The following is a 144,179-nucleotide window of genomic DNA, read 5'->3' as shown; positions in this document are numbered from 1 at the left end:
CAACCCCTACTATATTTAAGAGAGTCACAATTGAAATATCTTTCGATTATTTACCTCAAAACGACTTCTCTATCCCGTTTTTATTAACTAACGATATCAATACTCGTCCTATATTAAGTTTGGATTGAGTTTCATGATACAGTGGAGTAAAGTCTTAATTACTCGCTTTTTGCATAAACTATAAAATGTATGCAATCTTCGTTACTCGTCCTATATAAACTTTGACTAGAGAGGTTTCGGTTGAGAGAGGTTTTTCTCAAAAATTTGAATAAATAATTATGTTAATCGGGAGTTACTTTTCACACTTCTTGTTGTATCGTTTAAAGAGACTTTTTCTTATTATAATTTGAACCTAGCTATTATTGACGTTTGACGCCTAGAGTATGTCTCTTTCGCGAGTGACTGAAAGACCTTAAGATGGTGTAGTTAGGCAGATTGGTGACGACAGATATTATACTAGTGGCCAGCGTTTACTTGTGTCATTACGGTTTTCAAGATTTCCGTAAACTGTGAATATTGTCCGGAAATGGAGAACACTTACGTTCAGATTAGGAAACTGCGAATGTGGTCCCTTGGGAGTAACAACAGACCAACAGATAGACAGACAGACATACACACTGACAGATGAAGACGTCAAGAACTGGACCTCTCCATAGCACTGGCACTCGGTGAAGTAAATAATCAAGCCTGTATATAGGCTTCACATGAGTCCAATATTGTTCGACAATTATCCAATGTCGCTTAGATATTAGGCAGAGATCGGTTAAATATTACATCAATATGGGCTCGATATTAGTCCAATATCGATTAGAAATTTATTCAATGTGGTTATCATTGCAGTTCAAAATCTCTTAGATATTAGTCAAATATGCGCTTGATATTGGAATTTTACGAGTACATTTCCCCAACTTGCGTAAAATATGGATAATATGCTGACCATTTCTGCGTCATAATAGATCCCTAACGATGCTGGATCCAATTTTGGATGAGACTCCAAATCAGGCTTATCATTTAATCGTCCCTTTTTGGACACAATTTACGTTCTCCAAAAATAGACGAAAAACTGAGCTGTCTCAGAGTCAGCCGTTTGGAAACTTTTACTTCCAAATTGGGACAACATTTTTTAACAGTGTTCGATGAGATAAACATGTTGGGGAACTACTGGGGCCGCAGAATGAGAAAACATGACTACGCAATTAAACGAACCTTTTATCGTCCTCAAAACTTCACCAAAATAGCCTACATTTCAACCCTTATTATCCACTTATCGGATTGCTTGAAGCCAGACACGTTTCTTCTTCTTAATATTTTTCCTTCATGAATGTATCACGGAGCCATAAATGGAAAAAGATGGAAGGAACTTTCCACCCATACGTCAAGTTTGGCACGTCTATTAAACCACCGGTTGATAATAACTGCGTAAGCATAACGAGAGTAGACTATGGGTAGCTCTGAGTAAGAGAATTTATTCCTTCCTTCTAGTTTGAAGTATGGCTCCCGAAATCATGTACAACTTAACCGATAAATCTTACTCTCTATGCAAAGTGGAACGTTTCAAAATGAAAACAAAATTGTTATATTCTCAAATCAGACGCACGATTAATAATTTAGCACTTGGCATAATCAAAGAATACTTACTGACTGTGAATAGCCGGGGTTTTCAGGGAAATGTAGAGAAAAATGTATTTCTAGTTCAAATCGTAAATTGAGCAAAGCAGACTAACTTACTATCTGTAAGAGAAAGAAATTAAAGAGAAACGTGATATTAAAGATGAGATAATTATTAAACTAAACAAATAGTAAACTTACTATCTATACCAGGAGCAGATGACAAAGGAGTCTCGGACGCTAGCTTCCATAATGTAGAGGGCAATGGGATCCGCGAACGTCACGGTTATTAACCAAAATCATTACGCCAGTGCCCCCTCTCGTAGGAAATTTGAGCTTTATTTTCCAACCAATAGCGTGGCTGCAAAGTCTCGAAAGGAGATCTGGGAAATCGCGTCTGGAGCCTCTCTTTAAAAATACGTATCGTCTGCTTATAATTAGCCTAGGCTTAACGAGTATTAGAGTTAAAAATGGATTTCAACGGCTTTTTAATCTTTTTTTAGACTAAAATTGATAATGAAAAGCCCAGCGAGTAACGTATGTACACTTAAAAAACTAAAATGTGTTTCAGTGCCAATTTTTTCTTAATTTCGTCTTGAATTAAATGATAGCTACAAGAGGTTGGGAAAAGAAATCACTCACGATCTTTTAAAACCCAAAAAGTAAGAGACAGTGATTTCGTTTCCAACCTCTTGTAGCAGTCAATTAATTCAAAAACATACGGAATATTTTGGCCCTAAAACACATATATAAGATTGTGTTTCGGCATCTTTTAAAACCTTGCTTTATAATTTGAAAACCCGAGCCCAATCATTCCAGTGGGCACAAATTGTTAATTAAGCCTTGGCTTACCTGGGTTTCTCTGCTAGTTTGGACTTAATTTACTATTTAGTAGGTTTAAAGTCACAAAATGTAGGCCTAGTCTTATCTTTTATCTTAATACCAACGGTTACAGCTGTTTGAATAAAGTATAATTATATTGTGTATATTTATGTCGCGATCGGATAAGACGAACTTCAGTAGCCACCATTAGTCCGTTATTACAAAACAAATTCCCAGCAGACTTTGGTGCCAGATATAATCCACCAAAAGCATCGTCTGCTATAATGTCTGATAGCGCGTCTATGGCAAACGATACCGCTACAGCTGTGACGTACGCGGGTGCCATTGCCCTCTATATTGTGGAAGCTAGCGTCCGAGACTCCTTTGTCATCTGCTCCTGTCTATACGTAAAGATTATCAGTGAAATAAACAGAAATTGTTTTATGGAATTATAACATTTATGTCATATAAACCATAGAACTTATTTTCAAGCATGAATTACTAAAATAAGAACTATTCACAACGCAAGTAAGTGAAACGATTTAATCGTTCTTAAACCTTATATTGTAAATTTATTGCAATAAGGAGAGACACGGCCTTTAATACGGTGTTTAAAAGAAATAAACGAAATACGTGTTATTAAAGCTCAGTAACTCGAATAAAAAGCGGAACTTGGCTTCTATTCATGGCGCAATGTTTTTGATAAAATAAATAAAATTTATTATGATTAAATCTAAGCGGTTTTCTACGAAGGAATATTTGGATTAAGACGAATAATCTAACATCTAACCATAGCGGAAGGATTTAAGTCGAAAAAGCACCAAACATATTGTATTATCTGAATTCACTCGCAATGAAAATAGCAAGCTTACCCTCTGTTACAAACGAAATGTTTTATTAGAAAATAAAGAGAAAAACGTGTATATAAGTTAAACTAATAAATAATCGAAAATAATCGGAGACAAACTTACTGGCTTTTTCATGTCGTGATTCTATTTAGAGAAATAAAAATATATCATGTTCTGATGAATTAATTCTTAGAAATCGATCTGCTTCTATCTATTCACGCTACAACTACCCCCTGAAGCTTAATTATAACACTCAGAATGAGGCTGTAGAAGTTGTAGAACACAAAAGTCTATGGTAGCCAATCTCAGATCAAAACATGTATCTTAAAGCATATTTTATTTCTATACAGGGTGGTAACCTTGGTCGGAGACAAGTCTCGTAATTTCTCCTAATAAGCGAGATAGTAATTACCTTGAAATTCGATATTCTCCACCAGACTAAAAATGGACAACATCAGGATAAAAAGAATCAAAGATGAGCGAACGAGAGTCTGAAGGAATGACATCTTTGTATAACTGTAAACAAGGTGGCTCCGGCCAGCTTACACTTTTTACCGCCCTCTAGTGACTAGAATTAGTATTACTATATTCATAATAAAATGACCCCGGCTAATTAACTATATTGAAAAATTGGGGGGTTTTCATAACTATTTTGGAAAATGGGGAAAAATATCACTATTGGTAAATTTCCTAGAGATGGAAGAAATGTTTGTTTAGATAAAATATTTTTCATTAAAATTGTGGGACATCGCATTTCAGACTTAAAGTTCAGATCATAAAGTACGTCTATATCACTTAAAAAGACTAGGTATTTTTGGCGCGTTTCAGATTTAAAGTTCACATAAAAGAACCTCTATATCACTTAACAAGACTAGGTATTTTCAAAAAAAGGCTAAAAGTAAACCTCTCTAATCACCTGCCCAAAAAATGGTAGAAAATCAAATTTTAAAAATCGTGTAAAAATAGCAGGAAATTCAAATTTGACATGTTTACCAAGTGATCTAACCTAACCCAACCTAACCTAGGGAATTTTGAAGAATACATGTGTTTGACGCCTTATTCATTCTCCTTGCCAGGACCCTCCATAATATATATAGCAGTGCCATATGTATAATACTAATTAATACTAATTACAACCCTTAATTATCTTTTGCGCTTATTATGATGATATGCAATTTCGTATATATTTTATTATATTTCGGGTTGCAGGTACTATTCTTCAAAATAGCCTCAATTTCATCTTCAGAGTAGCAAGGAAGAATTTTGGAGCACACTCGTTTCGGTGTTGTTGAAGATGTGGTAGATGGCAACTCTGAATGCTGACGTTTTACTGGTGAAGCACAAACAGGACTTTGATTGCTTGGCTGGCGCCACAGTGAATTATTTGGAGATCTTGTTGGCGACAAATATATTGGTCTAGGCGCAGGTCCATACCCTTTACGACTAAAAATTATCATATAAAATAAACTGTTCTGCCGTTTAATATGTCAGATTGTTGACTTACTCTTCTAAGTTTAAATTAAGGTAACAGCCCCTTTTGATATTGTAAGCAGTATAAATTCGTCTGAGGTCCTTGCTCATTTTCCAAGAAAAAATATGTAGCGTGAATGGCAGACTTGTAATCAGCATATGCTGTGTTACCTCCAGTAGCGGCAATTACTCTCTCCAATACATATGGGCTCAACGAATTAATATACGCGAAAGCGCATGTTTTCAAAATTTGCTCAGGAGACTGAATGTTTTAACATAATCCATCTCCTTATGTCTCCTGGCCACTAACTCTTTTTCCCTATAACAGCCTCCATTTCTAATAGTGGGTTTTTAAATATTTTTGGGCTAGTTGAAGTTGAGTCAGATGACGCCATTGATACCAATAACTGACATAAAACCAAATATAATTCTCACGTTAACTATAATCATTCATTTGAAGTTGCATTTAACGTACCTTTTGGAAGACCAAGAATCAAACAATATGACTATCTGAGGTTAAATGACATCAAATTTAATCGGTCTAGCAGTTCAAAGCCAACCGTCATTGTGTCTTTACCAGATAACGAAACAAGGACCAGTATTTTAATTTCTTTTGAATCTTCATAAACACTCTTGGTAACAGAAATTTTTCCATACGGTAGTGGATATCACAGTGTATTTAATTTGAGGGTTAATTAACACCGCACACTTTGTGTGATTGATGTAAAATTCAGCATTTAGGTAACTTAAAAGGCTGATAACTGATAATTACGTGGCGCAATTACGAAGTTCGACTAAGGTTCAACAACGTGACCAACCAACAGCCGTTAAAACAATGAACCGACCCCGTCCGTCCGAACGATTGGACCGACGCCTAGATAACCGAGGCTTAGGTACACTAAATTTTAGGTAAACAGTACACTGACTGACTGCTATTGCAGATCATTCGTAACTGATAATTACGTGGCGCAATTAAACTATGCTAACTTCCTCAATCGGGTAACTGATGATTACGTGTCGCGATTAAACTATACTAACTTCCTCAATCCGGTAACTGATAATGACGTGTCGCAATTGAGCTATACTAACTTCCTTAATCGGTTAATTTTAATTTTAAACTTAGACTATATCATATATTTATTTTAATCTTAATTAAATTACAGAATAATATATATTGTAACTTCCTCAATCGGTTAATTTTAAACTTAATTAAACTACATCATTATTTATAAAGATATCATTAATCTCAATGTGAACGTGGACTGCTCGCTTAAGCAGACGAGTTTTCAAGAGACGATATCATTGGTTAACTCATGGTGAACTTTGCCTGCTAATTCGTTTCTCTCTACATTCAAGACTGATAAGGTTTTAGGAAAAGAACTCTAAGCTTCAGACGTGACTTTGAGGCCGACTTAACGTCATATTAACGTGGTAGTGGGCGATTATTTAATTTCTCTCTCTTAGCGCGAAACGCTATGCCAGCTTTTATCTTATGTGCTATATAAGTATTCGGTGGCGCAATCCTAGCGTGCCGGGTTTCCGAACCGTAACGTTGGTACGTTCGAGTCCACTCGGGGATTTGGAAATTTTCGAAATAAAATAATATAAAGTTTAGCTACCCTGTTCGCGTTTTAGAGCATTATATGAATAAATTTAAACAAATCAACGCGAAAATTGTTAAGGCTATAATGGGCAAAAAAGGGGGTAATATAGGAGGGAAAGGCACTAAAAAAGGGGTAAAAATGGGGTAAAAGTGGGGGGTAGTAAATCTTCGGTATAAATGCATTACGTTTTAACGCCATCTATGGCGGTAAAAAGTAAAAATCATGTTTATGGAAAGTTAATTGCGATTTGCAAAAATCTAAACGTCCTGCCTTGGATATTTTGTTGGAAAGGCGCTAAACATCAATAAATTACATGACTAAGAAGTATTACAGGTAGGGACTGAAATGTGCTAAAAGGTTCATATAAAAATTCAAAAACTTACATAGCAATGAAGTTTAGTGTTCTTTTGAACTCAGTGTTGTTTGTGAGCTAGGATTTCAATGACTAAATCTACCACCTCGATTTTTCCGCCAATACCTTTACTTTATGGCAGATGTTAAATTTCCATAAAACTCTGGAACTAGAGAGTATAGACGCGGTGTACTGGCGTCAGTTGTTTGTGGGATTTGAATAACTTCCCCCTTTTTTATTATTCTCTCAATGTTGGTGTGATCAGGGATAGATGTAATTTTAGAAGCAGGAAAAGGCAAGGCCCGACTTTTCGGTATTCAATTTGGAATCGATTCTGTATTTGATAAGGAATTTTTTATTTTGGTATTCCGTAACTAGTTCGATACCCAAAAAGTGGTATTCGCACACCCCTAATTTTTACCTCTCCGAGTGACGTATGTCAAGGAGAGGTTCTAATTTCGACGTGTCAGTCTGTGTGTGTTATGAGTCTTTTCTTTATGCTCTTTAAGATTTCATGGGGGTAAAGTGGGGTGTTTCATTCTTATTAGAGGGGTTAAAGTATAAGACAAACACCTACCTCTTTTTTTCACTAATGATTCATCCTCGTAAACGCTAGACTAGATGTTAGAATGCAGTCAGTTGTGGGGAGCCTTTTTAGCGGAAACGAGGGGCTTATAAAATTTCTGAATCAAAAGTGACCGCGTTCGATGGTATGTGTCAAGTGAGAGTCAAAATAAATTCTAATCCAAATTTTAATAATCAACATAATAATCAATCTTATTCATAAATTTTCACAAACTTTTATAGGGGTAAAAAATAAGAAATTGAACAAGACAATTAAACTTACATCTAAGGGAGGTTTGCAATTTATAACCTCTTTGAAATGGCTCCTCAATAGGATTACCTCCTACAGGCTTTAAGATTTTAAAAATTAAATTTAGGGGTTTGTTAGGTTAAAAGCGTGCAATTATGCACTAAAAGAATAATGTTCAAAATAGAAAGTGAAGATTTTTTTTTAAATGAATCAATCCGTCAACCATAATCCAAGTTCTTTAACCATAGTTTCAAGCCAGTTAATCAATAGTTTCAAGGTTTTTATTTTCTTACGCCAAGTACCTCCTCTTCCATATTCTTCTTAGGGGTTCAGGATCTTTTTTTTCTTCTATCACGATTTAAGGGTTGTAATTCAGGATATTTTTACCTCTCCGAGTGACGTATGTCACGGAGAGGTTCTGTAACGATCGTGTGTGTCTGTTGTTACACCCACGTGACCGCGTTCGCAGTTTCCAAATCGGAGCAAACGTGTTCGCCATTTCCGAACTGCATTCACAGTCACGGATATGACTCCTCTACTTGAGTTCTCACACCACCATCTTCTGGTCTTTGTCCATACCACACGGACACCAGTCTGTACTTACTGGCTTCTAATCACCACCATCATTTGGTCTTCGTCCATCCCACATGGACACCAGTCTGTACATACTGACTTCTAATCACCACCATCTTCTGGTCTTCGTCCATTCCACTTGGACACCAGTCTGTACATAGTGGCTTCTAATCACCACCATCTTCTGCTCTTCGTCCATTCCACTTGGACACCAGTCTGTACATAGTGGCTTCTAATCACCACCAAGTTCTGGTCTTTGTCCATCCCACTTGGACACCAGTCTGTACATACTGGCTTCTAATCACCACCATCTTCTGGTCTATGTCCATCCCACTTGGACGCCAGTCTGTACATACTGGCTTCTAAACACCACCATCTTCTGGTCTTTGTCCATCACACTTGGACATCAGTCTGTACATACTGGCTTCTAAACACCACCATCTACTGGTCTTCCGTCTATTCCACATAGACACCAATCTGTCTCATTGGCTTCTAACTCCATCGTCATCGTTTGGTTTAACACATTCGCGGCGATCAGCTAGGGTTACGAGAAACGTCTAGCCTCCCTAGGGTGGGTTGTCCACCAAAGGTTTTCGCAATTGCGGTTGTTATTGCTTTTAACTGTAGTTCGACACCTTTATATACTACCTATTTGAGTAAGGCGAAGCAACCGGCGTATGCTTCATTTCAAACGCCAATATTAGTCTAGTCTCTCTAGAATGATTAATTGTTCTTTATCAAAACGATGTAACGCTCAATTAGGCGAACAACTAACGAAGAAAATATTTAATATTAATTATATTTATTTTAAAAGTTAAGATAATGTTGTTTCTTAATTCAAAGTTAATACGGAAAGAGTTAAAAAGTAGTCTATTTTTTTGTCTGTGTGTGTCCGTCCGTTGTTACTCTAGTGGGCTGCGTTAGCAGTTCGCTTTGGTTTGATGTGTAAAGTAATCCTGCAGAACCTTAATATTCTCTTTTTCCATAAAATAAAGTGAATGTGTTAAAATATTTTTCGTAATTACGATGCTTTTAAAACTTTTGCAGCTTTAAAGCTCTGTTTCATTTTGATATTCCAAGGACACTTTTTAATATTGTTATTTGAAATGGCTGTTTATATATTGCTTAATCTGTATATAGAATAATCCTTGCTTTAATCATTTCGTGAAGAAAGCTAAGGCCTGGGCTCTGGCGGGTAAATCAATTATTTTCCGCAATAGGCTTAGTGAATCATAAAGTAAATAATAGAGACTTGAGGTGAAGTAAACTTTGGGTTTTAATTTTCGTGTCTGTAATATAGGGACATTAACGGTTCAGAGTGAGCCGAAAGTTAATTACACGTTTAAATAATCAGGTTTAGATTTTATAAGAGAAGAAAGCATCATGGTAGGAATTAGATCAGTGAAAGGGGTAATCGTTATCGGGTATAGCTTAGAAGTTTTCATTCTTATTATGGTGCGCATTGACTTTCAGTGCGTCTAACCACAAGTCAGCTTTGGTGATATGTAACGTTAACACTCATGTTGGCAAACTAAGAATATCGTTGAGGTGAAACGAGACAATGGTGTTTTCACTGCTAACCAGTTGTGTGTGTAGCTGTAAGAATATACGGTTAACAATTGAGGCGTAGACAATTGAGCCTTTTCAAACACATAAAGATTATATCCCTCCAAAATTTATACCCTTCATTTCCTGTTTTTTCCCCATTTACTGATTTAAATGTGTCCAAGACATATCTTTATTGGATGTAAATGTCGTCTGCTTTACTGTATATTCGCTATGCTTGGAGTACTGCTTTAATAATTCGTAAATTTTTACTTCAGAAAAGAGAAATAATTCTATATCGACTGAGGGTGGGACAGGAGGGACTTCGTATTTATAACTTCTAGGTTTTTCGAGGATCTCTGGGACAATGACGTTTGTTGATTGACTTCGGTTTGGCGAATAGTGGACCATATTTATGACGTAGCCGGGCGGATTCATGTTATCAACGAATAGGCAAAACTTTTGTTTTGGGACCAAATACGGATTGGTCATTTAAGGGTTAAGGAAAAATGTTTTAGAAGTTTCTCGGGCCAGGTACCAGGATAGTGACTCAAGGTCTTGTTGCTTAGTGGTCTAAATAAGCGTAGTATTTCTCTGGTTTCTTGGAAAAAGTTTTCGTTGCTAGGTATTTCATTTTGCACTGTGGATACTGTGGTATAGGATCGTTCTAGAAAGTTCGATGCCAAATTTGATGGGCTATTTCCTCTTTCATTGTAGTTATTTCTGGAAACCGTGAATCTCATTTCAGTTTGTTTTAAAGGGATAGGTTTAAGTTTAAAGGGCTAGTATTATCTTTATTGTGTTAATTAAAGGTATTTCGTTGTTAATTTAAAGATTTAATCGGAAATTTAATTTGATTTTCGAGTTAAGATGGTTATAATACTGGCTTCTAAACAACACCATCATCTGGCATTTTGTCCATACCCACATTAACACTAGTCTGTACATATTGGCTTCTAAACAACACCATCACCTGATCTTTTGTCCATCCCACATTTACACTAGTCTGTACGCACTGGCTTCTAAACACCACCATCTTCTGGTCTTTTGTCCATCCCATATTTACACTAGTCTGTACGCACTGGCTTCTAAACACCACCATCTTCTGGTCTTTTGTCCATCCCACATGAACACCAGTCTGTACATACTGGTTTTTAAACAACACCACCATCATCATCTGGCCCTTGTGGATCCCACATGAACACCAGTCTGTACATACTGGCTTTTAAACAACACCACCGTCATCATCTGGCCTTTTGTCCATCCCACAAGAACACAAGTTGGTACATACTGGCTTTTAAACAACAACACCATCATCATCTGGCCTTTTTTCCATCCCACATGAACACCAGTTGGTACATACTGACTTCTAAACAACACCATCATCTGGAATTTGGTCCATCCCACATGAACACCAGTCTGTACATACTGGCTTCTAAATAACACCATCTTCTGGTCTTTGGTTCATCCCACATGAGTACCAGTCTGTACATACTGGCTTCTAAACACCACCATCATCTGGCATTTTGTCCATCCCACATGAAGCCAGTCTGTACATACTGGCTTTTAAACAACACCACCGTCATCATCTGGCCTTTTGTCCATCCCACAAGAAAACAAGTTGGTACATACTGGCTTTTAAACAACAACACCATCATCATCTGGCCTTTTGTCCATCCCACATGAACACCAGTTGGTACATACTGACTTCTAAACAACACCATCATCTGGAATTTGGTCCATCCCACATGAACACCAGTCTGTACATACTGGCTTCTAAATAACACCATCTTCTGGTCTTTGGTTCATCCCACATGAGTACCAGTCTGTACATACTGGCTTCTAAACACCACCATCATCTGGCATTTTGTCCATCCCACATTAACACCGGTCTGTACGCACTGACTTCTAAACAACACCATCATCTGGAATTTGGTCCATCCCACATGAACACCAGTCTGTACATACTGGCTTCTAAATAACACCATCTTCTGGTCTTTGGTTCATCCCACATGAACACCAGTCTGTACATACTGGCTTCTAAACAACACCATCATCTGGCATTTTGTCCATCCCACATGAACACCAGTCTGTACATACTGGCTTCTAAACAATAGTTTTCATACTATTCTGCATTTTCGCCGAATTAATATAACTCATTTCGAGACGGACGGTTTGAAAGTTATAAAGGAAGGTAAATAGTTTCACTGTAAGTTTGGTGTTCAAAGTAATAGTTTTACTAAGTTTAATTACAATTAAAAATATGTTAAAGCTTAGATTAGGGCCATTAGGCTAAAATAAAGCCATACCATTATTATACATGGAAGCTAAGCCTTTGTCAAAATAGCGCAAAAATCTGGTGTTTTGGACATTACCTGTAACAATTTTGACTAGGCGAAACTGGTGGTGCGTGCTGTTAAACGTGTGTAAATTTTAATATAACATTTCAATTGCTTTATTTAACGTGACGTTTAGTTTTTAATCTGTATGAACAATGTTTGTAAATTAAATTTTACAAATTAACATGTAAGAAAATTTGTAATTTTTCAAACTCGGCTTCCTCAAAAATGTTCAGTTGAATTCAAGGTGACCAGTGAAACAGGAAATATCTCAAAAATTAATTTCACCAATTAAGAAAAAGTTTGACTAAAGACAAAATTATCCATTGTAAAATTAATGTTTGAATAAGACGGGAAAGAACGGTCTGAAATAGACAAGTCTGGGGATTTGCTTTTCATCTATAACACTTGCGTCTACCAAGGTCTCAGTACAGGATTATAGTTTCTCTACACGAAGTAGCTGTTATTCGAAGAGTAGAAAGCATAAATAATTGCTTCGAAAACGGAGAATGTTAAAAAATTATTATTAAAGTTTTTTTAATTAATTTTGGTGTATTATCCACATTTGTCACGTTCTTAGTGCCCTGATGGTCTAACCTAGATTTTCGACGTGGACCCTTTGGAGTTCAAAGGTTCATACTGGTTAGAAATAAGTACCCTTGCTAAAAGTCTTAACCCTCCTCGGTTGATTATCTTCCCGTCAAGAAGGGTTAAAAAAAACCCGTGTTGTATTAAAAAAAAAAAACCCAACCCGCCTGGTTTTATTTCGTTATTCTGGTTTTTTTTAGGTTTTTGCGTTTTTATCTTTAGCAGTTGCGTGCATGGTAGAAAATGTCATTCAAAAGTAACAGCTTAATAAAAAAGTCTTAAATGTTTCATAAAAAATAATACATATTATTAAATAACACTTTTGAAATTAAAACAATAAATGTCTTAAACTATCTTTAAAAAGCAATTATTCTGGCATTCAAATTAATCAAAATTGACGGTCTCAGTTATGAGTTTTATTAAGTGGCTTTATTAGTGGGTTTTTCTTTATTGGGTAAAAGTACCGTAAAACCCAATAAAATCCGTGGAGTTTTTCTGGGCTTTTTTTAATTCGAACCCTGCTTTGAAGATAGGTTTTATATCGGTTTTAGCAGGAGTCCATAACCCCCCCCCCCTCAGTGTAATGGACTCCTGGTTTTTGTAGTATTCTGTACAGCCTTGACGTGGTTTTATTTGTTCGGTCGGTTTTATATAAAGATTCTTATTCCTTTCTGATTAGGCTGTAGAAGGATAAATTGTTAAATAAACTTTTCTCTTTTCGAACGAGATATATCGTTTGCTATCAGACGATTATAACATAAATTTCGCTTAAAATATTAAGGACAAAATGTACAGGTCAAAAAAGCATGCGAAGGATTTTATCGCCTGAATTCTGGAATTTTTTACGCGGCTCTAATGTACTCGAATGTTTTTCTGAAAAACAGTTGTGCTTTACGAACGAACCTCGATCCAGGTCTAAATTTAGAGTTACGGCTTATTGGAAAACGTTGGAAGGATCACAGCGACTAGTCTGTTAAGCCAATTCCTCAGATTTATTAGTTTTATGAAAGTTTTAGTGTTATTCATATTCAAATGAGTTCATTACTTTTGGATGACTTTTGTGAGTCTACATTTTGGGTATGTTACGTGTTTTATTACTTAGCAGGGCTCTGATTATAACATTTTATGAAATTGAGTTTTAAGGGACATGCGGTTTCCATTGAACGTTTTGTAGAAATTGAAAACCAAATCTTTTCCTAAAAGTATTTAACGTGATGGAAGCCGACTTTGCACATCGGATCGAAAATTTACATTTAATGTAAAAGATAGGGCCGATTCGGATCAAGGTTTAGTGGTGCTCTTCAAGGCTTACCCCATACAAATTTGTAAAAATCACTCCGCAAAGATTTCTTGACACATGCTTATAATTTCCCGAGTGTTTGACTATGCAGGAACAAATAGTACAAAGGTATGTTACGTGCCTTGGAAATATTAGACTAAATGAAGGTAAAACGCCTGGTTAGGTGTTCCACTAAAAATATGTACAGAGCCTGGAAATCGCTATAAGAGGGATTATGAAATTTCAATGGAAACCGTATCTCCCTCTTTCATGCTTGCGATTAATGATGGCATGTGTAATTATTTGTGAAAGAACACAAATTTGACATGGCACACGGATGATCCGGACTTCACGCCATGTTTTCAAAAGACCATCTTGGTCTGGGTGCCTTGCGCCATACTATGGTTGTTTCTTCCTTTGGAAGTAGCGCTCATCGCTAAGGCGCCACGACGAAGCTTTCGTTGTTCTCATCTTTCCATTACAAAAAGTGTAAGTCCTTTAATACTTCACGATCAAAAAACATCAATGTACAGAACAAAATGCACTGTTTTTGGTTCTTCCTATTGGTCCCGTTAGAAAAAAGTCTAATAAGTAGGTTTTACTATTGCCATTTGTTTCAGCTCTTGGTTTTGCTACTCGCCGCAATTAGCGCCTTAAAATTTGGAAAACAAATTTACGACGGGGACTTTCTAGTCGTTGACAATTTGGAAGTCGTCCTTCAATTCGGAACTTATGTAAACAGTTTTTTAAATTCTACATGTATATCTTTTAAATTCTACATGTAAATCTTTTAAATTCTACGTGTAAATCTTTTAAATTCTACGTGTAAATCTTTCAAATTCTACACGTAAATCTTTTAAATTCTACACGTAAATATTTTAAATTCTACACGTAAATATTTTAAATTCTATGCGTAAATCATTTAAGTTCTACACGTAAATCTTTTAAATTCTACACTTAGATCTTTTAAATTCTACACTTAGATCTTTTAAATTCTACACTTAGATCTTTTAAATTCTACACTTAGATCTTTTAAATTCTACATGTATATTTTTAAAATTCTTCATGACATTTCTTGACACATTTAATTCAATAATTTTCAATTTATGTGTTCAGACCCTGGCGTTATTTCTCATTATTTACGCTAGAGGGGGTGGCCCAGTGTTGTCAGGAATCCTGACACTGTTTTGGTTTCTCGTTACTCTAACGGAAACGATTAAACTTAGATCCGCCATCATAAAATACTATTTACAAGTTAGTAAAGATTCTAAATTCATATTCTATGCCTGGTGTTTTTAAAGTATGAGAAATTTTTCAGGACGACAAAAATGATGAATTTGGATTGGTAATTGAGTCTGTTATTTATCCTTTGGTAGTCGTTACCCTCGTCTTACACACCCTAACTGACAGCGCTCTACTTCACGGAAAACATACTTACGAAATCGAAGTCAAAATGGTAATATATTGCAATCAATTATTCATATTGGTTTTCACTTCTCAAAAATATGAGTGTCAAAATTACTACACATAAAACTTCGCTGCAATTAAAAATATTATTTTAAAACTTACAGGAATCAAGAGAAGATGATGCATCGTTTTGTTCACGCGTACTTCATTCATGGCTAACAAGGTTTGTTTATTATTATGGCAAAGGCGCATAGATAACCAGAAAGTGAAGAACTAGAGGCCTAACCCGCAACGTGAAAAATGAGTTCCTCCATAGTCTATTCAAGATTTCCGTCCCACTTACAGAGCGACGGGAAGAGTTTGTCTTATGCCGCGGCGGAGAGTTACTTTCGCGTAGTTTTACACAAGGCACATGCGTAAGTTGGCTCGAAAATATAGTTCACTTACTTCTTTATTTTCATGTCGTCTGCTATAGTTTAATACCAATGCCTAATGTAATCTAGTCATTTAGGTAGTCGGGATTCGGGACAGTCTTGTCAGAATGTCAGGTTTGAATTTAGCAAACCATTTAGAAAAAGACGACTTTTTCGTAATTGATAAAGACAGAAAACGTAAAGGTGCAACACATGTTTTTCTGTTTGAGTTTCAACACTATTTACATCAGAACCGAGTGATTCAGTTTTAATTCTGATATCGTTATACGGTCACTTTTCAGTTCCCACGCTAATATCAATTTCTTTACTAAAGAGTCAAACTGGACTGACATCATAAGAATTTGGTTTAGCTATGGATAATTCCAAATCCATTGAGTTTGTAAACCAACATTGTGGCCACCTTTAGCGTAGAAATTATATTGGGTAGTTTGGCTTTTGCCTTCTGCTGTTTTTTTTGCGAGGTATTTCAATAAAAACAATAACAAAGTCTTGGATACAATATAAAAATTCAACTTAAAGAAACTGGAAAATTCCACGTAGATTTTAAGGAAAGAACGCTAAAGAAAAACAACCGTTAAGCCTAGTTGTGGGAGCCAATTTTTCCATAGTATTCCCCACTATCCCCAGGAGCAGCTACCATCGCAAACTACTTGCGTCACGTGACATTAGCGATGAGCAAATCTATCTCTGATTCGATTGGTAGTTGAAAACGAGGCTCACCAACCCCCCCCCCCTTGTGCCCCTCTTGCCTCTAATTTTACACGAACACCGTTGCAAAAGGCAGGAAAGGGTTAATGTTCTTCACTTTCTGGTTATCTATGCACCTTTGTTATGGGAAGCCCTCATATGAGCGGTTTCCGTATGAGCGGATTTCATAATAGCTGTCCTCATAATAGTAGTTCCCTAAATAGTGGTTTCCCGAAATAGCTGTTTACCTGTTATAGCAATTACTGATACAGTGGTTCTCTTAAACGCATCATAAAGTGTAGAAAACAGACATGCAAAAAACGATAGTTGTTTACTACACTGTTATTGGAAAAGGTTCAGATGGGGTTCGGTTTTTAACCATGGAGGGTTCAATCGACACAAATGGTGCTATAAAAAACCTAAAATGGTAAAATCTAAAACAATGGTTCACTGGTGTACCTTAAAGGGTTCATCCGCATGAAAGGCTCCTATATAAACCTTTTAAGGTTCAAATTATCACGATGCAAGGTTCAAAGATAAACCTTACGAAGTTCATTTGAATAAAAGGTTCAATTCTAAATCTTGAAAGGTTGAATGACAAACCTCACATGGGTCATATGAAAAAAGATTCAATGCTAAACCATGGAAGGTTCAAGTATAAACCATGGAAGGTTCAGGTATAAACCTTGCATGGTTCATTTAAATATAAGGTTCAATTCTAAACCATCGAAGGTGTAGTAAGAAACCATACAAAGTTAATCTAAATAAAAGGTTCAATGCTAAACCATGGATGGTTCAATGCTAAACCATGGAAGGTTTAGGTATAAACCTAGCAAGGTTCATTTAAATATAAGGTTCAAATCTAAACCATCGAAGGTGGAGTAAGAAACCATGCAAACTTATAAATAAAAGGTTCAATGCTAAATCAGGGAAGGTTCAGTGAGAAACCTCACAAGGTTCAATGCCAAAACACTAAATGTTAATTTTTAATAAGGTTCAAATTAAAAAAAATTGAAGGTGCTTTATCACAATTTTAAACGTTTAATGATAAACCATTACGGGCGCCTCAGGTTGCGGCTCGTAATATTTTTGTGACGGAGATTTTTATACTCCTTTTAGCACGTTTGAAGGGGAATAATAATACATATCACAAATTTAACGTAACGAGTTTTGAATTTGAGGGGCTTACAAATTTGAAATATATTTTTAAAATGTATGCTCTTATAACCACTAAATAATGTGTACATTTGAGGTCGCATTATGTCTCCGTTTTTAAGTGCATATAGCGGTGTTTTTTAATAGTAAGTAAATGTACGATACTACTGTTCTTTAAATTTTACTAAGCGGTATATTTAGCGCTGTCAAGCTGTTAGTAGCCTGTTTCTAAGTATTTTGTTTCAGAACCTTTTAGCTCAAAATGCACAAGAAATTCAATGGACGAAACCATTTTGGGTTGAAAAGGTAGGTTTTTGGTTTTGAGGAGTCGGAAACTTGCTTGTTTATAAGATTTTGCAACATTATTAGCACGAATCATTTTCTCTAGAGTATTTCGGCTCACTGCCTTTATTAGAGCTTGTGGGAAGTTAACATGGAGTAATACTACTCTATTGACAGTTTTGGTTTTCTAGTTTGGTCACAAGACTACAGTTTTTGATGCATTTCCATTCTCTCGGTTTATTCTCTCTTGCACCCTGCTACTTTGATTGAAAGGCGTGATAAGAATGTCGCTCGCGAAACTAGCATTTGCAGAAAGGATGGTACAGTCGACGCAATTAAAAACTTTCTCTCCCGCGGCGTCTTGTTTTAACAATAAGCCGCAAATTATTGATCTGATACAATTGATAAAAAACCCATCTTATATTATTGTTTGAATATATTTTTTACAAAGTGTTTTTTTTAAAGTCGCCACTTCCCATTTCCAAATGCTAAATAAGGGGTTTTGAATCATTAGGGATGATTTTAAAGAGAAAGTGAACAGTTGAACATAGCTCGTCCAAATAACCGAATGACATTCCAGTAAAGGGGCAGTGATGTTAACTGTAATGTTCTGAATACACGTCCACCACGGAATCAATGCATTGAGCCATATTCATATACCCTTTAATATTACACAAATGTATAAGTCAACAATTGTAGAATGATACTTCAAATCTGCCTTTGGTGAAGATGTGGCCACCGGTGCGACATTCTGTTCCACTATGGTTCGCAAAGGCCAGAGGGTGGAAAGAGATTTCCATCTAGATTAGTAGCGATTCTTCAATTCTTGATGTCAGTTTCAACATAAGTCTGCATGAACGTTTGGTTGAAAACCGCGCATTTCGGAGAGAACCATCTAGAAATTCAATGCCCGAGCAATTCCCTCAATATGTCGCCCATTGAAAACCGCTTGTCGGAAATAAATGTTTACACATTCAAAGCAGAAAGGGTCACAAAATTTCCTACATTTGAGAAAGTGGTTGTGTTCATTGTATTCAACTAATTGGGGTTCGCAATAAACAAGATGACGAACCTTTCAACACTCTAAGAAATGAAAGTGTTAAAAACGTGTTAAAACGGTGTAAACACCGTAAAAACACCCGAAAGAGAGTTTTATTACCTTGATTTTTTAGGGGCCAATTAAAAGTGTAAATTCGGTGTAAAATAACACTATTAAAACACCGTTCGAAATTAAACATGAAAAATTATAATACTGCGGGTTTCTTAAATAAGGCCTTTCATTTTCATTAATGTTTTAATATTAAAGTCAATACAAACAGTAAAAAAAATTATTGAGAAACGTAATTGTTAAACCTTTTTTTAAAGATGATATTCATGAAAGAAAACAGTTTTATCCTTTAAATAAAACTAACAAAGAAATTGGTAATCTGGCGGTGTTGTACCTTCATAAAACTATGCTCTTACAGGTGTTAAGCGACACTCTTAATAGTGTTAGGCGATATTCTTAAATCCTATGAAAAACATTAACACGTACAAAAATGGGCCAAGCCTCGCTTCGTGCCCTCTCCGCCGCAAAACGTTCTGAGATCCCATGTAGAGCCAAGTCTGCCTTTTGTTCTCATTCAATCGCCAATTGAACAATTATGTTATAAATTAAGTCCTTTTCCTAATTAATAACCAATATTCTTTGACTCTATCATTGTTATACATCTTTGTTCGTATCAAAAATATCGTGACTTGGCAATCGCGAGGGGATATTCACTAAATCGTTGCCGATTTTAAAATAATCGAAGGGATATACACTAAATCGTTTATGGTCGAGGGGATATGTACAAGTTTATAAGATGAGTCATGCACAACCCTATGTACAAATTATATAGTGAGTTATGCATAACTCTATTTACAAGTTTATAAGGCGAGTTATGCATAACCTTATGTACACCTGCGCTTGCCAAGTCACGATATTTTTGATACGAACAAAGATGTATAACAATGATAGAGTCAAAGAATATTGGTTATTAATTAGGAAAAGGACTTAATTTATAACATAATTGTTCAATTGGCGATTGAATGAGAACAAACGGCAGACTTGGCTCTACATGGGATCTCAGAACGTTTTGCGGCGGAGAGGGCACGAAGCGAGGCTTGGCCCATTTTTGTACGTGTTAATTTTTTTCATAGGATCTCACTTCTTTTTGTAGACACTCTCGTTATACTTCGGTAGTTATATTAAAACAAGACCCTCTCGTTATACTTCGGTAGTTATATTAAAACAAGACCCTCTCGTGGTACTTCGTTTGCCAATATAATCGCTAACGTTTGTCCATATTTACGTTGAATTACCCCTTTCGACCCGCAGAGAATATGCAATAAAGATAGTACGCGATATCCTAATAAAAGAATGTAGCATCAGTTAAGACACATTTCTTTTAAACTACTACTCCTATTAGCTTTAATATATATTTAACTTTCGGTTAACTTTGGACCATTACGTCCTTTCATCAAGAACACACACTATTTCTGTTGAAAAGACGGCAGCGCCATCTAGTTTTAAAATAAAGAACTAAAGAACAATTTTATAAAAATTTCGGGATGTTTTAATTTTTCTGTGCTTTATAAAATAAATGAAAACTAAATCTTGAATTTTAAGTTTCTATCTCCTCTAGAAGTACCTTAGAATTTTGATGATCGGTGAGTGAGTGAGTGAGTGACAAAATAAGGTAAATTTCACCTGCGATATTTCGAAAAGTATATAGGGTAGGAACTTGAAATTTGGAAACTATAGCTACGATTGACAGTCCTCACGGCAAGCAAAATTTCAGGCTTTTACCTGTACCCATCACGAAGTTACAGTGGGCTTAAAAGTGCCACGAGTTGCTTCGAGAAAAGGATGTCAGTGCTCGACTTGGCTGGGAGCACTGCCGTGCTCCCAGAAAACGAGACTAGGTTAGGTATTGGCCTCACAGTAGGGCCAGCTATTGAATCCAAAGTGGGGCACTTGCTTTTGTGACATGTTTTATCATTATTTTGAGAAAAATTAGAGTACTAAATGGATTTTTTTTGTAAAATATGTAGTGCAAATTAGATTAAACGCGTTTCTGGTGCTCGAAAAACTCTTAGTGAAAAGAGATTATTAAATTTAACAAGAACGTCTATATCTACTGCTTGAATATTATAGCCTCCAAAACTAATTTAATACCCTATGCATTTGTACAAATCAAAAACTTTCTGCCTTTTTCAGTAGTTTATAAACCCGTTAAAATGACTTTATATGGAACAACCCTCGCTTAAAGAGGTATAGTTCTGCATGTGAGAACTTTCCTCCCTATAGGGGATGAAGTTCTCTTAAGATGGAACCCTGCTATGAATATAGCACCAATTGCTAATAATACTGCGGATAATCAAAATTTTATCAAACAGTAAAACCACACTCGATATTTGAGTTATGCCTCATGAAAAGTCTAGGAAAAATACTAAAATTTCTACTACTATCCCACCAAAAAATCTCCCATTCTTAAAGGTGTTACGCGACACTCTTAAAGGTGTTACGTGACACTCTTAAAGGTACTCGTTCGAACCTTGCAAAGGTACTCGTTCGAACCTTGCAAAGGTACTCGTTCGAACCTTACAAAGGTACTCGTTCGAACCTTACAAAGGTAGTCGTTCGAACCTTACAAAGGTAGTCGTTCGAACCTTACAAAGGTAGTCGTTCGAACCTTACAAAGGTAGTCGTTCGAACCTTACAAAGGTAGTCGTTCGAACCTTACAAAGGTAGTCGTTCGAACCTTACAAAGGTAGTCGTTCGAACCTTACAAAGGTACTCGTTCGAACCTTACAAAGGTACTCGTTCGAACCTTACAAAGGTACTCGTTCGAACCTTTCAAAAGTACTCGTTCGAACCTTTCAAAAGTACTCGTTTGAACCTTTCAATGGTATTAATATGAACCATTTTTAAAAGTTCAATATTGAACCATTTTTAGAGGTTCAATATTGAACCATTTTAAAGGTTCAATATTGAACCATTTTTAAAGGTTCAACATTGAACCATTTTTAGAGGTTCAATATTGAACCATTTTTAGAGGTTCAATATTGAACCATTTTTAAAGATTCAATATTGAACCATTTTAAAGGGTTCGTATTCAAACCATAAATGGTTGGCCCTGGGTTGCATGACTTTGAACCTCAAATGGTTCAATCATGTCCCTTTTTTATTAACAGTGTATGGTCAGAAGTCCATTAAATTAGCCTAGGAAGTAACCTAAAGCGGGGTTTGGGACTCCCCTCTCTTGTGTAGCATTACTGAAGAAGGGCGACACATTCCCCACCTCGAGATAGTTTTTCTCAGATCTCCAGTTTAGGTGCGACTCTAACGCCAAAATCTTCCCTATTGGGAGAAAACAGCTATTGGCTGAAAGTGAACGCTGGATCTTTAAAGGGACCGGAAAACATACCTGTCCACCATCGCTTGGACTCAGCTCAGCTCACGTTACTTTATAGAAATTAATAACGAGCTCACCTCAAGCTCGAAATTAAAACCATATTTCCTTAGAGCTCAATGTGAGCTCAAGCTCAGTTAGTTTTAATAAATCAGCTTAAATCGGGCTCGGGTTTATTCACATAATTTTTATGGGCTAAGCTCGAGCTCAAGCTCTCTCTCTCTCTAATATCTTTCGCGGGCTCACCTTGGGCTCAAAATCGATAGATTTTAAGACTCACCTCGAGCTCGGGCTCATTCAGTTTTGTAAGCTAAAGCTCGAGCTTAGTCTCGTATTTCCGGAGAATATTTCTTCCAAGCAGTGTAGATGTTGAAATAAATAATTTTTGCAGCTATTTTTACACGATAACTCACTACGTAAAAAGAGTGTTTAGCCATAGCCGACTTGTAGTTAAAAACAAGATGACCCAGTCATATTACACTTTTTACCGCCCTCTAGTGACAAGAATTAGTATTACTATGATCATTATAAGATGACCCCTGCTAATCCACCTTATTCCCTATCGCCGGAAGTTAGAGTTAACAAAGGGATTTAATTTAAGAGGACATTCCAGCTCTGTTATCGGGCGTCTCTCCAGGCAAACGGTTTTTACTATTGTCATCTCTAGCGGACAAAGCACGTCATTTCGTTAACAAGTCGAGTGAGGATGGAAAACAGTATTTTTGAAAAACGCATCCATTTTTAAATATTCCGTAGCTTGGGAAAGGCGGATTATCTGGTGCGTGCTGGTGTGGTGTTACAGAGGGTTAGTTTACTTTCTAAATGCAATAGTTTATAATTGTGATTTATATATGTACAACTTTTAATTATAAATTAAATTAAAACCTTAAACCTAACAGTAGTTAACTGTTGTGTAAAAATGTAAACATCTTCGCACGCCAACCCTCGCTATAAACAGTAGCAGAAAACAGAGTCAAAGTGCGAGGATAAATCCATTTCAGGGTAGATGGCGCTGCGGTACGTGTTACAAGTTCCTATTCAATCCGCTTTTCCCCTCCTCACTCACATAGGAGCCCTTTTCTTTGAAGAGGCGAGCGGATTGTGTGCGCAAAGCTAGCGGTGAAATGTCCTCTTAGTTTAGTGGCCCGTGTATTTACTAACCAAACCAAAGAGTTACACTGTTTTCTCTTGGCACTGAATGCGGCGCTAAACCAAGCTGAGCGCAGTCTCGAAACAGTGAGCGCCCTTTCAAAATGAGCGGTTTCATAGTTTTGAATTGGCCTCGCTCGAGCTCAATCTCTCGTTAATTTTACAGTTAAACCAGGGCTCAGCTCAAGGCTCACTTTATTTGTGACGCATTACGAGCCCGGGCTCAGGCTCAGAAATCTTTTACATAAACTTTCAGGTTCGGCTCGAGCTGGTGATTTTATCAATGATTTTAATTAGCCTCGCACAATTCGCGCTCGGGCTCACTGAAATGAGGTGAGCGGGGACAGCTAGGCCGGAAAACGCTCCCTTCCACTGTAAAACCGAGCCTTCTTTAGCATAGAATCAGGAGAAGCGAACCTATTGAAAAAAAAAAAAACTATTTAACGACCGTGGCCGTTCCTTTTTTATTTATTTTATAAAGCAAACGATCTACCCTTTAGAGATCTAGCGTTCATGGGCTGAAGAAGTCACGCCCCGCTCACGTCAAGAAAAACTTCCTAGATTTTAACAGTGTTAGTAGACCAAGAGCCAGTGGCCTGGATCTTACCTCATGAAGTACAAAAGGTCTGACCATTGGAATGAGTTCAGTTTTGATGCTCATTAATAGATTTGGCCGTCTTACGCGTCACAGCTGGGGCATTTGAGGGGGGGCGGGGTCATGTTTGACCCTAATGAGGTATGATTTCTTATCTCATGAGGTACATGAATAAAAAAGGTGGCAAATGATAGAACTGGAAATGGCGATTCCAAATATATGAAATCTGACGTCATCAAAGCGGGCCATCAATAAATCAGACGGGGGTTAAAATGGTCGAATGAGGTATGATTTCTTACCTCATGAGGTACATGTATGAATCCGGTGTTGTTTGATATATCTGGTCGTGCTAAATAACAGAATATAAAATCTGACTGGAAAATACGTGGCTTAGGTTTAATCTGACGGCCTGATTCTTGCGTCAGACTATGACAACTTCGTGCCTCATAAAGCTAGATTCCCACTCGACCGAAAAAAACCGGCGCAAATCACGCAGCATACGGTAGAAATTTTATCTCATGCCGTCGTCCGGCTGTAGACTGTTCATACTACGACTGAATTTTGAGTTTGGCGGTAGATATTTTTGGGTCACGTGACAGATTAGAGTGGTTTCCATAACATTTATTACGTACTCTGAATTGAAATCTCTGTCCCATTGTCGCTTAGATCGTACAAGAAAGTATATTTTGTAACCTCCTCAAAAAAGACTTCCTCATTAACATCTTACCTCTATATACTTCCATTAGATATATTTTTCTTTCTTCGTGGCATGATTCCGACCAAAAAAATACATGGCGACTATCAATCTATCTAGCGTATGCGTGCACTCTTGAAATTTATGACGTAGTCAGCGGGATAATTTCATTGTCTGAGACACCGGCGTAACGCCGAACACGACCGAAAAATAGAACACAACTTGCGCCCTGTCGAGCGGAAATTCCGTCGGGCTCGGCGTAAAGATTTTTCGGTCGAACCCCTTTCTGCCGGGTCTCCGTCGTGATTTCCGTCGAGTGCGAGTCCAGCTTAAATTTGGCAGGTGATATTGTAAAACCAGCTATTGGAATTATTTCTAATACTTAGGTAATTCCTATGCTAGAAAGCAAAAATACTGGCACAACATGTTAGTGTACAAAAAAGACAAAGAATAAGTTTATTTCCGAAGGTTACAACATGTACTGAAATAGCAAGAGTAAAAAATCATTAACAATTATGGGATAAACTGGCGCCATCTATAACGGCTTGTTTGGGCGCGAACTTTAACTTTTTTCTACACCCTCTCTCAAAGTTATAGAATATTAGTCTCCCTTTACTCAGTTAGTCCAAGCGACGTTGACAGGTCTTTCGTTTTCATTCGCTCTAATGGTTTAGTAAGTAAATCTGCGAGCATTAATTCTGTTGGGCAATACTCAAAACTAAATACAGATTTCAAATCCTTAACAAAATGGTGCCTTGTGTCAATGTGTTTGGTCCGTTGAGTGACACTTTCATTTTCAACCATTTTCAAACAATTGTCCTCAAATATTTTGGTTTTGCCGCATTCTTGCTTCAGGTCTTTTAGTACCTTTTCCAACCAGAGTGCTTCTCGACAGGTTTCAGCTAAAGCTACATACTCAGCTTCGTTAGAAGAGAGTGCTACGTTTGTTTGTTTTCTACAAATCCAGCTTATAGTACCACCGAGCCCATTTTCTATCAACGCTGTTTCCAGCCCAGTCGGCGTCCGCGTATCCCGTTAGATTTTTGGATTTAGCGTTCTTTGATCCAAGCATCAGTTTAAAACCTTGGGTTCCTTTTAAATAACGCATCACGCGCTTGACAGCGGTCCAATCTGTTGAACTTGGATTGGTGATTTTTCGGCTTAGAATCGAAATGCTTGCCGCGATATCTGGGCGCGTGCACGTGGCTACGTACAACAAACTACCGATCGCTTGCCGATATATTTCTTTATTTGGCATTTCTTGTTCTTCTAGACGCGCTTCTGCATCCTTTAAATAGCCCGTGTCTATTGGTGTTTTGCATTTTCCATACCGAATATCTCTAGAATGCGAGAAATATAGCCCGATTGGTGGATTTTAAAAATCCCGCACGCATCGCGTTCGATTTCAACGCCGAGGTATAGTTTCAATTCTCCTAGGTCTTTAATGGCGAATTCTTTCTTTAAATATTCGTAGACTTTATCCACGATGCCATCATTTGGTGCAATTGCAATTATGTCATCGACGTAGACAAAAACATACATGTACGTGTTTCCTACTTTCTTAGTGTATTGACACTTGTCAGACAACCCTCTCTGAAAACCATCCTCCTCGAGCACCGCATTTATCCGTTCATTCCAAATGCGTGCTGACTGTTTCAAGCCATAAAGACTTCGTTGAAGTCTGCATACTTTTTCCGGTGAATCTTTATCAACAAATCCAGGAGGTTGCTTCATGTAGATTTCTTCATCTAATGTTCCATTGAGGAAAGCCGTCTTTATTTCAAAATGACGTACAGTCATCTTTTGGTGTCCCGCTAGAACTAACAAAGTCCGTAACGTTGAGTGTTTTCCTACGGGAGCAAAAACTTCGTCATAATCGGTTCCGAATTTTTGCGTAAAGCCTTGAGCAACAAGGCGTCCCTTGTGTTGACTGACGTTTCCCTTGGAATCTGTTTTGGTTTTATAAACCCATTTGCAGCCTACGGCTTTCTTACCAGGTGGTAAATCTACCAAGCTCCAGGTTCCCATTTCGTTTAAAGACGTGATCTCTTCATTCATGGCTTCCATCCATTCATTTTTATGAGGACTCGAGAGTGCTTCATCTAATGAACGAGGATCTCCGTTTTGTTTTTCTTGTTTCGTCATCATAGTGGTAATTAACCTCTCTGGTGGCTGGCCTTTGTTGTCTCGTACCGATCTTCGAACCTGTCTTTGATCGTCGTCAAGTATTTCTTGATCAACTTGCCTTTGATCGTCAACTACTTCTTGTTCAACTTCACCTCCATCGCTTCCGTCTTCACTGCCGTTTACCTCGTTTTCGTCATCATTACTAGACGTTTCTACGATAGGTGGATTTTCTACAGATGCTAGTTGAAGTTCCACTTCAATGGTAATTATAAAAAACCGTCTTGGTTTGGACCAAGGCCGAAAAAACAAACGATATGTTTGAGGTTTATCAATTGACTGAAGTTCCAGATATTGAAATTTTTTTCTAGTTATTTTTATCCACTCAATCCTTAATCAATATTTAATTCAATCAACTGATTTTACTGTTAATGGATCTAGTCCCTCTAAATTAATTGAAAAAATTACATATCTACGCTTTTTCAAGAACAATTACATTTTCCGAAAACATTTTATCATGAAATTAATTATTTTGAAGGGAGTACGTGTTGAGGGATCAGTATTGAATATTTGAAATGTTCTACTGGATGTCTAAAAAGAGCAAGCGAACTTTGGCATAACTCGAATGGAAAATGTGAATATTTAATTGATGCCAAACCAGGGTGTTGCGCGAATTTATACATTAAATTTCGTATATCGAAATGCTACATTTCTATTTTCGCCTCTATGAAGGTAAAGTTGCACTGGAACTTCCATTTCCATACTTTAGAATTTCTTGGTCATAACTCAGTCTTCATTTGAAACGTCACCCCCTACTTTACACCGGTTACGTATTACGCGTAATCATTTTAGCAAGCGTAAAGATCATTTCGGAAAACACAGGGGCGAGGCCACCATTGGGGTGTATTCTCCCTCGCACCAAGGGTCATCGCCAGACGGTGCCAAAGTTCACTACGAGCAGGAGGCTAGTTAACTAGCACTGCCTATAGCGGTGCTTCTAAGCGAGCGAGAAAATGAAAGAGAGAAAACACCCCAATGGCGGGATCACACCTGTGTTTTAGTTTCTCTGTATGTAATTTCCAAACTCACTTACAAATGTACTGTACACCGATTACACTGAGTGATCGGTCGTTCGGGCGCTAGCGAGTGTCAAGCCATAACCATAACCATTCATGTACACGAATGTTTTATAGTGTTAGGTTAATAATGTTGGCGAGCAAGTCCGGAGTGTCATGTACCGTTTACTAATGTGAAAAGGTATCGATCTATATGGTAATATAATATAGTGTGTTGCGACGGCTCAGATGACCCATACACTGGAACCACTGGTGATTATAAAATGCAATATATTGGGAAAATAGAGGAAGGGAGGGGGTGTCGGAGTTAAATGTGACCTTCTTGGCATAACTAGTAATGAATGATGTGTTTAACCATATTATCTCCGCGGGAAATGAATATAACAAGTCATTGGTACTGAGAAGTATTTCTGTTTATGTGATCTTTACCCTTAACCACGCAGGATAAACTTTGTTGCTTTGTCTTAAGTAGACGACATTCACTGTAAACGACAGTCTTATCAACAACTTAAAACAGATTTAAACTTCTTTTGGTGCAAACTTGAAAATTTGTCAAGCCAGCAACAATTAAAACTATTTTGGTCAAGGTGCTTACAAGTTAGTGAGCATTGACACGAAATCCCTTCAAAATAATTAATTTCATGATAAAATGTTTTCGGAAAATGTAATTGTTCTTGAAAAAGCGTAGATATGTAATTTTTTCAATTAATTTAGAGGGACTAGATCCATTAACAGTAAAATCAGTTGATTGAATTAAATATTGATTAAGGATTGAGTGGATAAAAATAACTAGAAAAAAATTTCAATATCTGGAACTTCAGTCAATTGATAAACCTCAAACATATCGTTTGTTTTTTCGGCCTTGGTCCAAACCAAGACGGTTTTTTATAATATCTGTCACTTCAGTCTTAATGTAATTAAATTTTGAATAATCATGTTTGCTTCACCGTCATACATTTGCACTCTAAAATATAACGGTGCATTCAAACACCATATATGCTGTTTTCCGGTGCCAAAAAGACATCATTTAGGGTGTACTTTAACCCCATTTTTATGATCAATTCACGCCATTTGCTAATATTATTTGCAAGTATTAAGGAAATATTAGGCATTTATGCACCATTTACAGTGGTTTTTAACATCTTTGTTAGGCAATCTGTTGAACTTCTAATATTACTTAGTTTAATGGTGTTAAAAGTATGGAAAAAGTACGCTACCTCTGTCACATTATTAAACCAAGTGAAGTGAAATAGTTGTTAAATATTTATTTTTTCCATATTTAGCACCACGTTTATGGTGTAAAACAAACCGGTCAATACACCATTTCAAGTCCCTGTTTACCCATTTAAAGACCTGTTTACCCATTAAAGACCCTATTTCCCCCGTTTAAAGGCCCTATTGACCCATTTCAAGTTAATTGTACTATGGTAATTAACCGTTTGCCTGCCTTACGACCGAATTCCAATTCGGCTGAAAACTACTGCAATTTGGCGGTTTTGGATTTGGTCTAATGGGACAAACATCTTGGCTTAAATTAAAATTCAATCTACGCCCGTTAACATCTCATTAACTTGAGTGGTTATGTAAAATGAGCAATAATCCCATCTATTTTGTAAAACATTAAGCAAAATTTATAGTTTAGAAGAATGAAATATTTTTAAATCTCAGAAATGCACCGTTATAAAGCGATTCGCTTATTTTAATTTTTAAGTCAAATTACGTAACACTGTAACGAACTTAAACGAAGTTTGAACATAGAATGAGTTCCCAAAAATAATTTTCTAACGTAATATAGTGCCTATGAAAAACCACATATTATTAAAAGCAAATATTTTTATTTTTAAAAGCTGTCAACGATAAAACGTTTGTTATTATTGAACTTTTTTTTATTAAATTTATAACATTTATAGGATAAATACGTCTACTATTAGGAGGTACAATGCTTGAAATTTGTGTTTCAATGACACGTAACCTAATTAACATATGCCTTACCTAACCCGACCTATAAAATAAGCAATATTTTCAACGTTTTTTGTTGAGAGACCTTGAAAAATAAACGATTTTTTGGAAAAGGGCCGAGTTGATTAGTAATGACCTAATATTAATCTCGGTTTGTAAAATAAAAAATAAAATTCTTATGCCATGAAATATTTTCCAATAAGCATGTATTTTTAAAAAATTGTGCATACAGACCTCAGAAAGGTTTTTAAGTGATATGTTTTAAAAAGTAAAACATGCTCATTATTAAAACCAATCTGACTCCATTACATTAGTTGTTGCCCAAAAGAGTTCATTTGGATAATTTTAACGGCATTAACTTTTTTACTTAAAATCGTGTTCAGTCAGGATTGATATAATAAGAGAGCCTTCAACGTGTACAACACAATAGGAAAGGTAGTGAAGTCCCACTGAACAAGACTATAAATATTCCTGTAAATCAGGTGCATGGTCCTGAAATGGGGTGAACAGGAGTTTGATATGAGATTAATAGGGGTTTTAAATTGGGGCATGAAATGGGGGTAAATTGGGACATGAAATGGGACATGAAATGGGGGCAAATTGGGACATGAAATGGAGGCAAATTGGGACATGAAATGGGTGTAAATTGGGACATGAAATGGGGGTAAATTGGGACATGAAATGGGGGTAAATTGGGACAAGAAATGGGTGTAAATTGGGACATGAAATGGGGGTAATTACGGACATGAAATGGGGGTAAATATGGACTTGAAATGGGGTAAATATGGACGTGAAATGGGGGTAAATTTGGACTTGAAATGGGGGTAAATATGGACTTGAAATGGGGGTAAATATCGACTTGAAATGGGTCTAAATATCGACTTGAAATCGGTCTAAATATGGACTTGAAATGGTTCTAAATATCGGCTTGAAATGGGTCTAAATATCGACTTGAAATGGGTCTAAATATCGACTTGAAATGGGTCTAAATATCGACTTGAAATGGGTCTAAATATGGACTTGAAATGGGGGTAAATATGGACTTAAAATCGGTCTAAATATGGACTTGAAATGGTTCTAAATATCGACTTGAAATGGGTCCAAATATCGGCTTGAAATGGGTCTAAATATCGACTTGAAATGGGTCTAAATATGGACTTGAAATGGGGGTAAATATGGACTTAAAATGGGTCTAAATATCGACTTGAAATAGGGTAAATATGGACTTGAAATGGGTCTAAATATGGACTTGAAATGGGTCTAAATATCGACTTGAAATCGGTCTAAATATGGACTTGAAATGGTTCTAAATATCGACTTGAAATGGGTCCAAATATCGGCTTGAAATGGGTCTAAATATCGACTTGAAATGGGTCTAAATATCGACTTGAAATGGGTCTAAATATGGACTTGAAATGGGTCTAAATATGGACTTGAAATGGGGGTAAATATGGACTTAAAATGGGTCTAAATATCGACTTGAAATGGGGGTAAATATGGACTTAAAATGGGTCTAAATATCGACTTGAAATAGGGTAAATATGGACTTGAAATGGGTCTAAATATGGACTTGAAATGGGTCTAAATATCGACTTGAAATGGGTCTAAATATCGACTTGAAATGGGTCTAAATATCGACTTGAAATGGGTCTAAATATCGACTTGAAATGGGTCTAAATATGGACTTGAAATGGGGGTAAATATGGACTTAAAATGGGTCTAAATATCGACTTGAAATAGGGTAAATATGGACTTGAAATGGGTCTAAATATGGACTTGAAATGGGTCTAAATATCGACTTGAAATGGGTCTAAATATCGACTTGAAATGGGTCTAAATATCGACTTGAAATATGTCTAAATATCGACTTGAAATATGTCTAAATATCGACTTGAAATGGGTCCAAATATCGACTTGAAATGGGTCTAAATATGGACTTGAAATTGCGGGTAAATATGGACTTGAATTGCGGGTAAATATGGACTTGAAATGCGGGTAAATATGGACTTGAAATGCGGGTAAATATGGACTTGAATTGCGGGTAAATATGGACTTGAAATGCGGGTAAATATGGACTTGAAATGCGGGTAAATATGGACTTGAAATGCGGGTAAATATGGACTTGAATTGCGGGTAAATATGGACTTGAAATGCGGGTAAATATGGACTTGAAATGCGGGTAAATATGGACTTGAAATGCGGGTAAATATGGACTTGAATTGCGGGTAAATATGGACTTGAAATGCGGGTAAATATGGACTTTAGTGCTCCTTTAATTGTAAAGATTAAATAGGAAAATTGAGACTGGGTGAAAGATAAGTGTAGTTTTAATTTTAATTAAATAAGGTATCCATGAATTTAACCAAAAAAATCGTGTTTTGGGTTAAATTCACCTTAATTTTACTTACGTTTAAAGGTTTATCTCGATTAAGTTTGGTGTAAAGGCTTATCTCGATTAAGTTTAGTTTAAAGGTTTATATCTATTAAGTTTAACTTAAAGGTTTATCTCGATTAAGTTTAGTTTAAAGGCTTATCTCGATTAAGTTTGGTTTAAAGGCTTATCTCGATTAAGTTTAATTTAAAGGTTTATCTCGATTAAGTTTGGTTTAAAGGTTTATATCGATTAAGTTTAATTTAAAGGTTTACCTCGTTTAAGTTTAGTTTAAAGGTTTATATCGATTAAGTTTAGTTTAAAGGTTTATATCGATTAAGTTTAATTTAAAGGTTTATCTCGATTAAGTTTAATTAAAGGTTTATACTAATTAAGTTTAATTTAAAGGTTTATCTTGATTAAGTGAGAAATAGAAATACGAGGCTTTATCAACAGCTATACAGTTTAAATATTAATCAAGTAGTCCATTTAAAATTTATTCGAGTTTTTATCCAAAATATGTATATTTTATGTTTAAATTCACCCTAATTATACTTAATTATGTTGAAATTAATGAAGGATTGTGGTTTGGCAGTATTGATTTAGCTTATAAATTGAGCTTCAAAAAATTATTAACCTTAATTTTAATGTTTAGATGAGTTTTTGATTAGTTCCAACACATTGGGTTCAATTTTAATCATGCCCCGTGCTAAATTTGCGGTAACGTGAAGATTAACAATTAAATATGTTGTACCGGGGAGCCCGTTACAACGGATCGCTACAAAGGTTACAATGTTAATGAATGATGTGATTCCATAGTTTCGCTTAAATACCAGTAATTAAATCAAATACCTAAACAATTCATAGCAATTCTGACATATAAACAAACGGCAATAAGGACTGTGGAAATAGCGAACGCAACCCTCTGTTTACGTTGAAAAAATCTGCACATGGAATTTATTTGACTAAACTTAAAGACAATGTTCTCCTGGATTAACCAGCACCACTGTTACTTATATTTCTAAATTAAACAATCCACTCTTGGTAACAAATAATTTATAAAACGTAATATCATATACGGACTGTTTCTCCAGGAAAAAACTGTTTTAACCCTCCGTTTCCAACGTGGTTACGTTGAGAGAATCTGTGCTGATGTAAACATGGAAATTCCTCTACATTGGTTCAGTTTAAGGAAATATATTACACACCTTCACAATTAGTACCATTTTAGTGAGATTAACAAATAATGAAACCCTGTATACCTCCTATATTTGTTGGTAGCAGAAAACGAAGCAGACTGCGTATTTTTGAAATACAGAGCTGGAAATTAGCTTTTTTCATCTTTAAAGGGGAAAGACCAGGGTGAGAAATAAGGAAAATTTTTAAACTGGTCATTTGACCAGTAGAGCCCAAGGGTTTTAATTAAAAAACTGGTGAATGACCACTTAATATTTCTATATACTGTCAGAGCTGCACTGAAATGGCTCTAGGGATGGTTTTATTATACTGTTTATTTGTTTTATAAGCATTAATTTCTATAACCCACTTCTGGGAATTATTTTTTACTAAAGAAGGGGAATTTAAAAAGTGGTCACGGTGACCACTGGACCCCCAGGCATTTAATAAATAAACTGGTCAAAGCAATTTTTAAACTGGTCATTTGCCCAGTGCCACCGCCTTATTTCTCACCCTGGGAAAGACACTATAAAGACTATATTACATAGACAAACTAAAATACAACTTAAGCCTTGGCCGTAAAGAACGTTCCAAAAACTTACTTTAAATGATATAAAAACCTCTGTTAACTGCAATTATTTACCTGAATTACTTTTCTAGACGAAAATTCGACCTGATAACGACGTATTTCTTATTAAGGGTGCTACAGTTAATTAGAAAATATATATAAAGGTGCTCAAGCTCGGATGAAATACCAAAGTAATTTGTCAGCGTCTACTGCTAGATAGTCTGACCCAAAAGTAATTTTTGACGTACTTTCAGAATTAACTAAAACTAACATACTTAGAGATAATTGATTTAAATTAAACTAGCCGATAGCACACCTTGAATACTTAATTGTTAATTCAAGAGTATTCCGAAAAGTAACTTCGCTGTAGTTTTTCTGTTCGCGATGGGGGTAAATCACGAAAAACGCCATGTTAATCTCCATAGGAAATTTAGTAAAAGCATGTGAATTTTGCTTTAACGTTACAAAAGGGTGTCAAGTCATATCTACAAGGGCCTACCGGCCCTGTAGAATACTTTCATTTTCAGGGTGCAGTGTTCCTGCTGTGCGTATACCTTGACAGTGTTCTTCCATAAACCGGACGTCTCTGCTGACAGTGACTTTGTCCGTTGCAATATCGACAAGCCTGTAGGCTTTTGATCCATCTTCATATCCCAGAAAAATTAACTTAGTGGCTTTACCATCCAGCTTCCTACGTTTTTCATCCGGAACATGAACAAAAGCAGTACTTCCAAATGTTCGGATATGACGCAAATCGGGTGTGTTTCCAAACCATAGTTGAAAAGGGGTTTTTGTTTGCGTGTTCTTAAACAACTACACAAGGTTAATTACTATTAAAAGATGATTTATTTATTTATTTAAGTGGGTTACATGAGTCGAGGTCGTCACTAGAACTGCCTAGTATTGATAAGGGCTGAACTATTTATACAATCTAGAAGCTACGTCATAGAGACAGATACAATAGATAAGGAAATAGACATAAACGTCTACAGTCAATATTACAAGATAACTAATATCATGAGTAGATATTACACATCCCCTTTTTCTCTTAAGTTATACAATTTCTATATCAATATTTGATCGAATCTAACAACAGGTCTTGAGGTTCTTCCGCTTCGAGTGATCGTCCCAAAGTCTCTTATTTCGAGTCTTGGCTGTCGTCGGTTAACACCGGAACTGGACTGGGACGTGGTCTGTTCGTTGATTTCAGGATTGTTGACTTGTTATTGGAGGGGATCAACGGCTTGGATTTCATTGCGTGGTTGGCTCGAACTTTGAGTTCGCGGTTCTTCGTTTATGATGTCCTCTGGACCAATGTTAGATGCTGCCAAATCCTGTCTGGATAGTTGCTTCTTGCTTTCTGGAAAGGATACAAGATGGAAACGATTTCGTCGGAGATTCCCTTTGGAGGTTCCGATGACGTAAGATCTGGGCTGGTCTGCTTTTCTAAGGACTACTCCTTCTCTCCTCATATCCACTATTCATACTCTTTTCCCCGGTTGTAGTTCAGGTAATTCCTTTACTCCGTGATGGCGATCGTAAGTGCGCTTTTGTTCTTGCTTCAAGGATAGGTCTCTCTCGTATGATCGCTGCTGGCGGAATAGACGGAAGTAGTGAGGTAGACGGAGTCGGAAGCGTTGTTCTTAAACGTCGGCCCATCAACATTTGAGCGGGACTGAAGCCATTTCTCGTTGGTGTTGTTCTGTATGCGAAAAGTCCTTCTGATACATCTTTCGACTTCTTTAGAAGGGACTTCACAATCTTCACAGCTGACTCGGCTAGCCCGTTGCTCTGCGGGTATCTTGGGCTACTTGTGATTGATGTGAAACCAGACTTCTTCGCGTATTCTTGAAATTCGACAGTTCGGGTTGCTGATAGATTGCTGCCGTTGTCGCTGCGAATGATCTCTGGGATGCCGTGTCTTGGGAAAATTTCTTTCGTGATATTAATTACCGTCTTCGTGGTTTGATCTTTCATTTGGGCAACTTCGATATAATTCGAATAACCGTCGATTATGACCAAGTAGTACTTTCCCGAATGATGAAACATGTCCATAGCAATGATCTGCCATGGACGGTCTGGCAGACTTGATGACATTAATGGTTCGTGCCGGTTGATGGATTCTTTGAGACAAGTCTCACAGCTTTTGATCTTATCTTCAATCTTGCGGGCTATCCTTGGCCACCAAACAGACTGCTTTGCTCTTTCACGGCATTTGGCTATTCCCATATGTCCGTCATGGATTCGCTTCACCATTTCTTCACGCATAGCTGCTGGAATGATCAATCTGCTTCCTTTCATGAGCAAACCGTCCTGAATCGTGATTTCATTCCGGAAGGAGAAATAATCCCTGATATTGTCCGGAACTCGCTTCTTGTCTGGCCATTGGTGATCAAGATATCTCCGCAAAGTCTGACAGGACTCGTCTTCATTTTGTGCCCGAAGAATTTCTGCTAGCTTTACCTCCGTGATTGGAAGGTTGCTCATTACCAATTGTATGTGAGCGGAAATCTCTTCTTGAAGTTCATTTTCGTCTATCTCGTTCAATGGCGCTCTTGAGAGTGTGTCCGCTGGGATTAAGGATTTTCCTGGCGTGTGGATGACTTTGTAGGAATACCGCATCATTCGTAGGCGTAATCTCTGGAGTCTCGGCGACAGATCGTCTAGTTGTTTTGTCTGTAATATGGCTAACAGCGGCTGATGATCAGTCTCCAACGTGAAAGTTATACCAGTGATAAAATCTTCGAAACGTTTACACGCCCAGGTTAGCGCGTAAGCTTCTTTTTCGATTTGCGCGTATCTCATTTCAGTTGGTGATAAGGTCTTCGACGCAAAGGCAATGACTTTCTGAGTTCCATCTGGTAATTCTTGTCGCAATAGCGCTCCAATTCCGTAGCTTGATGCGTTAGCAGACACTGTTGTCGGTCTCTTGGGGTCGTAGATACCCAGAACTGGTTTGTTGGTTAACGTAGTTTTGATGAACTCAAACGCTTTTTCTTGGCTAGGTCCCCAGACCCACGCGTTCTTCGTGCTTAAGAGGCTGTTAAGCGGTTGTAGTTTCTCGGCCATTCGTGGAACGAACTTTCCCAGGTAGTTAATCATCCCAAGTAGACGTCGTAGTTCTGAAACATCCTTTGGCGGTTTCATCTCCGTGATTGCTCGAACTTTGTCCTCATCCGGTCTAATACCCGTATCTTCTATAATATGGCCTAGGAATTTTATACTGCCTACTCCAAATTGGCACTTCCTTTTGTTGAGTGTAATTCCGTTTTTGGCAAGTCTTTCAAGTACGGTCTTTAGATGTTTGTCATGCTCCGCGACGTCTTTTCCCCAGACTAGAATGTCGTCCTGGTGGCATACGGTGTTGGTGATTCCTTCGATGTACGATGCCATTTGGCTTTGATAATGTTCGGAAGCTGAAGTTAGTCCAAATGGGAGGCAGTTGCAACAGTATCGTCCAAATGGAGTTATGAAGGTAGTTAGGGGTATTGATTCCGGGTGTAAGGGTTACCTGCCAATACTCCGAATTGCAGTCGAGTTTGGAGAAGACTTTCGCTCCGGCTAGACGTCCCAACGTGTGATCAACCGCGGGTATCTGGTATAGCTCCCTCTGGATGTGCTTGTTGAGTCTTGTGAAATCAACACAAATCCGAAGTTCTCCGGTATCCTTCTTTACTACCACCATAGGAGCGCACCATTCCGTGGCATCTTCGATTTTTCTAATGACTCCAAGTGTGACCATGCGCTTCAATTCGTCTTCAACTTGGGATAGCAATGGAATGGCAACTCGTCTTGGAGTGGCAACAGCATACGGCATTGCTCCTCGTTTCAGTTTGATCTTGTGTTGACGTTTGACTCTACCAAGTCCGGTGAATAGTTTGGGATATTCTTGCATTGGTCGCAGGCTTGATAACTCTGTCAAACGTACTTCATTGATCCGTTGTATCTGTCGAAGACTTTCGCTTGCTTTCAGGCTTAGTAGAGGTACTTGTAATCCTTCTATTACGTAGACTTTGTCGTGGATAGTAACGCCCTTGCTTGATAATTTGGCAGCTATTACTCCTTTACAGTCTAACGCTTTCTTGCCCGGTCCAAATAGTCTTCGATCAGGTTTGGTTAGCGGCAAGTCTTGGAAAGCAGTGGCATACAAAGTTTTCGGTATAGCACACACGTCGGCCCCGGTGTCTATTTTGAAGAGAACTGGTCGGCCATTAATTTCAATTTGTACCATCATCGCCTTTCGTGTGTGTGGTTAGTGACTTCGCCCAGGAAAATGACCGCTTGAACGTCATCCACTTCGCCTTGGATAGATGACGTCGTGATTTCTCTGTTGAAACGTGCCGCCTGTCCTAGGCATACTCGTTCATAGTGGCCTATTCGTTTGCATTTGCGACACTGTGCTTTCTGAGCTGGACAGCTTCCCCGGTTATGATTTTCCTGAGCTCCACATTTCTTACACGGAATTTTAGTCTGATTTGGCGGTCTAGAGCGGCTTGTCTCGCTGGGTGGCGGTCTACTCCTGCCTGGACGAAACTTGCTGCGCGAGCAAAGTTTGTCTACGTTTGTAGAACTTCCATTGTTCTGACTTCCGTTATGTAGTACATTTTGTTGTCTACGGATCTCTTCAGCTTGACGGACAGTCGATATGGCCTTTTCTAACCTCAGGGTGCCATCTAGCTGCATCCTTTCAGATAGCGCTTTGTCTCGTACTCCGACGACGATTCTATCCCGTAGCAACTCGTCCTGTAGTACCCCATAGTTGCACTTTTCGATCTGGGCACGGCACGCTGTGATGAACTCTTCAACTTGTTCTCCTTCTTTCTGGATTCTAGTGTTGAAAGTAGCTCGTTCGTAGATGATATTCTTACGTATATAAACAACTACACAAGGTTAATTACTATTAAAAGATGATTTATTTACAAGTGGGTTACATGAGTCGAGGTCGTCACTAGAACTGCCTAGTATTGAAAGGGCTGAACTATTTATACAATCTAGAAGCTACGTCATAGAGAGAGATACAATAGATAAGGAAATAGACATAAGCGTCTACAGTCAATATTACAAGATAACTAATATCATGAGTAGATATTACACAGTTTTATCCAAAACTCTACTTGGTAGTCGGTTTTGCAGGTAGCAGGCGTTCATTGCGGCCTCTCCCCAAAACCGATTGTGTAGTTTAGCGTCCATTAGCATACAGCGTGCCATTTCCGTTAAGGATCGGTTCTTCCTTTCTGCTATGCCATTTTGCTGTGGTGTGTATGGTGCAGTTAGATTCCTTCTTCCTTTAGGAACTCCGTAATCTCTTAATTCACGTACTCTCCACCTCTGTCCGATCGGAAACATTTCGGCTTTCTTTGGTATTTCGTTTCACATAGCTTAACGAAATTTCTTATCTGTTCAGCGACTTCGTTTTTGTTTTTCAACAGCTTAACTGTCGTGTACCGACTGTAATCGTCGATAAGCGTGAGGACATATTTTCTTCCTCCTGGCGTCACCGTCTGCATAGGCCCACAGAGATCGGTATGAATTAGATCCAACATTTTGCTTGATCTAATTTCTGAAGTAGGAAATGGTAAACGTGCCATTTTTCCCTTCACACAGGTCTCACAAACCGTCTCTTTGCAGTTGCAGTTTGACATCTTGATTCCTGTTCCTAACTCTTTATTGACTAGCGTCTGAAGAGCTTTTGGGTCTCTGTGTCCTAATCTACGGTGCCAGACGTGAATACAGTCTTTCGCTACTCCATGGTTCGCCAACATAGCCGTTTCTGGTTGATCTAGTTGATATAGATCTCCAATGCAATTCGCAATTGCTGAAATCTGGTTATTCTCAGAAATCGTGCAACGTGTGCTTTCAAAATTCACACGTAAGCCATTCTCGGTCAGTTTTCGAACTGATATTAGACTTCCATTGAGATGAGGTACATACAAGACATCTGTAACTTTTATCTCAATGCTCTGGTTGTTCATTTTACGGCACTGTAAAATACCAAAACCCTTTCCGGCTACTTCTAACGTTGAATCATCAGCCGTGTAAACTACGTCTTTAAAGGTTTCGTCCAGATGGGTGAAAAATCTTCTATCATTCGTCATATGGCATGTGGCCCCTGAATCTATGTACCAACCGTTTCTTGAGGGTTTCTTTGTGATTTTAAAAATAGCATAACTATTTTTGGATGGATCCTGTGTGGCTAAGCTCGCGTGTTCTCTCGTGTTTCTTTGATTTTCATTCACGCGTCTTGCTTTATACAGTGTGCAATCCCGTTGGAAGTGGTTTGCCTTCCCGCACTCATAACAACCCGTTTTTCTTCTCGGCTGAGAGCCTTTAGCTCCACCGCCTTTTTTCTTGCCCGAACCAGCGTAAGCTTGTAGCGCTGTTTGCCGTTCGCCATTATGAGTCTGCTTCTCCATAGAGCTTTCCCGTCTTTTAAATTCTTCAATCAATTTCCCTTTGACTAGCTCTAACGTTAGATCGCTTGCTGGCCTGGTCTCTAATGCCATCACTAGCGTGTCGTAGCTTTCAGGTAAGCTACACAGCAGGAATGCCATCACTAGCTTTTCTTGGATGTTTTGTCCTAATCCCCTTAATCTGTCTACGAGATCCAGTAGAGCATCAATATGTGCCTCCGAATTTCCAGATTCGCTAAGCTGACTTCTACGAAGCCTCTTTAATAGAAATACCTTGGATGATAAGGTACTTTTCTGGTTGTAGTCCTTTAGAGCTGTCCAAACGGTTTTTGCTGTCGTTTTGTTTCGGATATGCTGCAGTTGATTGTCTTCGACCAGTAAACTAATTGATCCTCTCTCCTTTCCATCTGCCTTTGTCCAAGCATCCGTAACGGGCTCCGGTGCTGCGTCAGATACGACATGCCATAACACGTCTTTAATAAGGCACATTTCCATTTTTACCTCTCCGAGTGACGTATGTCACGGAGAGGTTCTGTAACGATCGTGTGTGTCTGTTCTTACACCCACGTGACCGCGTTCGCAGTTTACAAATCGCAGCAAAGGTGTTCGCCATTTCCGAACTGCTTTCACAGTCACGGAAATGGCTCCTCGAGTTCTCACACCACCATCTTCTGGTCTTTGTCCATCCCACATGGACACCAGTCTGTACATACTTGCTTCTAATCACGACCATCTTCGGGTCTTCGTCCATTCCACTTGGATACCAGTCTGTACATACTGGCTTCTAATCACCACCATCTACTGGTCTTCATCCATCCCACTTGGACACCAGTCTGTACATACTGGCTTCTAATCACCACCATCTACTGGTCTTCCGTCTATTCCACATAGACACCAATCTGTCTCATTGGCTTCTAACTCCATCGTCATCGTTGGGTTTAAGACAATCGTGGCGATCAGCTACGGCTACGAGAAACGTCTAGCCTCCCTAAGGTGGGTGTTCCACCAAAGGTTTTCGCAATTGCGGTTGTTCTTGTTTTTAGCTGTTGCTCGACACCCTTATATACTACCTATTTGAGTAAGGCGAAGCAACCGGCGTATGCTTCATTTCAAACGCCAATATTAGTCAAGTCTCTCAAGAATGTTTATTTGTTCTTTATCAAAACGATGTAACGCTCAATAAGGCGAACAACTAACGAAGAAAATTTTTAATATTAATTATATTTATTTTAATATTTAAGATAATCTTGTTTCTCAACTCAAAATTAATACGGAAAGAGTTAAAAAGCAGTTTATGTTTTTGTCTGTGTGTGTCCGTCCATTGTTACACAAGTGCGTCGCGTTAGCCGTTAGCATTGTGTTGATGTGTTATGAAATCATACAGAACCTTAATATTTCCTTTTTCCATAATATAAAGTGAATATGTGGAAGTATTTTTCGTAATTGCGATTCCTTTAGTAGATTTGTAGCTTGAAAGCTCTGTTTCATTTTGATTTTCCAAGGACATTTTTTAATTTTATTATTTGAAATGGCTATTTATATATTACTTAAGCTATAATACATCTGTATATAGAACAATCCTTACTTTAGTTATATCAAGAAGAACGCTAAGGCTTACACTCTGTTGGTTAATTCAAGTTTTATCCGTAATAGGCCTAGTAAACTAAAGAGTAAATAATTGAGGCCCAAGGTGTAGTAAACTATGGGTGTTGATTTTCGGGTCTGTATTGAAGAGACATTAACGGTTCAGAGTGAGCCGAAAGTTAATTACACGTTTAAATAATCAGGTGTAGTAATTATAATAGAAGAAAAGATCATGGTGGCAATTAGACCTGTGAAAGGGGTGTTAGCTACGGAGTTTTCGTTCTTTTTATGGTGCGCAAGACTTTCAGTGCGTCTAGCCACAAATCATCTTTGGTGTTATTTAACCTTAACACGCATGTTGGCAAACTAAGAACATTGTTGAGGTGAGACAAGACGATAGTGTTTACACTGCAAACCAGTTGTGAATGTAGCTATGAGTATATCGGGTAAACAGCTGAAGCGTAGACAATTGGGCCTTTACAAACACATAAAGGTTATATCTCTCCAAAATTTATACACTTCATTTCCTGTTCTTTTCCCCATTGACTGATTTCCATTTGTCCAAGATTTATCATATTTGATGTAAAATGTCGTCTGCTTTACTGAATATTCGCAATGCTTGGAATACTGCTTCAATAATTCGTAAATTTTTACTTCAAAAAAGAGAAATAATGCCATATCTAGGTAAATAAGTTTGTAGTAGTAGACCTCTTGACTCGGAGAGGTAATATTTTGGTTTTACCAACTTGTAAATTTCCACGTCTTATAATTGTTATTATTCAGTTTTGCGAACTGAACCTTCATTATCTCCGACGCCATTCTTTGTTCTTACTAACGACCCCGCCCTATTATACTGGGAACAGCTAACCTGATAATCCTTTGTTACTTAGTTTCTGTTTAATTCGTTCAGTACCTTTTACTTTCTTCCGCGTACGAGGCCCATAACCTATTGGAATTATTTCTAATACTTAGGTAATTCCTATGCTAGAAAACAAAAATACTGGCACAACATGTTAGTGTACAAAAAAGACAAAGAATAAGTTTATTTCCGAAGGTTACAACATGTACTGAAATAGCAAGAGTAAAAAATCAATAACAAATATGGGATAAACTGGCGCCATCTATAACGGCTTGTTTGGGCGCGAACTTTAACTTTGTTTCTACACCAGCCCCATTGATGTCAAGTACATTAAACTTAACTTGTTTGAGCGAGTTGCCGCCTCTGTTTCTATCAAGGTAATGTGGTGAAATATTTTTGTCTGCGATAAATGAGATGAACTTAAATTGGCATCATTTAATAATAGAGCTATTTCAATTCGGGGAAAGGAGAGTTTTTGAGGCGGGGTTTCGTCAGTCCCCGCCCAGGTGCCTTATTGTGCGCGAAATTTAGCAAAGAGTTTTACAGTGGCACGGAGGGAGGGAGGGTGACTATGACGATGAAACCGTATATATTGATTATAAGACTGATTCGGATGATGAACCAGATGACGTTTAAAATGTAACATTTTTGTATCTTTATTTTCATTAAATAATAATTTAACGTTAGAAGGTTTCATTGAATGAGTTTGAAATAAAATGTGCCTGCATAGAGCTATATCAGTTGAAGGGAGAAACGTCACAGTTGGGCCTGCCAATAAACGGAGTCGGTTTTCACCCTCCCTCCGTGCGGGCGACTGTAGAACTCTAAGCCAAATTTCGCGCACAATAAGGCACCTAGGTGGGGACTGGCGAAACCCCGCCTCAAAAACTCTCCTTACCCCCGAATTGAAAAAGCTCTATTATTAAATGATGCCAATTTAAGTTCATCTCATTTATCACAGTCAAAAATATTTCACCACATTACCTCGATAGAAACAGAGGCGGCAACTCGCTCAAACAAGTTAAGTTTAATGTACTTGACATCAGTGGGGCTGGTTTTACAATATCACCTGCTACATTTAAGATAGACTCGCACTCGACGGAAATCACGACGGAGACCCGGCAGAAAGGAGTTCGACCGAAAAATCTTTAGGCCGAGCCCGATGGAATTTCCGCTCGGCCGGGCGCAAGTTGTGTTCTGTTTTTCGGTCGTGTTCGGCGTTACGCCGGTGTCTCAGACAATGAAATTATCCCGCTGACTACGTCATACATTTCCAGAGTGCACGCATACGCTAGATAGATTGATTCGCCATGTATTTTTTTTTTTGGTCGGAATCATGCCACGAAGAAAGAAAAATGTATCTAATGGAAGTATATAGAGGTAAGATGTTAATAAGGAAGTCTTTTTTGGAGGTTACAAAATATACTTTCTTGTACGATCTAAGCGGCAATGGGAAACCACTCTAATCTGTCACGTGACCCAAAAATATTTACCGCCAAACTCAAAATTCAGTCGTAGTGTTAACAGTCTACAGCCGGACGACGGCATAAGGTAAAATTTCTACCGTATGCTGCGTGATTTGCGCCGGTTTTTTTCGGTAGAGTGGGAATCTAGCTTTATGAGGCACGAAGTTGTCATAGTCTGACGCAAGAATCAGATGAAAGTTTCTCCTCATGCTCTCTCAACACAGAAAACTCTAGATTAATCCTTAAAAATGTCTAGAATTGTTTTTGTAAATTAAAGGCTCTCTTAGACTGTTATTTATAGTTAAAATGTTTCTTATTTGTTTTGGTGCAACAAATACATGGGAAAACTTAATGTAGAGAGTTTATTTAACTATAAGCACTTAAAACGTGCTGTAAACATTCACACTTTCGGCCTAAAAGGTCAGGGAAAATCTGAGAAAAAGGTCAGGGAAAACCTGAAAAAGTCAGGGAATTTGGTTCAGAAAATTCCGTGGCAACCCTGAAGGAGCTACCATTACGTAGGGCCTAAATTCATGCACCTAGATTAAAGTTTACGCAGATGTGATAAGTGATAATACGATAATAGGATATAGTTAAAACAATACCCGAGTCAAAATGTTCAATAATTTGTTGAGAAGTCCTATTTATTTCGATACCTCGCATACCAGCTGTAGCCCAATAAGTAGTGGTAGCTACCGCCCTCTTACCGCTAAATTGATAAATTTACTAATGGCGCGAAATTTGAGTCTTTTTTGGGTCAATGATGTATTTTAAAGTTAATATTATCCGAACGTAGATTCCTTACACCACTTTTACATTTTATTTTATAGTAAAATAGCTTAAAAAGGATTCTAATTAACCTTGAAACATTTTACTTGGTTTTTTCCAACTCTATTTATAAAATCGAATTCCGAATCGAAACCGCAGATATTAATATCAATTTTCTAGCGAAAAACGTGATCTATCTAACGATTAAAGGTTTGTTATCGTGAGATTATTGTAACTCTTGCTAAAGCTTATTCCCCGATGGTATTGTATTAAGCAACACCTAAAATTGGCATCAACTTAAGTTGATTAGTCCGAGTTGGTGTGTATATAGGTTCGTATCTTTCATCCACGAATTCCTACAATATTTGAACCTTTTTTATCGTAATTCTCGATATTCAATCTACAAATAGAGCCCTTTTAAAAGGAATTTAAGCCGCCCAAAAATTAGCTGCAAAATTTTAAAGAAAAAATAGAATCGTTCACATTTACCAGTACCAACCCTAGTTTAATAAATATTATTCTGTAATTTAATTAAGATAAAGTTCTGTAGGTTAAGTTTAAAATGAACCTAACGAGTAAGTTACTGTAGTTTATTACTAGATTTATTTTATTCATAATAGGAATGCTATTTTATAAACAATAAAAAAACCCGAAATTCTAAATTAGCTGGGGTCATCTTATAATGAATATAGTAATACTAATTCTTGTCACTAGACGTCGCACAAAGAGTATATGGCCGGAGCCATCTTGTTTGAGTCGACGATTTAAAATGTTTTATAAATCAGTCATTAAAATTTGGATAAAAGATATTATTAAGAAAAAAACCTTTGGTTTATTATTTAAGTGTGTGAGAACTGTTTTAAAAGTTGTGATTGAATTAGTTTGGTATGACTTCGAACTGCTATATATTAGAGTGGGATATAGACCGAGTGGGGAAATGTAAAGTCCCGCCCATTGACATGCGCGGTAACCACTGGATGTTTTACTTCCAACAGCAACACGTTGATGGCAAAAAAATCTACTCTTTGGCGCGAAATTTAAAATGCTTAGTTATAGATCCTTCGTGTTGCTAAAGATAATGTTAGTTCAAATCTCAATGAAAAGGTGAATATTTGTGTTATTTTGTATATATTTCGTACCATGTACACATTATTTATTACTAAACAAGAAAGGATTTACATTTATTATTATTAATCCTGACCAGGGATAGATAGACTTTTTTAAGACGGAATGGGTAACAGGGTTATTCGGGTGCGCGTCCTAGTCCACGACCCCCTTACCCGTGACGGAGGGGTATGAAAGAAGAGGCGGGTCTTATTTTTGTTATGGCGTTGTATGTATATCCGGGTCAAATAAACGTCGTCTGCCCCTTCGTCTGCCAAGTTGGAATGGGCTGGGTAATTTTTGAAATAACATTGTTTAAAAATGGAAGTTACACAAGACATAGGGCTTGCAACTGAAAAAAAAAACGGGAAAGACCCAAAAAATTAAAAGTGAGTTAGAATTGAGTAAAAGTCTTCATAGATATTACAGCACGAACAGGTTTTAACCAAACACTAAGCTCACAAAACTCCTGACCATTCACTAAGCCTTGGTTAACTTCATCAAATTCGTTTACAAAATCATGAGGATAGTAGAAATGATTGGCTTAAGAAAGAATTAGCGAACACTTTTCACCTTTACAGATGTACTCCAAATCCAAAACACCGGCACCAAATTCACTAACTACCTTCTTAATTGCTATTAAAAGCAATTCCCGAATAATTACCGGACCCTCGCATTTAGACGGCTCCATTTTGAACCCCTGTGAAGACGCTTATCTGTACAACCATAGCCCACTCGATCCGCGCTCTATAGCTATAGCGCGAGCAGCTTGCGTCGTGATGCGCGTGATCGAGTGGGCTATGGTACAACGCAAGAGGGGTCGTAGTCATGGCGACAGAGGTAAACAGGAATTACGTATTTTTGGCCCTCCCCGTCAGCAACGTCACCAATACGTAGTTTTTGTGAACCAATAAGATAATTTAATTTTTTGGTTACGTGTTGAAGGAAGGGACTACATACTCGTCTATGAGTCGGACTAAAGTAAAGGCCAAACATTGTTTATTCCGTCTTAAAAAAAGTCTATCTATCCCTGTCCGGACGTTATGAAAAATGGTTTAAATTATTGGTAGACCGAGCGATGATGCCTTGATTGGAAAATACCTGCACTTGCGTCTTTGAAAGTTCATGTCTTTTTTCAATGAAAGATTAACAGTTTCCTAATAGCTATTTTGTTTGAAGGATCATTTTTCTGTGAATTTTTGCAGTTAATTCCAGGATGAGGAGAGTACTCTTTGTAAAGAGCGGCTCTTGGAGTCAATTTAGCTCCCAAAAATGTAAATAATCACGATAATGAAACAGACTGAATGTATGTTAAACTTGTTTTGTTATTTGCATTAATTTCGCCCAAGCAAAGTAAGTTTAACACACATTCATTCTATTTAATAATTGCAAATATTTATGTTTTTGGCCAATTCAATTAACTTCAAGCGCACTAAGCAGAAACATAAATAAAGGGGAGCGTAAGCATAATTAAGGGACCTAATATTGCTAGTTAGTTACTAATGCTTTCTGGTACCTGTTAATCAGTTATCACCAATGAGATTAATTTATCACTGAAAACATCAAATTTGCATACTAAAATTATTTGGCTTTTCTTTATCCCCTGGCTTTGAGTAATAAAATATTTGAAATAACTCTGAGGATTATCTAGAATAATTTCTACTGATATTTCAAATTCAGAAGAATCAGAGTCATCGTTTTCAGTATTTCAGATGAATGGCTTGGACTTATGTTACTGGTTTTCGGTTTTCGTTGTCGCAGTCTAACTGAGACAAAGTTTCTGCCTGCAAGCATAGCCCACTCGGTCCGCGTTCATGGACGCAAGCTGCTCGCGTTATATAGCTTGCGTCGTGGAGCGCGTGATCGAGAGGGCTAAGCTGCCAGTCGTTCGTACGTGTGACATCTCCCGAGTACCGACTCCCTAAACTCCTACTGAACTCCTAGACCAAGGCCTAGCCGCCGTGGTCGGTCTCTATTCTAAAAATATTTCTCTGGACTCTCTCTAGTCTCAACCTAGGAGTGTATACAAAAATGCACAACTGGACTCGAAATCTATGTTAAAATTAAAATAATTGACCAGGGCACGTCGTCTGCTAAACTACGGAATTGGACAATTAAATTATTTGAGTTAATGTCTGGACTCAGGTAGGCAGAGCGGACAACGTTATTGTCTCAACAAAAACTACGCTCTATTAGCGGTAAAACAGCGTAAGTCCAATATTACTTTTCTCTATGATTTTAGCCAGGAACAAACCACGTAAGTACAACAGGATAATTGATCGTAAGTTTAAGTATGTACTTAAAAGTACAACAAAGTAATACTTAATATAAATTGTTTTCAATAAAACTTCAGAAGACACCAAAAAAGTTTTAGACTTTTCATTTAAAACCATTTTCAGACCTATCGAACATGTAGCCTTTAAAAATTGGTCGAGAAAGTTTCTTTGTCACAGCAAACATTTCCCATATTATTCCTAAGGGCAACTTTACATTTTTTTAGCAAAAATCTGTGATTAATTTTATGGAAATGAAATCCACCCTTTGCAACTTTATTTTCTATAAGAAAAACTATTCCAAGGATCGCTTTGAAATTTTAACCACATATTAAGGGCCCAGATTTTATTTCAGTGGATTTTTTTTCAAAACAGTAACCATAAAAGGAAAAACGTTACATGCAAACAAAAATCCACCATTATACATTAAAGGCAGTATGAAGTCTTATCTAAGTGAGCTATCGCTCTCTCAGAATTAGGTCAGGTTGGGTTGGGTTTTTTAGGTTTGGTTTCGTTTGGTTAGACTTAGGTCAGTAATATATTGGAAATAGTGTAACAATGTTACGCCTTTTCCAAAATATTGTTGTTTATCTTCATTGACTTCCCAAATAATAATATGCCTTTTCCAAACAAATTACTGTTTATAATTATCCACTTCCGAAATAAAATAAGCTTTCTCGAATTATTTTTCTATCCTGGTATGAGAATTGTAAACTGATACAGCCTGAAGAATAGTACAATATTTAAGTGTACTTAAAAAAGTTCTAAAACACGATAGGTTAGTAGGTCACATTACTGATTAAATTATGACAGAAAAAGGTAGATTTTGAAAACAACGAATATAACTGTATTGTTAAGAAAAACAAACACTGCCATTTCCCGAAATAGCAGCCACTATCTCTAAAAGAACAGCTTTGAACAACGTCGCTGTTTTTTGGAATCGCGGTTGCTATTTCAAGAACTGCTCTACCGGGAATTGATCATACGAGGTACCCCCATTATTATTTTATACTGACCGTAAATGGCGAATGATAAGCATGATGATTGTACAGTACTCAACGCTTATATTTAAAATAATAATTTTTCTTATTCTATTTTTAATCGAATTGTAGTGTTCTGTGGAAAGGTTGGAAGAAAAACCTGGGGCCATCCGACCTTTACGACTTGAATGAGTCGGAGCAAGCGCTGACTGTCTCACACCTTTTCGAAAAACATTGGAAACCCCAAACTAAGGCCAAAAGTGAGGGCGATGAAATGGAAATGAAAGTTTTTTCGGAAAAAAGAAACGGAACAAGAAATAAAAGAATAACCATCGCTTGGCCTTTGTTGAGAACAATTGGGCCGTGCTTGATCGCTGGTGGGGTCTCCCAAGTTCTGTCGGACGTAGTGTCTTTCATCCCTCCCCTCTTGATAGGGTAAATACTTGTACTTTTCAGCTAGTCTTTATAAATAACTTCCCATGAGTTAAATTCTGGTCGACAATTTGTAGTCACTTTGGAATTCATATAAGAAAGATTTACATTTTTCTCTCTGAAATGGGTCCCATACTTTTATTGTTGGTACTTGCTTGTGTTCTCAATCTGAAACTTGGATAAATGGAGGAACACCTCTGGATACATATTCATTTTTCATTTGCTTTGAATGATTAAACCTACCATTCAGTGCTTTTACATGCTGTTGGCAATGAAGTTAGAGATCGGTCTCGGAAGGAAATTTCGCGAAGCCCTCGCATTAGCGGATTCCATTTAGCGATCCGCATTACAGTGGTTCCCTAAATTGCGGTTTCCCGAAAACGAGGTTTACCCGTTACGGCAGTTCCCTTTACAGCGGTTCTCGTCAATGCGGTGCACCGTTACAGAAGCTCTTTAAAGAGCAGTACAACCGGGATGTGAAAAACAATAGTCGTTTATGATTGTGTAGGTTTGGTTACTTGAACATTAATAGCAATAGTTCAGGTATGGCTAATCAAGTCACGTTAAATTTTTTTTCTGTATCTTAATAGTATTAGGTTTGGTTCAGTTTGGTTATTTCAACCCCAGGAGTATTAGGTCAGTTTAGATTTGGTCATTTGAATCCCAATAGTATTTGGTCAGATTTGCTTTGATTATTTGAACCTCAATATTATTATTATATGTTGGATTTTTTATTTGAATTTCAATAGTATTAGGATGGGATAGGTTTGTTTATTTGATCCTCAATAGTATTAGGAAAGGTATGATTATTTGAACCTCAATAGTTTAAGGATAGGTTAGGTTTATTATTTCAACGCTAATAGTGTTAGGTGAGGTTTGCTTTATTTATTTGAACCTCAGTAGTATAAGAATAGAATAGGATTGATTATTTGAACCACAATTAGCTCAGGTAATGGTAGGTTAGGTTTCCTTTTGTAATTTGAACCTAATTGCAAGGTACACCCGAATTTTCGTTTGTCCCTGATGCGAAAACTATGTCTAAACCTTTTACTCGCTTTTGCCTTTACAGTTTCATCATTGATTACATGACAAGCGAAGATCCTTTCTGGCAGGGTATTTTCTATGTTTGCCTTTACGGCCTGGCTGGTGTCGTACAATCTCTTTTGCTAGAAGGTAGCGCCATTTTCCACACCAAACTTGGACTGAGGCTCAAATCCGCCACCATGCACGTTCTGTACAAAAAAGTAAGTTAGTGATATCCATGGGATGATAGTTCATTAATAAGAATTTTCGAAGCAGATGTTTCGCTTGTCGAGTAGCGATCGGCGTGACTTGACAATGGGCGAAATACTGAACACGATGTACGTCGACACGAATCGATTTCAACTTCTGTCGCCGCAACTGGGCCTCTTGTGGACTGTCCCGGTACAAACAGTACTGGGTTTCGCCTTCATGTATCAAGAACTCGGTTATTCAGCTTTTGCTGGCATCGTACCCATTGTCGTTCTTCTTCCGCTCAGTTATTTGAGCTCTAAGAAATGTAAAGAATTGCAGGTAAATATTAAGTTTTGTCACTCTCAATTAGGCTATAGACGGTTAGTTTCTCATAATATAAGAAATCTAGAATGAAAGATATAGTGGGATACACTTGGAGCTTCTTTTATGATCTGCCGAGATGCAAATGTAATATTTCTTAATAAGCTTACAGTTTCTACTCCTTGGTCCATACTACGGTCTTGTTTTTACCTAGTGCTGGCATAAAAATAATCTTTCAATGCCATAATATTTACCATTTGCATAATATCAAATGAAAATATCGTAATTGTGTTTCGGAATTTCGATTATTTTGGTAGTTGTGTAATTAAAATGCTTTGTTTCATTTCAATATTCCAAGAAAATCATTTGATATTAATATTTGAAATTGGGTGTTTACGTTTTAATTTAGGTTAATTATATTTATATATTGTCTAAGCGTAGAGTATTTATTTTGATAGAATGGAAAGAGATACTAAATTTTAGTCTTTACATTGAGAAACACAATGTTGTAAGTAGTTTAAGAACTTTAAAGAGAATTGAATTCAAGATCTGTCCAATCTTGCATTGTATACCTTCCAGAATCATGACCGTAATTAGATTGCCGCGGTTATAGGGGTGATCGGGCAAATTTTCATTCTTTTTTTGCTTGTTCTACTTTTAAGAGACTAATTATAATTTTTCGTTGGTATGGAGAAACTTAAAAATCATGCTTTATAACCAAGAATATTGTTGATGTGTTACGAGAGGGTAGTGTTTACTGACTGATCGAGTTTAATAATATATTTTATTAAATTTTTGACGCATGCTGATGTTTATCAATAAATAACGATGGCTGTATGTTCAGAAAATTAAGTGGACTCGGAAAGGTTTATTTTGGTTTCCCCCCTTGTTATACAGTGCGGAAAAGATCCGTACAAAACACATTCCTTTGTGGGAAACCCCCAATACTGCCAACGAATGACGTCATTATACTAAATTATACAAGGTTTAAATCAATGTTTAGAATTCATAAAGGTGTTATGCGACACTCTTAAAGGCGTTAAGCGTCACTCTTAAAGGCGTTAAGCGACAATCTTAAAGGCGTTAAGCGACACTCTTAACGGCGTTAAGCGACAATCTTAAAGGCGTTAAGCGACACTCTTAAAGGCGTTATGCGACACTCTTAAAGGCGTTAAGCGGCACTCTTAAAGGCGTTAAGCGACACTCTTAAAGGCGTTAAGCGACACTCTTAAATGCGTTAAGCGACACTCTTAAAGGCGTTAATCGACACTCTTAAAGGCGTTAAGCGACACTCTTAAAGGCGTTAAGCGACACTCTTAAAGGCGTTAAGCGACACTCTTAAAGGCGTTAAGCGACACTCTTTAAGGCGTTAAGCGACACTCTTAAAGGCGTTAAGCGACACTCTTAAAGGCGTTAAGCGACACTCTTAAAGGCGTTAAGCGACACTCTTAAAGGCGTTAAGCGGCACTCTTAAAGGCGTTAAGCGACACTCTTAAAGGCGTTAAGCGACACTCTTAAAGGCGTTAATCGACACTCTTAAAGGCGTTAAGCGACACTCTTAAAGGCGTTAAGCGACACTCTTAAAGGCGTTAAGCGACACTCTTTAAGGCGTTAAGCGACACTCTTTAAGGCGTTAAGCGACACTCTTAAAGGCGTTAAGCGACACTCTTAAAGGCGTTATGTGACACTCTTAAAGGCGTTATGTGACACTCTTAAAGGCGTTACGCGACACTCTTAAAGGCGTTACGCGACACTCTTAAAGGCGTTACGCGACACTCTTAAAGGCGTTACGCGACACTCTTAAAGGTGTTCTAGGTGTTACGCGACACTCTTAAAGGCGTTATGCGACACTCTTAAACGTGTTCTAGGTGTTCTGCGACACTCTTAAAGGTGTTCTGCGACACTCTTAAAGGTGTTCTGCGACACTCTTAAGTGTTACGAGTCCCTCTTAAAGGTGTTCTGTGACACTCTTAAAGGTGTTAGGTGTCTGTAGATGGTAGAGTATTAGATGGCGCCACCGCCTTGGAGGAGAGAAAATATCGATGGGCGTAGGTGAGCTAGAGAGCGGTAGAGAGTTTAGGCACTCTCTGCTGGGGAACTAAACTACATAGTTAAGGAATTGAGTACCACGTTTTACTACAATGTAACTAAGTATTAATCATTAAACTAAACCTTTAATTATATTATTAAATCATGCCCTCATTATTTAAACGATGAACGTAACAAAATAAAAAATTTAAACAATAGGGGCTAAAAAAGCGAGCATTAGATAAAAAATTCTTTGCTAGACGCCATACCTCCAGTTGTGAACTTGTGAGAGTCTAATAAATACTAACAGTAGAACTAGCAGCAGACAACTCCTTCTAAAGACTTAAGCTATCCACTAGCACCATCGCGCGCCACCATCCTTAACCAGTGTTGTTCCTTAGATTTTTGGGAACGTACTTTCCCCAATAGTAAAACGTACTACCCAATGGGAGGCTTTTTGAAAACGTACTTTTCTCCCTTTGGGGGGTATTAAAATTTCCTTCCCCCTCCACGAAAGGCTTTTGGCGCCATATTGCGGCGTAATTTTCGTCCCATAGACGCTAATGTTAAAAAATTGAATTTGAAAATGTACTTTCAAACATCAAAGTGTACTTTTCGTACTGAAGACTTTAAAATGTACTAAAAAAGTACAATTGTACTACCAAGAACAACACTGTCCTTAACCCACCGCACCAGCGCGTGCTTCTGAGGAGGCGGAGTCTATTTATCCTTTTTTGCGGCTTCAGCTAGAGTGCGTTCTGGTGGAGTCACCAAATAAGTGTTTACTTTAAAAAATCGAAATCGCAATGATGGGGATGAAAAGCCCGAACACACGGTATTCCTGTCGCCATGCATTGCCAAAGCTACGCTAGAGAGACCTTGAAAACCGGGACCAATACCTCGTGCGAGGGGGGATTCTCCCCCGCACGAGTAAAAAGGACTTGGTTTGCCCAAGCCTAAAAAACAAAACGATAAGAGTTTTTTCCAGTTGACTGAAGCTCGGATATTTTATTTTTCTATATAATTTAAAAGACAATCCGTATTTTACTACTCTTTAGAATTTAATTCAATCTCCTGATTTTACTGGTAATGGATTTATTTCCTATAAATTAATTGAAATAAAAAATTACTTATCTCAGATTTTTCATGATAAAATTTTACGAAAATGGAATTGTTGTTGAAAATTCTGAGATAAGTAATTTTTTATTTCAATTAATTTATATTAAATAAATCCATTACCAGTAAAATCAGGAGATTGAATTAAATTCTAAAGAGTAGTAAAATACGGATTGTCTTTTAAATTATATAGAAAAATAAAATATCCGAGCTTCAGTAAACTGGAAAAAACTCTTATCGTTTTGTTTTTTAGGCTTGGGCAAACCAAGTCCTTTTTTATATAATATCTGTTCCTTCAGTCTGCATTTGTATTAATATATTATAAAACAATTTTTTGCCTGAAATGCGAAATTTTTCACTTCTAGGACGAGGTTAATAATGCTTCTACACTTCTACTAATTCTTATGAGATACGGCTCACAATTTGTTTTAGAACCCGAGCTTTATGGTCAACTTCAAAACCAACATCCTGCCACGATTTTTAAACTATCAAAGCCGTATCTTTTACAGTCCACTTTACGATTGCAATTATCCATGACATTGCGTTCACTGCCCTTGTACGTTTACAGTGAGTGGAACCGTGGCCACTTATTTTAATTAAAATACCTAGGCCACAGGTCCAGATTTAAAAAAATCCTTATTTCCAACACTGATCCATCTATCCTTCAAGCTTTTACAATGACCCATTGCATAGACTCACTCAATAGTCTGCCTAAGCATGGATTTATAATAGAAGCTTACGCTTCCTTGATATTTCACTCACCTTAAAACGCGCACAACATTTATTCCTCGTCTGAAATAGTACCAGCCTGGCAAGCGCGTTTGTGACGTAGAATTTGAGGCAAATTCAGAGGGGGGGTTGAAGTTTATCACGTGATCGAGTAGTAATTTTTAATAGCGCGCGTGAAATTATTTTTAGAAAAGCGCGCGCGCACGCGCGCCGAAAGAAAAGGTTTGCCTCAATTTCTACGTCATCAGGCCCCCCAGTCCCCACCCGCGCGAATTTTTATGACATAAATGTGTTTAAAATCAAAATGCCCTACTGAAGGCTACAGTGAAATATCCATGAAGCGTAAGCTTCTATTATAAATCCATGGCCTAAGTAAGGCAACTTAAGCCTTGGTCGAAACTAACATCAAAAATATAAATTTAAAAGGTATCTTAAGTATAGAATTTCAACCGAGACACATAATTAAACGAAAATTAGACCCGCCAGAGAAATTTTTAATAAATATAGTGTTATATTTATTGAAAAATATCAAGGTAAAGTTTCAAGGTGGGGAAATGGCAAATTAGCGTCGTCTACGGTAGAGTAATGAACAACTAGCGTCGTCTGCTGTAGAATAATCTTTTGAGGTACTTACATTTTAAATTAAATTAACATACTTAGACTTAATTAATTTTGATGAAACTTGAAAAAGGCACACCTTGAATAGTTACTTGTTAATTTGAAAGTATTCCGAAACGTAACTTCGCTTTAGTTTTTAAATGATTCGATGTGCAGGAGCACCAAAAACCCCATGTTATTCCTAGGGGAAAATCGGCGAAAATCTGTGAATTTTCATTTAACATTACGGGAGGGTGTGGGATCTTATCTAGAAGGGCCTACCGGCCCTCTAGAATTTATGCTATATTAGGTTTTGAAAGATAGGTTTATGCTATTGTAGGCTTATTCCATGGTAGATCCTTGTTGGTTTATGTTATATTTGATCTTGAAAGATAGGTTTATGCTAGGTTATTCTCAGTGGCGGCGCCAGAATTTTTTTCAGTGTAGGCTGAAGGTAGTTTTAGGGCCCCTAGCAGGGTTTTTCAGTTTTCATCCCCCTTCTTTCACAAGTTTCTTCAAAAAAAAAAAAAATTATAATTTTTAATGTTTACCTCATAGTTTTAAATCAGTTTTGCTTCTTTTAAAGAAATTGCTCATTGTTTTATCTTGTTTCTCAATGTCTTACTGTCTTGTCCGTTTTTGTTTACTCTTTTGAGCACCAAATAACTATTTTCTGATACATCTATTCAATGGACTGGCAAGGCAGCCTGCTAAGCAAGCGTTTAGACTATGAGAGACTTTCGTTGCAGAGAGTAAGAGACTATGCTTGTTCAGACTGAAGTGCTATACACTGTCAAAAATAAAGGTACTTTGAAGGTACTATAAAATACCTCCGCGACCTTTTTAGTACCCATGAACGTAGTCTATTAGTTGTCTCACAGTACGGGTATTAAATGATTTCGAAAGGGGTATTTTGGAAATATAAGGTATATAGTGAAACCTTTTAGAGTTTCAGCGCTTCTGGTGGTATGTTATCGTACCCTGGAACTAGAAAAGGACTTAACAGACTCCTTTAGAGGGAGTTTTTAGTTCCGGCGTGCTGATTTTAACTAACACTACTAAAGTAAAATACATGATATAATACTTCTAGCCCAAATTCTCTAACACTAACTGTTCATTTCACCAGTAGCACTAGTAATGACAGCGTAGAAGAAATCTCTGTTGGAATATTAATAATAACCATAAAGATTAGGTTCGGTAGGGTAGAATAAGGTAGTGGTTTTCTACCCGAGATTTCAATTTCAATCTCAAGTTTCCTAGCTAGTGGTTTTTCTTAAATATTTAATTACATATAATTAATATTAATTATTTTCTTTGACAGCTATGTACACTAGCATACGTTACATCATTTAAAGGCAATACAATTATGATATAAGGCATACATAGTTAATATAAAGGTTTGAATCCGAGCTTACGCCTTCAGTCGCCATTCAAAAAATTTACATGTATATGTGACCCTGAATTACCTTTACACTATAACAGTATCACACCTTCCTTAACAAGGGGGAGCTAAATGTAGTATCGGGAAATCTTGAGTGGTTGATCCCTTGCTTACTATGCGAACTCTCACGACCCCGCAAGCCTACGGCGCAGACACTTAAGGCGAGATGGAAGGCAAAATTTTACCCTCATCCCGTAAGCCCACAACAAAGACACTAAAAGTTGAGATGGAAGGAAAATATTACTCTCGTGTCTTTCCGTCTCTTTTATATCGAAGTGGTGTATTGCTTACCATGTCTGAAAATGATGAAGTTTACCAGTTTCAAATGTGGCGCAAATATTTTTGATGGCGCGAAAGTATAATTTAGACCTGTTTGTGGGTTTTATTTGACACCTAACTTGGTAGCACAAAATACCTTTAAAAGTATATTTTCGAACCTTTTTGAGTGTTAACAGGTACCCTTTTCGGTAATAAGGAGTACCTTTCACAATTTGAAAGTTTTATTCCGACCTTTGTTGAGGTTTAAATGATACCCATTACGGGATCACAAAATACCTTATAGTCCTCAAAAGTACCTTCTTCAAGAGGTATTTCAGAGTACCCTTACACAACGGTATTTTGTAGTACCTATATAGGTACGTCTGGGGATGCATTGAAAAATACCTTTAAAGGTACTAGACAGTACGGTTATTTTTTACAGTGTAAAATTCTGTTCTTATATACAACTTTGAACATTTACCCTATGGCTGGTCAATGCTAATAAAAACTTCCCCTCTAATGTCGACTCATCGACTGACTGTGGATGGAGCTGCCTTTGCCGTGTGGGGGAGGGAGGCGATGGATCGTCTCTAGAAACTGAATTTTACCAATGTTTACTATTTTACATAGCAAATTAACCTTGGAGATATTTTAATACCGAACTTTTCCCTTTCATTCCTCATTTTTGTGAGGTTTTTGGGCCCCTTCTCCTCAATTTTTGGTGCCCCTGTCTAATTGTCAGGTAGGCTATAGCCTACTTAGCCTTAATGTAGCGCCGCCACTGGTTATTCTATGGTAGATCCTGGTAGGTTTATGCTATATTAGATTTTGAAAGATAGGTTTATGCTATATTAGATTTTGAAAGATAGGTTTATGCTATTGTAGACTTATTCCATGGTAGATCCTGGTAGGTTTATGCTATATTAGATCTTGAAAGATAGCCACTGCTATTGTAAGCTTATTCTATGGTAGATCCTGAAACACAGGCTTAAGCTAGGTTATTCTAGTTTTAAAAGAATCAGATTTTGTATTAGACTTAGAACCTGAATTTTCATACATTAAGGGGGAAGACAACTGAAGCCTAATCAAAATACCCTGTTTTAGTTCGAGTCCAGTCCCCAAAATAATAGCCCTATACGGAGAAAATTTTACTGACTTATAGTTCAAACCTTCTCCTAACGATTAAAATATTTTTTATTATTTTGAAGTCAATATTTAAGTCTGAATATTTTTTCCGGTTTTGGATGTAGTTATTCTTACAATTCAATACCTAATGTTTTGCCAAATATGTCATTCGAAAGAAAATTTTGAGCTGTATCGATTAAAATAATTTTCAATTAAATCCGTCCACTAATAAAAGAGCTGCACCAGAAAAACTTCAAATTTAGACAGCTTCAATACTTAATTCCTAGAGGGCACCCTATCTGGGTATAGGCTAAACTCTGAACTTCTCATACTATGTAGAATTTTTCCTTCTAAGCTGGTATAAAGACTGGCGGTACGAAGGGCAAAAGGTAAAACTGGTCGTCTGGCCCCCGCAGCGAAATTTTGAAGTTATTTTGTTGTACAGAACTACCGAGGGGTGGGGTATATACGGGAGACTATGAATGCGATTTAGAAAGGCTTCATTCAATTCAAAGAATTTTTCTGCTCGTGGATTTCGGGGCCAAAGAGGAGAGAAAGACGGAGAGAGAATCAGTAAAGGCAGCCGTGATCCATGCGTGGTGAAAACGGGGGTAAATCTACGGTACACCGCGGCAACTGAGCTCAGCTTTCCCGCGCATAGTTGACGTAGAGGATGACAGAGGTAAGGCGAGGAGGTCAATCTCTTCATGCGCAAAGTATGTGCGTCCTAAGACTAAACGTTCCGAAAATTGTTTTTACTACCCCCCTATTTTCCCATTTTATAATGATCCTTTCTATCTCCCTCTCTCTCTCCTCTTTGTCGAGGCTATTCTTGCTTATCACCAACAAAATTCTAGTTTATCCTTCTTGAAATTAGGCCTCACTGACCCTCTCCCGGGTGTTCAAATAAAAATTGTTTTATCGATTTAGAATAATTTAAAGTAACTTTTATGTTATTTTATTATTCTAAATATAGATAGCATCCACCAAAAGGGCTAGAGATATTTCCTCCCCCTCTCTTAGCTTTAACTGCAGTGCAGTGTTGTCAGGCCCTCTGAAATTAGCCGAGTTAGTCAAGTAACGAGTGAAACTCAACTGCTAGCCTTCCTCTCTACACTTTGTTTGGCCCTGGTTTGGCTCACAAACGGTCTGGCGTCGAAAAGAGATGTGGTCGTTGTCTGATACTTGGTATTGCCGTAATATTTCTTCCTATAATGTCGATGGCGCTTTTTGCGAGTAAGAACTTTACTTGGTGTTCTTTTTTTCGATTAAATTGATTTTTTCTTAGGGGTGATTATAAGGAAGACTTAACTCTGATGCCATATACATTTTAATTTCGAAGTTGTTAGCGATATAAAGTTCTAGGAAACGTTTTGCTAAATAAATTAAAAACTAATCTCGTTGTAACAAAATTGACTACTAGAGATGGGCGTAGACTGTGTATCTCTCCATCTGGGCTCGCTCTTGTTAGAGGGGATATTGTACGCGCCCGTAGGAGGATGACACTGAGCTAAGAGAGAAGAGTATGACCTTTGCATACGCAGCACTGCCATTACTGTATTAAAATGATGCAAAGGTTCACTAACAGTAAACTACGTGTACATTTTAGGAGCAAGACTCACACCCTATGTGACACTCAAATTATCCCTTCTTTCGTATAGCGCTACATTTATTATGCATCAGGCCTAGTCCAGACCCTCTTAAATGTCACCATGTTCCAGATGAACACTTCAGTGCCTTCAAAGCTATACTAAATGTACTTTTAATAGGGAAGAGAAGTACAGCTCTAGTTTTATAGGTATTGTAGTTTCAAGAAAAAAAACTTTACAGATATTACAAGCGTTTCTATTGAAAAAGGGTCACGCGAGGGCAAACCACTCTCGTAATGGTGGTCAATGAAAGAAATTGTGCTATCCAAAGATAAAATTCCCGTAACAATCTCAGGTGTTCGCAGGTCAGGTGGACGGATTTAATTGAAACTTATTTTAATCGATACAGCTCAAAATTGTCTTTCGAATGACATATTGGGCAAAAAATTAGGTATTGAATTGTAAGAGCTGATCTTGAATAACTATAGCGAAAACTTCACCAGCGGGAAAAAATATTCTGACTTAAATATTGAGTTAAAAATAATGAAAACTATTTTAATCGCTAGGAGAGAGTTTAAACTATAAGTGAGTAAAATTTTATCCGTGTGGGGCTATTACTTTGAACACTGGACTCGAACTATTTTGGGTTGTCTTCAATGGTCTTCCCCCTTAATGAAAAATGTCCAGGTGAACTTCCACTCTGGTTCAGATCGCAATCTATCCCTTTCCCTTTCACCGGTAATCTTAACCGCGCTTGAAAAAAAAATTCCCCATTTTCAAAGATGCGAGATCAGTTTCTTCTCATTATAGTTCAATACATTAAAGCCTTCATGACAGTTATTTCTATCGGCGTTAGTATAGCGTTAAATAATAATAAATAGTTCACTGAATTCCGGTACAGGGATGGTTTACAGAAGGAAAACTTCTAAATATCCACTATAATACCTACTACCGGGGGATAGAATTGTGTTATTCCCCGCAGATCTGAGCGCAATCGTTTGAAAAACGATTCGAAGTTTAGGTCATTGGTCCTCCCCCTTAATACACATGAATAATGATTAAACTACTGACATTTATATAATACTACCTAAAAAATCACCAATCTTACCATGCACAAGTTGCTTACTAGAAATTAATACTGAATTTCATACGAATAATACCATGAGTTAATAATATGTTAGCTCCCTATAAGTTACTCGAGCAATTTTTATGCTACAGCGTTTTCTCCCGCTCCGCCGGCTTCCCAATTATATGCGACGCTCTGCGGTCGCCACGTGAACGAAAATCTTATTTACTCTTCTTTCCGGTTTTTCCCCGGAAGCGCGTGTATAGTGGAAGCTAGCCAATGATATCGGAGCTATCAAGATCTCATTCACGTAAAGAGAGAACGTTCGAGTCAGTCTATTCCCCTTCCATGAAGTCAGAGTTATCTTTTTTTCTGGGAGGGGCCTAGTTTAAGTCGGTTTAGCGCGCCACCTACTAACCGGAAATTACTGATTAAAATGTAAAATGGGCGCGGTCAGTAGCGAGAGAGTCGGCCCAGGCAAAAATCGAAAAAAAGTATTGACAACGATGTAAAGTATTTAAAAACGATTGGAAATGATGTAATTCTAAATAGTATTAACGAGTACTTGACTGGAGAAAAGTTTTTAAGTGATGAGAATAACCAAGATTTCTTAAATTTGTGGAAGAATCAAATAAGACCAAGGCCTAAGGGTAGAATGGAAAATGAAAGTCAATCTAGTCAAATGTCGTATTTTGAAAGTCTTTCGGTTTGCCTCTGGAAAACGTGCATTGGAACATTTCATCAGTCAAATTCTGGTAAACGAGATTCAGATTTAAATAACATGTTTCTGAAAACTACGTGTCCAGAAATGATTATAAATGACATAGAATGTTGTGTTGGGTTTGAAGATGATGCGGACACTCAATTTGCTTCAAACCCAAGTAACAGGAAAGATAATATAATAATAGAGGAACGTAGAAGTATTCTTACAGAAATGTGGTTACAAGTCCTTGGAAATGAGTTTAAATAAGATAAGTCTCAGTCAAAGGTAAAAATATTGGAAATGGAATATATTTTGACCGTTAATTTAAAGTTTTCAAATTAGCTTGATACCTTTGCTGTTGTCATAATTGCTATACGTAATGCAGTTTTGGTTTCGCTGATTTCAATAATTTTCGATAGAGATCAACTTCCGACCAAAAAGACTGGTAAATAGACATTTATAATTAAAGAATTATTATTGTAAGTGAAATAAGTAGTGAACTTTAATTTAGCTGGTTCAGCAAGTTCCAACTTTATCGGGGAAAGTTCAAACACTTACGTCGAAAATGAAAGTGAAAATGAATTAGATACTAGGCTAATAGAATTGGGAGGAGCCTGTATTAAACGAATGCAAAAATTATTCAATAATATCCTTAGAAGAAAACTAAACAACAATAAAACTTTGGCCAAAAACCACCTCTCCCTCACTAGGAGTTTTTCAATGACCCAGGCTGAAAAACCAAGTGATCTTCCCTCGAGTCTGCAAACAAGGGATAAAGGGTACATGTTTTTCCTTAAGAAGGATTTCAACGAATTTTTAGACAAGTTTGACAACAAGTTAAGGTTGTATATCAAAAGGGAAAACCTAAATGCTCTAGGATCAAAAATGGCTCAAGTAAGATTAAGTCAGATTTATCCCAGTGACGTAATTTAAATTTAATATTTACATTTTGCAGGTGCTGCTTCCTGCCATAAAGAGGGATATTGAGCTTAAGAAAGAGTTTCTATTTACCTCAAAAAGATATTAGACAACAAATTGTTGGGCCCCTACCTACCATCTTTTTATTCCATGCTAATTTCAAAAATGGTCAACGCGAGATTTAACGACTTCATTTTTACCAATTTGTCTGGAACACAACCTAGAGGCGGATACATGTTAAGGGACAAACTGGGAATGCTGTCAAGGAAAAAAATTTAAAGGGTAAAAGGTCAAACTTTAAAGGATCTCAGGGATCAACCCAAACAGATTTGAGTAAAGCCTCTATAACTAATCCAACGAATGAATCAAACAATAATTCATTGGAGGCGGCAAAAAACAATCCAGAACCCAAGCAAGCCAAGAAAGAAACTAAGAAATCCAACCCACTTCCGAGACAAGCCAAATTTAAGCCACCAAAGAATGAACCCAAATCCATGTCACCAACGAAAAAAGCCAAATCCAAGCCACCACCGAAAAAAGCCAAATCCAAGCAACCACCGAAAGACGCCAAATCCAAGCAACCACCGAAAGACGCCAAATCCAAGCAACCACCGAAAGACGCCAAATCCAAGCAACCACCAAAAGACGCCAAATCCAAGCAACCACCGAATGACGCCAAATCCAAGCAACCACCGAAAGAGGCCAAATCCAAGCCGACCAAGAAAGATAGCAAACCCAAAGAAAGCAAGAAGCAGGCGAAACCCAAGCCACCAGAGAAAAATGTGATAAAATCGAATAAGGAAGAGACTGATTAATGCAATACTCCTCCTTCCGCTACGCCATCGAGTAAAATACATCTTAAAGCTTTTAATAGGCGTCTTGAAAACTTCCTCAATTAAAAGGTTCCTACCCGTACAAAAATTTTAAGCTGTAATTCATCTGCATACGCGCTTTTTTATCGCTACCACGCTGTAATAGGTATAAATTAAGGCTACATTTTCTGCAGCTCGAAAAACGCGAAAATTTCACAGAAATTCCAGAACTGCAAATTGTCTGCCGTTTCTACATTTTCTGTTTATTATCTGTTAATTGTCTGTATTGGCAGAAATATGCAGCGCGATTCTGCAAACGCGATGCAAAAGTAGAAATAACAGCTGCTAGTTTAAAACTGTAATTTGACCACAGTTATAGACATTTTATAGTTCTGCAAAAGTGATGGAAAAGTAGAAATCCAGCTGCCAATTTAAAACTGCAATTTGACTATATTTATTGACATGTTACAGGTCTGCAAAAGTGATGAAAAAGTAGAAATACCAGCTGCTAGTTTAAAACTGCAACTTGACCACATTTATAGACATGTTACAGGCCTGCAAATGTGATGGAAAAGTAGAAATCCAGATGCCATTTTAAAACTGTAATATGACCATATTTATAGACATGTTACAGGTCTGCAAAACTTATGGAAAAGTAGATATTCAGCTGCCAATTTAAAACTGTAATTTGACCATTTTTATAGACATGTTACAGGTGTGCAAAAGCGATAGAAAAGTAGAAATACCAGATGCTAGTTTAAAACTGTAATTTGACTACATGTATAGACATGTTACAAGTCTGAAAAAGTGATGGAAAAGTAGAAATCCAGCTGCCAATTTAAAACTGCAATTTGACCATATTTATAGACATGTTACAAGTCTGAAAAAGTGATGGAAAAGTAGAAATCCAGCTGCCAATTTAAAACTGTAATTTGACCATATTTATAGACATGTTACAAGTCTGAAAAAGCGATGGAAAAGTAGAAATCCAGCTGCCTATTTAAAACTGTAATTTGACCATATTTATAGACATGTTACAAGTCTGAAAAAGCGACGGAAAAGTAGAAATCCAGCTGCCTATTTAAAACTGTAATTTGACCATTTATATAGACATGTTACAGGTCTGCAAAAGTGATGGAAAAGTAGATATTCAGCTGCCAATTTAAAACTGTAATTTGACCATTTTTATAGACATGTTACAGATGTGCAAAAGCGATAGAAAAGTAGAAATACCAGATGCTAGTTTAAAACTGTAATTTGACTACATGTATAGACATGTTACAAGTCTGAAAAAGTGATGGAAAAGTAGAAATCCAGCTGCCAATTTAAAACTGTAATTTGACCATATTTATAGACATGTTACAAGTCTGAAAAAGCGATGGAAAAGTAAAAATCCAGCTGCCTATTTAAAACTGCAATTTGACCATATTTATAGACATGTTACAAGTCTGAAAAAGTGATGGAAAAGTAGAAATCCAGCTGCCAATTTAAAACTGTAATTTGACCATATTTATAGACATGTTAAAAGTCTGAAAAAGCGATGGAAAAGTAAAAATCCAGCTGCCTATTTAAAACTGTAATTTGACCATTTATATAGACATGTTACAGGTCTGCAAAAGTGATGGAAAAGTAGATATCCAGCTGCCAATTTAAAACTGCAATTTGACCACATTTATACACATGTTACAGGTCTGCAAAAGTTATGGGAAAGTTGAAATCTAGCTTCCAATTTAAAACTGTAACTATTCAACATTTATAGACATATTGCAGGTATTCAAAAGTAGAATTTCCTACTTTTGAATACCTGCAATATCTCTCTAAATGTGGTTAAATTACAGTTTTAAATTGGCAGCTGAATTTCTACTTTTCCATCACTTTTGCAGACCTGTAACATGTCTATAAAAATGGTCAATTTAGGTCAAATTAAAGTTTTAAATTGGCAGCTGTATTTCTACTGTTCCATCACTTTTGCAGACCTGTAACATGTCTTTAAATGTAGTCAAATTGCAGTTTTAAATTAGCAGCTAGATTTCTACTTTTCAATCACTCTTTCAGACCTGTAACATGCCTATAAATGTGGCCAAATTGCAGTTTTAAATTAGCAGCTGGATTTCTACTTTTCTATCACTTTTGCAGACCTGTAACATGTCTATAAAAAAGGTCCAATTACAGTTCTAAATTGGCAGGTGCATTTCTGCTTTTCCATCACTTTTGCAGATCTGTAACATGTCTATAAATGTGGTAGAATTGCAGTTTTAAATTAGCAGCTGGATTTCTACTTTTCTATCACTTTTGCAGACCTGTAACATGTCTATTAAAACGGTCAAATTACAGTTCTAAATTAGCAGCTGGATTTCTACTTTTCCATCACTTTTGCAGACCTGTATCATATCTATAAAAACGGTCAAATTACAGTTTTAAACTAACAGCTGGTATTTCTACTTTTGCTTAGCGTTTTCAGAATTGCGCTGCATATTTCTGCCAGGCTAGACAGTTAACAGTTAACAAACAGAAAATGAAGAAACGGCAGTCAATTTGCAGTTCTAGAATTGCTGTGAAATTTTCCCGTTTTTTGAGCTGCAGAAATGTAGCCTTAATGTATACCTATTACAGCAAGGTAGCGATAAAAAAGCGCGTATGCAGAAATTGCAGAAAAACGCGAAAATTTCACAGAAATTCCAGAACTGCAAATTGTCTGCCGTTTCTACATTTTCTGTTTATTATCTGTTAATTGTCTGTATTGGCAGAAATATGCAGCGCGATTCTGCAAACGCGATGCAAAAGTAGAAATAACAGCTGCTAGTTTAAAACTGTAATTTGACCACAGTTATAGACATTTTATAGTTCTGCAAAAGTGATGGAAAAGTAGAAATCCAGCTGCCAATTTAAAACTGCAATTTGACTATATTTATTGACATGTTACAGGTCTGCAAAAGTGATGAAAAAGTAGAAATACCAGCTGCTAGTTTAAAACTGCAACTTGACCACATTTATAGACATGTTACAGGCCTGCAAATGTGATGGAAAAGTAGAAATCCAGATGCCATTTTAAAACTGTAATATGACCATATTTATAGACATGTTACAGGTCTGCAAAACTTATGGAAAAGTAGATATTCAGCTGCCAATTTAAAACTGTAATTTGACCATTTTTATAGACATGTTACAGGTGTGCAAAAGCGATAGAAAAGTAGAAATACCAGATGCTAGTTTAAAACTGTAATTTGACTACATGTATAGACATGTTACAAGTCTGAAAAAGTGATGGAAAAGTAGAAATCCAGCTGCCAATTTAAAACTGCAATTTGACCATATTTATAGACATGTTACAAGTCTGAAAAAGTGATGGAAAAGTAGAAATCCAGCTGCCAATTTAAAACTGTAATTTGACCATATTTATAGACATGTTACAAGTCTGAAAAAGCGATGGAAAAGTAGAAATCCAGCTGCCTATTTAAAACTGTAATTTGACCATATTTATAGACATGTTACAAGTCTGAAAAAGCGACGGAAAAGTAGAAATCCAGCTGCCTATTTAAAACTGTAATTTGACCATTTATATAGACATGTTACAGGTCTGCAAAAGTGATGGAAAAGTAGATATTCAGCTGCCAATTTAAAACTGTAATTTGACCATTTTTATAGACATGTTACAGATGTGCAAAAGCGATAGAAAAGTAGAAATACCAGATGCTAGTTTAAAACTGTAATTTGACTACATGTATAGACATGTTACAAGTCTGAAAAAGTGATGGAAAAGTAGAAATCCAGCTGCCAATTTAAAACTGTAATTTGACCATATTTATAGACATGTTACAAGTCTGAAAAAGCGATGGAAAAGTAAAAATCCAGCTGCCTATTTAAAACTGCAATTTGACCATATTTATAGACATGTTACAAGTCTGAAAAAGTGATGGAAAAGTAGAAATCCAGCTGCCAATTTAAAACTGTAATTTGACCATATTTATAGACATGTTAAAAGTCTGAAAAAGCGATGGAAAAGTAAAAATCCAGCTGCCTATTTAAAACTGTAATTTGACCATTTATATAGACATGTTACAGGTCTGCAAAAGTGATGGAAAAGTAGATATCCAGCTGCCAATTTAAAACTGCAATTTGACCACATTTATACACATGTTACAGGTCTGCAAAAGTTATGGGAAAGTTGAAATCTAGCTTCCAATTTAAAACTGTAACTATTCAACATTTATAGACATATTGCAGGTATTCAAAAGTAGAATTTCCTATTTTTGAATACCTGCAATATCTCTCTAAATGTGGTTAAATTACAGTTTTAAATTGGCAGCTGAATTTCTACTTTTCCATCACTTTTGCAGACCTGTAACATGTCTATAAAAATGGTCAATTTAGGTCAAATTAAAGTTTTAAATTGGCAGCTGTATTTCTACTGTTCCATCACTTTTGCAGACCTGTAACATGTCTTTAAATGTAGTCAAATTGCAGTTTTAAATTAGCAGCTAGATTTCTACTTTTCAATCACTCTTTCAGACCTGTAACATGCCTATAAATGTGGCCAAATTGCAGTTTTAAATTAGCAGCTGGATTTCTACTTTTCTATCACTTTTGCAGACCTGTAACATGTCTATAAAAAAGGTCCAATTACAGTTCTAAATTGGCAGCTGCATTTCTGCTTTTCCATCACTTTTGCAGATCTGTAACATGTCTATAAATGTGGTAGAATTGCAGTTTTAAATTAGCAGCTGGATTTCTACTTTTCTATCACTTTTGCAGACCTGTAACATGTCTATTAAAACGGTCAAATTACAGTTCTAAATTAGCAGCTGGATTTCTACTTTTCCATCACTTTTGCAGACCTGTATCATATCTATAAAAACGGTCAAATTACAGTTTTAAACTAACAGCTGGTATTTCTACTTTTGCTTAGCGTTTGCAGAATTGCGCTGCATATTTCTGCCAGGCTAGACAGTTAACAGTTAACAAACAGAAAATGAAGAAACGGCAGTCAATTTGCAGTTCTAGAATTGCTGTGAAATTTTCCCGTTTTTTGAGCTGCAGAAATGTAGCCTTAATGTATACCTATTACAGCGTGGTAGCGATAAAAAAGCGCGTATGCAGATGAATTACAGCTTAAAATTTTTGTACGGGAAGTAAACTTCGAGCGCACCCTAAATTTTTATCTGCTTCTGTTAGGCATTAATATTACTGCTTTTATTTTTCTAAAATTTGAATAAAGAATTGGTTAGGCCTAAAAAGGCATCTTAAAAAAGCTTTACTCATTCATCTCAATAAGATGTTTTGATCTAATACTGTCACGTCTCGATCCTAAAAGTATTTAAACCACCATAAAAGATAGAAAATTGAAACATTTTTTGGTCATAAATGGGCCAGTATTGTATATACAGTTATCATAAGTTTATCAGATATGTTTCAATAAGTATGACACTGCCTATACTTCGTAATGCTAGAGACTTACTGAGAGCTAGTTCGAGAATGACGCGAGAATTGAATACACTCGGTTTTGCAGTCCAACTTCCTATTTAGCCTTATTAAGCCTTTGACAATGGCTCAACAGGCGTCGCTTTACGAGAATATGACGTTTCACCTACACCACTTCATGAAGTAACCAGTGACAAACTTATGGAACACATCTTACGAACTTATGCAGTTATGTTTAAGGTGTATCCAATACTAACAACATAAGGATTCCAAGCTTTCAAAGGTGTTGGCAGTCAAGTTCTATAGATTCAAAACCTAATAAAATAAGAGTTACTTCTATTTGAGGTAAAAAGTCGTAGAAAAACAATTTTTCATCCAAAAAAAGTAAATAAAATTAATTTCAGTTTATTTTAGTGATTTTATTCCAGTTTTTGAGACCAGACCTAGCTTTCTGTGTGTGTGTGCATGTGTGTGTTTGTGGCCCCGGGTACACGAAAAACAAGCGTGGATAGAAACCGATTAAGACAAGATTTACTATCACCATGGCGCTCGAAATGTGAAGGAAATTGCGAACCAAAGTACTTTAGCGCTATCATATAAGTTTACAGCAGTTTTCCTGGTTACGGATAGACGTAAAACAAGCCTGTCGGGACCCTTCCCTTCAGTTGTAATCGGTTTTTAGCTATAAGTTTGAAAGAATTTTTCGATTACGTTCTGTGAGTGTGTATGTTGTGGATGTTAGATAGACGAAAAGACCTTCTTATCTAGATGTGGTGAGAACTTAATGTACATGTACCTAAACAGTTGGACCATCTCAGATATTACTTTAGCAAGTCAGAAAAGCGTGTATTCAGATGAATTACAGCTTAATATTTTTGTAAGGGATGAGTACAAGTTGGGAATCCAAAATAAACCTCTCCAAGTCGAGACGCAATTTAGAGGCTATTTTTAAATATTTAAATAAATATAAATGATATTTATTAATTTAATCGTCATTAATTTACCTTAATTCTAGTTAAATCGTTTTAAGAAACTTTATTCCTAAAATCATTTTAAACATAGCTATTGTTGACGTTTGAACTCAAGCGTAAGCCTCTTTAATTTTTTTTGGAAATTTAGGGTATATAAGGCTACTGATTCACAATAATTGATAGGAAAACCCGCAATGACTCTGCAAAGCATATGAACGCGCCTGCAATGATCCTGCAAAGAATCTGAAATGCACCTGCAATTATCCTACAAAGAATCTGAAACGCACCTGCAATGACCCTACAAAGAATCTGAAATCCACCTGCAATGATCCTGCGATGTATCTGAAATGCACCTGCAAGGATCCTGCGAAGTATCTGAAACGCGTCTGCAATTATTCCACAAAGTATCTATATCGCGCCTGCAATTATCCTTCAAAGTATCTGAAACGCGCCTGCAATGATCCTACAAAGAATCTGAAACGCGGCTGCAATGACCCTGCAAAGTATCTGCAACGCACCTGCAATTATCCTACAGAGTATCAAAATGCTCCTGCGAAGTATCTGAAACGCGGCTACAATGATCCTACAAAGTATCTGAAACGCACCTGCAATTATCCTACAAAGTATATGAAAAGAGCCTTCAATTAATCTAAAAAGTATCTGAAACGCGCCTGCAATTATCCTACAAAGTATCCGAAATACGCCTGCAATGATCCTAAAAAGTATCTGAAACGCGCCTGCAATGATCCAAAAAAGTATATGAAAAGCGCCTGCAATATTCCTACAAAATATATGAAAAGCGCCTGCAATTATCCTACAAAGTATATGAAAAGCGCCTGCAATTATCCTACGAAGTATCTGAAATGCTCCTGCAATTATCCTAAAAATTTCTGAAAAGTACCTGCAATTATCCTACAAAGTATCTGAAACGCGCCTGTAATTATCCTACGAAGTATCTGAAGTGCGGCTGCAATGAACCTAAAAGTTATCTGAAAAGCACCTGCCATTATCCTTAAAAAGTATCTGAAACGCGCCTGCAATTTTCCTACAAAGTATATGAAACGCTCCTGAAATTATCCTACAAAGTATATGAAAAGCAACTGCAATTATCCTACAAAGTATATGAAAAGAGCCTGCAATTATCCTAAAAAGTATCTGAAACGCGCCTGCAATTATCCTAAAAAGCATCTGAAAAGCACCTGCAATTATCGTACAAATTAAAGTATCTGAAACGCGCCTGTAATGATCCTGAAAAGTATCTGAAACGCGCCTGCTATTTTCCTACAAAGTATATGAAAAGCGCCTGCATTTATCCTGCAAAGTATCTGACATGCGCCTGCAACTATCCTAAAAATTATCTGACATGCGCCTGCAACTATCCTAAAAATTATCTGAAACACGGCTGCAATGATCCTGCAAAGTATTTGAAACGCGGCTGCAATTATCCTACAAAGTATCCGAAACGCGGCTGCAATGACCCTGCAAAGTATCTGAAATGCGCCTGCAATTATCCTGAAAAGTATCTGACAAGCACCTGCAATTATCCTACAAAGTATCTGAAACGCGCCTGTAATTATCCTACAAAGTATATGAAAAGCGCCTGCAATTATCCTACAAAGTATATGAAAAGAGCCTGTAATTATCCTAAAAAGTATCTGAAACGCGCCTACAATTATCCTAAAAATTATCTGAAAAGCACCTGCCATTATCCTAAAAATTATCTGAAAAGCACCTGCCATTATCCTAAAAAGTATCTGAAAAGCACCTGTAATTATCGTATCTGAAACGCGCCTGTAATGGTCCGTAAAAGTATCTGAAACGCGCCAGTAATGATCCTGAAAAGTATCTGAAACGCGCCTGTAATTATCCTACAAAGTATATGAAAAGCGCCTGCAATTATCCTACAAAGTATATGAAAAGAGCCTGTAATTATCCTAAAAAGTATCTGAAACGCGCCTACAATTATCCTAAAAATTATCTGAAAAGCACCTGCCATTATCCTAAAAATTATCTGAAAAGCACCTGCCATTATCCTAAAAAGTATCTGAAAAGCACCTGTAATTATCGTATCTGAAACGCGCCTGTAATGGTCCGTAAAAGTATCTGAAACGCGCCAGTAATGATCCTGAAAAGTATCTGAAACGCGCCTGCTATTTTCCTACAAAGTATATGAAAAGCGCCTGCATTTATCCTGCAAAGTATCTGACATGCGCCTGCAACTGTCCTAAAAATTATCTGACATGCGCCTGCAACTATCCTACAAAGTATATGAAAAGAGCCTGTAATTATCCTAAAAAGTATCTGAAACGCGCCTACAATTATCCTAAAAATTATCTGAAAAGCACCTGCCATTATCCTAAAAAGTATCTGAAAAGCACCTGTAATTATCGTATCTGAAACGCGCCTGTAATGGTCCTTAAAAGTATCTGAAACGCGCCTGTAATGGTCCTTAAAAGTATCTGAAACGCGCCTGTAATGGTCCTTAAACGTATCTGAAACGCGCCTGTAATGGTCCTTAAAAGTATCTGAAACGCGCCAGTAATGATCCTGAAAAGTATCTGAAACGCGCCTGCAATTTTCCTACGAAGTATATGAAAAGCGCCTGCATTTATCCTGCAAAGTATCTGACATGCGCCTGAAACTATCCTAAAAATTATCTGACATGCGCCTGCAACTATCCTAAAAATTATCTGAAACGCGGCTGCAATGATCCTGCAAATCATCTGAAACGCGGCTGCAATTATCCTACAAAGTATCTGAAACGGGCCTGTAATTATCCTACAAAGTATATGAAAAGCGCCTGCAATTATCCTACAAAGTATATGAAAAGAGCCTGTAATTATCCCAAAAAGTATCTGAAACGCGCCTACAATTATCCTAAAAATTATCTGAAAAGCACCTGCCATTATCCTAAAAAGTATCTGAAAAGCACCTGTAATTATCGTATCTGAAACGCGCCTGTAATGGTCCTTAAAAGTATCTGAAACGCGCCTGTAATGGTCCTTAAACGTATCTGAAACGCGCCTGTAATGGTCCTTAAAAGTATCTGAAACGCGCCAGTAATGATCCTGAAAAGTATCTGAAACGCGCCTGCAATTTTCCTACGAAGTATATGAAAAGCGCCTGCATTTATCCTGCAAAGTATCTGACATGCGCCTGAAACTATCCTAAAAATTATCTGAAACGCGGCTGCAATGATCCTGCAAATCATCTGAAACGCGGCTGCAATTATCCTACAAAGTATCTGAAACGCGCCTGCAATGATCCAAAAAAGTATCTAAAACGCGCCTGCAATTTTCCTACAAAGTATATGAAACGCGCCGGCAATGATCCTGAAAAGTATATGAAACGCGCCTGTAATGGTCCTGAAAATTATATGAAACGCTCCTGCAATTTTCCTACAAAGTATCTGAAACGCGCCTGTAATGATCCTGAAAAGTATCTGAAACGCGTCTGTGATGATCCTGAAAAGTATCTGAAACGCGCCTGTGATGATCCTGAAAAGTATCTGAAACGCGTCTGCAATTATCGTAAAAAGTATCCGAAACACGCCTGCAATTATCCTACAAACTTAGCAATTTCTGACTGTAACATGCATACAATATATTTGGAAGGTACAGTACTTGTAATGAGCCTACAAACATCCTGATTTCTTACGGGAGTTACTATCTCCCCTCTGTTTTCTAGCTGTAAGGTAACTATTTTATGACTCTAGAGTTGCTAAATTTTGTATACTGGTGTACTGAGTTTTCCAACGGAAGATATTTTTTCTGCAAAACGTCTAAAATGTTCTGCATTGCTCTCTGGAATCACCTTAATTTTGTCTGAAATTGAACATTTTTCAGGTTTATTCCAGTATTTTTCCAGAATATTCCAGTTTATTTGCAATATATTGCAGATTCTAAAAAATCTAATTAACAGCAAAAATGCAGCCGTAAATTTTTGTACGGGTAGAGAATTACCCGTAAATTATATCCTAAATGTACACAATATCCTAAAGATACACCAAAATAATAACACTTGAGTTAAAGGACGCTAAATGCCTTCAACACCAATAAGTTACGTGACGTCATACCTATTCACGAAAAAATAAATTCAAATTTCGCGCCAGCAAATTAACAGTCAATGAAATCTTACACCACCACTAGTGGGCGTGACAATAGTTATGCATCCCCCCGCAATAACCCCCCTCCGACTAGATTGAAGAACGAAAAGGGGGAAGCAATGAAAACCCCCGGCCACACAGACTTTCTTATACGGACAATCTGCAGTATATACTTTCTAACGTATCACCATAAAAAATACGCATGTAAACTATTCGATGCAAGCAATTACAGAATGAACTTTTAGTAACTTAAGTTTATGAATTTAAGTGACGTTGTATGTTGTATATACACGATGGTGCAATTTGTTTGATCCACGGAAATAACATAAATTGTTTTGGGCAATTGGTATGTGGCAATTGTTAACCATAACTAAAATACAACTAAAGCCTTGATCAAAAAGAAAGATGAAAAACTTACTTCAAATGATATAAAAACCTCTATTAAATGTAATTATTTACCCAAATTACTTTTTAGACGAAAATTCGACCTGATAACGAAGTGCTTGTTATTAAGGGAGTGGGATTAGGCCTAATTAGGAAATCCAAATAATGGTGTTCTTTCAAGCTCGGATGAAATACCAAAATAATTAATTCGCGTTGTCTAAACTTGCCTTACTGTCGTCTGCTCTCATATTAGGAATTCACGGGATAATTAATTAGTTAAAGTACAATAATTAGCTTTCATTAATTAAAAAACAAAACAGATAATTTTCTCATTTGATTAATGCTTATTAATTTAGTAGTATTCCGAAAACTAACTTCGCTGTAGTTTTTTAGTAACGCCTATGACAATATCCTTAAAAACCGGGAAAAATTGTATGCTTTTTCTATGGGACGCTAACCCTAAAAAGGTGATTTATTCGATTAGCAATACAAACGGGTGCCTCCCGGACCTGTAGAATTACTCATCTAACCTATCTCTACCGGCGTTTCCCTATTGCATCGTCATCTACGTGCACTATTATTTTAGCAATAATTTCGAAACAATAATTATTAAATATTAATTCTGATTAATTGCAAATTTTATTTATGAGAAAAACAATTTGAAATAACTTGGGCATATGTATGCAAAATTAGGCCAACACGATGGCGCTTAATAGGGTCTAGTTCTGAGGTAGCCCACCTGTCTTTAGTCCCGAGTATTCCTCCCTCATTTTTTCGTCCCACCACTACCAGACCCAATCGTTTCCGGCGTGTATTTCTCTCAGAATTCGTATCCACCCCCTATCATCCTTGATGTAACTTAACTATTGCTAAATTACAGTAAATAAATACGGTTAAGTTTTATTACTGAACGTTTTCAATCTGAGGTTTCAAGCATACACAACACTCGACACAAATAAGGTCTCTTCGAGAAAAAAAAGAACAAGATAGTATGTGGTACACCCAGCAGCTTCGAATAAAGAGGAAATCGCGAGATAAATTAGTACAGTTCCCCTATTCTGGTTACCGCCGGCCAATGACTAGATATACTCGTGTAATCTTTCAAATTATCTCGTTTATTAGGTTGAGCTGATGAATCTGAAGGACAACAGAATCAAAATGATGAGCGAAATCTTGAACGGAATCCGCGTCTTGAAGTTGTATGCCTGGGAGAAGTCGTTCGAGGGAATCGTTCTTGAAATCAGGAAGAAAGAAATTGCACTCATGAAGAAACAAGTCTTGTTGCAAGGAATAAACATTTTTATAGCTAGCGGCTTTGCGCCTTTGGTACGAATAATAGAAATTTTACGCAAAGTTTATTGTAAAATAACTAGAACACGGTGCCTTCTTGTCAAGACGCATTGCGTTGCACACGCACGTCTGCGTTCTGACAATAGGCAATTTACTGCTAACGGTCAAGTATAGCGACTTCTGTTACCAAAACCAAGTTTTTCTTCGCTCCTCTAAAAAAACATTTATTTACTCAATCCTAAAAGGAATGAGTTAAATTAATGGTTAAAGGGATAGAATCAATCTTTTGACTACTAATGAAAAGCTTTCATTTTTTTAAATCAGATAGAACCTAAAATTACGTTTTCTAAAATATATAGATATTGATAGTTTTAATAACTTAACTATTTTTAATTAATGTTTAAAATTATTAGTTTTCGGTGCCGCTCCGATCACTGCTCCCTCTACAGTCGTTTGCAAAAACACGAGCGAAAAAACTAAATTACCCCCGCCACCCTACTCTCACACGGAAATATGGTAGATTTACTCCTAAAAGTAGTTTTCATACTATTCTGCATTTTCGCCCAAATAATATATCTCATTTCGATACGGATGCTTTGAAAGTTATAAAGGAAGGTAAATAGTTTCACTGTAATTTTGGTGTTCAAAGTAATAGTTTTACTATGTTTAATTACAATTAAAAATATGTTAAAGCCTAGATTAAGGCCATTAGGCTAAAATAAAGTCATACCATTATTATACCATTGCCGCCTCTATTATAAGGCCGGAGCGCGCGGCTCCCGAGGTAGGGAACATTCGCGGGGGGGATGAAACCTCACTTCTCCGATAGACGGAGCTCGTTTGGAAAGAATTTAAAAAATTAAATGGCGCGTAAATTCAAAGTCTTGTAATGGTTCCTTTGCAAGAAAGACGAATTATATAAGTTTTTGGCTTATCTTCTCTAGGAATTAGAAAACTAAATATAAACAGAGTAGCTTTAAAAGATTTTATTTTGTTTTATAAGAGTAACAAGAATTCTTATTTTGATTTATAAAGTGACAATTTTTATTTTGATTTATAACAGTGACAATTTTTATTTTGATTTATAACAGTGACAATTTTTATTTTGATTTATAACAGTGACAATTTCTGTTTTGATTTATAAGAGTAACAATTTTTATTTTTATTTATAAGAGTGACAATTTTTATTTTGATTTATAAGAGATCATGGCGGTTGAAATTGATTTTATTGTTACTACCGTGTTGTCAGTAATAGTTAGCTTCCCCATTCTCATTAATATCATCTTTAAAGAATTTGTCAAGACAATAACTTGCATGCCACGTTCACTTCCTCCAACAGCATGTGATTGACACAGTTCTCCTCGACCTTCGTTGGTTATAACTGGCCTTGAAATTGATCGCCGGCTGCAGTTAGATGATCCGAAGTCGGTGCTTTTAAAATGCCTGCTACAAATTTTCAGTTCAGAACTTCCGTGCAGGAAGGTTTCAAGATAAGCCGAATTCCCTCCAAATATTGTATATATCCATTTTTGCCTTAATGTTTGGTCTTTCGGAAATGAATGAAAGGTAATGCGTCTATTATCACAAAGTCTCTTCCTTCCCTTCTGATGGCAATCTGGTGCAGCGCATTTTACCATTTTGTAGTTATTTTTCAAATTCTAATTACTCCTTTGAATTACATCCTAACATTGAATTAAAACTAAATTAGTAAATTTTAAGCCTTGGTTAAATGTGAATAATAGCCTCAGGTTTAAAAATTATGACGTCACATTTTTGTCCAAACGAGCGCCTCTCGCGACAGAAAGCGGCGAATTAAAATGTTAGATTTTGAGAGGGGAAATATCGCGCGCTCCGGCCTTATACAATAGAGGCGGCAATGATTATACATGGAAGCTAAGCCTTTGCCTAAATAGCGCAAGGGTCTTCTCAATAATGCGCCGCTTCGCCAGTGAAGGTGAAAAGCTACTATACACGGTCTAGAGCTCCCTACATTCTCCTATTTCCAAACAACCAATGAATCAAGAGACATTAGCAACGTCACTGTGTGAAAAACAAGTTGGGCGCTATTTCGCGGCTAGTTTGAATTTCAAAATATCTAATGTACTTTTCTTAATTTTAAACGTTTTAATTCGATTTTTTAGCACACATAATTTTTGGCACATTTTTACCTAAAACTGCCCTCATCTTGTAGTAGTCAGAAAACATTGATTCTATCCCTTTAAATAGAAATTATTAAGTTTCGTTTAAGAATGTTACGAAACTTACCTTTTACAAATATATATATAAATATATATAAATATATAAGTTCTTCTTATTCATTTTCGATAAAATCAATCGGAACATTTATTCTCAAATTTGCAGCTTTAAATAGAAAGGACATTTTTGGTATCTCACAGAAAAATTTAAACAAGATTGAAATATATAGAACAAATTCCGCAGTAGACTATGTTGGAAGAAGGCTGTCTCAGGAAAGGGTCATTCATCTAACGTCATATATGTTAGTTTGTAAAATTTTAATATATCAAAGAGATTACGAATGATTTGTGAAAGCCTTACAACTGGCAGTGGTAAAATGCTTACATGGACGTAATTGGTGGGAATGCCCTGATATGAGCGAATCGAATAATAGCGATATTCATTACAGTGGTTCCCTAAATAGCGGTTTCCCAAAAACCCAGTTTACCCTTTACGGCATTTCCCTATACAGCGGTTCTCTTAAAGGTGGCATACCGATACAGCAGTTCCCTAAAGCTGCAGTTCAACCGGGATGTGAAAAACGTTAGTCGTTTATGATGGTGTAGGTTTGGTTACTTGAATCTCAATAGTATTAGGATAGGTTAGGCTTGATTATTTGAACCCCAGTAGTATTAGGTCAGGTGAGGTTAGGTTGGGTTTGATTATTTGAACCCCAATAATATTAGGTCAGGTTAGGTTAGGTCTGATTTTTTGAACCCCAATAGTATTAGGTCAGGTCAGGTAAGGTTAGGTTAGGTTTGCTTTGGTTATTTGAACCCCAATAGCATTAGGATAGGTTTTCGTAATTATTATCTGAGCTTTGGCTAGATTCGGGAATGGCAAAAACTTATATATCAAGGATTAATAGAAGTAGGCATATATTTTTATTTAGTCATCTGTTAATTCTGCTATTAAATTCCAAGGCTTGGGGCCCCTTTTTTCCGTGTTTACTAATACAGAAATGTTTTTCTAAATGTTCAGATTACTGCACCGTGTTTCGCCGTGTACGTTTTAATTGACGACGATAACCTTCTCACCTTGAGAAAAGCTTTCGTGTCTTGGCAATTGATACGATTATTGGCGACATCAATGACGACCTTTCCGGATTTAGTAAATACCCTAGTTTTGGTAAGAATGGATTTAAGGGAGGGTCAAAAGAAAAGTCACTTTTTTTCTCTTTCAAATGGGTAGGATTTATGGTTAGCCCTACTTTTAAATAAAACATGTCAAAATGACACCAGTGCAATAAAGTATTCTTTACAGACGCACGTGTCGGTAAGAAGAATTGCAAACTTGTTGAATGGAAGGGAAACCAAGGATTACGTGGAGCACTTGCCAAGCAATGCTGAATATGGTAAGTCGATAGAGATACGGATAAACGAGAAATATTTCATAAGCGAAATTCTTGGAAAAAGCTGTAATAAAAGGTACAAGGTTTTACTTGAGAGCACTGAAAAGAAGTGAACGAACTTTCTTCGTTACCTTGTATGAAGAAAAAGACCCTCGTAGAATTGTCATTACAGTTTTAATGCGAAAGCCAAGGAAATTTTTAATAAAGCTTTGTCCACATTGAGCTTGCGCTCGCGTGTTCGCGCCTTCGCCTACCTTCGCCTGCCTGGGAGCACTGACATCCTTTTCTCGAAGCAACTCGTGGCACTTTTAAGCCCACTGTAACTTCGTGATGGGTACAGGTAAAAGTCTGTAATTTTGCTTGCCGCGAGGACTGTCAATCCTAGCTATAGTTTCCAAATTTCAAGTTCCTACCCTATATACCTTTCGAAATATCGAACGTGAAATTTACCTTATTTTGTCACTCACTCACTCACTCACCGATCATCATAATTCTAAGGTACTTCTAGGGTAGATAGAAACTTAAAATTCAGGATTTAGTTTTCATTTATTTTATAAAGCACAGAAAAATTAAAACATCCCGAAATTTTTATAAAATTGTTCTTTAGTTCTTTATTTTAAAACTAGATGGCGCTGCCGTTTTTTCAGCAGAAATAGTGTGTGTTCTTGATGAAAGGACGTAATGGTCCAAAGTTAACCGAAAGTTAAATATATATTATAGCTATAAGGAGTAGTAGTTTAAAAGAATGTGTCGTAACTGATGCTATATTCTTATATTATCTTTATTACATATTCTCTGCGGGTTGAAAGGGGTAATTCAGCGTAAATAAGGACAAACGTTAGCGATTATATTGGCAAACGAAGTACCACGAGAGGGCCTTGTTTTAATGTAACTACCGAAGTATAACGAGAGGGTCTACAAAAAGAAGTGAGATCCTATGAAAAACATTAACATGTACAAAAATGGGACAAGCCTCGCCTCTTGCCCTTTCCGCCGTAAAACGTTCTGAGATCCCATGTAGAGCCAAGTCTGCCTTTTGTTCTCATTCAATCGCCAATTGAACAATTGTTATAAATAGGTGTTTCTCCAATTTGTCTGGGCACATACCAGCTTGTTTCGGGACGGGTTTACTTTTTTTGTCGACGTCACAATAAATACGTTCAGTGAAAGGTATCAAAGATTTCGATTCAGTTTAATACATAAAATTGGTTTATCTCACTGAACGCAGCCAAAACGTCACTCTAAAAATTCGTTTATTTGTTATGTCGTCTGCAAGAAATTTAAAATTACTGCTTAGGGCACGCTAAGGCCCGGAGATATTTTTATTATAAGAAATTATCTACCCAAACAGTTCAAGTGTTCGTAAAAACTCTTCTTGGCGAGCTAAATTATTTTTTAAACCGTTGAAAGACAAGAACTTAACTTTGGGCGAAAGTCGATTACAAAGGAAGGAATCCAGTTTCCCGGAGGGACCTAACTACGATGGGAAACCCAGACAAACCAAACCGAACTGAACTGAACTAGAATAAAAACAGTAAAATTTGACCTTCTAGGATTTCAAGAAACACCTATTAAGTCCTTTTCCTAATTAATAACCAATATTCTTTGACTCTATCATTATTATACATCTTTGTTCGTATCAAAAATATCGTGACTTGGCAAACCTTATAAACATGTACATAAGGTTATGCATAACCCGCCTTATATACTTGTAAATAGGGTTAAGCCTAACTCACCATATAATTTGTACATATAGCCCAGGACTTTTAGGGTTTGACCTAGAACATTTGAACATAAAGATGAAAATTGGTACATGTGTTGTTTTTGACGCAACAAAAAATATTCTAAAAGTCCCCTGCTGTAGAGCGCGAGCTTTCGCCGCCATCTTGGAAAATGGCCGCCGGGAATGCCAGCTACAATGTATTCCACGTTCTTCTTCAAAAATTATGAAAATTGGTACACATTATGATTGGAACCACATGAACATCATGGCCAAATTTTACAGCTCTGTGTTCAATAGTTTGGTCGCCATATTGGAAAATGGCCGCCGTTAATGCTAGGTACAGTAAATTTCACCATGTTGTTGGAAAATTATGAAAATTGATAGGTATTACAATTGGTTCTGTGTGAACCTCATAGTAAAATATTGAAGCCATTAATCAGATAGTTTGGCCGCCATGTTGGAAAATGGTCGCCATCAATGTCATATAGGTGTATGGTTCAATAATTATGAAAATTGGTAATAATTATGTTGAAGACCGTTTAAACATCATACTTGAATATTGAAGACGTGCTACTGATAGTTTGGGCGCCATCTTCGAAAAAGACTGCTGGAAATGCTAAATATATTTCAAATATATAAATCTTTTTGAAATTCCTCTTTTGAATAGATGATTTTTCTTTAACGTAATAAACAACAAAAAATGGATATCTTTAAGTCGAAATTATCGACGCCATCTTTAAAAATGGCCACACGAAAATCATTGCCCTAAAATCTAAAAAAGGTAAGTTATTCTAAGCTGTTATTCTCAACATGTTGATTAGAGAATATGATTTTATATGGGGTTTATACATTCTAGTGTTGTTTAAGATTAGAATTTTGACAAATCTCTAGCACTTCATACATATTCATCGTTCATCCTGAAGATTTTTCATAATAATTGTATGTCAGAACCCTTGATTAGGCGCTACACCTAGCTGGGGGCCTTATCACGCCCATCCCCATCATATTCCAAATTGAACCTGCGAAACCGCCGTCATGGCACACGGGATCGTCCAGTGGGCCCGACAAACGCCACTTGAGCAGGTGAGAGAAGCTGGACACCGTCAGCGGCGAGCCCAGTCAGGAGGTGGTCGGTGACAGGGAAGGATTAAGGCAGCAGAAGACTCGAGGGGACGGGGGAGTTCTCTCCAAGCACAACAGTGCCATACGGCCCAAACAAATAGTGTATCCGCGACCCCTAGAGGGTTGCCAATAGCGGGGGCGAGCCATGTCAACACCTGGGCGGGGGCGAAGCGGTCTAGCAAAAACTTCACGGAATGGGGCAAGGAACGGCCTGAACCAAGGGCGAACCGAAGGAACTCCCGAACCGTCACACCGAACTCAGGCCCCCTCCGCCACGACAAGTCCTTTGAGTTAAAAAGGTTAAGAGAACACTTCTTTCATTTACGTGTTGTAACTGGGTGTGGTTATGATAATGCGTGGATTAAAGTAATGACAGATAATCAACATCTTACAAATTTGTTGCGCTTTTTTAATGACCATATTGCATCTAAGGAAGCCATAGCTGCTGCCGATGAGAGATTTCTTTTCGCTTTTTTTAGGGTGATAATTGACACGTCTCGCTTCAACTATGTAGATATTACACGTATAATGGAACCGTTGCCACACATACTGTCAAGTCCTCATTTGATCTCGCTAAGCTTCATCCAAGAACCGACGCCGCAAAACTACATTTTTTCCGAGCGTATCTTCAAGTCCAACAATAGCTAGGAAACGATTTAATCCCGAACAGTGGGGATTGGTTCGCGATCGCGAAAGTCGAAGACCCATTCACACCATCCTCCTTCCGGCATCAGATGAACTAATAATAATACTCATTATTTGTACCTGCAGTCTGCAGAATATCTTGTATAAAGAACTGTGAATGTAGACGATCTGGATTAGCTTGCTGGGCATTTTAGACTCAAAAATAGTTATTTTTTGTGGCGTTTTATACGTTCATGAAAATCATCTATTCAAAATAGGAATTTCAAAAAGATTTTTATATTTGAAATATATTTAGCATTTCCAGCAGTCATTTTTGAAGATGGCGCCCAAACTATCAGTAGCACGTCTTCAATATTCAAGTATAATATTTAGACGTGCTTCAACATACTAATTACCAATTTTCATAATTTTTGAACCATATACTGTATCTAAATGGCATTGATGGTGGCCATTTTCCAACATGGCGGCCAAACTATCTGACTAATGGCTTCAATATTTTACTATGAGATTCACACAGCTCTGATTATAATACCTATCAATTTTCATAATTTTCCAACAACATGGTGAAATATACTGTACCTAGCATTCACGGCGGCCATTTTCCAATATGGCGACCATACTATTGAAGACAGGGCTGTAAAATTTTTTCATGATGTTCATGTGGTTCCAATCATTATGTGTACCAATTTTCATAATTTTTGAATAGGAATGTGGAATACATTGTAGCTGGCATTCCCGGCGGCCATTTTCCAAGATGGCGGCGAAAGCTCGTGCTCTACAGCAGGGGACTTGGCTCTACATGTGATCTCAGAACGTTTTACGGCGGAAAGGGCACGAGGCGAGCCTTGGCCCATTTTTGTACATGTTAATGTTTTTCATAGGATTCGCATTTTCACAACAGTTCACGAAAAACATATGCGCGACTGTTCAGATACGCGCAAATATTTTGCTTTCCAATTTTGAGAGCCAACGAAATTTCAGCAATCATTGAGCCATCTACGTTGTCCATATTTATAGATTGTACCAGGGTCCGCCATTTTCGTAGCGTATTCTTAATTTTAAGAGATTGGAATGTCAATTTTACCATAATTTTTCATCCGTATGGTATTTAAATTTTATCATAGTTTTTCATCCATATGGTATTTAAATTTTACCATATTTTTCATCCATATGGTATTTAAATTTAACCATATTTTTTCATCCATATGGTATTTAAATTTTACCATAATTTTTCATTCATATGGTATTTAAATTTTACCATAATTTTTCATCCATATGGTATTTAAATTTTAACATAATTTTTCGTCCATATGGTATATAATTTCACCCACGTCAGCTTGGCAACACCGTGCAGTCTCTTGAAAGAGGTAAATATTCACAGCTTTTACGGCTACTTACCACGGAACGAACTACTGCTTTCATATTATATAGCTCGTATTCTCTCATACAGTACCATTTTTAAACTATTCTAAGAGAGTGGTAATTAAATGAGCTCTTTTGAGAACAGACGCCGAGAGCGAACCCCACCTACTCTCTCAGCAATCAGCTTGAGGTAAAAGCGCCTTTTGCACAGAACTACAATTCGGGCCCTCAATATATGTGGTTAAAATTTCAAAGATATAAGTTTAATAGTTTACTTTACAAAAAATAAATTTCCTTCATTTCAATAAAAATAATCAGCGTTTTCGACTAAAAAACTCGAAATTTTTCCATGGAAATAACATGGGAAAATATTTTAGAAATAACCATTTTGTGGAAGCCGTATTGAAATAACTATACGTTTGTTTGATTTGAAAATGGTTTTAAACAAAAGCCTCATTCTTAGATTTTCAGCTTTCCAATTTTCATTCATTAAATTTAAGTTAAGTATCTTTTATTTTAAATATTCAACATCATTCCAACCTGCGATATTTTATAATGAATATTCCCCGTAAAGAGTCAGTTTAGGATGTTAGCACGATTAAATCTAAGCTATTTGGTCCAGTTATCGTGGTTGAAGCTAGATTATCGAATTACCGATAATTAAGCTAGATTACCGATTACCACAAAATTTAGCTAGATTACCGATTAATGGTAATTGATATATTATAGAACTATCAATAAAAGACTTAGACGATATAGACCAATAATAGATCTAACAAGATAAGCTTAGTAGGACCGATAAGATAAGCAAACTGATATACATATAAACAATGACAATGTAGCATAACGCTCAGTTGTATTTTGCATGGCTTGATAATAATGTAACGTAGACTCCCATTCCTGGACGCTCCTTCATATCGTATCATGGTGTCAGATACTTGAGCCCATTGCCCACTCGTCGCAACCCAGTCCGCGGAAACCACGCTCCCTCCCGTCGCACCACCCGCGTCTTGCATCAAGACCTCCATGTCTTTTAAGAGCCCTGATACCTTCGACCCCGGTACCACCAACCCCGCTGCCGCCTGGACCGAGTACCAGCAAAGCTTTAAAATCTACGCCTTAGCCGCGAAACTATCGGCAGAGCCAGCAGACATCCAAGTCGCCATCTTCCTGCACATTCTCGGACCATCGGGTCGCCGCGTCTACGACACCCTGAACATTCCTACTCCACCGGAGATTACCCTGAGCCGTATCTACGAGGCCTTCGACGTTTACTACGCGCCATACAAAAACATCATCGCTTCTCGCTACCTGTTCTTCACTTCGAACACACAAGAATTCGACTCGTACATCACCGACTTAAAAACAAAAGCGGTACAATGCGACTTCGGCGATCAACGCTCGTCACTAATATGTACTCAAATCGTCTGTGGAATATTTAAAGAAGAAATTCGACGCGCTCTACTCGCTGAATCAAACCTGACCTTAGACCACGCCATCATAAAATGCCAAGCTGATGAATCCGCCACAGAACATGCCAGCACCATGGGACTCTCATCACCAACCGACCAATCAACGTTGGCGGTCGATGCCATCCACAGCTCACGGCCCCGGCACCCTTACCGGCACCCAGCCAACCGGATCAATAATGACCCACAGACTCTCCGAGCGAAACGCCAATACCGCCACTCAAATACTACCCGCACACTCAACCGACACCCGATGCCACAGCAACGACAGCCTTGGGAAACACACCGCCAAGGCCCCCGTCCAAGCACGCAACCACGATGCCCATACTGCGGTACATCGCATCACCGGCAAAGCACATGCCCTGCCCAACATTCCCGCTGCTACATATGTTCCCGATCTGGACACTGGGCCTCACAATGCCATGCGCAGAACGTTCAAGAGGCACACCTTGCCCCAGTTGCACCAAACTGGCCAAATGATGACACGCCAGTCGAGTACTACTACAACACGTCGCATGAAACCGAAGGACTATACGACACGATATATTGCTCCGAACTCACCCTTCACTGTCACGACATCACCTCCCCGCGCACACAGGGAGACGAATGGTTAGAAACCATCTACTTCGCAAAGAACCCAGTCATCATGAAACCCAATACCGGATCCCAGGTCAACATTATCCACGAAGGGATCTACAACAGCCTCCCCATACCGCCACCTATGCACAAACCACCATTCACGGTCCGCACATACTCCGGCCACACGGTAGACATCACAGGAGTGATATACCTCAGGTGCGCATCATTCGCGGCGGGAGCAGATCAATGTTTCTACGTAACTCCACACAAAAGAACACCGATCCTGGGCGCAACAGCCTCAGTGGAGCTCATCCGCCGCAACAAAAAAACAAGCCATGCCGGTCAACGCGCAACTCTTATGAGAGAACGCCCACTACCGCTCCCGCGGACGGTAGATGCTATCGACGCCACCACTGCGTACACCAAAGACAACATACCAGGACACCGGCTGAGATAATCCGAATGTATGGAGACGTCTTCGACCGCATCGGAAAACTTCCAGGAAATCATAGAATACAACTCAAACCAGGAGCAATCCCATCGATCAGCGCTCCGCGCCAAATTCCACACGCCCTGCAGCAACAAGTCGCTCAAGAGCTAGCACGTCTACAATCTTTTGGCATAATAGTCCCCGTGACGGAACCGACAGACTGGGTTCATTCCATGGTAGTAGTACGACAAGAAGGAAAACCGATACCAGTCCGGATATGCATCGACCCACGCAAGCTCAACCCTGCCATAAGACTGGAACCACATCCAATGCCAACAGCGCAGGAAATATTCTCGAACCTTCATGGTGCTGACAATTTCACAGTCTTAGATGCACAAAGCGCATTCTGACAAGTTGAGCTCGACCACGACAGCTCGCTACGGTGCACGTTCGCCACTCCCTTCGGACGATTTGGTTTCGTACGTCTTGCTCTCGGAATCTGCACATCGTCATCCGTCTTCCAAAGGATAATGCATTCTATCAAGAGAAAATAGAAGAGAGTATAATACTTGGTTCAAAATTTAGCTTTCGCCCTGCTTTCCACCTCGTTTGAGGGTCGTCCAGGTTTTTACCCCCCTTAAACTTCAAGTAGCCAATCAGGAGGCTAGAGGTTATATATTGTGTTTTTTCAAAAGTAGTGCAGTTCAAGGGATTGTGGGAAAGGGAGTCGCTCCTCGTTCGCCGCCTCTAAGCGTAGTCTGCTTCCGACTGGATTCGCCTCGTCAGTGAGATAAGGTTTTAAATTAGCTTCTTTTGTTTATTTTAGATGACAATTTAACTATGCCTCCGATAAAATCAAAAACTAGTGTTTCTAAGCCAGTGCTAAAAAATCAGGTTTCACAGTGTAACTTTTTTTTTGAAGCAAATTACTCATAAAAGTATTCAAACCGATTGTTATGACCAAGGCTTACCAAAAGTTTCAAAGGAAAATTGCGCTCAAACAGAAATATTTGGGATGTTAGTACCACAATCGGTGTGGAATAATTTAAATTCATTTGAGGGGAAAAAACGAAAGCGAGATATTGGAACTTCAATCGAAGAAGCCCTATTACTTTCGTAAGTATTATCACCACCAACTAAAATAAGAAAAACATTACAAAATGAAAAATCGGAAGCTGCAATAATTTCTAACCCTGAAGTTCCTGAACAAACATCAGTTCTCTCTCTTTTGGATGATTATCTTTCAACTCTGAATTTCAGTAAGACTTTTCTTTACTAATTATAATTAATAGTATCCGATTTTACCTACAACCTTAATTCTTATCATAACAGAAGGGGTTCAACGATTATTTAAAAAAAATTTCTTCGGGGAGATTGATCAGCTTGAAGTGATGAGGGAAAACACAGTCGATGTGTCTTTTTATGGAGAAACACCCATTAAATTGATATTCCGTAAAGATGGAAAATTGATTATATCTACTCTATTTCAAAAGTGTGATAGAGTTCAGTATTATAATGCAGAAACTGAAAATCTTGATCTCGGTGTTATAATGAATGCGATGGATAAACTGAATGAGTCTCATTATTTTTATCCTGGGATCCCCAAAGTATATATTGTTTATTTATTTATTAATTGGATATTAGACAGATTAAGTTGAGCAAAGAAAAAATTTAACTTCTACCCGTTGATATTAGAAGTTATTTTTTTTTTTGGAGTGCCTTGCTGTATTCTGAAACAACTCTTTAACTCCGTATTCAAATACTTCTGTAGGTTGACTGCGCCAATTTATTATTGACCAAGACTCTACTCTGCTTTAACACTCCTTTTGAAAGATATCAATCAATTCATTGTAAAACATGGTTCAGTTCACCACCAAATGTGGCGAAAGTACAACTTCTGGACGGAACTTATCAATGCCCAGATTGCAGAAGTTTAAATTGGTAACGACTAATGATTCAATTGTTATGTTATTTTTTGAAAGCAATAAATATATTTCGGTGGCCAAGGGCCAGATAACTCATGGTTATGGTGTGGGCAACAAGTAACAATCTGAACAATGTAAACATTTTAATCGGAATCCCAAATATCTAAACTATTTGATTGATATTTGTGTAAACCAAGGGAGTTATCTACCCTTCGATAATGACAAAAACCTTGTTGCAGATTAAGACTAATCAAACTTACTGTGTGATTCCTTAGGTACTTAAAAGATCGAAATAAAAAAGCTCAGACGTTATCACCAACTCGGAAACTTAAAAGAACGCTTTGTAGCTCAAGTTGTCCAATAGGCATGCTAACTCCAAATTCAAGGATGAAGAGAATCATTAGAAATAAAAGCTTGGGAAATAGTCAAAAAAAGCAAATTAAAGAGTTGGAGAAGAAATTAGGGAAAGCTAGGCTTGAACTGTCAGAAAGGCAAACTATGAACTTAGTTCATTGGTCTCTAAAATTAATAAGAACGGAGCGGAAGAACTAAAAAAATTCTTCAAGAAGCAGCCACTAAAAATCCTTCAATTGGTCATGCTATGAAAAAATCTTGGGAAATGGATTCTGAAGAAAATGTTAACGATTTTTTTAAAGATCAAAAAAGGTGTAAGAGTGGATCTAATGGTAACAGATGGAGTCCTTTGACGTATAGAATTGCTCTTGCTATTTACTGCCGATCGCCAGCTGCTTATGAGGCTTTAGCATCATTTGAAATTTTGCAGCTACCTAGCATTTACACAGTAAAGAAAAAAGCGAGAGAAATACCAATTGAACCTGGAATAAACTTGCAATTCCTTAAAAGCGAGTCAAACCGATTTGATGACTTTGTGAAAAATTACCCTAACAATATTAAACCCCCAAAGGAGGGAGTTTTGATATTTGACGAGGTAAAAGTTATTGGAAAGCTCCAGTGGAATTCCCGCAACCATAAATTTATGGGTACTGCTATGAATCCGAATGATTTTCTTTCAATGCAAGATATTTATAAGGAACAAAATTTGTCAGAACTTCTTGAAGCTGAGTATGTTCTACAATTCCTTTGGAGGTGTTCAGCTGGCAAGTTTGACATAAATGGCCCTTATTTCACAGTTCTGAGATGTATCAGCGCCTTCGAGTCTGTCAACTTGAGTGTTACTGGCTTAGTTTGCGATGGTGGATCTTCTAACATTGCTTCATTACGTCAAAGTTTAGGAGTTGATCGCCTTCCTACCCACACAATTACTGATAATGGAACAGTAAACTTTAAAATTATGCCGAAGTTTCAGCACCCTACCAAAAAAGATGCTTCTATCTATTGGATTATGTGTCCAAGTCATCAATTAAAAAACATGATCAACGCGCTCAATCATTCGAAAGACGAAGACACAAGAGGATTTTCTATCATGAAGAATGGCGAATGGGTTCAGTTTGGTTGAAGCAACTTATTGAAATGAAGGAGAGAGATGATGATCGCAGGGAAAATTATGAACTTGTTCACGTTAAAGGTCTACGGAAAGAACATATAATTAGAGACGCATGGACTAAGCTCAACGTAACACCTGCTCGCATCATGCAACAAGATTCCGTTCTTAGCGAGCTTTATAATTATGCTAACCCAATGCAAGAAGAAAACTCTGGTAGAGAAGGGAGTCTGGAAAAACCCACAGACTATGAAGAAGTAATGGCATGCCATGAATATCTGCGAGCCTGCAATAAAATATTCGAAAATGGTTTGTTATCTAAACAGCCTGTGTCTTCAATTGATTCTGCTCCAATAAAATCGATGTTGGAGGGGCTTAGTTATTTTGAAAATTGGGCTCGGCAGTTTATTGATGCTGGCGGTGAAATTGGGAATGACAGAAGATTTTTAGCATGGCAAACTTGGGAACTACTACGTATTTCAGTTTACGGTTTTGTTGCTTTTGTTGAAGATTTCAACGCGAGAAATCCTAACCAACATATCTACCCAGTTCGTATTAATGGATCTGCTGTAGAAACTGTGGTCAGCCAAATGAAATACATCGCAGCGTCCAAGTTAACCAGCATAAACTTTCCAACCGTGAAAAGGGCCTTGTATGTTAAAAATTGCACAGCCACTGCTCAAAACGCGGAAGTGGGTTATAGAAAAAGTGGATTAGAAAACCTTGAAAAGAATGTCTTATAAAAATTTATTTTGTTTGTAAACAGTTAATTTTACAAATACTGAATAGTTATTAATCATGAAAAAACGTTATTAAAAATCACAGCTGCTTTTGACTATTTAATCTTTGAAGATCCTTTTTTTCATAATTCTCTCACTTTGACGTCGAACCCGGACGGGGCTAATAACAACTTGACTAGCATCTTTATCCTTTAAACATTCAGCCCCCAATTTAGAATTAACTTGAGATCGTTTTGGAACTGAAGCTGCTGCCTTTAATTTTGATGTTTGTACGTTTTTTGTGGCTTTACCCTTGGCTTTCACTTTTACTTGTTTTTTATCACATTTGGTTTTAGGTTTTCCCTTTCCATTGGCACATTTTCGTGTTTTGGAATCCTTTCTTCCTTTTATCTCTGATCTCTTTTGATTTTTTCGTTTCTTATTGGTAATTTTACATTTTGTCCCAATGCTGAATAGTTTGCACCTCAAATTCTGGCCTCCACGACTCCTATTTCCTTTCACCTCGTTCCTTCTGTTTACTTGGCATCTGATTAAATCGGCCAATTTTCCGTGGGCAATCTTCCTCTGCCAGGCTGTTCTAAACATTTCTAATTCATGTATTGAGAAGGTTTGAGTTTCTGGTATTAATGAAGTTGTGAAGCGGAACATTTCCCTAAGCGCTTCATCATTCGTGACTTTTCCCATTACTACTTCTAAAGATAACAGAATGTTTATTAAAATAACTTCTAAATATTTTAAATATTTATTGTGCTTACTTATTGTATTTGCAGGAGCGTAGCTGACACTCAATCTTCTAAAATTTTCAATGACTAGATCATTAACTGCGTTAACATATGGCATTAGGGCTACATTCGGAAATAACATTCCTCCTCTATCTAGTTTAATTAGAGCTGGTGGTAAATCCCGAGGCAACTTATCAAAATTACGCATTGATTGGGCGATTTTTAAAAGTAGTTCTGACTTTTCTTTCTCTATTTTTCCAAGTGGTCTTTTCCCTTTAAATTGTCTTACGCTTTCATTGAGATTGTCTTTGTTCAACCTCCATATTTCTCCAAGAGCTCCTCCACCTAATCGCGTCATGGTATACAATTTATCTGTGTTCCTATGTCGCCTCACAGTGTTCTTATGAACTGAATTGGTCACGGCTTTTTGATGATTAGTAGAGGTTGTTGGATGGCATAGTTTTTCTTGCTTGGCTTTCGCATACAAATCCATAATTTTAAAACCAAACCATTGCAAAGTAACACCAATTTCATTTTCAAATTCTTTCCCTTTCTGTACTTTAGCTACCAACCCGATAATAAATTCACTCCAGGAATAAAGAAAACGCGAATAACCACTTTTTTCTTCTTTAAATTTCTCGTAAAACGTAATGTATTGGGTACACATAGCTTTAATTAAGCTTTCTAGCTCCCGATTATTGATCCAAGATAACACTAACTCTTTTCGACGTCCAGTTTCATCAACAGTGAAGAATTCATCCTTAAATTCATCCAAGAGTAAATCTAAGTCAACGTTACCCTCTTCATCCATGGTTAAATACAATGATATAACATATAATTTATCAAGATGTAACTACAGCCACATCACTAAGTCCAAGTCCAGAGTTACTAGCAGAAGACAGACTACACTATGATGTACACTCATGTACTGCCATCTCTTGTAGCGCGCTTTAAACTCAATTTTGCGGGAACTATTTTTTCTCTCTAAAAATTGTGAGGAGGCTATCCTGGGAGGGGGGGTCGCAACGCTTGAGCGGTAGATATATAACCCCTCAAACAAGGCGCAGCACGCGGAGGCTGAAGTATTATACTCTCTTCTATTTTCTCTTGATTCTATATACCCGCCGGCACAATTCCCCGCGATACATATCTCGACAGATGACTTTCTATTGGCTACCAGGAAAAACATGCACAATCGGACCCTCATCACAGTCCTAGAACGAGCTCGCCAGAATGGACTTACAATCAGCTCCAGTAAGATGCCACTCGCCGTCCCAGCAATTACCTACCTGTGCTACCGAATATCTCCGAGGGGGCTCGAAATCGCACCATCGAAAACCCAGGCGATCCAAGCCATCCCACCACCGACGGATCGCACAGCACTACAGCGTTTCTTAGACATGATAAACTACCTGGCCGAGTTTCTGCCCCAACAATCATCGGAAGCCGCGCCCTTGCGCAACCTCCTGAAAAACGATATCACCTTCACCTGGGATACAAACGCCGACGCAACATTCAACAAGCTCAAGCGACTGGTAACTACCGCGCCAATACTGGCCCTATTCAACCCAAGCCTCCAATCAACGATTTCGGTCGACAGCAGCTGGAAAGGCGTAGGAGCCGTTCTAATCGAAGCCAACAGGCCAGTCAAATACGCATCGACGTCTTTCACCACCACACAGCAAAACTATGCCCCCTTTGCGTGAACTACTGAGGATAGTTTACGCCTGCGAGCGTCTTCATGACTACGTCGTGGGAACCAGCTTCATCGTTCAGACAGGCCACCGTCCACTAACATCATTAGTTCAAAGGCCACTGCACCTACTCTCACCACGACTTCAACGGCTCGTCCTTAAACTAGCGAAATACAACCTGAAGGTAACCTACGTACCCGGCTCGCAACTGTACGTAGCAGTCACACTATCTCGAGCACCACGTAAAGAGAAGGGCATAGATACAACGGACCTCGAAGGAACATGCGTAACGCTGCACACGACGACAACAGCCCTCCCGGAAAACAAGATAGCCAAGATCAAAAACGCGATGCCCACTGACACAGCATCCCAAGCGCTACTAAAGTACATACGACAAGGGTGGTCAGCAACCCCCAACAAAATCCACCCTTCCTTAAAACCACTCTGGGGAATTCAAGAGGAGTTCCACGAAGACCACGGGCTCATTTACCGCGGAGATCGGCTATACGTGCCAGTTGGCCAACGTCCGGAAACTCTACGAGATATACACGCAGCGCACCAAGGAATAGCAGCTTGTATAACAAGGGCCCGACTTCACGTCTACTGGCCACAGATGTCGCAGGACATAACGGATCACGTAAAGAGCTGCGACACATGCCAGAGACGGAGCCTACGAACATGCCACTTCCGACCCACCCTAACACACCACCGCAACGCCCATGGCAAATAGTTGCAACCGATAATTTCCACCTCAACGAGAAGAAAATGATCCTCTTGGTAGACTACATTTCCAAGTTCGCGGAGGCACAAGAGCTGAAATCAACAAACTCCGAAGCGGTGATCAACTTCCTGAACCCCCATTTTGCCTGATACGGAGTGCCGCAGACGTTAGAATCAGACAACGGACCGCCATACAGCTCCAGCAACTCCCACAAGTTCCTTCAACAATGGGGCGTAAAGCACAACGTCCAGTCCCCACCACCCGCAATCGAACGGACTAGCGGAACGCACCATCCAGACGATTAAAAATATGCTCTTCAAGGCACAACACGAAGGGAAGAACATTCAACAAATCCTCATGGAGTACCCCCAACACATACCAGAACGACGGAAACCCCCAGAGTACAACCCTGGTGAAGCGCGGGAGCCCACAAGACCAATCCCTCCCATGAATACTGGAGATTCGAACCCGCAGACTCAGCTAGATGACCGATTACTGGTAATTAAGCTAGATGACCCATTACTGTTAATTAAGCTAGATGAACGATTACTGATAATTAAGCTAGATGACCGATTGCTGGTAATTAAGCTAGATGACCGATTACTGGTAATTAAGCTAGATGACCGATTACTGGTAATTAAGCTAGATGACCGATTACTGGTAATTAAGCTAGATGACCGATTACTGGTAATTAAGCTAGATGACCGATTACTGGTAATTAAGCTAGATGACCGATTACTGGTAATTAAGCTAGATGACCGATTACTGGTAATTAAGCTGGATGACCGATTACTGGTAATTAAGCTAGATGAACGATTACTGGTAATTAAGCTAGATGACCGATTACTGGTAATTATGCTAGATGATCGATTACTGGTAATTAAGCTAGATGACCGATTAGTGGTAATTAAGCTAGATGACAGATTAATTGTAATTAAGCTAGATGACCGTTTACTGATAATTAAGCTAGATGACCGTTTACTGATAATTAAGCTAGATGACCGTTTACTGATAATTAAGCTAGATGACCGTTTACTGATAATTAAGCTAGATGACCGTTTACTGATAATTAAGCTAGATGACCGTTTACTGATAATTAAGCTAGATGACCGTTTACTGATAATTAAGCTAGATGACCGTTTACTGATAATTAAGCTAGATGACCGTTTACTGGTAATTAAGCTAGATGACCGTTTACTGGTAATTAAGCTAGATGACCGTTTACTGGTAATTAAGCTAGATGACCGTTTACTGGTAATTAAGCTAGATGACCGTTTACTGGTAATTAAGCTAGATGACCGTTTACTGGTAATTAAGCTAGATGACCGTTTACTGGTAATTAAGCTAGATGACCGTTTACTGGTAATTAAGCTAGATGACCGATTACTGGTAATTAGGCTAGATGACCGATTACGGGTAATTAGGCTAGATGACCGATTACTGGTAATTATGCTAGATGACCGATTACTGGTAATTAAGCTAAATGACCGTTTACTGGTAATTAAGCTAGATGACCGTTTACTGGTAATTAAGCGAGATGACCGATTACTGGTAATTAAGCTAGATGACCGTTTACTGGTAATTAAGCTAGATGACCGTTTACTGGTAATTAAGCTAGATGACCGTTTACTGGTAATTAAGCTAGATGACCGATTACTGGTAATTAAGCTAGATGACCGTTTACTGGTAATTAAGCTAGATGACCGTTTACTGGTAATTAAGCTAGATGACCGACTACTGGTAATTAGGCTAGATGACCGATTACGGGTAATTATGCTAGATGATCGATTACTGATAATTAAGCTAGATGACCGTTTACTGATAATTAAGCTAGATGACCGTTTACTGATAATTAAGCTAGATGACCGTTTACTGATAATTAAGCTAGATGACCGTTTACTGATAATTAAGCTAGATGACCGTTTACTGATAATTAAGCTAGATGACCGTTTACTGATAATTAAGCTAGATGACCGTTTACTGATAATTAAGCTAGATGACCGTTTACTGATAATTAAGCTAGATGACCGTTTACTGATAATTAAGCTAGATGACCGTTTACTGATAATTAAGCTAGATGACCGTTTACTGATAATTAAGCTAGATGACCGTTTACTGATAATTAAGCTAGATGACCGTTTACTGATAATTAAGCTAGATGACCGTTTACTGATAATTAAGCTAGATGACCGTTTACTGATAATTAAGCTAGATGACCGTTTACTGATAATTAAGCTAGATGACCGTTTACTGATAATTAAGCTAGATGACCGTTTACTGATAATTAAGCTAGATGACCGTTTACTGATAATTAAGCTAGATGACCGTTTACTGATAATTAAGCTAGATGACCGTTTACTGATAATTAAGCTAGATGACCGTTTACTGATAATTAAGCTAGATGACCGTTTACTGGTAATTAAGCTAGATGACCGTTTACTGGTAATTAAGCTAGATGACCGTTTACTGGTAATTAAGCTAGATGACCGTTTACTGGTAATTAAGCTAGATGACCGTTTACTGGTAATTAAGCTAGATGACCGTTTACTGGTAATTAAGCGAGATGACCGATTACTTGTAATTAAGCTAGATGACCGTTTACTGGTAATTAAGCTAGATGACCGTTTACTGGTAATTAAGCTAGATGACCGTTTACTGGTAATTAAGCTAGATGACCGACTACTGGTAATTAGGCTAGATGACCGATTACGGGTAATTAGGCTAGATGACCGATTACTGGTATTTATGCTAGATGACCGATTACTGCCCAGGTAGCAAATTAACGTTGATTTAAAGTAGATTTTTGGTGCCAATGTTTTGAAAACGTTTCACGTGTACTTCACACGTAAGAATAACGTTTATTTTTGGTACATAAGTTACCTCAAGATGTTTAGGATTTTCTTAACGTCAATAACACGTTTTTACAAAGTGATAATTAAAGCGTTTATTTCAAGTCTACATGTTTCGTTTGCAACACGTTTGGGAATGGTGTTCAATTGGCCGTTAGTTTAGCGTTATTACTGTATGTTTCGGCAACGTTGTTATCACGTTTATAGAAAGTGATAACTAAAGCGGTTTTTTTCAGGTCTACATGTTACGTTTGCAACACGTTTGAGAATGGTGTTCAATTGGCCGTTAGTTTATCGTTATTACTGTATGTTTCGGCAACGTTGTTATCACGTTTATAGAAAGTGATAACTAAAGCGTTTATTTCAAGTCTACACGTTTCGTTTGCAACACGTTTTGGAATGGTGTTCAATTGGCCGTTAGTTTAGCGTTGTTACTGTATGTTTTGGCAACGTTGTTAAAACGTTTATACAAGAGCGTTTATTTCAGGACTATATGTTACGTTCGTAACACGTTTGAGAATATTGTTCAATTGACCGTTAGTTTAGCGTTATTACTGTATGTTTTGGCATTACGATTCTTTTAGTAGTAGTATAGCTATAAAGCTATGTTTTGTTTCAAAACTCCAAGAAAATCGTTTAATTTTCATATTTCAAAAGCCTTGTTATCTTTTGATTTAACTATACTACATTTATACATAATAACTTAAAACTTAGTCCAGTCATTGCTGTGATATTGGTTCGGATTGCATCTATAAATGAATATGCCGAAGCTAATACTGGCAATGTTTAGGTTCCACTTTGAGAACACGAGTTAAATAATTACACACGTGCTATTAACTAATTACCCACGTTCAACTAACCTATTACACACGTTCAACTAACTTATTGTATACCGTCACACGTTCAATTAACTTATTACAAACGTCTAATTAAATAAATTAACACGTTCAATTAACTTATTATAAACGTTTAATTAAACAAATTTACACGTTCAATTAACTTATTTCACATGTTCAATTATTGTCTTTAACATTTTTAATTAAACTATTTCGCACGCTCAAATATCTTACTAGACGCCTTCAGTTAACGAATTTCACACTTGAAATGGCTTATTAAACGCATTCAATTTATTTAAAACACAGGTTCAATTAACTTATTAAACACGTGTAACTTACTTATTAAACACGTGTAATTTACTTATTAAACACGTTAAACCAACGTTATACACAGGTTCAACTAACTTATAAAACACATTAAACTAATTTTTGGGCACGTTCGATTAAGTTGTTACACTCGTTCAATTAACTTTTGAGACACGTTAGATAAACTTATTACACACGTTCAAATAACCCTAAAAATAAACCTAATTGAAACCGTTTCACGCACGATTTATCCACGTTAACCTACTTTATAATACACGTTTTTAAAACGAGAAATATACGAGATTTCTCATGTATTTGCGACAAAATAAACACGTGTGTAAACACCGTGTTTCAAGGTGACATGATCACCGTTTAAAAAACGTTAATACACACGTTTATTCAATGCTACGTTTAAACGTTGTGTCAACGTGAATTTGCTACCTGGGTGGTAATTATGCTAGATGACCGATTACTGGTAATTATGCTGGATGACCGATTACTGGTAATTAAGCTAGATGACCGATTACTGGTAATTAAGCTAGATGACCGATTACTGGTAATTAAGCTAGATGACCGATTACTGGTAATTAAGCTAGATGACCGATTACTGGTAATTAAGCTAGATGACCGATTACTGGTAATTAAGCTAGATGACCGATTACTGGTAATTAAGCTAGATGACCGATTAATGGTAATTAAACAAGATGACCCATTAATGGTAATTAAACAAGATGACCCATTAATGGTAATTAAACAAAATGACCCATTAATGGTAATTAAACAAGATGACCCATTAATGGTAATTAAACAAGATGACCCATTAATGCTAATTAAACAAGATGACCCATTAATGGTAATTAAGCTACATGACCGATTACTCTTAATTAAGCTACATGACCGATTACTCTTAATTAAGCTAGATGTCCGATTACTGGTAATTAAGCGAGATTTCCGATCGAAGGTAATGAAACGAATTAAGTGCATGACGTGTTAGTGCACAAGATTATAACATGTGTTCAAGCACAAGATTATAACATGTGTTCAAGCACAAGATTATAACATGTGTTCAAGCACAAGTCTATGACATGTGTTTAGGCACAAGTCTATAACATCTGTTTGGTGCACAGATCTACGGAATGTTTTTGAGAACAAAATTACTGAATCTGTTTCTGAATAGGTCTACGGAATCTTTTGGTGCACAGGTCTACGGAATCTTTTGGTGCACAGGTCTACTTAGTCTTTTTGTGGTAAAACTACCGCTTCCTCTGTGATTTACATGTGAAAATGATGAGAAAGCAGTTTCAGTTTGATTGGGCGTTGACTGTTAAGTCAGTCAGAATTGACAGTTACAAAATAGATGGTTGGTTAGTTCAAACGCGTAAACTCATGGACGCGCAACGCCATAAGACTTTTTTTTTCTCCTATCGTTTCTAAACCATTTTAATTAATATTAAGACTGAAGTCGCAAATATTAATAAAAACTGTCATTGTTGACAAAGACGGGAAAGTGTAAAAGTAAAAAAAAAGTGTAGAAAATTAATCCCATGAAGTTTCATATATTCAAATATTCACCTTTGAAGACATGATTATGTTACCTCGATTATTTTAAAAAATTGTTATCATAGTTTTTTTTCACCAAAATTTTTTTTCCCCAAAAAAATATTTTCCAACATTATTTACAGTATTTTGCTCTCAATAGTAGTTGAAGAAAGAATGACACCTTCAAGAATTTTCAAGGTTATTAGCTTGATAGAGATTAAGACGCCTATAAAAAGGCGTACTTCGTGTGGCGGGGGGTTTTCATTACTTCCCCCTTTTCGTTCTTCCCTCGAGGTGCTGGTATGCCAGGTGGAAGACGCATTGCTGGGGGATGCATGACGATTGTTGCACCCTCTGGTGGTGGCGAAAGATTTTGTTGATTATTACGATTCCAGGTGGTGGCACGCCAGAGGGGGGGACGAAATGCAGGAAATTTGATTTTATGGGGAGTTTTTTCGTGTATTTCTATGACGTCACGTGACTTGTTGACTGTGAAGGCGTTCATTGTCCTTTTACTCTAGTGCTATTTTAGTTTAGAATATAATTTGTTGGTAATCGTATACGTTCTGTAGGCCCTTTCTACACCCAGCCTTCCCGTAATGTTACTATTTTATTATTTTGAGGTCTCTCTATGTATGCTTATGTTATTTTTATACTGAAGAAACAGTGTGTTCAATTAGTTGAGATAAGGTTTATATTGTCAATTGAGAAATAAATGTGCAAATTAAGCTACGGTGCAAATTAAGCTACGACGCGATTCTACAGCAAGGTGTACTTATGTTTTGTCTTGTTATGGAACGCATTACTAGGCTAAAACAATAGTAAATTTAATATCAGTGAAAAATGAAGAATAATGCCAGTTATTACTCAGTTTGGTAGCCGATAATTAGTTAAAATAAACAAATATTACTAAAAACGTTAGAGAATAAGATTTACACTAGTTTTGATACGATTAATTAAACGCTCACGCTTTCATATTTGAAGGGTGCGTAAGAGGTTAGTATATCGTGTAAATTTAAGCACAAAACCGCTCAAATTTAATTTTAAAATTAAACGTTTAATATTGATTCTTTATGCATTCATTACTGAGCAACATCGGAGAGTTTGATCAAGTGTTCATATTCAATTGCTTACGTTCAAAATTGAGCAGTTCACCATTTAATAATACATGGTGGACAAGCGTTTGACGAAGCATTGAAATTTGACGTTGCATTATGAATAGAGAAGTTTGATTTCAAATTTCATCGATGAATACCTTATGATAAGGCATACTATATATTAAATATACGCACTGATAAGGAAGAAAAATAATGTGTTTAAAGCTTGTACATCTTCCGGGGGCGGGTGAATTTGAAACATAGAAACTATAATCGTTGTGTTAACTAATAATTCAGTTATATGAAGAAAGTTTGCTCTTAAAGAAAGTGTTCATTATCAAGTTCTTTCCGATAATAACGTTGTAGCAATAAATTACATTATCAAACTATTTGAAGGCCTTTGTAAATATAAGGGAAAGGTGAAATACGCAATAATCCGTAACATTTCCTTTGATATTATTGTATAATGATGTTTATACAGACAAATAAATATTTAATTCGAGGTAAATAAGCAAGTTATAGTAAATTGTTGAGAAGTTATTGTATTTTTAATGAAAGCTTTGTTTGTAGTACAAATTTACAGCACCGGAATCAAGTAATTTTAGGGCAGAATTAATTTTGTTTTGCACACCTTTTGCGATTGAACGATTTCGTTCACGTTTGAATACCCATTAAACGCTTTTTTTCTTAGAGTTTTGTTTTAAAGCCACAAAACAATTCCATTTGAACGCACAAAACGCTCTCGTTTGAACGCCCATATCGCTCTCGTTTGAACGTCGAAAACAATCTCGTTTGAAAGACAAAAAGTTCTTATTTGAACGCCTAAAACGCTATTGCTTTAATACTAAAACCAGAAGTGGTATGATACTAGAAGTATTGAGCTAACCACATTCTTCACTCGGCATTAGTGAAAAGACTTGATAAAACACAAACGGTTGGCCCTCTAGTGGCGGTTTCTGAAATTTCCCCTCCAAAACGTGAGACGCTCGCGGTGGTAGACGGCCGAACTAGATTCAAGGAGCAGGGTCCGTGTTTCGCCGCTTTAGGTTGAGGGGAAGGGGGTAAGAAATGTTTTTGGAACTCGACCAATTTTTTTCTCTCCGCGATGGAAGCGGCATAAAATCCTCAAATTTGTTCACTAGTGCCAGGATCTACTATCAATGCTAGAGCCCTTCACTTCTAGTCTCATACCACTTCTGCTAAAACTAATACAATCCTATTAGAACGCGAAAACGACCATTTCTGAACCCTTCATTATCGCAAGGCGGTTATTCAAAATCGAATGAGGCAAGGATTCATTTTTGAATGGTAATATATAAGCTGTTCAAAAATGAATACGAGAGTTAAGTTTTGATCGATATGACGGTAGTTTGTTCAAAAATGAATGCTCATGGTTTGTTTTGAACGCCTAAAACACCTCTTGTTCAAAATTGAATGTCTCTGGTTAAATGTGAACGCGTCACTAGAGGCTTGTTCAAAATTGAACGGTCACTCTCATTTTTGAATGCCAAAAGCACGCTTATTTTTTACAGTGTATAGCAATATTATATTACTTTTAATATGACTTTAAAGCTACAATGCTTTTTACACTTTATGTTGAATAAGTACAAATATTTGGCTAGTTATTGAACTAAAATGTTCATAGGATTGACGAAAATATATATTTTTTAATACGTGCTATATGCTTAAATACTGATACACGATTACACTTAAAATTACTAAATATTACTAAAAAACATTACTATAATTAATGTCGAAAAAAAAAGAATTCCAAACCAATTCTTACAATACTAATTGACTAAAATGCTAAATATATACAAATCCGTACATAAAAATTGTACTTTTATACGTACATGTACATCACAAATTACAAGACGATTAAACGCATATATTCTCTCACAAACATGCAGGGGCGGACTGGCAAGCTGCACAGCCATCTGCCACCGTTTTGAAAAGGGCCCCCAATCCGATCCCTAAAATGAGAGGGGAGTATGTCGTTATAATGCACACGGCCGTCGAGAGAGGGGGGCAGTTCGGTCCTTTTTCCCGGGCCCTTACCTCTCGGGGGCGCGGCCGGGCCTCGACCTTGGTTAATTCTAGTGGATAATGGTTCTAAAAATATAAATATAAAACTTCAAAATTAATTTATCATCAACTAAACAGTAAAATTCAAAAAGTGATGAAGAGTAGTAGTTTTAAAACTTTAGCCTTCTCTTAATGTGCTCTCAGTCCCTTGTTTTCCCCTATTCTCACTAAGCATAAAAGTAAAATATAAACGGAGGTTTAAGTTTTGTTTCTCTAGCGATAGGCCACGGAAAAGCTTCAACATCTTCTGTGCCGTCGAGAGAGGGGGGCAATTTGGACCATTTTCCCAAGGCCCGTACCTCTCGGGGGGTGTAACTCGTATCAGCATTTATCGGAAGAGCACTTCTCGAAATAGTAACCGCGATTCCAAAAAAATAGCGGCGTTAATCAAAACTGCTCTTCAAGAAATAGCAGCTGCTGTTTTAGAAATAGCGGCTGCTATTTTGGGAAATAGCAGTGTTTGTCTTTAGTTTTGAGCATTTCTTAATAATAAAGTTATGTTCGTTGGTTTTTTTATGTTAGTTTATTCAGTGATCATTTAATCAGTAATGTGACCTAATTTTTTAAAAAAGGCATATTATTATTTAGGAATTCAATGAAGATAAACACAATATTTTGGAAAAGGCGTAACATTGGTAATGTGACATATTTTTTTGGAAAAGGCATATTATTATTTGGGAAGTCAATGAAGAAAAACAAAAATATTTTGGAAAAGGCGTAACATTAGTAAAGTGACCTAATTTTTTGGAAAAGGCATATTATTAATTGGAAAGTCAATTAATATAAACAACTATATTTTGGAAAAGGTGTAACATTGTTACACAATTTCCAAAATATAACTAACCTAACTCAAACCAAACGAAAAAAAACCCTTAAAATCCCAACCCAACCCAACCTGACCTGACCTAATACTATTGAGTTCAAATAATCAACTTTAACCAAACCAAATTATCCGTATCTAACCTAGTTCTATTTGAGTTCATATAACCCAGCCTACACCATAATAAATAACTATAGTTTTTCGCATCCCCGTTTTTCTGCTCTTTTGAGAACTGCTGTAACGGTACGCCGCGTTTACGAGAACAACTGTATTGGTAACTGCTGTAACGGGTAAACTGTCATTTCGGGAAAACTGCTATTTAGGGAACCGCTGTTATGAGGACCGCTATTTAGGGAACCGCTAGTTTGGAATCCGCTCATGTGAGGGCTTCCCCCTCTCGGGGGCCCGGCCGGGTCTCGACCTTGGTTAATTCTAGTGGGTAATGGTTGTAAAAATATGAATATAAATATAAAACTTAAAAATATATTTATCTTCAACTAGAGCTTAAACAGTAAAAATCAAAAAGTGATGAAGAGTAGTAGTTTTATAACTTGAGCCTTCTCTTAATGTGCTCTTAGTCACTTATTTTCCCCTTTTCTCACTAAGTGAAAGTAAAATATAAACCGATTTTAAGTTTTGATTCTCGCGGGATAGGCCAAGGTATAAAAGTAGAGTCAAAAACAATAAGACTATACATAACGATCTCTTTCCGCTTTATAAATTATTAAATGAACATTATCTTATGAGATGCCATTTACCAATGCCCGATTTATGGATACGTAACTATTTTGAGTTAGTGAAGGACCAATTTTGAAATATGGAAACCCCGAAAAGAAGGGCCCCCATTGATAATAAATAAGTCACGTGATCATAATTCAGGAAAACATGCCCATCGAAGACCCTATTCCGGCCCACTCGAGAAATCTGCAGTCATAATACCTAGAACTAAATTCAATAAGAAATTAATAATTTAGTAAAATAACACTTGTTAGACAATCATATGAACATTTTAGTTTAACAACTAGCCCAATACTTGTACTTCACCAAAAAGTGTAAAAACCATTGTAGCTTTTAAGTCATATTAAAAGTAATATAGTATTGCTATTTTTTGTATGAACGACTCGCAGTTTGTAATTCACTTATAAAAGTACGCTTTTTTGTAAAAAAACTTTTATATATTTTGCATATGAGTATAAAAATTAGTATTGTAATTATTCTCCAAATCGTATCAAAACTAGTGTAAATCTTATTCTCTAACAATTTTAGTAATATTTGTTCATTTATACTAATTATCGGCCACCAAATTGAGTAATAACTGGCATTATTCTTCATTTTTTACTGATATTAAATTTACTATTGTTTTAACCAAGTAAAGCGTTTCATAACAAGACAAAACATGAGTACACCTTGCTGTAGAATTGCGTCGTAGCTTAATTTGCACATTTATTTCTCAATTGACAATGTAAACCTTATCTCAATTAATTGAACACACTGTTTCTTCAGTATAAGAATAACATAAGCATACATAGAGAGACCTCAAAATAATAAAAGAATAACATAAGCATACATAGAGAGACCTCAAAATAATAAAAGAATAACATTAAGGGAAGGGTGGGTGTAGAAAGGGCCTACAGAACCTATATAAATACCAATAAATCATATCCTAAACTAAAATAGCACTAGAGTAAAAGGACACTGAACGCCTTCACAATCAATGAGTCACGTGACGTCATACCAATACGCGAAAAAATCCCCTATAAATTCAAATTTCCTGCAATTTGTCCCCCTTCCTCTGGCGTACCACCTCCAGGAATTGTAATAATCAACAAAATCTTTCGCCACCACCAGAGGCCCAACAATCGTCATGCATCCCCCAGCAATGCGTCCTCCATCAGGTATGCCACCACCTCGAGGGAAGAACGAAATGGGGGGAAGTAATGAAAACCCTGCCACACGAAGTACGCCTTTATACGCCAGTGAAACTTGCTTATATTGGCGTCTTACTCTCTCTTTCGACTATCATTTGCTATTAGAAGATATACTCGGATATCTGAAAAAATTAATGAGTATAAATTTTTATATTTTAAAATTGGAAATATTGCGAAGCGGAGAAAAACGCAGGCCGTTTGACTGTGATGTATTTATTAGTTTCGAAAAGAACTGTAGATTGATCGTGAACATTTGAGAGCTATAAAACACGGTAATTTTTGAAACTTCCAAAGTTTTCATACGGTTTTTATTTTATCAGCTTTCAACGATTTTCTGTACACTTTATTCATATTAGGCCGATTTCTCAATTAACCTAATTGCAAATTTTTGAGATAAAATAAAACGCAAACGCGTACTATTTATTATAAACAAGTTGGGAAAACCAAAATATTACCTCTCCGTGTCGAGAAGATTATATAACCTTAAGTATCCAATGAAAACGTCGACCTTTTTGCCCTCATCCTTTCCCGCGCTTTGCGCTTCCCCATTTCATCCTTACTCTCAACATTATCTTCCTCCATTTTACATACAAAAATCAAATACTCACAAAAAGAAGTGGCAAAAACCTGCTGGCTCTTTACAACCACTTAATTTGACTTAATATCCAAATTCCAACAACAATAATATACCGGTAGTTTAATTGACTACCTACTAGCATCGAAATTCTCATTAAGAATGGCTCCCGCGGATAAAAAGGGGCAATTTTCAACTAGGTGGGCGTTATCTCATTAGATTTGAAAAATATCATCATGCCTAACCGTTTGGATTTTTTTAAAGCAATCTTAGCACCAAAAAATATTTTTTGATACAAAATAAATGTTTTATATTCTTATTAAGAATAAATCAAGAGAATAAAAAAGGTCTGTCCTCTTGTAATCTCGCTTGTGTTTATCCTCTCTAGACTTCGCTAAAAACGTATTACTCCTACGTAAAATATTAATAGACAGGCAAGGATTCACACCATTAAAGAAGAAGCGCGATATTATCCATATTTTCATTTCATATACAGAGAAAAGAAATTATTATGTTTCTGAGAGGAGCTTCCCACTTTGGTTGTTGTTTTGAAAAATGTATCGAAATGCACGGGCCTTGATAGATATAGGAGGCAATGAATGAAATATATCACAATGCACGGGCCTTGAGAGATATAGGAGGCAATGAAGGAAATATATCGCATGCACGGGCCTTGGTAGATATAGGAGGCAACGAAGGAAATATATCGCATGCACGGGCCGTGGTAGATAAAGGAGGCAATGATAATCTCTCTCTTTGCACGAGAGGTTTATCTTTAATAATTAAATAAATATAATTATTTTTAATTATTTTAATCTTCAATAATTAACATTAATAATAGTTAAATCGTTTAAAATAAAGTTATACTTATTATCTTCTCAAACTTTGCTAATATTGACGTTTAAAGTGAAGGGTACCCCTCTTGCCCGCTTTCTTCAAATTTGGGGTATATATACGATTCGTTTCCATTATAATAGTAAGGAAAAAGCGCAATTGCGAAAACCTTTGGTGGCCGATCCCACCTTAGGGAGGCTAGACGTTTCTCGTAACCCTAGCTGATCGACGCGCATATCCAAACGATGATAATGGAGTAGAAGCCAATGATACAGATTGGTGTCTATGTGGAATAGACGGAAGACCAGTGGATGGTGGTGTTAGAAGCCAGTGTAAGTGCAGACTGGTGTCAATGTGGGATTGACAAAGAACAGAAGATGGTGGTGATTAGAAGTCAGTATGTACAGACTGGTGTCTAAGTGGAATGGACGAAAAACAGAAGATGGTGGTGATCAGAAGCCAGTATGTACAGACTGGTGTACAAGTGGAATGGACGAAGACCACAAGATGGTGGTGATTAGAAGCCAGTAAGAACTCAACTCAGGTGGTGTGAGAACTCAAGTAGAGGAGCCATTTCCGTGACTGTCGAAGCAGTTCGGAAATGGCGAACACGTTTGCTCCGATACGCAAACTGCGAACGCGGTCACGTGGGTGTAACAACGGACAGTCAGACAGACAGACACGGCCGTTACAGAACCTCTCCTGGACTACGTCACACGGAGAGGTAAAAACCGTCTTTGTTTGTACCAAGGCCGAAAAAACAAACGATATGTTTGAGGTTTATCAATTGACTGAAATTTTTTTCTAGTTATTTTTATCCACTCAATCCTTAATCAATATTTAATTCAATCAACTGATTTTACTGTTAATCGATCTAGTCCCTCTAAATTAATTTAAAAAATTACATATCTACGCTTTTTCAAGAACAATTACATTTTCCGAAAACATTTTATCATGAAATTAATTATTTTGAAGGGATTTCGTGTCGATGCTCACTAACTTGTAAGCACCTTGACCAACATAGTTTTAATTGATGCTGGCTTGACAAATTTTCAAGTTTTGTCGTCTACTTAAGACAAAGCAACAAAGTTTATCCTGCGTGGTTAAGGGTAAAGATCACATAAACAGAAATACTTCTCAGTACCAATGACTTGTTATATTCATTTCCCGCGGAGATAATATGGTTAAACACATCATTCATTACTAGTTATGCCAAGAAGGTCACATTTAACTCCGACACCCCCTCCCTTCTTCTATTTTTCCAATATATGGCATTTTATAATCACCAGTGGTTCCAGTGTATGGGTCATCTGAGCCGTCGCAACACACTATATTATATTACCATATAGATCGAAACCTTTTCACATTAGTAAACGGTACATGACACTCCGGACTTGCCCGCCAACCTTATTAACCTAACACTATAAAACATTCGTGTACATGAATGGTTATGGTTATGTCTTGACACTCGCCAGCGCCCGAGCAACAAACATATCGTTTGTTTTTTCGGCCTTGGTACAAACCAAGACGGTTTTTTATAATATCTGTCACTTCAGTCTTAATGTAATTAAATTTTGAAAAATCATATTTGCTTCACCGTCATACATTTGCACTCTAAAATATAACGGTGCATTCAAACACCATATATGCTGTTTTTTCCGGTGCCAAAAAAGATATAATTTAGGGTGTACTTTAACCCCATTTTTATGATCAATTCACGCCATTTGCTAATATTATTTGCAAGTATTAAGGAAATATTAGGCATTTATGTACCATTTACAGTGGTTTTTAACATCTTTGTTAGGCAATCTGTTGAACTTCTAATATTACTTAGTTTAATGGTGTTAAAAGTATGGAAAAAGTACGCTACCTCTGTCACATTATTAAACCAAGTGAAGTGATATAGTTGTTAAATATTTATTTTTTCCATATTTAGCACCACGTTTATGGTGTAAAACAAACCGGTCAATACACCATTTCAAGTCCCTGTTTATCCATTTAAAGACCTGTTTACCCATTTAAAGACCCTATTTCCCCCGTTTTAAGGCCCTATTGACCCATTTCAAGTTAATTGTACTATGGTAATTAACCGCTTGCCTGCCTTACGACCGAATTCCAATTCGGCTGAAAACTACCGCAATTTGGCGGTATTGGATTTGGTCTAATGGGACAAACATCTTGGCTTAAATTAAAATTCTATCTACGCCCGTTAACATCTGATTAATAATGAGGACTGTGGAAATAGCGAACGTAACCCTCTGTTTCCCACGTGGTTACGTTGAAAAAATCTGCACATGGAATTTATTTGACTAATTACGTAAAGACAATGTTCTCCTGGATTAACCAGCACCACTGTTACTTATATTTCTAAATTAAACAATCCACTCTTGGTAACAAATAATTTATAAAACGTAATATCATATACGGACTGTTTCACCAGGAAAAAAATTGTTTTAACGAATCGTTTCCAACGTGGTTACGTTGAGAGAATCTGTGCTGATGTAAACATGGAAATTTCTCTACATTGGTTCAGTTTAAGGAAATATATTACACACCTTCACAATTAGTGCCATTTTAGTGAGATTACCAAATAATGAAACCCTGTATACCTCATACGTAACCCTCCGTTTCCAACGTGGTTACGTTGAGAGAATCTGTGCAGATGTAAACATGGAAATTCCTCTACATTGGTTTAGTTTAAGGAAATATATCACACATCTTCACAATTAGTAGCATTTTAGTGAGATTAACAAATAATGAAACTCTGTATACCTCCTATATTTGTTGGTAGCAGAGAACGAAGCAGACTGCGTATTTTTGTAATACAGAGCTGGAAATTAGCTTTTTTATCTTTAAAGGGGAAAGACACTATAAAGTCTATATTTCATAGACAAACTAAAATACAACTTAAGCCTTGGCCGTAAAGAACGTTCAAAAACTTACTTTAAATGATATAAAAACCTCTGTTAACTGTAATTGTTTACCTGAATTACTTTTCAAGACGAAAATTCGACCTGATAACGATGTATTTCTTATTAAGAGTGCTACAGTTAATTAGAAAATACATATAAAGGTGCTCAAGCTCGGATGAAATACCAAAGTAATTTGTCAGCGTCTACTGCTAGATAGTCTGACCCAAAAGTAATTTTTGACGTACTTTCAGAATTAACTAAAATTAACATACTTAGAGTTAATTGATTTAAATTAAACTAGCCGATAGCACACCTTGAATGCTTAATTGTTAATTCAAGAGTATTCCGAAAAGTAACTTCGCTGTAGTTTTTCTGTTCGCGGTGGGGGTAAATCACGAAATTCGCCATGTTAATCTCCATAGGAAATTTAGAAAAAGCATGTGAATTTTGCTTTAACGTTACAAAAGGGTGTCAAGTCATATCTACAAGGGCCTACCGGCCCTCTAGAATAAAATGATGCACATGTTTCATGATTTAATATTTTACTTAAGTAATTTTGGTGAAAAAACGTGTGATTGGAAATTTTTTAAAGATTTGATGTTTTATAATCATGTCTTCGAAACTAAAAGTTTGAATATCTGTTGATCAGGCAATTTTATACACCTATCTTTTAAACTTTCCCGTCTTTGTCTACTATGACAGTTTTTTTAATTCATCTCGAGCCGAGATTTGAGAGATACTGTTAAAGGTCGTTGTAGAGAAAAATTTACAAATCATTTGAAACAAACAGCCACGGCCCAAAAAAATAGAACATCATTGCATCTTAAAGTATGGTGTTAACAAAAAACATTAACCTATTTAAAGCCTGGTTTCTACATAAAAATCTCTGAACTTGTCAATTTCCTCAAACTATAACAGTTATGCAATAATAATTATGTATTTGTACAAATATTTTAGCAATTGAGATTAAGAACGGAATATTTCATTGGAATCTGGAAGAGCCGGCAGCGTCTCTGAAGGACATCAATATCAAAGTGTCTCGTGGCTCGTTGGTGGCCGTAGTGGGTCCGGTGGGTTGTGGCAAATCTTCCCTCTTGTCCGCTCTGGTTTCCGAGATGGAGATGGTGAAGGGGGAGGTGAGAGTGGCTGGGAAAATGGGATACGTCACACAACAACCTTGGATCCAGAACACCTCACTTAGACAGAATATACTCTTTGTCGACGACATGGACCTGGAAAGATACAAAGACGTCATACGCGCATGCGCCCTCCAACCGGATCTGGACCAGTTACCCGCTGGTGACGAAACGGAGATCGGAGAAAGAGTACGTATCATTATGAAGTGTATTGGAAAACCAATATAAATACACCTTCGCTTGTACAGGATACAGACAATGGCGCACAGACAACCAGAAAGTGAAGAACATAAACCCTTTCCTGCCTTTAGCAACGGTATTCGTTTAAAATTAGAAGCAAGGGGGGGGACACAAATGGGTGGCTAGTGAGCCTCGTTTTCAACTACCAATCGAATCAGAGATATATTAGCTCATCGTTAATGTCACGTGACAAGCGGAAAGTAGTTCGTGATGGTAGCGGCTCCTGGGGATAGTTTGGAATACTATTGAAAAATCGTCTGCTGAACTAGGCTTAACGGTTGTTTTTCTTTCGGTTAAATCTTTGTGGAATTTCCCAATTTCTTTAAACTGAACTTTTATATTCTTTCCAAGACTTCGTTATTGTTTTTATTGAAATGCCTCGAAAGAACAGAGTGGAACAGTTAGCGCTTTCAGCGCAGAAGCCGAAAAACTGAAGTACCCAATATTATTTCTACGCTAAAGTTGGAAACAATGTTGATTTTAAAACAACAATGAATTTGGAATTATCCAAATCCTTATGGTGTATCAGTCCAGTTTGACACTTTAGTATTAAAATCCAATATTAGCGTGGGAGCTGAAATTTCCGGGTACAGCGATATCAGATCTCAAACCGAATCACTCGGTTCTGATGTAAATAGTGTTGAAAGTTTCACCTTTCAGTTTTCCGCTTTTATCAACTACGAAAACATCCTTATCGTATAGATTTCTGAAATTTTTGCTACATTCAATTCTGACATTCATTCTGACAAACTCTCCCGATTCCCGACGACCTAAATGACTAGATTACATTAGGCAGACGACATGAAAATAAGGAAATAAGTGAACTATATTTTCCAGCCAACTTACGCATGTACCTTGTGTAAAACTACGCGAATATAACTCTCCGTCTTTATCAATCAGGAAAAAGTCATCCTTTTCGTAGCTTTCAAAAATGTTTGCTAAATTCAAATCTGACATTTTGACAAATGTGCCGATTCCCGACTACCTAAATGACTAGATTATATTAAGCCTTGGAATTAAACTATAGCAGACGACATGAAAATAAAGAAGTAAGTGAACTATATTTTCGAGCCAACTTACGCATGTACCTTGTGTAAAACTACGCGAAAGTAACTCTCCGCATAAGACCAACTCTTCCCGTTGCTCTGTAAGGGGGACGGAAATCTTGAATCGACCATGGGGGAACTCATTTTTCACGTTGCGGGATATGCTTCTGGTTTTTCACTTTCTGGTTATCTATGCGCCTTTGATGTTGATAATCAAAATTACACTAAATGTCTATTATGAAAGCGTTAAATAAACAGAAAATGTAGAAATACTATAATTCCCAATTACTCCACAAAAATTTGAAACAAATGTTCCAACTACTCGATACTCGGCTCTCTACTCGATAAGGGAAAATTTCAATACTCGAGAGTCGACTCCAAACCAAAAATTAAGGCTCGCACAGCCCTATTTATTCACCTTATTGAGCGTTACATCGTTCTAAAAAAGAACAATTAAACAGTTTTGAGAGACTTAACTAATATTGACGTTTGAAATAAAGCATACGCCTGTTGGTTCGCCCTACTCAAATAGGTAGCATCAAAGACGCATAGATATCGAGAAAGTGAAGAACTAGAAGCCTAATCTGCAACGGGAAAAATGAGTTCCCCCATAGTCGATTCAAGATTTCTGTCCCCCTTACAGAGCAACGGGAAGAGTTAGACTTTCGCGCAGTTTTACACAAGGTACATGCGTCAGTTGGCTGGAAAATATAGTTCACTTATTTCCTTATTTTCATGTCGTCTGCTATAGTTTAATACCAAGGAATAATGTAATCTAGTCATTTAGGTCGTCGGAAATCGGGACAGTTTGTCAGAATGAATGTCAGATTTGAATGTAGCAAAAACTTCAGAAATCTAGGATAAGGATGGCGTTTTCGTAATTGATAAAGACGGAAAACTGAAAGGTGAAACTTTTCTGTTTGAGTTTCAACACTATTTACATCAGAACCGAGATATTCGGTTTGAGATCAGATATAGCTGTACCCGGAAATTTCAGCTCCCACGCTAATATTGGATTTTAATACTAAAGTGTCAAACTGGACTGATACATCATTAGGATTTGGATAATTCCAAATTCATTGTTAATTGCAAATCAACATTTTGGCCAACTTTAGCGTAGAAATAATATTGGGTACTTCAGTTTTTCGGCTTCTGCGCTGAAAGCGCTAACTGTTCCACTCTTCTTTCGAGGCATTTCGATAAAAACAATAACGAAGTCTTGGAAAGAATATAAAAGTTCAGTTTAAAGAAATTGGGAAATTGGGAAATTCCACAAAGATTTAACCGAAAGAAAAACAACCGTTAAGCCTAGTTCAGCAGACGATTTTTCAATAGTATTCCCCACTATCCCCAGGAGCCATACCATCGCATACTATTTTCCGCTTGTCACGTGACATTAACGATGAGCTAATCTATCTCTGATTCGATTGGTAGTTGAAAACGAGGCTCACTAGCCACCCATTTGTGCCCCCCTTGCTTCTATTTTTACACGAATACCGTTGCAAAAGGCAGGAAAGGGTTAATGTTCTTCTTTTTCTGGTTATCTATGCGCCTTTGATATTAGTACAGTTTTTTGACTTATAAACTGATAATTAACAACTTAAATAACAATATAAAGAGCGCTAAGCCTAATCAACGTTTTTGGTAGCAATTAATAACAAGGACCAAGCATAAGACAACTAAAATAAAAAAAGTGTTAATAGTTCAAGGACTTTAAGTTGATTCCAGAATAACCAAGCCAATGATCTTCAATTTCAAAAACCATGCTAGTAACTGAGGGAAAAATAACTAACAAGCGTTATTTTGTTAGTCCACTAGTATTTCTATGCTTGTATTAAGCTAAACCAGGGATCCATGCAATTTTAGAAGCAGGGATAGAGAACGGTTAGCCTATACTTCAGTCCGACTTGTAGCCCAGTATAGAGCCCCTCCCTTCAATACGGAACAAAAATTTTCAATTATCTCATTGGCTCTCCTAAACTACGTTTTAATGAAGTTCCTGATAAGGACGGCAAAACATGCGTAGTTTTTAAACTATGTCGCTAAGATCCGCCTCTTCTTTCATACCATCGTCCCGGGAAAGGGTTCGTGGACGGGCGCAAAAAATACCCTCTGCTTTTAAAATTTCATGAATCACTGACTAAACTTAGTAGTAAACGTAAATATAACATGAAATACAGTAAGATTATTCCTTTTTATTCGCAACGTTCCGGTAGCCCATAGTAGGAGAATGGTTTGTTACGGTGATATTTTATTGGGTTAAGGTTGGGTCAATTCAGGTTCGGTTGTGTTCGGTTGGGTGTGGAAGTGGTAGGATCACTGATTTTCCAATACATTTTATTTTCATTCAGGTCCTTGCATATTAAAAGCGGGCCTTTTCCAAAGTCCGCCCCTACTAATTGGGGTTCGCCATATACAAGATGACGAACCTTTCTCAAGGAACAATCATATTACAATGCGAAATTAGTCCCACTAGTCTTAGAAGTATATCCGATGGTATATTATGGTATTTTTGACAATCAGTAGAATCTGCTGAACTGTACGAAGTATAATATCTTTCAAGGTTAAGTAACGACGCCGTGGAGAGTGTGAATATATTTTATAGAGAACAACCCAACCAAGTTAACAAGTAATTTAAAGAATTAAGACACTTTGCTAATTATTATCGGACATTTATTCTTAATTATTAATATGGTACGGATAAATACATATATATGTTTTCATTTTTAGATTCATTAAGCGATTAATATTTAATAATTTTGCCGTTTGCTTTTACAATCTGTTGCATTCTCTGTGACATTGAAGAAAACAGATTGTTCATGTAATCGGGCCGCTCACCAGCCTCTTCCATGCCGCCTGGATGATGGTGAAAAGTTTGTTAAAAGACCATAAAATTCCATCGGATATACTGCTAAAACTAGTGGGACTTTAGTATAATACTAATTTCGCATTGTAAATATGAGTGTTCATTGAGAAAGGTTCGTCATCTTGTTTATGGCGAACCCCAGTTAGCTTAATCAAAAGTGAATAGGCTACTACGTACAGAAAGTGTAAAAATTGAAGTCTGTAGCACCTTTTCCTGTGGTTTTATAGAAAACTTTTGAGCAGAGGACGCGTAAAAGATAGTCAAGCCAGATTGGTGGTATTTGAACTTCCCTCCATTTAGAGCAGCCAATTACATCACCGAAAGTAGAGTGGGATATACGCGCCGAGGATTGAGAGGTTAACTAACACGCAGCGCCTCTAGCGGACTGAATTGAAAACTCTTGGCGGGAACTTCGGGAAGTTCGCGAATGGTAGATAGGCAGTATCAGGGATAGATAGACTTTTTTAAGACGGAATGGGTAACAGGGTTATTCGGGTGCGCGTCCTAGTCCACGACCCCCTTACCCGTGACGGACGGGTATGAAAGAAGAGGCGGGTCTTATTTTCGTTATGGCGTTGTATGTATATCCGGGTCAAATAAACGTCGTCTGCCCCTTCGTCTGCCAAGTTGGAATGGGCTCGGATTGTAGTTTTTGAAATAACATTGTTTAAAAATGGAAGTTACACAGCAGTATAAAATGGCAAGCACTACAATTATAAAATACGTCGCATTTTTAGCATTAGAAGGTTTTCAAAATTATTTTAGGGATTCTACTCGTCTAAAAGTCTAAAATCTAATAAAAACTAAACACATTTTTAAAGTAAGAGGTATTTGTAAACCAAACGAAGTTAATACCGCAGTCTCTGGAAAGTGTAACAGGGAAACTTCTGTAACTAAGCAAGTTTTTGATATTACCATCTATTTAAGTGTTCAAATTAGTAAGTTAATTAAATTAACTTGCAAGTGCTTCCAGACAGACACATTTTTGAGGTTAACTGTACCTATATACATCTCGTATATAGTCTAAAAACTTACTTTTTCTCTCTAAGCGCGTTAATTCATTCATTTCTTTTAATACAATGAATTCTAGAACTTCGAAAATGGGTAAAATTTCACCCCTTCTGGGCAATTTCAGTAATAATTCCTACAAGTAACTACACAACAACCCTATGGCTTCATTTAAAGGCGCGGTAATTTTCCCGCCAATTTGTTCTTCTAAAATCCGCTAGAGGGCGAACGCTTCGGCTCGCTCGGCGCGTATAGACCAAGTGGGGAAATGTAAAACTGGAAGTTTTACTTCCAACAGCAACAGGTAGATGGCAAAAAAAATCTACTCTTTGGCGCGAAATTTAAAATTCTTAGTTATAGATCATTGGTGTTGCTGTAGATAATGTTAGTTCAAATCTCAATGAAAAGGTGAATATTTGTGTTATTATATGTATATTTCGTACCATGTACACATTATTTATTACTAAACAAGAAAGGATTTACATTTATTATTATTAATCCTGACGTTATGAAAAATGGTTTAAATTATTGGTAGACCGAGCTATGATGCCTTGATTGGAAAATACCTGCACTTGCGTCTTTGCAAGTTCATGTCTTTTTTCAATGAAAGATTAACAGTTTTCTAATAGCTATTTTGTTTGAAGGATCATTTTTCTGTGAATTTTTGCAGTTAATTCCAGGATGAGGAGAGTAGTCTTTGTAAAGAGCTAGCGGCTCTTGGAGTCAATTTAGCTCCCAAAAATGTAAATAATCACGATAATGAAACAGACTGAATGTATGTTAAACTTGTTTTGTTATGGTCTTAACTTTGCATTAATTTCGCCCAAGCAAAGTATGTTTAACCATAAGCGCCGCACTTTACAAAGACGTCTCTCCTCATCCTAGAATTAACCTTAATAAATCACAAAAACAACCCAGATTGCAAACAAGCAAGACACAAAATTGTTATACATTTGCGCTGTTCATTCTTTTATTCATCTCAGACATAGATAGTGTGAATGCATCAGTCGGTTTTGGGGCTAGTAATAAACAATGAGTATGTTGTGTTTGAAACATGGCGAGAAATATATTTTAAAATCTATATAATACCACGAATATTTACCTTTTTATTAAGATTTGAACTAACATAATCTCTAGCAACACCAATTATCTATAACTAAGCATTTTAAATTTCGCGCCAAAGGATAGATTTTCCGGCCATCTACATGTTGCTGTTGGAAGTAAAACATCCAGTGGTTACCGCGCATGTCAATGGGCGGGGCTTTACCTTTCCCCACTCGGTATATATCCCACTTTAATAGTCACGTGTACCAAGAACTATAACTTCAAGAGATAGGGATACAAAGGTAAAAGTGATTCGCCGCCGCGTTACTGTGGTTTTCCGCTAAGGCTTACCTTTAAGAGAGCGAGAGAAATAACACGTTTCATAACAACGCGGAATTCCTTCAATTTCTGTATGTAGTAATTTATTCACTTTTGGTTGAATGCAATGAACACAACCACTTTCTCAAATGTAGGCACCATTTTCTGACCCATGCTGCTTTGAATGTGGGTATTGTACTTTTCAGTAAACCTTTATTTCCGCCAAGCGGTTTTCAATGGGTGACATATTGAGGGAATTGGTTGGGCATTGAATTTTTAGATGGTTCTCTCCGAAATGGGCTGTTTTCAACCAAACGTTCGTGCAGACTTAAGTTGAAACTGACTACAATCTAGATTGAAATCTCTCTTCACCTCCTGGCATTTGTGAATCATAGTGGAACAGAATGCCGCACGCGTAGCCATATCTTCACCGGAGGAAGATTTGAAGTTTCATTCCACAATTGTTGACTAATGTATTTGTGCAAAATTAAATAGTATTAGAGGGTATAAGAATATGACTTGATGCATTGATTCCGTGGTGGACGTGTATTCAGAACATTACAGTTAACATCATTGTCCCTTTACTGGATTGTCATTCGGTTATTTGGACGAGCTATGTATAACTGTTCACCTTCTCTTTAAAATAATCCAATGAATCAAAAGCCCCTAATTAGCAGTTGGAAATAGGAAATGGCGACAGTAAAAAAAACGCTCAGTAAAAACTATATTGAAACAACAATATTAGATAGGTTTTTTATCAATTGTATCAGATCAATAATTTGCGGCTTATTGTTGAAACAAGGTGTCGCGAGAGAGATAATTTTTAATTGCGGCGACTGCACACGCTTTCCGTAAGGTTTATTATATTAAGTTGGCACCTTTTCCTAAAGACTGTTCCTATAAAGCTGGCTCCTTTCCCTCAAAACTGGTCGATAAATCATGGAAACTCTATTCTAAGCTAGCAAAGGACGAGTAATGACATTATTGACACAAAAAGTTTATAAAAGCAGAGTAACGAAATTGATCTAGGTTAGAGACGGATGGTTTTGAATAATTAATTAAATCATCAACGAAAGCTATAGTGGGATACACTTAAAGCTTATTTAAGGAAATGTTGGCTGCAAAGCATAGGCCTAAGCGATAACATTTTATAATTCTTAAAATGCTTACACTCCCTTCTTGTTTTTACCTTCCTACTGGCATGAAAAGAAATCTTACAAAATCATAATATTTTCTATTTTACAAAATATTATATGATAATATGATGTTTCGGCGTTACGATTCTTTTAGTAGTTGTGTAGCTATAAAGATCTGTTTCATTTCGAAATTCAAAGACCATCTTTTGATATTAATATCAAACCAAAATGTTACCTCTCCGAGTCAAGAGGTCTACCACTACAAACTTATTTACCTAGACATGGAATTATTTCTCTTTTTTCCTTGAAGTAAAAATTTACGAATTATTGAGGCAGTATTCCAAGCATAGCGAACATACAGTAAAGCAGACGACATTTTACATCCAGTAGGGAAAAGTCTTGTACACATGGAAATCAGTCAATGAGGAAAAGAACAGGAAATGAAGTGTATAAATTTTTTGAGAGATATAACCTTTATGTGTTTGTAAAGGCCCAATTGTCTACGCTTCAGCTGTTTACCCTATATACTCATAGCTACATTCACAACTGGTTTGCAGTGTAAACACTATCGTCTCGTCTCACCTCAACAATATTCTTAGTTTGCCAACATGAGTGTTAACGTTAAATAACACCTAGGCTGATTTGCAGGCCTGTGCGAGTACTCGATCAAAGGCGAGTACTCGATCGAATCTCGAGTCGAGTACTCGACTCGAGACTTGAAAATCAAAATTTTAGGACTTGAGAATAATTTCGAGTCCTCAAAAATCCTCACTACTGGACTCGAGGAGGACTCGAACTGAGGCTGAACACCATATCAAGTCCAAAAATATTTACGATCGATAAAGAATTTATTCTTCTATCGTCTCTTGCCAGCACGCACAAATCAACATTACATAGAGGCCTAGCTTTCCCGTGCTGACAACCGAAGCTGCAACAAAGTATATATCGAATAAGCTGCCTTCGGAGATAGGGAGTTGCCTACCCTCTAGCGTGAAAACAAATTTCCTCACGCTCATCCTTTATCCATGTATTTCGCCTGAACTCGGTGACTCGGAATTTGAAGTAGAGCGCGGTATCTAGTGGGGTTTTACTGATTTAGATTTTAGAGAAGACAGATGATTGGACGTCAGCTAGAACATGTTTTTTTACTTTTTATATCCAAGCTGTGATATTTGAACAAATGAAGAGTAAAAAATAAAAGATATGAAAATATTTAGCCTTGATTTTGACATGAAATAATTTATTAGGACTCGACTGGGACTTGATATAATTTATCAGGACTCGACACTGGACTTGAGACGTAGTTTTGTAGCTGAATTTAGGACTCGAGGACTCGATACCAGTTAAAGGACTCGACTCGAGATTCTATAAGACCATTTTTAGGACTCGAGACTCGACTCGAAGCCCAAAAAACTGGACTCGCACAGGCCTACTGATTTGTCAATGCGCACCATAAAAAGAATGAAAATTCCGTACCTACTACTCGTTTACCATTAGCATTTCACTGATCTAATTGCCACCATGATCTTCTCTTCTATTATAAAATCTAAACCTGATTATTTAATCGTGTGTTTAATTTTCGGCTCACTCTAAACCGTTAATGTCTCTTCATTACAGACACGAAAATTGAAACCCATAGTTTACTACACCACGGGCCTCAATTATTTACTCTTTATTTCACTAGGCCTATTACGGTAAATACTTGATTTAACCGACAGAGTACAAGCCTTAGCGTTCTTCTTGCAATCACTAAAGCAATGATTATTCTATATACAGATGTAGTATAGCTTAAGTAATATATAAACAGCCATTTCAAATAATAATATTAAAAAATGTCCTTGGAATATCAAAATGAAAGAGAGCTTTCAAGCTACAAAACTACTAAAGGCATCGTAATTACGAAAAATATGTCCACATATTCACTTTTATCAGAGGATGGTGGTGGTAGACGTACATTGGAGTAATAGCCATTGTAAGTGGAACACAAATTTCCGGGAACTGTAAATGCGGTGCGGAAATTGAGATTAGATTTCTCAGGCCTGTGTGAGTACTCGATCAAAGGCGAGTACTCGATCGAGTCTCGAGTCGAGACTTGAAAATCAAAATTTTAGGACTTGAGAATAATTTCGAGTCCTCAAAAATCCTCACTACTGGACTCGAGGAGGACTCGAACTGAGGCTGAACACCATATCAAGTCCAAAAATATTTACGATCGATAAAGAATTTATTCTTCTATCGTCTCTTGCCAGCACGCACAAATCAACATTACATAGAGGCCTAGCTTTCCCGTGCTGACAACCGAAGCTGCAACAAAGTATATATCGAATAAGCTGCCTTCGGAGATAGGGAGTTGCCTACCCTCTAGCGTGAAAACAAATTTCCTTACGCTCATCCTTTATCCATGTATTTCGCCTGAACTCGGTGACTCGGAATTTGAAGTAGAGCGCGGTATCTAGTGGGGTTTTACTGATTTAGATTTTAGAGAAGACAGATGATTGGACGTCAGCTAGAACATGTTTTTTTACTTTTTATATCCAAGCTGTGATATTTGAACAAATGAAGAGTAAAAAATAAAAGATATGAAAATATTTAGCCTTGATTTTGACATGAAATAATTTATTAGGACTCGACCGGGACTTGATATCATTTATCAGGACTCGACACTGGACTTGAGACGTAGTTTTGTAGCTGAATTTAGGACTCGAGGACTCGATACCAGTTAAAGTACTCGACTCGAGATTCTATAAGACCATTTTTAGGACTCGAGACTCGACTCGAAGCCCAAAAAACTGGACTCGCACATGCCTAAGATTTCCTCCGATTTGGCAACTGCGAACGCGGTCCCCTGGGGTGTAACAACAGACAGACAGACAGACAGACACACACAGACACGTCGAAATTAGAGCCTCTCCGTGACATACGTCACTCGGAGGGGTAAAAATGCGTTGTTATACTTGATCTAGGTAATATAATAATTGAATTATAGTACTGAAAACGCCGATTCCAATACTGACTATCTTTGAGGAGGCCCTAACGGTTCAGGGAGAGCCTAAAGTTAAATAGACATATAAATAAATAATATTAGGTCCTTAAAAGAAGAGTAGACCCATCTAATCATCATCAACGCTTAAGGCAATAGTTTGAACTATTCAGTCCCGGTTTATTCTCCTCTATAAGTGATGTAATTATTGGTTGGAAGCGTCGTCTGCTTTACAGTATTTTCTCTTAGAAAGCGGGGAGTGATATTTCCTTAGTTTTAACCTCGTGTCACCCAAGGATCAGTGTGCTGAAAGTAGTTCCAAGAAATAAAAACAGAACAGAATTAAAAAAAATCTAATATTCTATTGTTAATTATAGAACAATGAGTCATGACCACAATTAGTTTGCCGTGGTTACAGGTCTTATCGGCCGAGCTACCATTTTTTTGTTGCATGTTCTCGTTTTGGAGAAATGTTAACAATCATGCTATATGACTAAGGTGTAACGAAAGGACCCCTCGAGTTGTCAATGGAACTCTTAATTACGGTAGAATATTCAGAAAATTTAGTAGGTAGATAGCCCTATTCTCGACTCGGAGAGGTTGACTTTGGTTTCCCAACTTGTTCGGATACATATTCGGATCACATTTTATCTCGTTAAAAGAACGTGTATAAATTCCAAGTCATTTTTCAATTTCAAAAAAGTGTTCAAACACAAAGAAAACGAAATTGTAAATTTTATAAAAAAGAACATCAATCCTTGATAAGTAAAAGCCCCGATGACGATAGTCACGAATGATAATATGCAGAGTAATAGCTAATCGAAAGCCGTTCTCGGCTGCTCTATTTCTTTAAAACCAGTTCTCAGAACTGCCAACGGATGCTTTCATTGAACGTGTCCTAATTTACTTAATATTGTAGGGCATTAACTTGAGTGGTGGTCAAAAACAAAGGCTAAACGTAGCCAGAGCAATTTATCGCAATGACGATGTCTATCTCATGGATGACCCTTTGGGTGCGGTTGACTCACACGTCGCCAAACATCTCTTCAACGAAGTGATCGGACCAAAAGGATTGCTTAAAAACAAAGTAAGGGACGTTTATGAATTTAAAGTGGACAGCTCGGAAAGTAACTTAAATTGATAACGAAGAAGAACAACAAGTTTTTATTGATTGAGGGTGCTAAAATATGCATAAAACATTAGAATCGCTCACCAAAATTTTCTACTTTTTTGTGATATATTTTTCAAAGTTGGGATTTTAGGTCGCTAAGCCATACTCTATTTAAGAAAAACGGTTGAAGATGGAATCTAACAAAAAAGATTTATCCGCAACTTATCAGGAGCAGCTTAAATTACTCGGATTCATTAGTTTCTCTGGTCATTGATGAAAAAAACCTCAAGCTAGGTTCCCACTTGATCGAAAATGACCACCGAAAACTTTAGCGCTGCGTCAAAAAAGTGAGTTTTAAGCAGGCCTTCGACGGCAAGATTTTAGTTCGGTTCACACATACGACCGAATTCAGACCAAAAAGGGCGGTCGACCGGTAGTCACGTGGCACGAGTTGGAATTGGGACTCGGAGTCAGAAGAACTTAAGCCTTGGCCTTTGTTTTTCTCTTGATGGTATGTTAATTAAGGAGCTTACTTCTACCGAATGAAGGTCAGAGATTCAAATCTAAGGTTTTTTACATACCAACGCGGCAATAGCGACTCGTGATCAAATCCGATTAGGGAATTCTGACTCAAAAGTTCATAGCATGCAAATGTGGCAATGGCGACTGGCGAGTTGAAAAAAACCTCAAAGCGGCGATAAAAAAACTCCCCTATTATGACGTCAATAGAAGCTTCATCCCGAAACGAATTCTGATTGGTTATGAAAATAATTTTACGGCGGCCTCTGCGTCAAAAATAGAAGACCGATTCTGTCCGACCGAAATCGCGTTCTGCTGAATATGTTTTACCTCAGAGGTACTTACGCAGTGTTTACGTCATGTTTTCGGTCAAGTCGGAACTAAGCTTAACAGGGATAAATCACGGCGGTAAAATATTTGTTCTAAACGCAACCTCGCGGCCGAAATTATATAAGAACCGGAAACATTCAATTTACCGATTCAAGGGGTCAAGTCGGTTGGTGTTTCGTCTGGTTTTTGTACCCACTTCGTAGCTTTGAAATGATGAATGAAAATCACCATAAAAGTAAATAAAATGTTTTCCGCATATACCTATGAAGTGTTGGGTATCCCGCTAATGGAACATTTGCAAAATCATATTTTATCTGGTATTACAAGAATATTAATTTTATAAATTCTTAAATTTGTAATTTGTGTGCCAAGGCTTAACTGATTTCGTCTATTTACTTGATAAAACCGTTGAAAACGTACTTTTGAATAATAAATGCCTGAATATAAGGAACATATTGACTATCTCAAAATCAATGTATGCAAGTTACCAATCATACGAAAATTCTCAAACGACTAAAGTTAACGGAATCGACATTTTTAAATTAAAGTTCCCGAGGTTACCACGAGATGGCAAAGTTTCTATAAATATACTTCCGAATTTGAATCGGTAAATGAGCTAAAAAAATAAAATCCAAATCAAATCTGGCAGCCTTGTTGGTAACAAACGTGTTTCCCTCTTTGTAATGTAGAGTCTACTAGTTTGATTTACCCCTGTTAGTTTTTTTTCATCGATGCTCTGGTCAAGGATTTGCCCGCTTAAACACTCGTTAAACTTAATTTCAGCGTTATTATGAGAATAAATTTATGAAATCATACTATATCGGGATTAAAACGTGTTTCCTGGCGATATCCAACACTATTCTAAAGGTAAAACAACTTTTATGGCGTTTTTAGAGCTTCTTAAGTACTGCTACTCGCTAACCCTTGGCCCTTGTTCAAAGAATTTGAATTTTGAACACAACAAGGCTTTGCGAATTGCAGTACTTTAGAAGCTCCCCTAAAAGGTCTTAAAAGGCCATAAAAGTGGTTTTACCTCTCCGACATTACACTGGAAGCATGCGTCTGTCTGTGTAACAATGCTCTTGTGTCCGTGAGCGTGTTCGCTGTCCGAAAATTGGAGCAAAAGACGTGTTCCCTAAATCTGTTCAAGTTCAAGGTTCACAGAAACTTGGAAATTCTATATCGCAGTATGTCAGTTATCCCATTTAAGTTCTATTCACACTTTTATCCACTCCTTCATCAGGATCATCCATTGCACATCAATTAGTACGCATTGGGGCAATTCTTAAAGTCATGAAAATGGCATACGCTAAGAATCAAACTTAAATATAACCTATGTTTCAAGTTATTTAAAAAAAGTTTCTTATATCAATTTAGCAAGATTTATGGCAAATTACTGACGATAAAAATAAATAATATCAATGATATTTATTCAACAATTTAAGGAAAACCTTGTTCTTCGGAACGACGCCCGTCAAGGTTATGAAGGCGGGAAATGAAGTTTGCGTGCGAAGTCGTAACACTACACGCATCGCTCCCTCTAGAAGGGGGGCTTGAAAAAAAGCTAGGGTTAATGTTAATGTTGAAGGGGGTGACGCGTCGCCACGTCGAGCACCGATACCAAACTTCTTGGTCAAGCAGTAGACTAGTTGTCGGCGTTTGGACAAGATAATCCACAGAACTTTGGTAAATCAGTTATTCATGAATAATAATCAGATAATTATTCGTGATTACATTGCATTAATCATAGTTTTCCCGTGGATAATTTCAAATTATGAATAAAGATAAAACAAACAGATAATAACCTATCCAAATGCCGACCACTAAGACCCCGGCACCAGCTCCAGAGTCCGTCTTTGAGCCGTCCGTGAACAAGACGGTCTCCCCCCCTCAATTCCAAGGGCTGGGGTGGTCTCCCAATCAGCGCGACTAGGAAAGTGCACGCTGAAGGGCTTGTCGAAATGATATGATACAACAGACTTATCTGAGACCATCGCAAGTGATGGCTCGAGACTGCTGTGCTCACTGAAGAGCTTAGTGTTACTGAAGTCCCAGTGCTTGGGCTTCCAACAGCCGTGGTTGTTGAGCCTACAGGCTCCCATAATAGCTTCCTCCTCAATAAAGAGGTGAAGAGGAAGCATATTGAGAAGGGTTAGAAACGCTCCTATCTCTAAAACCATCTATGAACAAGAAGTCGTAGACGAGTCAGTAGAGTGTCAGGCTGACCATCCGAAGGTCCCGGGTTCGTTTTCCGGTGGTGGTGGAATTTATAAATCGTTGGTTAAATATTTAATGCCGACAAAGCTAGCCCCACCTAATGCTAGTTATACCAAGTAATATTTAAAAATAACGAACAAAACATCATCTCCTTCTCCTACACACCAGGTCAAACTAATGCAATGTGACTAAAAAGATCGGAAATATGTTTCGGCATTTCGATTCTTGTAGTAGTTGTGTAACTACGAAGCTTCGCTTCATTCCAATATTCAAAGAGCATCGTTTGGTATTAATAATTCAAATGGGATGTTTCCGATTTAATTCAGCTTTACAACATTTACATTTAGTCTTAACTTGGATGCAACGGAATTGTATGCTTATTTAAATACTATCGTTCATGTCATGTCTTTCCTGACTGGATGGAAAATTAAAGACTCCCAAGCCAAGATTAATGCAAGTTAAGTTTTCGCTGTTTTGTGTCGTCTGTGAAGAGAGCAAAGGTTCAGAGTGAGCCGCAAGTTTAATAACTACAATAAAAACTGTGGTTGCTAAGAGCCCTCAAATTAAGTTGGACACAAAACCATTTAGTCTATTAAGTGCTGAAATCGTAAATGAAGTACAAACTAAGTTATTCTTTTCTTTTTTTACCGGTTCAATCCATACCCCCATATATGTGTAGAGGCATTTAGATTGATTTACGGAGATGATTTTTTCCCGCTTTTGTCCGAAAAAAAAGAAGCAAATTCTTCGTGTGATTAAAAGTGTTTATACAAGTATAGTTTCTTTGTTGCACGTCTATTAACTTTTAAATGTTTTACAGACGAGAATTTTGGTGACGCACAATTTAAGCTTCATTCGAGAAGTGGACGAGATCTTCTTCATGAACAACGGACGAATCATGGCGAGAGGATCGTATGACGAAATCATGAGCCATCAGGGATTGGCTAAAGATTATTTCGCTCAACACTTAATTGGTGACGATAACGCAAAACTTTCGTGAGTATGAATAAACTGAACTAGTAAAACGCCGAGAAAATAATTGATTTTAGGAATTACCCAAAAACCACAAGGGTAGGATTGCACTTTATCTAACTAACTCAACTAACAGCGGTTTCTGACTAATTAGACAATGGAGAGTTCGAAAAAATAGTCAAAAATTATTGGTCCGCCGCAAGTATTTTTAAAAAAATTTAAAATTGCATGTAATTACCGTAACCCCCGAGAATTCAAAAAAAACCTAACTCAGTCGTCTGCAGCCGAGCTTGATCTTACCAAATGGACTCGCGACGAAAATAGTGTTATAACTTATGCTAGATTTTACTAAGAAATGAAAAATCTACAAAAATTATCAAATTTATGCTAATAATATTTGAAAAGGTGGTTTTTAATTGAGTTCTAAATGAAGTAAGCATCATAATTTCGGAAAAGGTGGATTTTAGTTGAGAAAAAATTTCAGAAAAGGTGGATTTTAGTTGAGAAAAAATTTCAGAAAAGGTGGATTTTAGTTGAGAAAAAATTTCAGAAAAGGTGGATTTTAGTTGAGAAACAATTTCAGAAAAGGTGGATTTTAGTTGAGAAAAAATTTCAGAAAAGGTGGATTTTAGTTGAGAAAAAATTTCAGAAAAGGTGGATTTTAGTTGAGAAAAAATTTCAGAAAAGGTGGATTTTAGTAGAGAAATATTTTCAGAAAAGGTGGATTTTAGTTGAGAAAAAATTTCAGAAAAGGTGGATTTTAGTTGAGAAAAAATTTCAGAAAAGGTGGATATTTTTTTCGAACTGCCCATGGTCTAATTTGTCAGAAACCGATGTTAGTTGAGTTAGTTAGATAGAGTGCAATCCTACCGGAACGGGTGTGTCAAGACCCATTGTAAAGCTGCAGATTTTATTAGGCATAATATATTGTGGAAAACAACGGTAAATAAAAACGGTATTTAATATTGTAACCCTCCGTAGAATAATTTAACTAAGGGAGAAAGCTCCCGAGGGCCATAAAAAGAATAAAGACAACTTACTTTAATATCCAAAATAAGAAGACAATTCTTCTTTAGTTTATTAACGAAAAACAACAAAGGGATAACGATCCCGTAACCCAACTTGGATTATACAAAATAACTCCGTCTTAAAAGACTAAAGTCTTTTAAGACGGAGTTATTTTGTATAATCAGAAAAAGGAGAGAACTAGTCTCTTCAACCGTCAACAGTAAACTGATAACAAAACTCTAACTTATTCTAAATTACAACTGTGGAAGGGGGAGTGGCTTGTGACATGGAGACTAGATATGCCCTGCCAGAACCAAGGAGTGGAAACTCCATAGATTCTGGCAGCCATGTTACATCCCCCCTCTTTAGGAACTTGTTTATAATACAAAAATATAGAATAGAAAAAAAAATTCAGTTTAGGGTTACCCCGAGGAACCCTTAAAATCATTAGCAGGGGTATAGGAAATTTTTAAGTTCGTTCACAAAATGTTTATCACAGAAAAATGATTTTATCTTCATTGGTGATACATGAGCTTCTGTTCAATCTTTATACCCGAAGGGCTTCCCTTTCACCGTGATATTAGGCTCTCCTTACGGAGGATCAAAGTATATGGGTATGGTATGCTTGACTTCCTCCTTTGGTCATCTAAAATTAGATATATTAGTAATTTCTTTTTGTTGCTTGGGAAATAAATTCCCAAGGGAAAACAGAGATGGGCTTTCGGGTAAAACAGAAATGTTCCCTTGTTAAGTTCGTGACGTTATTATTATTAAGGTAAACTTGAACCTCGTAAGGTGACCTTAATCTTTTATCATCAGGAGTCGATAGTAGATATCAACTTCATTACCTCCGGGCTGAACCGTCGCCCTCTTACATACCTCTCGTCGCCATCCCAACTTAAAAGGTTCGAAATAAATGTCGGATAATGTAGCCCTATTTAGACGAGGAGTTCTCATTGATTCCGACAACGTGGTCGACGAACTGTCAGACACACGCTGTGAATGGGATTTCGATTGAGGTATCTGTTCAGGAGTAGATATGTCCTCCGAAGGAGCAGAATTCGGTTCAGGAGGTACTATTTCTTCCGAAAAACCAGAAGAAGGAGAATGGTGTAACGCAGGTTCCGATATGGACTTTTCAGAAGACGTTGATTTGTCCTCCGGCGTTACAATTTCTTCTGTAAAACTGGATGTTGGTGTATGTAGCTTAGTTTCCACGACTGATTCATGATCAGACGGGAAGCCTCCCCTGCCGCAGAAGGCGGACTATCGTTAGAGGGATGATCGAGCTGAAAAGCCCTCATATCATGATAGGTAAAAAGGAGGAGAGGAGGATCTTCAAAAAGGGCCATGCCCGGTTCACTATCAGAATCTGTAGATTGATGTGAATCATCTTGAACTGCAGGAGGGATCGGTTGATCCGCTGCTTGATCTTCTAGAGTAGTTGATGACGAGGTTTGAAGGACATCTGGGATAGCAGGAATGATTGGTTGATCGACTTCCTGGCCGTCCTGGGGTGACGGTGAGATAGAAGATGATGATGATTCAGATGACGTGGTTGAGGAAGTCTCCGTAAGATGGTGGGCCGCGGTACCACCGTTCGTTGAGGGACTAGACTCAGGATCATCTGCAACGTTCGATTGAGAAGTGGGGGCATTTTTGGCGTTATCGAAGACAGCTACATTAGTCCAGTAGAGTTTCAGATGCTCTAGGTTAACTTTCCCTATATTCTGCCCTGAGTTAGCATCTTCTAACTCGTAGACTACGGGAGAATGTTTTGCTACTATTTTAAAGGGACCTGCCCATTTAGGACTAAGCTTTTTCATAAGCTGACCTGTCGTACTTGATAAAGGATGTGTTTCCATCCATACTAATGTTCCTACCTCAAACTCTAGAGGGTCATGGCGGAGGTCATAGTATTTTTTCTGGTGTGCTTTAGCTAACTTAGACAATTCATTACTGAATGCTAATTGTTCCTTAAGAACCTTCAAAGCCTTACTACGACTAGGGTCATCATTGTCCTGAATGGGTTCTTCAATGTCTAAATCCCAAGGGAGACGTGGCTCCCGCCCTAAATTCAAAAAGAAAGGCGATCTGCCCGTGGTTTCATGGGGTGCGGAATTGATAGCAAATTGAAGAAGGTCAAGGGATTCATCCCATCTATCATGGTGATTCCCTACATAAAACGATATTAACTCGCCTATTACTCTATTAACTCTTTAGGTGGGATTTCCCTTAGGTGTATAGGGGGTGGTAAACTTTGGGTTTTATTTTAAAAGCTCTCTGCACGTCTGCAGCCAAAGTTTCGAAGTAAATTGTACCCCTCTATCACTAAGAATAGATTTAGGAGCTCCCCACCTAGTAATAATAGACTTGAAAGCCTGAACACAAGTCTTGGCAGTAATAGTTTTTAGTGGAATCATTTCCACGAATTTAGTCATATAATCAACAAAAACTATTAAATATTTATAGTGGTGTCTACTTGAAGGGAAAGGTCCCATAATATCGACACTGATTTGGTCCCAAGGACTTTTTATTTCTGAGGGTTGCATTAGCCCCGGCTTTTTTCTATTCCTAGCCTTAAATTGTTGGCATAAAGTGCATGCTCTAACATAGTCTTGGACATCACTAACTATGGTTGGCCACCAATATCTATAAGTTACTTTGCTAAGGGTCTTATCTTTGCCCCTATGAGCTGATAGTGGGTGGTCGTGTAATAACCGCATGGCTTCTAGCCTTAAACGAGGCGGTAAATAAATTTCCTCAGGATGGTTCCTGTAAGGTCTTCTATAAAGAAGATCGTTTTTCATTTCGAACATTTTATGCCTAACAGGGTTAGGTCCTTGCAAGGAATTAATAATAGGGGAAGCAAATGGGTCTTCCCTTTGAGACTTTCTTACGTCTTCTATGGTAAAGACTGAATATAAAGCTCTAGGACCTGGAGGACGTATCCGACCTTCAACAGAATCACTGGAGGAAGTTGAATTCATACTACTGGTAGTACTGGTACTACTACTAGTTGGATCCTGGTTACTAGTAGAATTAGAAGTAGAGGAGCTAAAGTTAATACTTAAAACGTTTATCGGGGCCCTCGACAAAGCGTCTGCTACTACGTTTTCTACTCCTTTTTTATGCTTGATTGTAAAGTCAAATGTTTGAAGGTACATTGCCCATTTAACTAGACGAGAATTTGGTTCCCTGATATTAAACAACCACTGTAAAGCCTGATGGTCAGTGAGGACAGTGAATTTACGACCTTCTAGAAAGGGCCTAAATTTCTTAACCGCCCAACAAATTGCTAAACACTGTTTCTCGCTAGTGGAGTACCTAGTTTCCGCGTCTTTAAGACCTGTGCTAGCGTAAGCTATGGGAACTTCGACATTATCTTGTATTTGGGAAAGAAGGGCACCTAACCCTGCATCACTAGCATCAGTAGTTAAGATGCACGGGGAATCCCTTCTAAAGGAAGCTAAGGGATGAGCCTTACAAATTGCTTCCTTAATTTTTTCGAGCGCCTGTTGCTGTTCGATACCCCAAATAAATTTTTGATCCTTTCTTTTAAGTCTATTAATAGGAGCTACTATTTGAGAATAGTGGCTAATAAACCTATTATGCCAACCTGCCATCCCTAAAAATCTCTGGACTTCCTTAATGTTTTTAGGAGGCGGAAATTTCTGAATGGCTTCTATCTCAGAAGGATCTATATGCACTCCTGTTTCATTAACTATGTGACCGAATATGGTAGCTTCTTTTTGGGCGAAACGACATTTTTTTAACTGTAGGGTGAGACCCGCTTCCTTTAATCTATTTAGGACATATTCTAAACACGTTAAGTGTTGATCCCAATCTTCGCTAAGCGAGATTAAATCATCTAAATAATCGATTAATTGGAAGTAATCGGCATCTCTAAAGATTTCGTCGATTAAACGCTGAAAGGAGCTAGGGGCGTTACATAGCCCAAAAGGGAGTACATTAAATTCGTACTTTCCCATATGAGTCACGAAAGCAGTTTTTTCTCTGCTTTTAGGGTGCATTTCCACTTGCCAATACCCTGATTTAAGGTCAAGTGTTGTAATGTACTTTGGTCTTCCAACTCTAGCTAACATATCCTCTATATTGGGCAAGGGATAAGGGTCCTTAATGGTAACTTGATTTAGTTTTCTGTAATCAATACAAAACCTATAGGGTTTACCCCGTTTCGTCTGATCAACTAAAACTACGGGCGAAGCCCAAGGAGATACTGAGGGTCTAATGATTCCGTCATCTAACATTTCCCTTACATGTTGTTCAATTATTTTCCTTTTCTGGTCATTAACACGATAAGGTTGAGATTTGATGGGCGGACTATTACCCGTATGAATCTCATGGAAGATTAGTCCTGTTCTTCCTACTTTATCAGAAAACAACTCAGGAAATTTTAATAAAAGGGTTTCTAATTGATGACGTTGTTCATCAGAAATAGGGGCTGCGGAAACTGCGTCCCTAATATTATCTACAATCTCCTTATCTATTGGATCCTTTTCAGAAGGAATTGAAAAAGGGATCTTTAAGTTACCCACTAAACATTGTGAAGATTCAAAGTCTAATTTGACCCTATTTTCTTCAAGAAAATCTTGACCCAATATAAAGTCACTATTTAGGGAAGGAACTATGTAGAATTTAAATTTGAATTGTTTCTCACTTTCATTTGATTTGAGAGTAAACTCTAATTCGTGAGAACCTTTTGTAAACGTATAACGGCCGTCGCCCCAAACTACACAATCTAGTTGTTCATCTTCAGGTAATTCTGAAGAATTTCTATGTTTACAATTTTTTTGCCATTGATCTAGACTGACAAAAGAGGCATCGGCCCCGCTATCTAATTTAGCGTGAACTGTCGCGTGTTCAAAAGTAACGGGAATAGTAACCCTTTTATAAACTGAACCCTTCCGGACGGATTCAATCCTCAAGGGAAACGCGACACGCTTCTTGTTAGGGGAATTTATTGGGCACCGGGAGAGGGACCACGAGGGACCTCTCCCGTCTGGGCTTCCCCCGACTTGATAATCTTTGTGTTTGGACAATCGGGTGCAAGATGACCTGGTTCTTGACAACTAAAACAAGTGATAGAACGAGTAGATGGGTAAGACAAGGCCATTTGACGACCAGGGGACTTAGATCTCTGGTTATAATATCTATTATAAGATCGTTGACCTCTATTTGAAGTGTTTTGAGCTCTAGCTTGCGATCTAGAGTCTAAGGGTTTCAAGGGATATTCCCATTTAGGAGAAGTAGGAGGATTACAAGGGCTTTGACAATGCCCGGGGGAACACTGACCATGGGCTGAGCCCTTATTAGCTGGGCAAGAAGACTCAGCTTTAACCTTAGGTTTAGGGGGTGACTTCCTCTTTTCCCTTTCCTCAGCATTCTTTCTCCTAACTTCAATATCCTTTTCTATGGTTTTACAGGAATTACTTAACTGTTCCATAGTGGTAAATTGTAAGAAAAGGAGGGGAGTTCTAAGTTCATCTTTCAAATTGCTCTTAATTATAGGAACTAACTCCTTTTCGGAAAGAGGATGGGTCATCCCTAAATTCAACTTCATAACTTCCCCGAAGAAATCCTCTACCGACTCTTTATCTTTCTGACTTCTATGGTTTATCTCTATCTTAAGCTTAGAGTCAGCTTCGGAGTTTCTAAACTGAACTTTAAAGTGTCTCTTAAACATCTTCCAAGCTAAATGAGGATGGGAAGGTTTTAAACTACACATTTCGTCATATTGACGGACTAAATCCCTGTACCAATACAAGGCATGCCCTAGTAAAAGGAGAGGCAATGCAGCTAACCTTTCTTCATTTGATAGCTTGTGAAATTTAGCATACCCCTCAAAAGCAGCTAAAAATTCTGTAGCATTATCGCTAGACGATCCCATAAAAGCTAACCTTTCTGGCGGTTCAATAGGGACTTTTCCCGTCTGAGGAGTTGAACCTCTATTTATTAACGTGGGTAGATCCCTAACTAACTTATCCAAACTAGTTGCTATAGCTTTATGTATTGCTACATTTTGGTTAGAATTATCTGCCAACGTTTGGAGTAAGGGTAATATAAAGGCTTTTAATTCCTCGTCGGGAGTGTCTGGTCCCAATTTAGGGATTCTTCGAGATGGAGAAATTTGGGTTCCGATAGTTCTAGCTCTTGGATTAGGTAGTGTATTAGCAAAACTTACTTTAGACTTATCTTTTTTGGACGTTGATTTGGGAGAATCAAGGGAATCAATCCCAGTTTGAGGAGGGAAATTAGAGGGAGTTGAACTTCCCTTAGGGGCAGAAATACTCTTATGAGGGAATAGTTGGTAGGGAGAGAATTCCGGTTCTGAAGAGGCTGCAGTCCTCTTTCTTGAATCTTCTTCGTCTTTCTCTTCCTCAATACGAAGTTTCCGGTTAAGTTCCTCCAATGGATCATCTGTTTCTGGCGGTGCTAGCGTGTCGCCATCGTCTTCCGTAGACGTAAACAGATCTTCTTTTGATCGCTCTTCCCTTTTCTTTAGTATTGAATCATCCTCCTCATCCTCAGATGTTCGAGGCGATCTCCATTGTTTATTGTTGTCCGAATAGTAAGCCATTATCGATTTAATTAAGTTCAGTTTTACAATAATCAAACCACAAGTTAAATTTACAAAAATATACAAGTAAGCTATCTAAATTCAGTAGTTTTATTTACAAAGATAATGTTAATTTTTCTTAATTTAATTAATTTAATTGTGATTAGTTTAGATTAAAATAATTCAATTATCTTTAATAATTTACCATTGTGGAAGCCGAGGCTTAGCACCACGTGGGGGGCGGATATACCGACAATGATAAACAGTTTGTATACGGGACTGACCAAGGCTTAAGGCCTAGTCGTATCGGTCGGGTCCCTGTTCGGGCGCCAATTTATGTAACCCTCCGTAGAATAATTTAACTAAGGGAGAAAGCTCCCGAGGGCCATAAAAAGAATAAAGACAACTTACTTTAATATCCAAAATAAGAAGACAATTCTTCTTTAGTTTATTAACGAAAAACAACAAAGGGATAACGATCCCGTAACCCAACTTGGATTATACAAAATAACTCCGTCTTAAAAGACTAAAGTCTTTTAAGACGGAGTTATTTTTTATAATCAGAAAAAGGAGAGAACTAGTCTCTTCAACCGTCAACAGTAAACTGATAACAAAACTCTAACTTATTCTATATTACAACTGTGGAAGGCAGGGCCGTATTCACAATTTTTTGGGCCCTAGGCAAGGGCTTAGTTACGGGCCCCCAGCCTCCCACCAGACCACAATTTAAGTGAATCTAAGAGACATACTATAATTGACTTAACATTTAACACCATATTTAAATTTCTTTTTAACTCTATAGCTAAATTTCTTTCTTTTTACTCAAGAAATTTATCAATTATCTCTTCATAGTCTACAGAGAATATAGACTGCCGTATACGCCAGTTCACTCATGGTTCACTGGCGTATACGGTAGTCTGGTGGAGGGGGGTCATTACTTCCCCCTTTTCGTTCTTCTCTCTAGGCGGTGGTGCGCCAGAGGGAAAATATGGTTGGGGGGGGGGGGGTTTGATGACGTCACGTATCACGTGATGTTGTTGGCGGGAAATTTGAATTTATAGGGGTATTATTTCGGTGTATTTTTAGGATATTGTGTCTATTTAAGATATAATTTACGGGTAATTCTATAGGTTCATTAGGCCCTTTCTATACCAACCCTGCCGGTAATGTTATTCTTTGTTTGTATGCATGCTTATGTTATTGTTATCCTAAAGAACTAGTTTTAATTGAGATAAGGTTTACATTGCAAAATACATTTACAAATTAAGCTACGACGCGGTTCTAGGTGTACTCATGTTTTGTATTGTTATTATTAGATGTATCTTTAGGATTTTGTGTACATTAAGGATATGATTTATTGGTAATTCTATAGGTTCAGTAGACCCTTTCTACACCCCACCACCCAGCCTGTAATGCTATTCTCTGTATGATTTTGAGGTCTCCATGGATGCTTATGTCATACTAAAGAACTAGTTTTAATTGAGATATGGTTTACATTGCAAAAGGTACCAATTAAGCTACGATGCGTTTCTAGGTGTACTCATGTTTTGTATTGTTATTATTAGGTGTATCTTTAGGATAGTGTGTACATTTAGGATATGATTTTTATAGGTTCAGTAGACCCTTTCTACACCCCACCACCCAGCCTGTAATGCTATTCTCTGTATGATTTTGAGGTCTCCATGGATGCTTATGTCAATGTCATACTAAAGAACTAGTTTTAATTGAGATATGGTTTACATTGCAAAAGGTACCAATTAAGCTACGATGCGTTTCTAGGTGTACTCATGTTTTGTATTGTTATTATTAGGTGTATCTTTAGGATAGTGTGTACATTTAGGATATGATTTTTATAGGTTCAGTAGGCCCTTTCTACACCATCCTGTAATGCTATTCTCTGTATGATTTTGAGGTCTCCATGTATGTTTATGTTTCTCTTATATTAAAGAACCAGTTTTAATTGAGATAAGGTCTACGTAGTTTATTGAAAAGGGTTAAAATTAAGCTACGATGATGTTCTAGGTGTACTCCTTTTGTGTATTGGTTATTAAGCGAGTTACTGGGTTAGAACAATAGTACATTTTAGTATCAAAAAAGAAGAAACACGGCAGTTTTTACACAACTTGGTAGCTGGTAATTAGTTAAAATGAACAAATATTACTAAAAAAAACTCAGAACATAAGGATTACATTAGTTTTAATACGATTTGGTAGTTGAAGAGTAGTGAAAATGCTGATCCAAACAAAAGTATACTCGAATATAGCTTGACTGTTTCGTATATTTTCTATTTAGCACACATTTTAAGTGACATTTTAACCAAAAAAGAATTACATATACCGTAACACATGATTTGTTACAAACCTTGTCAACAACCTATCTTTCCAGAGTTCGGAAGTGAAATGACTCTCTATAGTTTACAAAATTCCCTTTTGGACACCCAACAGGTATATATTATATGACATTAAGGGGGAGGATGAGGTAGAACTTGATTCATAACAAAAGAATTTATCCCCATCTGTTTCTATTTATACGTAAACACGTTCAAACGTGTCTAAAGGGCTTCGGGGGGGTGGCAGTGCCACTAGATTCCTTGCATTGCTATCAATGTAATTTATTTTTCATTAATTGGACCACCCACCAGGTTTTATTAAAGGGGGGGGGGGGGTTAAACCTTTATCCCCATCTAGTTTTTATTTATACGTAAACATGTCCAGGCGTGTCTTATTGGCTTTTTTTGGGGGGGGGGTCGAACCATTTGTATTGAATCAATGGAATTTATATTTAGAGTGATTTATAACTCACACAAATGTGTTATGTGCAAGTTTATGTCATTGAGGGGGGCGGTGACACATCCTACAAGGGGGTTCAAGCATTTAATTGATTACAGGTGGTTGCCCCGAGGGCATTATTAGGACAAGTCTCAACAAGTTTAAGATGCTTCCGTTGCGTCAACAGAAAGGCAATATATCATTAAATCGAAACATTAACCTAAACGTACTATATTTATCAAAATTATCGGCAACGTAATCAAAAGTTTGTGGAAAACGTAAAACGGTATTGAAAGAAGCATCATTCACAACGCATTTCGTGTTAGAAGTAAAAAACAATCGAAACGTTTTGATCAACTACGTTACAATTGACCGACACGAAAACGATAATTTAAAATTCCTAAAATCCCATAGGAATACATGGGGAAATGAATAATCCACCGAAACGAAAACAGTCATGTACATTGCATTTTAGCAACACGAAACGAGTCATTTGAAAAACATTTCAAATGATTAAAAACGTTTCGATAAATTTTAGCTAAATTTATCAAAATTACTTATGTTTCACCTAAAACACTTTTGATTTAGCAAAATTCCACCAATTTTTTTCTATTTAAATAAAAATTGATTACCTCTTGACCCCCCTCTTCGCAGAAGCTAGTATAGCAACCTTTTACTATAACAAAGACTAAGCTAATTAACCAAAATATTTCTAGGGAAACGTCAATCAATTCGAGCACGAGTATTAAAATACCAAAGTATATGTTTACAATGCCGAATCATTTACAGTTTCACACTAGAATTTCACTGTTATTTACACTGTTCTAGGGAAAAACACAGATTTTAACAAACACCTTTAGAAAAGACATACATCCCTATATACTAAAACAGAATATAGCACCAGCGAAAAGTTCAAAGTACAACACAGAGTGTCATTTAGCTAATGCCAGTGCATGAATCGTGGATTTCTAACAATAGAAGGAAATATTGTACGCAACATTTTTCTATAAAAATGCTTATTTGGGCTTCCTAAATTCCCCAAAGAATTGCATACAAAATTTGAAAAAGTACTGACTTCAGTTAATCCAACTCACTTTGTTTCTTTAGTTGCCTTAAAATGACGAAACGAGTCATTTGAAAAACAGATCACATGACTAAAAACGTTGCGATGATTTTCGCAATATTTATCAAAATGATTCGATGAAAAGCATATTTTCATTTATTTCAGAATCATTAACTTCAATACATAACTAGAGGGTGTTACAGACTTAAGGAATTTAATTTTCTATACCTCAAAACTAGCTTTACTCTTATCGTTGCAATTTATTTATTTATTTATTTATTTAATAAGGCTCGAGGGATAGGGTCGTGAAGCCGCCAGGGCTTGGGTACGACCCCCCTTCATGGCACAAGAGTCTAGATACAATACGAGAGTATATGCAAACGGGGAATATTACAAACAGAAACGTACAAATGAACTAACAAAAGAGAGAAATCTTACGAAATGGTTAAATTTAAACATTCAGTTTGAATATCATGAAAAATACTGGTTTTTACACCAATAGTTACAAAATTTGACGCCTGCTTTAACACTATTATTAGTGGTTAGGGTCGCTTATTCTTGAGATGTTCAGAACTTGACTTTAGGGTGGTGCTTCCCTCGATTGTTGTCTGATGGTCATAGATTTTTTTAGTTACATTGGAATTTATTGTCCTTTCTTTAATTTAACCACCCACTTGGTTTTATGAGGGTTAGGGGGAAGAGGTCGAACTTGATCCATAACAAAAGGATTTATCCCCATCCGTTTTTATTTTTACTTAAACACGTCCCTACGTGTCTTAATGGGTTTAGGGGCATGGCCGAACCATTTGTATTGTTATGAATGGAATTTATTTTGTGATTTATTGCTTTGTTAGTTGGTGACTCTTCCTACCACGCAACATTTGATTCTAGGTGTTTGCCTTGAAGGCATTATCCTGACAAGTTTGAAAGGCCTTTTTGATGCGTTAACCGAAACCATGAAAATATATGAGTATTTTTCCAGAACTATAGACTAGGAGACTAATTTCGTTCTTTTTTTAAAGATGCACGAAATAACGCTCTTTTATCATCTTTAACGTAGCAAATAATGTAACAAAGCTATCCTAAATACCCCATTTAACCTTCAATCTGACAGCTAAATCAAAAACTTTCAGTGCTTACATCTCAAGTAAACGCTGTATCAATCTAGGATTAATCAAAACATTTGTTAAACAAGTTGGGAAAACCAAAATATTACCTCTCCGTGTCAAGAAAATTATATAAACTTAAGTATCCAATGAAAACGTTATTATGTTTCTGAGATGGGGTTTCCCATTTTTGTTGTTGTTTTGAAAAATATATCGCAATGCACGGGCCTTGATAGATATAGGAGGCAATGAATGAAATATATCACAATGCACGGGCCTTGATAGATATAGGAGGCAATGAATGAAATATATCACAATGCACGGGCCTTGATAGATATAGGAGGCAATGAAGGAAATATATCGCATGCACGGGCCTTGGTAGATATAGGAGGCAATGATAATCTCTCTCTTTGCACGAGAGGTTTATCTTTAATATTTAAATAAATATAATTATTTTTAATTATTTTAATCTTCAATAATTAACATTAATAATAGTTAAATCGTTTAAAATAAAGTTATACCTATTATCATCTCAAACTTTGCTAATATTGACGTTTAAAGTGAAGGGTACCCCTCTTGCCCGCTTTCTTCAAATTTTGGGGTATATATACGATTCGTTTCCATTATAATAGTAAGGAAAAAGCGCAATTGCGAAAACCTTTGGTGGCGATCCCACCTTAGGGAGGCTAGACGTTTCTCGTAACCCTAGCTGATCGCCGCGTATATCCTAAAACCAAACGATGATAATGGAATAGAAGCCAATGATACAGATTGGTGTCTATGTGAAATAGACGGAAGACCAGTGGATGGTGGTGTTAGAAGCCAGTGTAAGTGCAGACTGGTGTCAATGTGGGATTGACAAAGAACAGAAAATGGTGGTGATTAGAAGCCAGTAAGAACAGACTGGTGTCCGTGTGGGATGGACAAAGACCAGAAGATGGTGGTGTGAGAACTCAAGTAGAGGAGCCATTTCCGTGACTGTGAAAGCAGTTCGGAAATGGCGAACACGTTTGCTCCGATACGCAAACTGCGAACGCGGTCACGTGGGTGTAACAACAGACAGACAGACACACAGACAGACACACAGACACGGCCGTTACAGAACCTCTCCTGGACTACGTCACACGGAGAGGTAAAAACAGTACATTTTTTAACCTTTTTTATCGCAAACCATACAATATATTGTGTTTTTCCCGCTCGATGAAGTCTCTTAAGCCGATCTTAATTACTGGTTGGGGGTTCAACATTGTTAACAAGTTGGGTAGAGTAAAACAGTCCTTGCCAGATATTTACGCCTATACAGAACTTTGACGAGATTAAGAATACTTTGGTGGAAAAATCATGCTCAAATCCTTGTTTGTTTCAGTCATTCTCACAAAGTCTCTGATTTTTTAGTGAGGTTAACAGCTTTATTTAATTAGGGTTTACAAATAAACGTTAGGAGACGAAACGTTGTTGTGTGCCGTTTTTATCAATGAATGATAAGAGAAATCCCTTGACTCTATCGTCCCCATGATACGAATGCGTTAACATTTTTAAAATTAAATGCTTCAAAGGTCTCTTAAGGAATTAAATATGTTATATTTAAGTGTCTAGTTGCCATCGGGCTGATTAAAAATACTTTATTACCTATTCCGTAAACACGTTCAGGCAAGGGCTTTGGTGGGTGATCGAACCATTTGTTATCGTAGGAATTTATTTTGTGATTCATTGCTTTTTTAATTGAATAGACCTACTTCTCTCCTACACAATCATAGTGTTATTCCTGACCGTGAGAAACTATCTGGTCCTAGGTTAACTTAAGGTAGAGTTAAAAGTAACTTATTGAAAAGTATACAATATGAAGATATCAAAGGATACTGCCATAGTTGAGAATCTCTAGAAACGCTTTACGCACCATGTTTTTTATTTATTATCCCAATAAAGTATTGTCCCTTATTTGCGGTATTTATACTAAAATTCTATTTATAGGCCACTCTTTGTTGACAATTTATTTGACATAAAAAATCAATCGTTATTTTATTATAAAATTTGTAAACTGTTGACAGTCATGGGTCCGAAATGCATTGTGTGAAAACATCTGGTGACTGACAAGCAATAACTCAGGCTATTGTTGAACGATTGAGGAATGTGGGCGTGTCTATTAAGAAATTTCGTTAGCTTAATGTAACATTTTTGGGAAAATATACAATGGTTTTTATGACCTGTTAGAGAAATTCGGAACGTTATTATTTATCAGACGTGAAGATAACAAAGGAGAATCTCCAGAAACGCTTTACACACCATGTTTTTTATTTATTAGCCCAATAAAAATGTCTCTTGTTTGCAGTGTTTATAACAAAATTCTATTTATAGGCCGCTCTTTTGTTGACCTTTTATTTGACATAAAGCAAAGCCAGCGTTTTATTTGTTATAAAATCTGTAAATTGTTAACAGGCGTGTGTCAGAAATGCATTGTGAGAAAACATCTGGTGACTGATAAGCAATAAAGCTATTGATAAATGATTTCGGAATGTGGGCGTGTCTATGAAGAATTTTAGTATAAAACCGACTAAGGACAGAATCAAAATACACAGTCGATCTTCAAACACCGAGAGATAAACATGGATCTTGAAACTCTTCGTACAACTTTGAACGAACTGACTATAAATAGACCCTGACCGTTACGTTTAATATATGAGTTTTATTTCTTCCTATGCGACTATCTGCGAATAGATCCGGTGTACGGACCTCAGACTCTGCCACAACTCGTAGTACAGGATGACTTAAATGCTATTCGAGCTTGCCTCGACTTACTCGAGTATATGAAAACAGTTGCACGAGTACCAGAGGACTGTACTACCATAGAAGAATTGGAAAACCTAAGGAATCTAATTCCGAGTCCCTTAATAACTGAATACACAGATCGCCTAGCGAGAAGACAAGAAGAAATTGAGCGTGGTTTACGGGCAGAGGAAGCCCAGATCGCCGACTTCAACAACTCGCAATATGACAAAGAGATTGACACATTTTTAGACGGAAAGGGTCAAGGACCACCCGTAGAGGAGACACTATTGAACGATACCCTACCTAGGGAGCACGGTTCTGAAGAAGCGCTTTCTGACGATGAAATTGATGTACAATGGGGAGGAGGAGAAACGGACCAGCCCACACCTATGGACAACGTACCTTCTTGCGAGATACTAGGACAAAGTGAGAAATTTTACGAACATTTTAACATGTATGGTCGAGAGGTAGTTCTTAGAGTTACCGACGATCCAATCGATAGTATTTGTACCGTAACCAAATGCATTCTTAGTAGGTACAGGCCTACAGATTACGTCCAAATTACTTTAAAGAGTGCGGCAAATATTTGCGGATCCGAACTAGAATTATCCTTTAGAAGATCAGATCAAGTAGACCCTAATATTCTTTTTGACCAGCTAAGTGTTATTCTCTATGATGACGAAATGGAAGCATTTTTCCTAGGTCCTGTTAAACTGATTTTTAGCATTGTAAGGTTGCCTGAGGGCAAGACCCTCGCGGTAGCCCGAGGCATTAAACCTTTCAATCTTTTCTGTAGAGATAGACGTGGTATAGCACGTATAGTCAATTCAGATAATCTTTGTATACCCCGATCCCTTTGTGTGGCTATAGCGCATAGAAGTTACACAGACGATACAACAGAAGCTCTGAAAACTCAATACGAAGCTATATCTAGGGCAAGACCAGGAAATAAAGCGCAAAAAGAAGCTGCTTATCAGCTATGTCGTAAGGCAGACGTAAGGGTTAGTGAGTGTGGGACGGCTGAATCTTTTAATAAGTTCAAAATTTATTTAAATCAATATTCGATTTTCGTATACAAATTCGAAAATAGCGTCCCTATCTTGATTTTAGGCGAAAACGATCCCGATGATACTAGGCCCCGCCTCTTTTTATTGAATGAAAATAATCATTATAACGTTATTACAAAATTAAGACCACTTTTCAACCATGATAATTTTTGCGAGAAATGTCTCGTACCCTATTGGCGAATACAATCGCATAAATGTAATGACTTTTGTTTTAGTTGCATGAGACCCATTATCTGCCAAGGCCCCAAGATAGCTTGTGAGTCATGTTTACAAAAATTCTTAGGCGATGATTGCTATCAAAGCCACTTAGCATCTTCAAGCAATAAAAAGTCCCTATGTGAACGTCTTTTTCACTGTAAGGACTGCTTAAAAATTATTGATTTTTCCCGAAGAACGGAAACGCATACGTGTGGGGAGATATTTTGTCAGGTGTGTAAGAAATATCAGCCCAGTAATCACTTATGTTATATCCAGGTTATCAAAGATAAACCCCTGAAAGTGCCTTCCGTTAAAAAACCTAGTCCTAATCAGCCTAACCTTGTGTACATTTTCTTTGACGTAGAATGCGTACAAACGAAGGTGTGTCAGGAAAAGTTAGGAGCCTATGAACACCAGGCTATCCTGTTAGTCAGTATAACCGTGTGTGAGTTTTGTATAGACGAAACATCCCTAAATTTCAACTGTATTATGTGTAGTCAGTTTGGTAAGCGTAAACAAAACTTTTCAGGCGGGAATCCTATATCTTTATTTTTAGATTATTTAATGCAATTGCATGCCGTTAAGAACGTCATCATACTTTCACATTTTGGCAGCAATTACGATAATCAACTACTAATTGTTGTATAATTGGCATTGCGCCTCCAATGTTGTATCCCTAGTTATGAATCTGAACTGAACTGGATTGAACCCAGTCTTTTATTATATAAACGGATCGTCGGCTTTATTCCGATTAGTTGTTATCCCGGACGCGTGCTAATATGCATCAAATAAAACTGACGTTTTAGTAACTTTAAATGTGTTC

General features: G+C 37.3%; 8 protein-coding genes and 1 long non-coding RNA gene across 17 annotated transcripts; 6 read left to right on the top strand and 3 right to left on the bottom strand.

Moving 5' to 3' along the window:
- Positions 1 to 4,538: 4,538 nt before the first annotated feature.
- LOC149596184 (uncharacterized) lies at positions 4,539 to 5,402 on the bottom strand. Its single transcript, XR_016379452.1, has 3 exons — positions 5,224 to 5,402; positions 4,783 to 5,155; positions 4,539 to 4,721 (listed from the first exon to the last, which is right to left on the bottom strand). It is a non-coding gene; the product is annotated as an uncharacterized LOC149596184 (long non-coding RNA).
- Positions 5,403 to 13,920: 8,518 nt separating this feature from the next.
- Positions 13,921 to 17,957, top strand: LOC149596183 (multidrug resistance-associated protein 1-like). Its single transcript, XM_089861302.1, has 9 exons — positions 13,921 to 13,971; positions 14,155 to 14,331; positions 14,463 to 14,576; positions 14,959 to 15,096; positions 15,161 to 15,298; positions 15,414 to 15,472; positions 16,960 to 17,047; positions 17,772 to 17,831; positions 17,895 to 17,957. The coding sequence occupies exons 1-9, from the start codon at positions 13,921 to 13,923 to the stop codon at positions 17,955 to 17,957; spliced, it is 888 nt and encodes a 295-aa protein (XP_089717428.1).
- A 29,953-nt stretch (positions 17,958 to 47,910) lies between these two features.
- LOC149596181 (multidrug resistance-associated protein 1-like) lies at positions 47,911 to 76,514 on the top strand. Its single transcript, XM_089861533.1, has 5 exons — positions 47,911 to 48,354; positions 49,532 to 49,834; positions 50,901 to 51,075; positions 51,131 to 51,385; positions 75,750 to 76,514. The coding sequence occupies exons 2-5, from the start codon at positions 49,674 to 49,676 to the stop codon at positions 76,089 to 76,091; spliced, it is 933 nt and encodes a 310-aa protein (XP_089717659.1). The 5' UTR covers positions 47,911 to 48,354; positions 49,532 to 49,673; the 3' UTR covers positions 76,092 to 76,514.
- Positions 61,760 to 63,069, top strand: LOC149596182 (uncharacterized). Its single transcript, XM_089861272.1, has 5 exons — positions 61,760 to 61,824; positions 61,869 to 62,236; positions 62,405 to 62,464; positions 62,531 to 62,913; positions 62,975 to 63,069. The coding sequence occupies exons 1-5, from the start codon at positions 61,760 to 61,762 to the stop codon at positions 63,044 to 63,046; spliced, it is 948 nt and encodes a 315-aa protein (XP_089717398.1). The 3' UTR covers positions 63,047 to 63,069.
- A 2,578-nt stretch (positions 76,515 to 79,092) lies between the features above and the next one.
- On the top strand, positions 79,093 to 111,293 carry LOC149596178 (uncharacterized). Its single transcript, XM_089861539.1, has 3 exons — positions 79,093 to 79,280; positions 79,416 to 79,506; positions 110,835 to 111,293. Exons 1-3 carry the CDS (start codon positions 79,242 to 79,244, stop codon positions 111,239 to 111,241), a joined length of 537 nt encoding a protein of 178 aa, XP_089717665.1. The 5' UTR covers positions 79,093 to 79,241; the 3' UTR covers positions 111,242 to 111,293.
- On the top strand, positions 84,875 to 90,303 carry LOC149596180 (uncharacterized). Of its 5 annotated transcripts, none has more exons than XM_089861530.1 (6): positions 84,875 to 87,628; positions 87,756 to 88,092; positions 88,166 to 88,440; positions 88,605 to 88,774; positions 89,034 to 89,759; positions 89,826 to 90,303. In XM_089861530.1, exon 1 carries the CDS (start codon positions 85,382 to 85,384, stop codon positions 86,858 to 86,860), a length of 1,479 nt encoding a protein of 492 aa, XP_089717656.1. In that variant the 5' UTR covers positions 84,875 to 85,381; the 3' UTR covers positions 86,861 to 87,628; positions 87,756 to 88,092; positions 88,166 to 88,440; positions 88,605 to 88,774; positions 89,034 to 89,759; positions 89,826 to 90,303. The 5 variants fall into 5 exon arrangements, with proteins under 5 accessions (XP_089717656.1, XP_089717658.1, XP_089717657.1 ...); XM_089861532.1 differs by having other exon boundaries at positions 84,875 to 88,092; positions 88,166 to 88,285; positions 88,355 to 88,440; XM_089861531.1 differs by having other exon boundaries at positions 84,875 to 88,092; positions 89,034 to 89,444; positions 89,543 to 89,759.
- LOC149596179 (uncharacterized) lies at positions 91,060 to 91,934 on the bottom strand. The gene is made up of 2 exons (XM_089861534.1): positions 91,716 to 91,934; positions 91,060 to 91,652 (listed from the first exon to the last, which is right to left on the bottom strand). Exons 1-2 carry the CDS (start codon positions 91,888 to 91,890, stop codon positions 91,060 to 91,062), a joined length of 768 nt encoding a protein of 255 aa, XP_089717660.1. The 5' UTR covers positions 91,891 to 91,934.
- On the bottom strand, positions 110,975 to 134,907 carry LOC149596176 (uncharacterized). Of its 5 annotated transcripts, none has more exons than XR_016379447.1 (3): positions 134,800 to 134,907; positions 127,841 to 128,454; positions 126,330 to 126,844 (listed from the first exon to the last, which is right to left on the bottom strand). XR_016379447.1 is itself a non-coding variant. In XM_089861536.1 (3 exons), the coding sequence occupies exon 1, from the start codon at positions 129,671 to 129,673 to the stop codon at positions 128,975 to 128,977; it is 699 nt and encodes a 232-aa protein (XP_089717662.1). In that variant the 3' UTR covers positions 126,330 to 126,844; positions 127,671 to 127,701; positions 127,841 to 128,974. The 5 variants fall into 5 exon arrangements, 4 of the variants coding, with proteins under 4 accessions (XP_089717664.1, XP_089717662.1, XP_089717661.1 ...); XM_089861536.1 differs by lacking the exon at positions 134,800 to 134,907 and adding an exon at positions 127,671 to 127,701 and having other exon boundaries at positions 127,841 to 129,673; XM_089861538.1 differs by lacking the exons at positions 126,330 to 126,844; positions 134,800 to 134,907 and adding an exon at positions 110,975 to 111,109 and having other exon boundaries at positions 127,841 to 129,673.
- On the top strand, positions 124,288 to 126,889 carry LOC149596177 (uncharacterized). Its single transcript, XM_089861540.1, has 2 exons — positions 124,288 to 124,478; positions 126,649 to 126,889. The coding sequence occupies exons 1-2, from the start codon at positions 124,416 to 124,418 to the stop codon at positions 126,826 to 126,828; spliced, it is 243 nt and encodes an 80-aa protein (XP_089717666.1). The 5' UTR covers positions 124,288 to 124,415; the 3' UTR covers positions 126,829 to 126,889.
- Positions 134,908 to 144,179: the final 9,272 nt, after the last annotated feature.

This window comes from Phalangium opilio, unplaced genomic scaffold (genome assembly GCF_054372755.1).
Source record: "Phalangium opilio isolate 3A_F unplaced genomic scaffold, DU_Popi_V2 ptg000390l_1, whole genome shotgun sequence".
Classification (NCBI taxonomy): domain Eukaryota; kingdom Metazoa; phylum Arthropoda; class Arachnida; order Opiliones; family Phalangiidae; genus Phalangium; species Phalangium opilio.
Note: the sequence above shows the minus strand (reverse complement) of the source record. Positions and strands in the feature narration are given on the sequence as shown.

Excerpts from the sequence above, each read along its gene's own strand:
- LOC149596182 (XM_089861272.1), top strand. The coding sequence starts at position 61,760 with ATGGGCGCGGTCAGTAGCGAGAGAGTCGGCCCAGGCAAAAATCGAAAA. Across the intron at positions 61,825-61,868 it reads AAAAAAGTATTGACAACGAT|TATTAACGAGTACTTGACTG; the intron begins GTAAAGTATTTA and ends AATTCTAAATAG. Across the intron at positions 62,237-62,404 it reads AATAATAGAGGAACGTAGAA|TTTTGGTTTCGCTGATTTCA; the intron begins GTATTCTTACAG and ends TACGTAATGCAG.
- LOC149596183 (XM_089861302.1), top strand. The coding sequence starts at position 13,921 with ATGCTTATAATTTCCCGAGTGTTTGACTATGCAGGAACAAATAGTACA. Across the intron at positions 14,332-14,462 it reads ATCTTTCCATTACAAAAAGT|CTCTTGGTTTTGCTACTCGC; the intron begins GTAAGTCCTTTA and ends CATTTGTTTCAG. Across the intron at positions 15,473-16,959 it reads CTTCATTCATGGCTAACAAG|GTTGAATGACAAACCTCACA; the intron begins GTTTGTTTATTA and ends AAATCTTGAAAG.
- LOC149596179 (XM_089861534.1), bottom strand. The coding sequence starts at position 91,890 with ATGCGTAATTTTGATAAGTTGCCTCGGGATTTACCACCAGCTCTAATT. Across the intron at positions 91,653-91,715 it reads CGCTCCTGCAAATACAATAA|AAGTAGTAATGGGAAAAGTC; the intron begins GTAAGCACAATA and ends TGTTATCTTTAG.
- LOC149596178 (XM_089861539.1), top strand. The coding sequence starts at position 79,242 with ATGACGACCTTTCCGGATTTAGTAAATACCCTAGTTTTG. Across the intron at positions 79,281-79,415 it reads TAGTAAATACCCTAGTTTTG|ACGCACGTGTCGGTAAGAAG; the intron begins GTAAGAATGGAT and ends TATTCTTTACAG. Across the intron at positions 79,507-110,834 it reads GCCAAGCAATGCTGAATATG|CAATTGAGATTAAGAACGGA; the intron begins GTAAGTCGATAG and ends CAAATATTTTAG.
- LOC149596181 (XM_089861533.1), top strand. The coding sequence starts at position 49,674 with ATGGAAATGAAAGTTTTTTCGGAAAAAAGAAACGGAACAAGAAATAAA. Across the intron at positions 49,835-50,900 it reads ATCCCTCCCCTCTTGATAGG|TTTCATCATTGATTACATGA; the intron begins GTAAATACTTGT and ends TTGCCTTTACAG. Across the intron at positions 51,076-51,130 it reads TGCACGTTCTGTACAAAAAA|ATGTTTCGCTTGTCGAGTAG; the intron begins GTAAGTTAGTGA and ends TTTTCGAAGCAG.
- LOC149596180 (XM_089861530.1), top strand. The coding sequence starts at position 85,382 with ATGTCTTTTAAGAGCCCTGATACCTTCGACCCCGGTACCACCAACCCC.
- LOC149596177 (XM_089861540.1), top strand. The coding sequence starts at position 124,416 with ATGAAATCATACTATATCGGGATTAAAACGTGTTTCCTGGCGATATCC. Across the intron at positions 124,479-126,648 it reads TATCCAACACTATTCTAAAG|ACGAGAATTTTGGTGACGCA; the intron begins GTAAAACAACTT and ends AATGTTTTACAG.
- LOC149596176 (XM_089861538.1), bottom strand. The coding sequence starts at position 129,673 with ATGGAAACACATCCTTTATCAAGTACGACAGGTCAGCTTATGAAAAAG.